Genomic DNA, 116,157 nt, shown 5'->3' with positions numbered 1-116,157 from the left:
TCTTCTTGATCATTCCTTGTTTACTTTTACTTCTGGAAATAGTTTTGTGGCAGTTGTGGTTTATGTGGATGACATTTTGTTGTCTGGAAATGATTTTGGGTTAATTCAAGGATTGAAAGACTTGCTGCATAACAGGTTCAGTATTAAGGATTTGGGGCCAGTTAAATTCTATTTGGGCCTTGAGGTTTTCCGAAATGCTCAAGGTTTGTTTTTGAGTCAACATAAATTTGTTGTTGATCTGTTAAAGTCTGCTAATATGGAGGACAGTAAGCCTTTATCAGTGCCTTTGGATCCCAACATAAAGCTGTATGACAATGATCTCTCAGGACCATTACTTCCTACAGCTACTTTCTATCGAGCATTGGTGGGAAAGCTTTTGTATTTGACTTCTTCTAGGCCAGATATATCTTTTTCTGTCCAGTTACTTAGTCAGTTTCTCCATGCTCCCAGACAGGCTCATTTGGTTGCAGTTGAACGAGTGCTTCGTTATTTGAAGCATACTTCTCATCATGGTTTGTTTTTCCCTGCCAATTCTGATTTGACTTTTCAAGGCTTTAGTGATAGTGATTGGGGAGGTGATCCTGGTGATCGTAAGTCAGTTGGTGGATATTGTTTTTTGCTTGGCCCTACTGCTATTTCCTGGAGGTCAAAGAAGCAGTCCTTAACATCTAAAAGTACATGTGAAGCTGAGTACAGGGCGCTTGCTGATGCGTCTTGTGAAGTGATTTGGCTTAAAAGCCTTCTAGCTGAACTTGGACTTAATATTTCAAAGTCTGTAACTTTGTATTGCGATAACAAATCAGCTTTGGATCTTGCTGCCAATCCCGTGTATCATGCCCGTACCAAGCACATTGAGCTTGATTGTCATTTTCTGCGTGAGAAGATTTCCTCTGGATTGGTTGCAGTCTTTCAGATTTCTACAAAGGACAACGTTGCAGACATTCTTACAAAGGGTCTTGGCAAAGTACCACATTGGTCTTGTTCTTCAAAGATGGGCATTACATTTTTTGTTCCATCTTCTGTTTGTGGGGGGCTTGCTGCAGTAATGGTACAAACTTCAGATAATCTGGATCAGACTCATGTTAAAGGGGAGGCTAATGAGATTGGCAAAGCTAAAGCGTTGACTTCAGTCAAGGCTTCAGTTATTAGTCAAGGCTTCAGTTAATAATAAGCTGAAGTTACCATTTAGCCAAACACAGCCTTATGTCTGTAACTGATTCTGTGAGAATGATGCATTAGTATAAATAGACCTTCAGGGTCATTGTATGCTCTAAGCAAGATACATTCTATTATAGTGTAAATACAGTTCTCTCTAATGGAGTTTCCATAGCTATTGTTCATACTTGCTTCTCGTTATATTAGAAGTTAATAAGTTTTATATCCGAGATATACTTTTCGTGGTAAGAAAATTCTAAGAAACCAATATCTGTCGTATTGGACTATTGGGACAAGAAGCGCGAGCCAGGCCGGAGGAGCAGTGAAAACACCGAGGTGAATAGGTGAGAGTGTAAATATTCATGTATATATACACACACAAATACATATAAACAATCAAGAAAACAAAGGGGGGAGAGCTGTCACAGTTTAATCAAACCCCAATTCTCCAATTCTGTAAAATCTCTCTCTCCGTTAGATCTCTCCCACCGTCAATTACACATCTCTCTCTATTTATACACACACTCACTCAAAGCCCACATGCCCTTTTCTTGTAAAACACTTGGGAGAGAGTAAAGATTGAATCTTTACTTAATCTTGATTGCACACAGCTTGCAATTGGGTTGTGTGTGAGAGAGATCTGGATCTTTTTGTTTGTGATTTTTGATAGGGCTGTTCCTTCACTTTAAGAGGTGGGGTGTGAGTAAACAAGATTGAGAAAGTGAAGAAATTTAAGAGGATGGAGGGGGAGAAGAAATCAGGGGTTTCTGATGTGGGAGCTTGGGGGATGAACATTGTTAGTTCTGTTGGGATTATTATGGCCAACAAGCAACTCATGTCTTCTGGTGGCTATGGTTTCACTTTTGGTTAGTTTTCGACTTTGTTTTGCTTTGTTGTGTTTGTATGGTTTGTTTTTACCTTAATTTCATTGTATATGATTTGAGCCTTTTGGATCAGTATTTGGTTATTACTTGATTGATTCATTGAGTTAAGATGTCAATATCTTCATGATGCAGATGTTATTATCAGTTTTTATTGTGCGGATACCATAGAGTTTAAGCTGGATCTGTTTAATTTGTATTGTAGTGTTGGAGGCTTTAATCTTATCATCGTTATCTTCTTCTTTGCATATATGGCTCTGTAATGCTTAATTGGTTATCAGCTTGTATTTTGTATAACATCACTGTCTTGCTCTCGGCCTAGAATTTTATTTTGTTATTTTTTTTCGCTTAACCGGTCTACATATTATTGTTGGACTGCTGCAGACAACTTATGATCATGCATGATTGCTTTTCGTTATTAGATATGCTAGTCTATGCTTGACCTTCGGCAATATTGAGGTGAATTACAATGAACTAGAAGAGGTCAAATTTTCATACAGAATTCCAAAACAACTTAATTGCATCCTTTTGACATCTGGATAAATGGGAAGTTTTTAATCAGTGTCTATGTTGTCTCTTACATCTAGATGTAAAAGTTTCTGACCAGGGATTGCACTAGCTTTTTGTTCGTTACCACTCCTGTACTCTTTCCTTCCTAGATTTTTTATAATTATTTCTGTTTTGCAGCAACTACCTTAACTGGGTGCCACTTTTTGGTAACTGCACTGGTTGGAGCTGTATCAAATGCTTCAGGTTTCTCTGCCTCGAAGCATGTTCCTTTGTGGGAGCTTCTTTGGTTTTCGATTGTTGCTAACATGTCCATCACAGGCATGAACTTCAGTCTCATGCTCAACTCTGTTGGGTTTTACCAAGTACGAATTCTTCTATATCTCTTTATTTGTGTTTTCTGTCGTGTTGATGCATATTGATTTTATCTTGAGATACCTTGAGACAGAGATAATAATAACTGTTTTTGGTTCAGATCTCAAAACTGAGCATGATTCCTGTGGTCTGCATTATGGAATGGATTATTCATAATAAGCATTACACGAGGGAGGTAAAAATGGCAGTTGTGGTTGTTGTAATAGGTGTGGGAGTTTGCACAGTAACTGATGTGAAAGTTAATGCCAAAGGTTTTATTTGTGCTTGTGTGGCAGTCCTGTCTACATCGTTGCAACAAATTGTGAGTACATTTACACATCTCTCTATCTATAATAGCATCTAATTGTCGAGTTGAAATATACACTTATATATGTTGTTTGCGGGGATCATGTAAATGTTGAATATATAGTACTAATTGACCATATCTTCTTACTTTTTCAGTTTTTCTTGTAAATATTTCTTGATGGCCTTGATTCTTTACAGTATGAATGTTGACAATGGTACAACAAATCATATTTTTTTCATCTGTTTGTTCTCGAATTAGGCCTTTGCCTTTCCCTCCCTGCTATAACCCAATCCCAAGTGAAAGGTTGTATGAAAATATATGTATAAACAGGATGATATTGTTCTTAGATGATCTCTCTAATTATAGACAATTTACATTCTGAATCATATTAATAATGTTTAATCTGTGTATTTTTATGTATAGTTCTCTAATATTCTCATGTATCTATGCAGTAATGTTTTACAGTACCTTACGACTTACGTGGCTTATAGAAACTATAGACCAAAATATTCATTGCACCTGCGTACATTTGGAATAGAAGCCTAAATAGCATATAACTTTTTTGCTGAGCTAATATACTGAATTTACTACGAAATTTAGGATTATCAACAACTGTGTGTCAAAACCCTAGCATCTCACTTGGCTTCCATATATTAGAATTTCAGATCCCACCTACGAAATTTCGAAAGGAAGATTTGTCTGGATGTATTTCTTGTGCAGAGAATTGGCGAAAGGGTGTATATGAAGATACCTTTTTACTTGTCTCTGTAAAAAAAGAAAAAACAATTGATGCGGAAATATTTTAGAGCAATGATTGTGTATGTCAATAAATTATATAAATTTTGTGAAACTCCTACCAACCACCAAAAATAATGTGATCACTGACCACATGTGTTCAGTATGTCCCTTTTTTCTTGAAAACATTACAGTTCAAGTGCAGTCTATAGGGCCACCAGATTACTGACTTGGCAATATTTGTTTGATGCAGTCTATAGGTTCGCTGCAGAAGAAGTACTCAATTGGATCTTTTGAACTGTTAAGCAAGACAGCTCCAATTCAGGCCATCTCTTTGTTAATCTTTGGTCCCTTTGTTGACTACAGCCTTAGTGGGAAATCTCTACTGAACTACAATGTGTCTTATGGGTTTGCTGTAAGTGCTCACTTTTAATTATTCTGGGTACATACTTCTTCTGAATTATGGTAACGTGGATTGAATCTCTTGAACCATTTATGCAGTTATTTCTAATCCTTTCATGCTCCCTGGCCGTCTTCTGCAATATAAGCCAATATCTATGCATCGGGCGATTCTCAGCAGTTTCTTTCCAGGTTTTAGGTCATATGAAAACAGTATGCGTCCTAACTCTGGGTTGGGTGCTATTTGATTCAGCCCTCACATTCAAGAACATCATGGGGATGGTGATTGCCATTGCTGGCATGATCATTTATAGCTGGGCAGTCGAGCTTGAAAAGCAGGCCAATGCAAGAAATTCTTCCCATATAAAAAACAGTTTGACAGAAGAAGAGTTTAGACTACTGAAGGAAGGAGTTGATCACACACCTCTGAAGGACATTGTTGTGGAGGACTCCAAGTAAGTTGAGGTACATACCCGTGGCAGCGGGAGACATGCTGTTTGTGTCATATTTATATATCTATTTGTAGTTATGCCTTCATTGTATCTTACATACCCGGTCTAAAACATAGAAAAAATGATGATTTGTTATTTAATACCAATTAATAGTTTATTTCATTTTTCTCGTGAATTAGAAAGATGAGAGATGGATTTCCACAGGATGTATGTAGCTATAAAGTGCTAAGTTTTGATTTACATATATTAAATTGACGGATTGTATGATTAACTATAGTAGTCACTTTCGACAACCCATTCTTGGCTGGGACTGCATCAGACATAGATCGGTGTATGTCCCATCATCCCCACTGGTAAGATCTGCCATGTATGGCTGTCACAGGCTACATCTGAGGACTCTAAATCTTGATATGTATTATAAGATGATGATTGATGCAGTGTAACGTGGTTTACACCAGGGAAGGGCATAAACTGAAACACCGACCGAAAGAGAACTAATCATTTTAAAGAGAAAACAACTAATGCATATAGTATTAACACTCGGATCAGATAATAATATTGAAGCAAGCTGTACTGGGACATTTCACATGCAAAAGCCACGGTCTGTGTGTTGCTAAGCAACTAAGCAAGGACAAGGCAGACAATGTTTGGTTTGGTTATAGTTTTAAAATTCGGAAACTGAACTATTCAGTTTTGGTTATAAAATCAAACCAGTATCAATAATTTATGCGACTCATATGACATACCTAACAAATCGAATTCCTAATCGTATTACAGGAAAGTTAAAAACCAAAACTATGCGTGGCGATCACTATTATAAAATGTACAAATAAATTTTAATTGGTGTGAGGATGCTCTAAGCAGAATGTTAAACGGATCAGTAAGCAGATTAAAAAATATATATATTTAAATATTTAGTTATCATATTAATATAATTAAAATAAAATTTTAATATTTTAAAAATATTTTTGATTATATCATTAAATAATACTATTTCAAATTAAAGAAAATAGAAGACTAGTACCATTTCCAGAGTTTATTTCACTTAATGACAGTTTATTTTCAAAAATACTTTATCATCCATTTAATACAAAATCGAAGTGTCTTACATATCGATTCACCCAAACGGGCACTAACGTGTTTTTTAGAATATCAATTATGATATTCTTAATAGATATATTATGTATTTTAATAATTTAGATAATTAACGCCTCATATTGTTTTTAACAAAATAGTTAAAAATTCATATACCGGAAGAGTACCCGTTTTGAGGTGCGGTTAATGAATTGTTAGTTGTTACAGCAACAGGAGAATTATACACAAGATTCAACCATCCTCCTCAGGGGAAAAATATCAAATAGGTGATTCGTTTCGTCCAAATATATCAATTGAGTTACTGCTTTCCAAATTGACTCAAATTAGACACTCATTAGAAAAATTTATATCAAAAATATCACTCTATCGTTAGTCGAAATTTTGAAAGTATTATATATTGAGTTTCACACATTTTTTATGAATGGTATTACATCCAAATGAAAGATTCTGAGTCCTACTATTTTCGCTAATATATTTAAATTTTTAAAATTCTATCAACTATTTATTTTTAATTTTTTGATTGTTTTATTTGATTTAAATAAAAATAAATAGAAGATAAATTTTTAAAAATCTAAAAATATTATCTAAAATACTAGAACTCAGAATCTTTCATTTATATGTAATACCATTCATAAAAAATGTGCGAAACTTAATATATATTACTTTTAAAATTTCGAATAACGATAGAGTTATAATTTTGATACAAATTTTTCTAATGAGTGTCTAATTTGAGTCAATTTGGAAATCAGTAACTCAATTGATACATTTGGACGAAACGAGTCACCTATTTGATATTTATCCCTCCTCCTCAGTCCTCCCTCCCTGATGACTTAAAAAACAAAACAAAAGGCTTGAAGATATTGAATCGCTAAAAAACACTTGTATCAAACACACTACACAACATCACTAATCAGCAGCACTAGTTGAATCGAAGACTATGGAGTCGGACGACATGGACTCATTGTTCGAAGGAATGGTGCTATTCGATCCCTCTCAACCCTCACTCCCACCTTCATCAACTCAACAATCTACTCCTATCGATAACAGTTCTTATGATTCCAAACACCACCAGAATCATCAACCGGAGCCGACGGATCCTCCGGCGCCGGAGTTGGCTTCTCAGCCTCTCGATGAGAATTTATTCTCCGATCTCACTCTGGTTACTCCGCAGATTCAGCAAACCCTAGCGGAACCTTCGCCGATTGTGGCCACTGCGCCGATTATTACTAAGTCGATTACTCGACAAGTTTCGAATACGAGGAAGAAGAAGCGAGCTGCTGGATTGCGGATCGGTTACAAGAAGGATGATCTTGACTCGGTGGTTGACTCGGTTGTCACGGCTCGGAGTTCTTCGGTGCCGGAGGAGGAAATTAGGATTAGTGAAGTTGAGAATCGTGATCGGGAAGTAGAGGCGATAGCGAGAACGGTTGTTGATAGTAATATGGTTCAAGATATGGGGGAGAAGCCTGATGTTGATAATGATTTGGTTCGAGACGTAGGCGAGAAGCCTGATGTTGACAATGGTTTGGTTCGAGACGGAGGGGAGAAGCCTGATGTTGATACAATTGGAGAAGAGGAGGATAGGAAGAGTGAGGATTGTTCAATTGAGCGGAGATTCGAGAAAATTAGGAGTGAGATTATGGAGAATTTGAAGCGTGCGAGGGAACGTGTTGATTCTGTATCGCAAATGAGGAAGGAATGTATTAGGAGGCGGCGAAAAGCTGCTGAGGATTTGAGTATGGCCTCTACGAAGTATAGGGAATTGGAGAGGCAGTTGGAAGAAGCTTGTGAGGCTGAGGATTTCGAGATGGCTGATAGGCTTAGTGATAGTCTTGCTTCTGCAGATTCTGAAAAGGAAATGTTGGCGGTTGCATTAAGGGATGCTGATGCAGAGTGTGATGCAGTTGATGTTAAGATGCAGGGAGTTCTTGATCTTCAGATCGCAGCTGAGGAGGAATGTGTTTCTTTGCTGCAAAGGTTCTCTATGGTGAGTACTTGCAGAATTTTGTGTTATTGCTAATTTAGTTAAGATATTCAAGGTTCACTTTAACAAAGATTATGCTGATTTATGCAACTTTTGAACCCTTTAGAAGGAGAACGAAGAGTCTTGAGTCTTGACGCAATATTGGATTACATTGTACAAGGTTTATTAAGTACAAAAAAATTTATTGCTAAAAACTAGTTCTTGGTCTTTTGTATTGTATTTAGCCCAATAACAATTTATGAGCTCAGCGCAGAAAGAATGTGATCAAAAAAAATAAAAAGAGAACACGTAATTTTCTATTTTATCATTTACGTAAAACATGTTACATGTGTGCCTTGTATTTGTGTTATGAAATATACAGATCAAGATTGTTAAAGTCGACAAATTCTCTCCAGAGTAACCTAATTAGAACTAAAATTATTAGCCAAATATTTATCATGATCATAGCTTGTGATACATCTCTATGGTATATTGGTGTGCGATAATGTACTGGTGTCATAGATCTTCTACATTTGATTAACATTATGCATATGGAAAATTAATAGGTGTCACTTGTGGTGAATAATTTAATTAAATCTCCTTTACTGAATATCATGTGCATTTAATTTAATTTTTTTTTTTTTTTGGCCCGGGGTGGGGGGGGTGGGGGGCAGTGGGCGGGTAGATAAATGCAGTTACCAGGTTCCTCAGTTCCTGTGCTAAGTAGAAATTATAATTACTAAATGTATTATGTAATTATGTGCCGAGATAAGTTACGCTATGGACATCATGCTCTTCCATCTATATAATACAACTCAGGTTCGATTTTACAAAACTTAAGTATAAACAGAATTTAGATCCCTGAATCAATGCTCTCTCTGTTAGGATGCTGCAAAAGATGCCGATTTGGTCCTAAGGAATGCAGAGCTTATGTCTTCAAAAGAAATAAACCAATGGGATTCATCAGTTGAACTGGCAGAAGTCAAAAGGATGGAACTGGATGCTGAATCATTTATTGTGAATGAGGCAAGACTGGCATTAAATGAATCTGTTGATCATTTAGTTGAGGATGAGAAGAGAGAGTTAGAAATTCTTCATAGAGAAAAAGAAGTGTTGACAGATGAATTGGAAAGACTACTTGCTTTAGTGAAACAAAAAGAATCAGAAATAAAAGAAAATGAGTCTAGCATTGAAAAAGTTGAAAAAAGGATTACCAATGCAGTCTCTAGCTTTCAGGAGGCTCAGTCAAGCATCAACGCAAAATATAACAATTTGCTGTCGGAGTTGTCACAGATGGAGTTGCAGAATGAATCATTATCTAGAAAAAAGGAAGAGGTTGATGAATGCTTCTCTCAGGAACAAGGCAGGGCAGCGAAGATTCAAAACCTTGCCAAGACCTCTGCTGATGAAGCAAACATGTACCAAGAAGTTGCTGTGTTGCGGAAAAAATTGATACAATTCATTTTGAGAACTAGGGAACATAAACTGATGCTTGCCAAGACAGGGGACAAACTTACTGAAGATGTGCAAATGCTTAAACAAGATATATCAAATGGGAGAGCTTCTCTACAGGTTAGTTCTGCTTATTGCTTTGGAGTTTTGACCTGTTGGATATACTTCTTTTCCATACACAAAATATATGTTATATGTATTTTCACAAAAGTCTTGTCCAATTTGCTGCTTCTATTGTTTTGCCGCTTTTCCAGATTTTTGCCAGTACGTTCCATAAACTAATGCATATGCATATGTTTAGTTAACTGGATTTAGCAAGGTCAAAATTGAATAAATCATTTAAAAGATGTAAGTGAACTGTAAATTGGTTAAAGCTTCGCACTCTGATCTCTATATTTTTTTAAGCTCAAAAAAGTCATGAAATCACATGACTTGAATGTTTCCCTCTAGGGATGGCCTATGTTATTTAAGTGACAAGCAGTCTTTCCCATGATACAGAGAACGAGTAATATGTTCCGTAATTAATATGTCAATGGTGGAATAAAACCTTTCTGCAGCAAGTCCATTATTTATAGACCTCCCAAAATAATAGACTATATAATACTCATCACTCATGTTGACCACATTTATTGGATTGATATAATTGGGACTAAAATCTGAGAACTGCATTATAGAATCTGGGAAAAGAGGTTGGGAATCGAATTATAGTATCTGGGAAAAGAGGGAATGCGAAAGCTTTTTTTACAACGTGAGTATAAATTGGTGTCGGTGCAAGATATTATCTTGCCTCTTTTGATTTTTATCTGAGTAAATCTAAGCCATTTAAAGAAGGAGCTTAAATAGGAATCATCCAAGTCGACGTAAAAAACAGTAGATAAAGAAGATAATAATAAAAATACGACACTGGCAATATTTCTCAACAGAATTGCCCTTCTTTTCCTTGAAATTAAAGCAGATACATAACAAGTAACAGGTGATGCTATATTGCTATCAGTCTGAAAATTTTGTGAAAGTATGTTCATGTTAGTTGCTAATTAGACGAGACTATACCTTCACAACGTTTATCTTTTACTATGTTCAGGAGTTATCTACAACAAAAACAAGCATCCAGCAGGAAATTGAATCCTTTAAGCAGAGGCTTCTGTTCATAGACAAAAGAATTCCAGAACTTGAAGCAGAAAAGAAAGTTGCTGCTAGTGTAAGAAATTTTAAGGAAGCAGCACGGCTAGCTGCTGAGGTTAAGGCACTTTGTGTTGAAAAGGAAGGTATACAAACAAAAATGGAGGGGGCATTGTCAGAGCTTGGGAAGTTCGAGGGAGAGATTTTAGACACTGTTAACAGATTGCAGGATACTGAAGCTCATCTTTTGTCCAAGGAAAAAGAACTGGCAATGACTAGATTTCAGATTCTACTGCTCATAGCAGGTGCTGCCACTTCCGAGAAGTCAGCCGCATTGCAGTTAGGTGATGTTGAAGAGGGTGAAATCCTACTCGGGGAAGCTGAAGTTGCTGAATCTGAAGCAAGAAAACTTCAGTCAACTTACAATTTCAAGGAAGCTGAGTTTGATGATCTTCCAAAACACTTTATATCCATGGAACTCGTTTCCAATCTTGAGGGGAAAAAGCTAGTCGAGTTAGCAGCAACTGCGCACATTCCGGCACCTTGATCAGTATATAAACAGAGATATTGAGCACAGTTGAATCTTTATATTACTTCCTTTTTTTTGTCGATCGTGCAATTGATTTTTTTGATACTAAAGAATCATGTAGGGGTTTTTTTTGTGACAATATTAATTTATTTAAAATTATTTGGAAATAGAGAATCATGTAATCCACACTATATGTTACACATACTCTCTTAGTGGAATCACAAAAGTCAATTTATAAATTCAGCATAGGCAAAAGTTGGTGTTTCTGTTGTATCCTTACTGGCTACTGCTTTTGTGTATCCTTTACATCACGGGTGAGCAAAAATTCTCCAAACCGGCCGATCCAATCCGTCCAAACCGAATTTAACGGTTTAATAACGGTTTGGTTTGGTTATGGTTTCAAATTATAAAAACCGAATTATTTCGGTTTGGTTTCAGTTTTTACCATTAAACCAACCGATAAATCCGAACCGAACCGAATGTGTAGATTTAAACATTAATATACATGTACTAATAATGTATTATTAAAAATAAAACTATAATCTACAGAAAAATGTAAAATCTTAAACATATAAAAGGTATCTTAGTAAAGATTTTCTTTAAAAATATCATTTATTCTATTTTTATTTTTTTTGAAACTATCATTTATTCTATTTTATGATATTAATTTTGATGTATGTATTATGTTTCCATTATTTTTATTTATATTTTATATAAAAGTATACAAATCACATTTTTTTTTATTTTCTTCCGTCTCTTTTTATTTGTCAAGCTAATATATTCTTGTATCCTCTTTAAATATGATTAAATAAAAAATATAATTGAATTTTTCATTCCTTATTTTTCATGTTAAAATTTAATTTTGTTGCTAACTTTGTTTTACATATAAAAAACGGTTTAAACCGAAACCAAACCGAACCGAACCGTTTTAAACGGATTGGTTTGGTTTGGATTTTAAACATAATGGTTTGGTTTTGGATTGAGATTTTAAAAAACCGATTATTTCGGTTTGGTTTGATTTAGACCCTCCAAACCGCCCAAACCGCCTACTTTACCTTATGGAAAAGAGAAATACTGAGAGAGGAGAGACATTGAGTTTGAAATTTGAATTTTCCAATTAAAGAAGAAGATCGTATGGAAGGATACCAAGAATTATTATTATTTATTTTTTACTGTCAGTTACTATAGCTCATGACCAAACTCAACTACATGTTCACTGGAGTTTGTGTTTTGAGCAGTTTTGTCAAATTTAACATTGTACATGTAAGATCCAGATGTTCATATCATACTGCATGCAGTGTAATGCTTCAGATTGATTACAAGGAGACCGAGTGCCTTTTAAGACATACAAACTGTTTAAGAACATACGTGGGTCAATTCTATTTCGCCTGGTAAGCAATAAAGAACAGAAAGCTCAGAAGTACCAAGTCTAATCGACATATACAGATTCACTCCTAAGAATATTACTGTACAAGTCAAACATAGGGGGTCACAATCTGTTTCACAGGTCTGCAAACAAGAACAGGAACTGCTGGCCAAGTGGCTCCATACTACCAGGTTTGATCCACACATTCAGGTTTACTCCTCTTTACAGCCTGAAAGAAAAGTAAAGATCTGATGATGGTACAGAAACGAATGCCAAGATTCAAGCAGTTTTGGTCCAGAGCTTACGTGAACATTTGAGGCCGACTTCGTGAGAGTTGAGGTCGCTTTATTGGTGAAATGATGAGATTTCTTAATGTCATTGACGGATTTGCTGCTCCAGATCCCGCTCCAGCCCCAAATGCTGTACGATTAATACCTCTTCTGTTGCTAAAATCAGGTACCCCGGCTGACTGTTTTACAGGTGAGCCAGCAGAGACATCAAAGGGACCAGAATTAGAACTATTCTGTCTTGCTGCTGAAGGCCATATATCCTCTCGAGGTCCTGGAGTATCGGGAGTGTAAGGCGGCCAATCTGCAAAAAATAAGTCATCTAATGTTTTTTGGGCAAGTATATGACCTGTGCTAGCTATAGAATTCAGGCTTATCAAGTATAGAATAACAGAGCTTACAGTATTTAGCTCATGCTTTCAAAATGTCTGGAGAAGAATTAGTCAGAAAGAATAAAAAACTGAGATACTAAAGTATGCAGTAACAAAGAACAAATCTAGTTACCTTTCCTGAGAGGATCCCTATTATGCATCATGTTAGCTGGACTTGCAAACATATCAGGTTCAGTTCCGGAATAGAAATTGTTAGCAGGTTGAATTGCTGTTCTTTTAACTGACTCGTATTCGCATCTTAGCTGATCATACATTTCATCAAGCTTTCTTTTTTGCCTGGTGGTAGATATTAACGGCACATGCAAAGAGGTGATAAATTGTCAACAAAAATAAAAAGATTGAGATAACATTTCAAGCTTTAACAATCGGAGAAAAATTGAAAAGATACTGACCTGGACTTCTCAGCGAATTTTTCCTGAAGTTCCTGCTTGTCTTTTGATAAACTCTCCATTTCCTGTTCCATCATCTGGCACTTTTTTGCCATCTTCTGATATGCAGTATGCACTTGCTCCAATTTTTCTGTGAATTTTTCTTGCATTGCTTCACATTTTTGTCGGCACTGAGCCACTATTCTGTTCATCTTAAATTGCATCTCCAGTTCCTTCTGCCCAATGTAGAACATCACACTTCTGTATGCACTTTTCATCACTTGTGTCGTATCAAGGAAAGGCAACATAATTCAATATCATTTTTATACTGGCTATGTATTAACAACAATCGTAAAATTTGAAAACATTAGCTGTAAGTATTTCCTTCCTTCTCCAAGTCCAAATCTGTAATATGTCTCAGTCTCCAATGCTAATATTACAGATGATAGACACTTTTACAATTTTATCAACATATATACGATGTGAAATAAAGGATACGTATTTGAGGACTAATCCCAGCCATGGCCATCTACAAGAAAGAGCAAACCATTAACCAGAATGCTGTAGAATAGTTCATGAACTACAAAAATAATATTATGATTCATAAGTGCAGAGGTTTATAATGTGAAGAAAACATCTTGTAAATATAATGAGCTATATGTTACATGCTTGCAGCTTGCTTACATTGATCCACTCATCATTTGGATTTACATCCACAGGCCTCATAAGACTGACAAAGGAAACAATAAGATAGAGCTAATCAGCATAAGGCATACTGATTATCTAATTAAAAACTTCTCCAAACCGTTCTGGCCATCATTTCCTGTGAGTTTAGTCTAAATCTTTCGAAAGAAAAACAAAAGAATTACACAGTATAATTCAAACTTAATTAAGTGAAGTTACTTACCTTTTAGAGAGTACTTGGTCACATATTGGGCAAGCTGCATCACTGCTGAGAATCCTACCGGCATCCTCGGTACCTTTTAAACTTATTAAGGAATATGACAGTAGCATTCTTAGCATGATAATTAGCAAAATCATAAAATCATTCTTAGCATGATCAGCAAATTCAATTCTTAAATAGGACTACTTTATCATCAGGATACACAATAGGTGACCACAAGTGGTGCTAACAGCTTTCCCTTCTAGTTCCCTCCAGCACGAATTGCATCTCATTGTAGCTTCAGCGATAATACCTGATTCCAAAATATATACAAGGGGCTTGCTTCAAGCTTTCTAGAGTACAATGTAGTGGAAGAATTAAGTTTTAGATGGGACAGAAATCAATAAAACTAGTAAGAAACAATATTTTGCTTTTCAAGAAGCTCGTCCAGTCAATTAGTTGAGTCTAAATAATGTATCTGGATTCTGTTCCTCATGCTTATCAGCAAGTGAGGTTCTCAAATGTATGAATGAAGTGATAGAGGTAAGTATTCAGATCAACAGCAACTACACAAACATGTAGGATTGAAGAATTCATGTAAGATCATTTTTAAAAGGATTAGCAACCGTTTATTAGCAATCTCCAGATACCTAACGCAATAGAGTAGTTTTCGGCCAGTAATTCACAAGATATTAATGTTCAATTTTCAAACAGTCAGATGAATGATTAAATCAACTTCAAAGTTATACACATACAACACAATCTTCAAAATCTCTTCAAACAGAATTTGAGAAACTATATAATCGTCACTACAATCCTGCATTAATTTCTAAAGCAAACAAAACGGAAACTCGAAAGTGAAATCGTAGATCAGGCTTCGCATGTCCAAATCTAAATTACATCCAAATTTCAGCAATATGTGAAGCATCCTAGGAGACGTGGATAATATAAGTTTAAAGCTGTACTTGTATAGTTTGAAGTTCGAAAATTGAACAACACTATTGAAATCAAACTACATACTCGTCTCTGTAATCGTGTAATTTTCGGGGCGAGCAAACAGATATCTCGAATAAAAATTGTAAATTAGGTTTTCATGAATCCAGAATTCGAAATTCATCCAATTACAGCTGAAATTGAAGTGCAATTGGGCGGCAAAATCAAAAAATCAAACGGACACACAGAATTGCAAGCACATATACACACAAACATACAACATGATTGATAGATTGAAACCTAAATTATACTCGTAAACTGTTACGATTTGCAACGGACATCGAATTGGATCTATTTAATAGAAATCAGTTGGGGGAGAGAGAGAGAGAGAGAGAGAGAGAGAGAGAGAGAGAGAGAGAGAGAGAGAGAGACAGGACTGACGATCACGAGTTGTTAGCCGTTTTTATCTTATTTTTTGAATCTCTATGTACATGAACATTTCGCGCTTTTTGTCGAGAGATACCGTTGCGAATGTAATTTCACCGTCGAAATTGTTATTCCCGCCTTTGGAAATTATTCCTTTTAGATTCAAGAAATTTATTTAATTCTTTATTTATCACAGGGACAGGGACAATCAGAACTCAAAAGCGTCCGGGGGGCGATATGCCGATATCCATGCCTAAATGTTCAGTAAGCAAGCACAAAGTGACCTAGCCGAGTCGAAATTAAAGTTCGAAATGTTCGACTCAATCACATATTTTAAATTTGATTTTTCGTTGTACTATGCAAAGAATTAGGTTTGGTTCAAAAATTCAAATTTATTATACCCAAAATTAGGAGAATTTCTGGATTCTAGTTGACACGAATCCCGATCATACATATAATTTAGAAATTGATCAAATACTTTCTTCATTTAAAATTATATGTTCATTTTACAAAACTTGTACAAATTTTTCTTGATTTTTATGAAACAATTCATTTCTAGACAAATTTATTGCATTGATCAAAAACAATACTCCCTCCGTCCCTTTTTACATGTCCATTTTGCATTTCGAGGAGTCAAATTGACCAATTTTTGATTAAACATTACAAATTATCTACTCATTATTTTTAAAATCTGAAAGTTGCATATTAAAATAACTCTAAATATACATTCTATTGATATGATTTTGATAATTTTTCTCAATTATTTGATACATGTAAATTTCAGTCAAAATAAAGTCAATTTGACTGGTCAAAAGTCAAAATGGACATGTAAAAGGAGACGGAGGGAGTACATGAAGTTTCAAAAAAAGAAAAAGAAATACATGACATATAGTTGATCTTGATAATACAAATACAAATATGTGATATAAAATTAAATGAACACATCGAAAATCAAAATAGACCACGAATTTAAAACAATATCTTTTTTCAAAACTGGACGTTTAAATTTAAATCGGAATGAGTATTTGAAAGTTTTGAAGTTCTTGCTGCATTTTTTTTTAAAAACGGAGTGAAAATTTTGAAGTTCGTGCAGCGTCGAGGATGAAACTGATCACTGATTATATGATTTATATACAGCAGGAAGAACCATAGAATAAAAACTTAAATATCAGATATTATACTGAATACTTACCAAATACTTGCTGAATCTGTCTAAATGTAAAAAAGCATTTTCTATTGAGATATTTACCAACCTCAAGTTACTAGAATTCAATCACTGTTGCTAGAATGGTTGCAGCAAATAAGATCAGATGGGCAGAAAATTGTTTCAGAAGGCGGTACTCATTTCAGTTCCAAATGGTTCAGTAACAGTTGCATAGCAAAACATCCCTAGTAAATCACTAGACTTTACAAGACATTACATTTTAGCGCATATTCCCAAAACCTTTCCACACTATGAATCCATATCAGCACGTCCATCGGATTGTTTGCTTGCATTTCCTTGTTCTGAATTAATATGCAGTCCATCCATCGATATTGGAACTGGATTTGAGGCCTGATAGAGACCATGAAAGCAGTGATATGTTAGAATCACTATGTGGTTGGCTAGGCAAAGTGGTGTTTAATTATGTTCATTGACCTTCAATGATGCAGTCTCTGTAAATGTTGCATCCATATCTCTTGCCTGTTCCCCTTCTCTGGCATTTGCCTAAATGAAACAAAAAGTTTCATTATTAATCAAGCCAAAAAACAGTACATGAATACTCTAAGAGAGGAAAGGAGCTGACTGGATTGTTCTTATAAAACTGGCTCATGACCGGAACCAGAAAAACTGTCAACTTTTTTATTAAAGCATAATGGTGAAAAGAAAATTATGAAGATTTGAATATGTAACTCGACTTCATGTATTAAGTAATGTAAAACTGTAACCAACAAGTCCACCTCTCTGAATGATAAAAATATATAGAGCATCCTACTACCCTAGACTCCTAATACTACCTCTGCATCTCTTTTTTCCTCCACTAAGATCTACTATATAGCTTTTCAACTAGGTATTAAACAGTAATATCTGTTTCCCTTCAAATTTAGGAACACGGTTTTAGGTTCTAAGCATTCACATTTATAAAAACTTTCGTGGTATATGGATTTAAGAAATGAACGAAACATACCGCGTCTTTTTGCTCAGTTTCAAAAATTTCCCTCTTCACTCTTCCAGAAAAAGGCTTACTGTAAACCAAAATAAATAGAAAGGTATGATAAGCATTAATAGTCAGCCAAACTGATATTATAACACAAAGACAAGAAACTAATTAACATGAGCAAAATTTACCGTTGATCATCAACATCCATTTCAGACTCCCGATCCCACCTCTGATCTATATTTTGATCTTCATCAGCCTAGAAATCAAAAGAAGTTTTGGCAAAAATCACTGCTCTGCTTATAATATGATAAAACAAAGTACAGTAAGAACAAACCAGAAGCAAAAACAAACCTCTGGAAACTCAGTATCAGGTGGGCGCTCCTGAAATGGGACACTTGGTGCGTGCTGCAGTTTTGAGAGATTATCAAGAAGCTTTGCTCTTATGTCATCCAATACCTGACGAGAGTTCTTATTTTCCATGTTACTTGGAGCGACATGAAGAGTATAGTCTGGACCAAAGTACTCATAATACTCATGTTGTGGCATCTTATCCTCAAGTTCTACACCAAGGGCGACTCCAGTCTGTTCATACATCAAAGAGAAAACGCATCAATAAACAAAGACTGTCATGGAGGGGAAAGTTGAACTAAAACTAATTGCCTTGAGAAACCGGCATTATATGTCGTCTCCGCTGTTTTTTGAGCTAAAATGCAAATAACACTCAGGAGGCTAGATTACATGTACAACTTAAAGGCAAAACTTTCATTTTTACTTTTATAGAATTTAAATAACTTAAATATTACTACCCCCCAAGAAAATGCATTGATGACACTCAATAAGAAATAAAAAATTACCTCATAGCACCAACAGCGGGCAACGTTCCGAATCGTGTAGCCACCTCCACCAAGCAAAAGTAGAGGCACATTAAAAGATCTCATATATCTCACGCACTCTGCATGACCTTTAATTGATAAATTAAAGCAACCTAATCTGTCTCCAGATAGAGAGTCTGCACCACACTGTAATATCACAGCACCAGGCCTGAAAACTTCCATCACCTTACCCATAATAGGTTTAAACAGGGACTGGTAGCTTTCATCATCAATTCCATCATCTAATGGTACATTGAGAGAGTAGTATTTTCCAGAAGCATGACCTATATCCCGTACATCCCCTGTACCAGGAAAGTAATCTCCAAACTTGTGGAATGAAACAGTCATGACCCTGTCTGTAGTATAAAAGGCCTCCTCAACACCATCACCGTGATGAATATCAATGTCGACGTAAAGAACACGCTGCAATACAAGTAGCATGTATAAAAGAGTAAGCAAATGAACTTCAGAACTTCAAAAGGTAAATAAATGAACTAAATCAGCAAGTTATAAAGCCACGTAACTAACAAACAAAATTAAGTAACGCATTTAAAAAGTCTGTTAGATACTGATATAAATATTTCCAAGCTGGACCACAAGAACACAACTGAAAGTATAATACATTACACCAACCTCATGCACTTTAAGAAGTTCCAATATCGCAAGCACTATGTCATTCACGTAGCAGAACCCAGAAGCTTCACATTTTTTTGCATGATGAAGTCCACCAGACCAGTTTATAGCAATATCACAATTCCCATGGTTCAGTTTAACAGCACCGCCTACTGAGCCCCCTGCATAAGTTTGACAGAAGGAATAGAGACCGTCAAAGACAGGGCAGTCTTCACCAACATTAAACCTTTTCAACTGTCTCGCTTGATCTTGTTGTGTTTCCGGAGTAATACCCCTCAAGAAAGACACATAATCATCAGCATGAAACCTGCAAAGATCCTTGTCCCTAGCTGGAATGGGCTTGAGAACTTGCATGTTTTGCAGTAAACCATAGTGCGCCAAAAGAGCATGTGTCATACGCATTCTGTGGGGCTTCATTGGATGACCTTGACCATAATAATAATTTCCAACTTCGGGATCATAAAAGTAAAACACTTTTCTTTTCGTACCATCTGAACCAGATGGTAAAGAATTGCCTCCAGTTTCCATCACGCAATCTAAACAGTTCAAAGATTAAGAAGAAAAAAGGTATTAAAAACAAAGAATTTAGTGCAGAATTAAAGAATAAAAAATTTTGTGTTCCGTACAGAAATCGCAAATTTTGAAATTCATTTTACTTTATACTACAACAATTAGTAAAACTTTATAGTACCCCTTATACTATAAATGGTTGATAGACACCGTCATAATATGACATGAGACTGTATGGAATTTACAATCTGATGAGGTATAGCAGTGAATATATCTTACATTAATTATCAGATATATTATGTGCATATAGTAAAGAGAAACTGTATGTGTTTATTTAATTAATATGTGGTGCCTATATAAGAACTCCTCTGATCAAGAGCGGGGCCTATAACAAGATTTTTTTTTTTTATTAGGGCAGTAGTTCTGAGAAGAAAATTGGCTATCTTTTCTTTCACCTTGCAGGGAATCCGATTGCCAGAGCTAATTCAAACCCCTCAAGTTAGATAAGAACATGCCCCACTTCAAAGCAACCTTAGCAAGAGCTTGTTAGAGCAAGTCCAATGCTAAATGCTATATATCTACTGCTATTGCTATAATATAGTATCAAAAAGTTTTTATTAATGCTAAAATAAAAGTTGCGCTTCAATGCTAGTTTCATAACTAGTTTCAAATTTAGCTATCTTTTCTAACTTTTACTTAATTCAAAATCCTTTTAATATCTGGTGATGTACAATACAGTGATGGTGAAGCTTTTAGCCTACATTTATAGTTGTTGATGATGTGGCAATGAAGGATAGATCCATCTTTGGTTTCAAATATAGAACCAAGGATGCATCTTTGCATGGATGCATCCTAATATAGAACCCCTTTGGAGTTGAGTTTTTTAACATTTGATGCTATAATATAGCAATAGCACCAACTCTGACATTGCATTGGACTTGCTCTTATAGTTGCATATCACAAGGGAAATGACTACTTGAAAAAATAGTAGATCAGTGCAATGCTATAGTTCGGGCTTTCTAACTAGATGGCAATTGGCATACACAATTCGCTCAACCAAAAGATGCATATTCAGTACTTATTTAGGCTCTTTAAAATTATCATCAAGTATTTAAGCATCTTAGTCCTTCGAATTTTATCAGGTTTTCCGAATCCTATATAAGCATTGTGATCTTCCCATACTATAAAAGAGGTTAGTAAATTGAAATCAGTTGATAATTTATTTCTTTTTTTAGCGGGTCGGAATCAGTTGCATATAATTCCTATTGCGGCTGGTTAATCTTCCATACTGATATAGTTTAAGAGAAACTGGTTATACACAATATCACAGAAAACTAATCACATCAAATAGTTTGAATAATCAATAACACGAAAGACAAAACTTCGGGAACCAAAAGAAGGCATAAAAAGGCCTGTATTAATCTGTTAGCTACTAAAGACTCGTTTGTTTAAAATACAAATCGGCACAAACCCATCACAAAATAAATCTACAACTTCTAAACAATTGATTTTAGAGAGGAGATGCAAACAAAAGATTATATATTTCTACACTAAAAACACCGATTTTCCACATCATTCTAACCCAAATTGTATGCATAAATTATAATGATAATATTATATACTTCAAATCTGTTCAGCAAAAGTAAACAAACAGGGCACAAGATTCATATGGGGCAAATACACACAAAAAATCAGGACTATATGTGTGTGTGGTGAGAAAAAGGGCAAAGAAAAGAGAGATGAACTCACATAGTAGTGTGTGTAAATAGATGAGAAAATTATGAAAGAAGAGGAATGTTGGGGATTCTCGTACCTGTGCGAATGAGGAAGCGGAACTCTGGAAGTAATGTTTAAGATTCCAGGAGAAACAAAGCAAGGCTACTGGACAATATAAATCGCAGAAGAAAATTTAGGTATGCGGCGTCTTTAAATAGTTCGAATCGAAACGGGATCAGGAAAAAACTAAATAATAACAAAATTATTTTTGACCCGAATACTCGATCCGGTATTTGATTTTTAAAGAGAAAAATTGTTGCGGAGTTCCTGTTATTCTAGATATAAAATTTAATGTAGTTGGAATATTGTGTTGAATTCGCATAACCAATGAGATTTTGGAAAATTATAAGTTAAAAGAGGAATTTGAAGATTTTTGAGATAATCAAAATATGAAAATAGGTTGTTGTTGTTTTTTTTTTTTGACTGGAACTTAGAGAAGGTGTATCAATTTATGAATATGTCGAATTCCTCTTTGAAGATGTTTATATATATACAAAAATCATGTTAATACTTATCAGTTTTTATATATATGACTATTTAGAATACATTTTGGAATTAGTATCTTTTAATTATGTGCATCCTAAGATATCTTTCGAATGTGAAAGATATTAGATTTGAGATTATTTCTCGATAATTAATTTGAGACTAAAATTAATTATTACTCCCTCCGTTTCAATTTACATGTCCATTTTTAAGAAATTTTTTTGTTTCAAATTATTTGTCCACTTCAACTTTCAATGCAAAATCATATTTTCAAAGTCAATTCTACACCACATATATCTTATTTATATTTCCTAGATCAATCTCATTCCACATATTTTGATCATTTAATGCAATTAGTTTGTGTACATCCACTTTTCTTAAACTGTATGATTTTTTTAAAGTGAACATCTAATTTGAAACGGAAGGAGTAATAAATTGATTATGACCGTTACTTAGCTCAAATATTAAAAATAATCAAATCTAAATACATGTTTGAAAGGTTTAAAGAAAAAAGAATCATGAGTTAAATTGATTGTGACCGTTACTTAGCTCAAATATTAAAAATAATCAAATCTAAATACCTGTTTGAAAGGTTTAAAGAAAAAAGAATCATGAGTCCAACGTTAATCATATTCACGAAATCATTATTAACCGTTGTTTTAATACGGAACATATGACAATGTGAAAAATGCTCGACATGTCAGGATGCCTATAATACGTCGAAGAAAGAATTTTAGCTGGTTTTTTTATTTTTTTGACAAATATAGCTTATAACCTTACAAGTGAGTATATTTTCTCAGGACCTGAAATGACAGATGATAAGTTTTTAACCACTGAGATATCCAACCGCTCATTTTAGCTGGTTTGAATGACTTGTTTGTTTCACTTACCCAAATCATTTTTGTTTGTGACTGTGCACTTAAGTAGGTTTGAAAATAAAAGAATGGTGAGTAGTATAAATAGGAAAGAGTAAACTCTGAAGACAAGAGGTAAGAGCAAGAAATGAGTATCAAATGAACCTCGTCATTGTGGTCATTGTTACACAATAAAAATGATCTGCTAAATTGAAAGCGTAAAATTTGTTGAATCTGTACAAAATTGTTCTCCAACATGGTAATAAATGTGACGAGGCATTTCATATCTCAAAAGGTTTGTTAACATTAAAAGATTGTAAATACACAGGAATTTTATACTATTGGAATTGTGAAATTTCTACATATCATCTATAAATATGCCACGTAGATTTTTACCAAAGGATTTTATAACGTTGGAAATACTCTCAGTAAAAAGTGCATAAAAAGCAGTATTGTTTTCTTAAAAGAGGTTAATTGAGACAAAGTACTTGATTGAAGAGATTTAATCAGAACTCTTACCTTTCCACAGTCGAGTCTTTCTATTGTACACTCCACGTGATGCATACAGATTACATAACCTTACATTACCTCTTTCTACCAGCTAAATTGTTAAATTGTATATGTAAGCATAAACTTGTTTTGGAAGGCCGGAGTCATTTCAGTCCTAAATGGTTTAGAAACAGTTATATAATTAACACATGTCTAGTTATAAACCACTAATCTTTTCAGAGCAGATTCCCCAGAATTATTCCATATTAGGGATCCATATCAGCTGGTCCATCGGATTGCTTGCTTGCGTTTCCTTGTTCTGAATTAATATGCATTCCATCCATCGATATTGAAATTGGATTTGAGGCCTGATAGAGACCATAGAAAGTGTGTATGTTAGAACCACTATCCGCGATTGGATAGGCAAAGTTTTTTTTTAATTTTTTCACTGACCTTCAATGATGCAGTCTCTGTGAATGTTGCATCCATACCTCTTGCATGTTCCCCTTCTCTGGCATCCACCTAAATGAAAAAGAAAGTCGCGTAACTGATCAAGTCGATATACAGCAATGCGATACTTTGATCCACATATCAGGTCTATAACTAAATGATTATTAATAACCGGGAAACATTATGCATCACCTTATCTGCTTAACCAGTCACACTATAAGAGACTATAAGAGAGAGGGGCTGAATGCACAACCAGTTTCCACAATTAAATAACTAAAGCGCATAAAATAGATAGTATTACCTATAACAACCATAATCAGTAAAACTGCAACTTTTCAGTAGACTGTTATCAGGTGTAAAAATAATGAAGATCTGAATTCTTGACTTATAACTCAACCTCGATGTATAAGCAATGTAAAATTATAACCAAGATATTCCACCTCTCCGGATAACAAACATATATAAAGCATCCTACTATCCTGACTCCTAGTACTGTCTCCCCCTCTCTATATTCCTCCACTAGAAGATGTAGCTTTTCAAAGTAGTATTAATGGTTTTACTTCAAATTTAGGAAAAATACTTTATATTCTAAGCATTCACATTTTTAAAACTCTCTTTTAAAGGATGTAAGAAATGAACAAAACATACCGCCTCTTTTTGCTCAGGTTCAAATATTTCCATTTTCACTCTTCCAGAGAAAGGCTTACTGTAACAAAAACAAGTATAAAGTTATAATTTGCTAAAAAGAATTGATATTTTATAACACAGGGACAAGAAAATAATTGATACGAGTAAAATGTACCGCTGATCATCAACATCCATTTCAGACTCTCGACCCCACCTTCCATCTTCATCTTGATCTTCGTCAGCCTAGAAGCCAAAAAAAGAAAAAATAGCAAATATAACTTCTCCGGTTATAATTTGATTAAACAAAGTACTAATGAACAACAAGAAGCAGCAACAAACCTCTGGAAACTCGGTATCAGGTGGGCGCTCCTGAAATGGGACACTAGGTGCATGCTGCAGTTTTGAGAGATTATCAAGAAGCTTTGCTTTTATGTCATCCAATATCTGGCGAGAGTTCTTATTTTCCATGTTACTTGGTGCTACATGAAGAGTATAGTCTGGACCAAAGTACTCATAATACTCATGCTGTGGCATTTTATCCTCAAGTTCTATCCCAAGGGCGACTCCAGTCTGTTTATACATTAGAAAATAAATACATCAATAAACAAAAAAAAAAGGCGGAAGGTAAAGTTGAATTAACCTTAAGAAAATGCCACATTATATCTTCTCCACTGGTGTTGAGCCAAATGCATATAACACCTAGGAGGCTAGAATACATGCACAACTTAAAAGGCAAAACTTCCGGTTTTACTTCTATAGAACTTTGATAACAAAATACAACTTATATAGAACTTTGATAACAAAATATTACTACCACCCAAAAAGTGTATTGCATGATGCTTAAGGAAAAAAAAAAAAATACCTCATAGCACCAACAACGGGCAACGTTTCTAATAGTATAGCCACCTCCACCAAGCAGAAGTAGTGGCACATTAAAAGATCTCATATATCTCACACACTCTGCATGACCTTTAATCGAAAGATTAAAGCAACCTAATCTGTCTCCGGATAGAGAGTCTGCACCACACTGTAATATCACAGCACCGGGCCTGAAAACTTCCATCACCTTACCCATAATAGGTTTAAACAGGGACTGGTAGCTCTCATCATCAATTCCATCATCTAATGGTACATTGAGAGAGTAGTATTTTCCAGAAGCATGACCTATATCACGTACATCCCCTGTACCAGGAAAGTAATCTCCAAATTTGTGGAATGAAACAGTCATTACCCTGTCTGTAGTATAAAAGGCCTCCTCAACACCATCGCCATGATGAATATCAATGTCAACATATAGAACACGCTGCAATACAAGTAGCATGTGTAAGATTAAGTAAATGAACCTCAGAAAAAAGGTAAACAAATGGACTCAATTAGTAAGTTATAATTATGAAGCCAAGTAACTATCAAACAGAATTGAGTAATGCTAATGCATTTATAAAATTCAATTATGTACTGGTATGGATATTTCTAAGCTGGATCACATAAACACAATAAAAGAATAATTTTACATAACACCAACCTCGTGCACTTTAAGAAGTTCCAAGATCGCAAGAACTATGTCATTCACATAGCAGAACCCAGAAGCTTCACATTTTTTGGCATGGTGAAGTCCACCAGACCAGTTTATAGCAATATCGCAATTTCCATGGTTTAGTTTAACAGCACCGCCAACTGAGCCCCCAGCATATGTTTGGCAGAAGGAATAGAGACCGTCAAAGACAGGGCAGTCTTCGCCAACATTAAACCTTTTCAGCTGTCTCGCTTGATCTTGCTGTGTTTCGGGAGTGATTCCCCTCAGGAAAGACACATAATCATCAGCATGAAACCTGCAAAGATCTTTGTCTCTAGCTGGAATGGGCTTCAGAACGTGCATGTTCTGCAGTAAACCATAGTGAGCCAAAAGAGCATGCGTCATACGGATTCTGTGGGGCTTCATAGGATGGCCTTGCCCATAATAATAATTGCCGACTTCTGGATCATAGAAATAGGAAACTTTTCTTTTCGTCCCGTCTGAACCAGATGGTAAAGAATTCCCTCCAGTTTCCATCACCAATCTAAGTCGTTTAAAGATTCAGAAAAGAAAAGGTATTAAAAACAAAGCATTTAGTTTAGAAGTGAACATAAGAACTTCTTGGTCCTACGGAAATCTCAAATCCAAGATTTCTTTCACTTTATACAATATTAATTAATGCAACTTCATGAGTACCCACTAATACTATGAGCTTTGGATAAACACCGTCAAGACATGACTTATGAGTGTATAGGATTTACAAACTGATGAGCAATACTAGAAACTATAACTTATATATATTATCAAATAATTTAAGTTCATTTGATCTATATGCGCTTCCTAGATCATGGATTAGTCTGACCCAGTGTGGCCTTTTGTAAAAAAAGGCGCACTATATTAACCAATTAATATATATATATATATATATATATATATAGAGAGAGAGAGAGAGAGAGAGAGAGATTAATATAACTGGACATACTATTTAGTAGTTACTGGCTATCAACTCAAAAGAAAACACTAGACCCCTAGTACCCAAACATACTAAATAAGAAACTAAGAAGTGGAATAGTGGATAAAATTTATATTTCTGCATCAACATATTTTTCGCTTTCAAGATAACTGAAATCATCATCAGAATCAGGATCAAGAAGCCTATTCGGTGCAAATTCAATCTCCTCCGCTGCCTCATACTGAACATCCTCTTCCTCAATCTCATCAATTAGCTGCCTTTTAGATGAGAAGTCTGAAACTGCTGCTTTGTTGAGGATGTGAGAGGAATATTGATGCAGCTAGGGTTTTTTGGGTGTATATGTGACTAAAAGTATAGTCGTATATTGAAAAAAGGTTTTATTAAGCTTTAAAACAAGCCGAATAAAACAAAATATAAACCACCTTTTAAAACTTTGATCAGATCTAAGAAAAACCTATTTACACAAAAGCGTGCTTTTTATAGTTTTTTGAGCTTTGCACGTCAGCAAAAAGCGCTCTGTGAGGCTTTTGTAATTACTCTGCGCTTCAGAAATGCAAAGCCCACCAGGAGCGCTTCGCTGCGCTTAAAGCTCGCTTTTGATAACCATGGTCAATCAAAATCCTCGGTTAAATAAGAACAGCCCCCAACTTCATATCACCCTTTTCACCTTTAGCAAGGACTTAAATTTAGTTGCATATCATAAGGTATACCGGCAACTGCTTCAAATATAGTATTCACGAGTAATTTTTGTGAAACTTTAGATGCACAGCATTATAACTAGATGGCAATCAACACACAAACAACCCCCCACACCCCATCCCCCGAATAGATAATCTCTATCCTTTTAGGCTGTTGCAGTTGTATTATATCCTTATTGTGGCTGGGTAATCTTAGAGGGCAGTAACAAAACAACTGAATATGACATCTTTCATTAGCGCATATCGATCACCAGAAAAACATTAGACAAACCAGCAAACCACAATAATCAATGGAAGCTAGTCACAATCTCGAATAATCTCAAAACAATACGCAAGACAAAGAAACTAAAAGAACAAGACATACCAGGACTGTATAAATCGGCTAGCTACTAAAGACTGTATGTTCACAGACAAATACGCACAAACCCATCATAAATACATCTAAGGCTCTTAAGCAATTCGTTCAGACAGGAGATGCAAACAGGAGAGTACAAATTTCTACACTGAAAACACAAATCTTTCCACATCATTCTAACCCAAATTATATGCACAAAATTATAATAGTAAGACTATATACTTCAAATCTCTTCACCAAAATTAAATACGCACAGGATAAATATGAATATATGGTATATTGAGAAGAGAAAGAAAATTCACATAGTTGTGCGTGTAAATAAACGAGAAAATATTGTGACAGGAGTGGTAATGTTGGGGTTCTCGTACCTGAGTTAACGAGAAAGCACTGGAAGTCTCGAAGTGTGTTTGATGTTCTCAGGGAGAAACAAAGCTGAGGCAACTCAACAAAATAAAAGACACGAGAAATTGCAGGGGGAGCATTGTATTTAAGCTAAGGTTTTTGGATTACGCTTCCGGAAGCGGCCCGAATACCCGGCCCAATCTCAAATTTTCGAATAAAAATTCCGGAGTCGATAAGATTGCAAATTTATAAAAATCTGTATTTATTTCGGGTCCGGTAGAGTTCCGGTAAGATTGTGAATTTCTAAATTTTTTAATATATGCTATATATCGGTTCAATACAAGTTTTTTGATAACTTTCCCAAATATATATATGATCCTGAATGATGATCATGACGTTGCTATTTTTTGATATTTTATTTGCTATACCTACATTTTTGTAGTCAAAAATCATTATGAACAACTAATCAAGACGACGAGTTTGGAATGCTTGCAAAACAAAATCTCACCAAAATTAGCTCAAGTTATTGAAATTAGGGAAACATCGAGCTGGATTAAAGAAATGCACTACAATAACATCGATGTCGAAACTGATTGCTTGCAAGTGGTGATGCCATTCAATCCTCAGTTACTACCTGATTGCTTGCAAGTGGTAAAATCATCAGATCTTCGGTTACTATCTTGTCGTGTCTAGATAGAATGATGGAAAATTGTAGATCTCTCTTAGTAAGTTTAAAGATCCAAAACATGCGTGCTTCGTAGTTGATCATATTTGACGAGTGAAAGTTTTTGTTTCAATAAAAATCTTTTGTTAAAAAAATATATTATAAGCATAATTCTTCTTTCAAAAACATTTCACGTGCATTATTCACATATGATACTTTTCAAGAAAATACATCTTAAGAAAAGAAATTTCTAAGAAATATTTTAATTATAATAAAAATATTTGTTAAAGAAGCTAAGGAGATCCGTATATTTAAATATCAGCATACAGTCTGTTAGAAATCTAATTAAAAATTGATTAGAATATATATGTTTTAATCATAATATGTTTATATATGTTTTAATTATAATAAAAAAATTCATTATAATATGTTATGAATTAAGGAGGAACACAAGTCTCAAGTATCAAGCGCCTAATCAAAATTTGAGTGTTTCGTCTATATTATAAATGTATGAATTAGATCAATTTTTAAAAAAATTACAAGTTATAAAATTATGTGTGTGTATATATATATATATATATATATATATATATATATAAAATATCATATTATATTCTTAATTAGTGCTTGCATAAAAATTAACTAAAGAAACCGTCACCATTTTATTAAATATTTATAAATAAAGTTTTTCATATTATGTACTTTGAACATGTTTATACCAGCAACATATTATACTCTTAAATTTTTATTGTTTATTCTCATTTTTTTTAGATTCGCTTAACTAAATTAAGGTATTGAGATATCAAATCTTGAGAATTCTACATATTTTATTGAACTATATTTTTATAAAAGTAATTATATATTTGATCAAAACAAATATAGTTAAATTATGTGATAAACACTTTTTACAAAAAATATATCAGAATTTATGTTTAATAGGCTAATCATTTTCTAGTTACTTGTAAACTTTTGGATTCAGGTTATGTAAATATATATTTAATAAGAGAATCCAATATTTCACAAAATAATATCATTATCTATCAAATTAATAATTGAAAAATCTGAGCTAAAAAAAATTCAAAATTAAAAGTTGGAAAATGTAAGGAATGCCGTGTATCTGTAATATGATATGAAAGATTATTCTTCTAAAATTCGCAACCGTAACTCATTAGCCATACTGGAAAAGATCGAACTTCTCCTGCAACTTGCGAAATTGACAAAACAATGCTCTAAAGTCTTGGCCTAGGCAAAAAGTAAAAGCAGAAACCCCGACTAATATACAAGTCGAGAGACTCGAGAGTCGAGACCCAAAAGCAATTCACCTGGTCCCGTAATTTGTTTGCAACTAATTAGTGACTACTCAGGGCATTTTAGTTGGAAATTTACATGCAAATCATACAGTTTCAACGCTACATCTCCGGGGTAGGTTCAAGTTGTTTGACCCGCATTATGAACTCGTTGCATATACGATATTAATTAATTCAACCGTGAAAAACGGTTGGCCGGTTACCGTACGCTGTTTAAGTAATTGTTTATTGCATCAGGATTATGCTTTAAATCACGAGATTATACTGCCAAATCATCAGAACAATTGGTCTGATTATTTTAAATTCATGACAAGAAGTAAAAATCATCAATTGTCGGCTGCACCCAGCATTTCAAGTTAAATAGGGGTGACTCATTCAGATAAACATCTTTCTGACTTTAGAAACTCACAAACTAATCAAGCAATTTTATAAATAAACTTCTAAATTAATTTGAGAAAATTTAAAGCCCTGCTCTTATTTGTAAAAGATTTAAAATAATTATTATAATAGCTATTATTACAATTATTAGCAATGAGTCATATGACATCACATTATTATTTAGAATAGATGAATTGTGACATGGTAGCGATGGATCACTGGACCGTATTTGAATATCAACCTAAATTTATGTGCTAATTTATTTAATTTTATCAGATTCAAATTTTTTTAGCCGAATTCATATCCAAATATGTGGTTATATATTTGATGAAATTTAGTTCCAGATACAGTTAAATAATGTAATATATTTTAAAATTTGTTTCAAAATATCTTAAATAACTTAGCATAATCTGAAAATACAAATACGAATATACAAATAAATAATACTCAATGACAATCTCAATAATTTATACCTTCTTTTATGGATTACTAAGAAATTTTGGATTCAAAGAATTCATGCTTAATTATGTACGATTTGAGAATAGTATCCTCTTAATTTATTATCCACGAGAAGTTATACTTATTTGTTTAATTGTTTAATTTTTTTAATTATATATTCTAATTAACATATATAACAACACATTTAGTCTAAATACATAACTAAATTCTATTTATCATTATAAATTATTTTAGTTGAACAATTCTCTAAGGCCATCTTCAGCAGTTGTGATCCAAAAATCCAAATTTGGATCACCAACTGAAGTCCAGCGTGATCCAAATTCTGATCCAAATTACTTTTTGTATATTATATTACATAAATTTTACATTAAACTATATAATCTTAAATTTAATTTTTAATCATTATTAACTACTTATATTATATTTAATTAATTAATTTAATTATTTTTTTAACATCGATCAAAGTATCTCAAAATCAAGGAAATGAAGCTCAAGATTCTCAAAATGATATGAATAGCTACGGACAATGTTTTGATCATCTCGGAGGAAACAGAAATAATCTGTTCAAATGAATCAAAATTTATATTTATTGTACTGTTTTCAAGTCATTTCCCGGTATTGTAATTTTATTTCATGCATTTTATGTACTATTTTTTTTAATTTCAATGAAATTTGCTTTCCTATTATTCTAAGTTTTTACTAAAACATTAATTTTATTAATTATTAATTATAAACTATTATTAATTAAATATTAATAATCACAAATTAATTTTAAGTCCGATAAACAAAAGATATAGAAATAACAAAATCATTATTTTATAATAAAGTAGGTGATCCAAATTTGGATCAGTGAACAGTGGTTATTCACTGATCCAAATTTGGAGAATTTGGGGTAATCTGCCCCAAATTTGGATTTTTGGATCACTTTGCCCTAAGTCATAACTATTTTAAAAGTTTATAAAAACAATAAAATTAAATAAACAATGTAGAATTTTATTCACTTTATTATTATAGAGAATATAATAAAACAAGGAAAGATTTATAGTTCAATTCATCATTTAATTTTTAAATAAAATACTTGAAGCAATATAGTTCTATATATAGCGGAGGAAATTGTTTTTAGAAAAACGGGCCAAAATTTAAATCTTAAATAAAATAAACAAGAGAGCCGAAGGAGCTTAATTCTCAGAATAAAGACAAGAAATAACTGAAAGTCGACCTAAATAAAAAAAAGGAATGAATTAACAAGGAAGTAACATAATGCTAACATCATGGCACAACATAACAAACCGAAGACGCTAGAAAAAGAATCTACAACTGCAAACACATATCCCCATCTCTGTTTCCTAGAAGCTGCTACGTAGAGACAAAGTTGTTTCTGGTACGCGCAATTAACCCCGCACGATTTTCTTCTTACCCTTTCCCAACACACACCCAACACACACCAACCCTATATATACTTAAACTCCCGCCATCTATTCTTAACACATCCAACACAAATCTATTTTGTCTATTTTTCAAAGTTCGATATAATTGTACCGGAAAGATTTATATTCATGTCGTCGAATACAATTTCTTCACCAACGTCTTCATCACCGTCTTCTCCTAAGAGTAAGTTAGCGAAACAGTCGTCTACTTCGGCTTTTAAACGATTATGTCAAAAATTGTCGCCGAGACAATCGCCAAGAAACAGCAGTGCCTCGTCATCATCGATTAAATCATCGGCGAGTCCCGATCGTGTGATTAATAGTTCCACGTCATCGAAATTATATGATGAGGAGCTGGTCCAACGTGTGTTTAATTACTTTGACGAGGACGAGGATGGGAAGATAACGGCGGCGGAGCTGCGGACATGCATGACGGCGGTGGGTGGCCGAGAGATGAGTCAGGCGGAGGCGGAGCTGGCGGTGGAGTCGGCGGATACGGACGGCGATGGGATGCTAGGGTTGGAGGACTTCTCGAAGCTTCTGGAAGGGAGTTGTGGGACGGAGGAGGAGGAGTTGAGGGAGGCGTTTGGGTTGTACGCGGCGGAGGGGACGAGTAGCATTACGGCGAAGAGTTTGAAGAGGATGCTGAGTCGACTCGGGCAGTCTACTTCGGTGGACAACTGCAAGGCTATGATTCGTAAGTTTGACCTTAATGGTGATGGAGTTCTCAACTTTGACGAGTTTAGGGTTATGATGCATTGAACGTCGTGGTCGAGACTTCATCTTGGCCGTCTAATTTGAGCTCTGACTCTCATCCAACGGCCTACATTACAGGCTATCGATTTTTTCATTCATTCGTTGGTTGTAAATACATTACAATATATTTAACTCGATTGTTTTTACCAGAATATTATGCTACATTGTTTCAACAATTAACAGTCTTCTTGCTTCACCATATATACGAGCGCGTAGAATCATGTTTCTTTTCTCGATAAAAGTATGGTACAATATTGACCAGAATATACGATAGCATGTGAAACATATCGTTGTGCTTATTAAAATGTCGTGGTCTATTAATATCCCGCGTATAAGGGTGATTATTTGACAAGACATGGCATAAGTTACATGATCGCGGTATAAGAGTTACTAGTATTGAGTAAGGTGCATGTGCATGTTGGTCACGTTTATGTTTATTGTCTCCGATCTTTACCAGTGACATGAATTACTGGCGTGATTGGTGAACACGGCTAACCATGTCCTTTTCCTGGAAGATTCTACCAGAGGTGGAGGTTTCGGTAACAATGAAACGTAAGGAGAGTACTGATTATTCTATGGATTTATATGGTCTTTGAGGTTATTTATGTTTTATCATCTAGGATGTTGTATGAACTGTACTACCGGTATCTGTGGAAATAATGATGTCAGTTTCAGGGTAAAAGGTAACATGTCGTTTGCGTCGGAATTGTGTTAGATTCCGGATAAAAAGAATTGTGTTTGATTCCGGATAAAATTAAAATTATTTAATATAGAATAAAAGTGATAATTAAAGTTTTTAGAAATAAAACTCTAATTTTTGATCGATTCAAGATTAATCGGACGATTTTCAGATCTTGTCTCAATAAATAGTTATATTTTTGGACGACTTCGCCCTTCACTCTTCCGGATTCCAACTGTTAGATACTTTGATATAAGTACTCACAAGCAGTGTTCTAAAAATCGGTCTAGGCGGCCGCCTAGGCGGTGCCTAGGCGCTAGGCGGCCCCGAAACGCCCCGATTCGGTGCTAGGCGGTGAATTAGGCGTTTTTTTACAAAAATCGGTCCTAGGCGGTCCACATACCGCCTAGGCGGTCCAGGCGGCCAATAACAAAAAAAAAAGATTTTTAATAAATAAAATCGAAAATTATGATTTTATTATAAAAAATTAAGTATTTACTTGTACTTAACTTAATATCCTATAAAACAAGTAAAATGATTAATTTTATTTAATATTTCTTACATTATTTATAAGATAGTGGTTGGTATATATTTGTTTAATCAATGATTTTGTATTACATGTATCAAGTATTTAATTTCAATATATGATATTATATTGTTTACCGGCTAGTAGTGAAAAGTAGATAAAATCATTAAATTATGTTTAATTATAATAATTTAAAAATAATATATGTCCGATTAATGCTCCGATTAATCTTTCCGATTAATCCCCGATTTCCCGATTAATCGCTAGAAGGTACCCCGACCGCCCTGGGACGCCTAGCGATTTCTGGAACATTGCTCACAAGATTGAATTTTCTAGAATATTCAAGATTACACGTTGCGTAGATAGTTTCAGCCCGAACGATGTATAGCAGAAAACAAGCAGCCGTCCCACCAATCTTGATAAGGACCTTTTGAGAGTTGAGACTTGTTAAATCAGGATGAAGATGGACACTTGGGGTTTTTCCTGTAAAGGAAATACGGGTTTAATTTTTTGTGAAAAAGGTTCTGGAAATATATAACTAAATTTTAACAGATAAATTTTAATATGGAAAGACTTCTTATTATATTGAAGAATAAAAGAATTATGTATATATCAAATAAAAAATCATATCAACAGAATAACAACAAGGGAAAATTTGTATTCATAATGCCGTGTTTTAACTTATGTAAAGGTTTCCATAAAAAAAAAAAAAAAACTTATGTAAAGTTGCATAAAGAAATGGTGGAGGCATAAAAGGAATTTACTTTATCGTTTATCTTTAAAATTAGAAATATGCTTCTGCGTATCGATTTTCATTTTTTTCCCGCCCTTATCTCCATGGACGGCTTTATGATTGTCTCAATTCTCAAATAAATCTTTCTTGCCCTCTTTGCAGATTAATAATACGGGGTCATTTGTTAAATTTAGACCGTTTCATCTGAATGAGTTGAATTTCTGAATGATTGATTAATCTGGATGAGAATGAATACTCTTGTTTGTCTTTTTTCCTAATTTATAATATGGATGACTAGTTTATAGCATAAATTACTATTAAATATATTATTTTATTAAATAATTGGTACTATTATGTATTTTATTTTTTTAAAATAATTTTAAAATATAATATAATATGATTGTTGGAATTTTTAATGAATAGCTTAGTTCATCTGGATGATTGAGAGGAAAAAGTTAGCATCTGTCGTCCAGTAGGTTAATTGTTGTCCAGTAAGTTTTTAGGTCGTCCAATTCAAATAGAAAACTATCAAACGTGCTTTAACATGATAAATTTTTAAACAAAACCGTAACCTTCTCATTCACCTATTATGAATGAGGCCTACGTCTTTTGGGGCCGTTTGGGTGGGTTTAAAATAAGTGTTTTTTGCTTAAAATAAAAAAGTGGAGTAGAAGTCAGAAGCAAGTTAAGACTTATAAGTGATTAAACTGTTTGGGAAATAAGTAGAAGTCCTGAAACAAAAGCTAGTAATCCTAACTTCTTTTAAGTGCTTCCTGACTTTTTACACAAACGGTACAAATAAGTGCTTATAATTTATAAACGCAGAAGTCGACTTATTTATGTGCTGCCAAACACCACCTTTATTTGAGCAACTTAATCAGCTTCTGCCTTATGTAATGTTCTACGGGCAGCCCGAGGCGTGTCCTAGATGATTGGAAGAATCTGTAATTCGAGTCGACAATTATAAGATTTTCTAAATTTTTAAACCAAAGAAATGCGTGATTGGAATGTAAATTTTTACATATTTTCGATACTTTTTATTCGTAATAATCAACGTTCGTCAAAGATGCTGTTATCGTGATATTATCTCCTAAATTCCTAATCATCTGACTGCAACATGCTCTTAAAAAAAAGCTGTTTGCCCCATAACAATTGATATTCTGTGGCACACTGTCTGAAGAACAACATATACATACCGCTTTAATATCGAATAAATTCTCATCCATATCTCAAATCTACTCACCTCCGGCATATAAATTCCCAGCTACTTATGCCACTTGCCCAACTCCCTCTTACTTTTATCAATGCCTGGTCTCTTTTCATCTTTACCTAAATTGTCGGGGACGTTTAAACTTTAAAATGTATTTATTTTATAATTTAAAAATAATTTTCAAAACAAACATATTTTTAAAGGAAGAAAAAGCTAAACAGTCTGAATTCTGGAAGATATCTTAAACATTTTTTTGGGTCTCCTAATTTTTGAGCATAGATACCGAAAAGGTCTTGCAGAAAAAATTTGTGATTGATTGTTCAAAACAACAGTTGTTATATTATAACCTGTATATGTTTATTTAAAAAATCATTTGGTTGTCTTTTAAAAAAGAAATGATCTAATAGTGACATTTATTCAATTTTAATTACATGTATAAATTTTTGTTATTATTGAATTGTTTTTCTTTTTCAGAATAGAAATCAAATAAAAATATTTACAAAATATCTTCCTAAATCAAGCTAAATTGGCACACATGCACTCATACCTCCGATATATCAATAATAAATATTAATAATCTCGTAAAATACATATATTTTTTTTAATTTTTAATATTTGAACAATGCTTTATCGTGTTTGATCGCTGATTGCTAATTGCGATGAGCCGATGACCTTTTACCCCCGGTATATTTCAGTTAGTTGGGACTTTGGGGTTTTGAGTGATCAAAAAAATAAACCGCCTTGCCTCCGATGAACACAAAAACGCCGCCGTTTCTGCGGTGGTTAGCGGTGGTCGTAGCGGTCGGAGCTCTGACAATTTCCGCTCGCATAACAGCTTCAAACGAAGATCCTGTCATTTCTCGTATCGCCTTCGGATCATGCGCCGACCAAAGCTCTCCTCAGGTAAGTCACTCCCGTCAATTCAGCTGCTACTTGTGCCCATACACATGTTTGTTAATCTGTTACTAAGACAATGTTTGTTATTACATGTGTAATAAGCCCAGCCAATATGGGATGCAATAAATGAGTATGATCCTCAAGTGTTCATATGGTTGGGTGATAATATATATGGAGATAATAAGAGGCCTTTTAGGGTTTTTGGGAAAGAAAGGACTATTGGACCCTGGAAAAATGTGCCCCGGTTTTATCCCGTCTCGGAGCAGGAAATGCGGGATAAGTACAGTAAGGCGAAGAATGGTCCCGGTTATTCTCGTCTCAGGCAGACTGCTAAGGTGTGCCCCTCTCTTTTGTTTAGTTTGTTTCGGTTTAAATGTTATGTAGTATTGATGGAGTAATTATGTGTAAGTTTGATCTGCTTAACTGCACTCATCGGGTTTCAGGGAAGGATTTTACAACTAATTATGTGTAATAAAATGTGCTCAACCACGCTCATCAGGTTTTGGTTAGGATTTCATAACTAATTTATAAGAATTTCGGATTGCTTCATATGATTTAACTTATCTAAGACTACTAGCTGATAGTTTTGTACTAAATATATGTGGTTCGGGAAAGTCCAAATAGGTGAAAGGTAAATATTGGTTTGTATTATGAGATACTCATATGAGACGACTATGCTTGAATCTGTATGCCAACTGTATACGATACTTTATTTACTTTTCTACTTTTTACTATCACATTTTTTCCATCTCTTTCTGTTTGTAATCTAGTACTTCTATAAATTGAATTGTTCAACTAGCCATCGTCGAGAGGGAATGAGTGTTTATGAAATGAAGGTGCTGATTGTCTATGAATGGAAAAACAAAATATAGTCTGACTTGGTGACATATGATGTTTATAGGTCATTGGCACATGGGATGACCATGATTACGGGTTGAATGATGCAGGGAAAGAATTTAGTGAGAAGATCACAAATCAAAGACTTCTACTCGATTTCTTGGATGAACCTCAAGACAGTCCACGGTGGGTTGCATTCATCATTGTGATTCAATTACTTATGTTGCGAACCATCTCTGTAAATAGTCTGTCTTACTGGTACCTCTTTTTTTAGTAACAAATATTGTTTTCGTAAAAATTCATCGAGTTAATTGACTTTATTAAACAAGATGTATAATTTGGAGGGCGAGTATGTAAAGAGTTCAGGAAACAATTATGTTGTGCTTCTTTGCTTGAAATTTTTAGTCTGTCCATTTCTTTATAGAAGTGCTAGTACTGATAAACTGAAATTTGTTGTAGGCGCAAACAAGCTGGTGTTTACACATCATATACATTTGGCCCCTTGGGCAAAAAAATTAAGGTAGCAATGCAGTGTTTACTGTTTAGAACTTCGCTGTTGGCTATTATTATCTATATGCTCTGTGGGAAATACGCTCCTTGTCTATTAACTATAACGCGCACAGTTCAGGGTTCTAGTATGGCAAATTCTTCTACTTGTTTCTAATCGTGAGATCAACTGCTTCAGGTTATACTTCTAGATACCAGATACCACAGAGATCCGTTGCGTAGTGATGGAAGTATTCTAGGAGCTTCACAATGGTCATGGTTGGAGAAGGAGTTAAGTGGGCCTGCGTCTGCTATAACTATTATTGGCTCTTCTGTTCAGGTATGAAAAGTTTATATTTGTATTTGCAAATAATTTATAATATTATTTGCAAAAACTTCATTATATTTTGTTGCTGCTATCCTGTATAAATACGTGTAATGATATTTGTACTGTGACTGAAATATAAAAATTAAAACAATGGAAAGGTTTGTTCTTGATAAATCTCAGTTATGTTCCCAGTATATGTAGCAGACTAGCATAAACTAAGTACAGTAAAGTAAGCTCGAGAAAGTAACAATGGAGGTTTCATTCATTTCTAGAGAGAGAAAACAGAGCAGAATGTAAAATGTGTATTGTAAATCTTAAGCTACAAGAAACTAGACTCAACTGTCTTTATATACAAAAATATAATCCTAACAACTACAGCTGTAATCTGTAACTAACTCTTACTACTAGCCACTACTAATATGCTGAGGTGGATGAATTGCTGAGGTGGATATGGATGCACAGCTGTGTACTGGAGTTGTTACTTCAATATCCCCCCTCAAGTTGGGATGGGAAACCATTCCTAACTTGTCAAGCAGAGAATTAAATTGAGCAGAAGGTGCAACCTTGGTAAGAATATCAGCAAGTTGTGACTTAGTAGGTAGATAAGTGAGCTGCAAAAGTCCTTCCAGAACCTTGTCTCGAGTAAAATGACAGTCTAGTTCTATGTGTTTTGTACGCTCGTGAAACACTGGATTCTTAGCAATGTGTAATGCAGATTGGTTATCACAATGTAAAGTAACAGGTTGAAGATCATGCACTCCTAACTCTTCAAGTAAACGGACCACCCATGTGACCTCTGCAGCTGCTGAAGCCATCGCTCGATATTCAGCTTCTGCAGAAGATTTTGAAATTGTATGTTGCTTCTTTGACTTCCAGGTGACAGGAGATTGACCTAACAATAGGATATAGCCGGTCACAGAACGTCGGGAATCAAGACAAGATGCCCAATCTGCATCTGAAAAAGCCTGTAACGTCAGTTTGTCTGTTGCTTTTAACAAAATTCCTTGATGAATAGTACCAGCCAGATATCGAATGGTATGGTGAAGTGCAGCTAGATGTGTATTTCTTGGAGCATGCATATACTGGCTTAAAGTTTGCACAGTATATGACAAATCAGGCCTTGAATTAGTTAAGTAATTCAACTTTCCAACCAATGACCTGTAACTTTCAGGATTATTAATCAATGTCCCATCACTATGAGACAATTTCAAATGAACTGGTAATGGGGTACAAGTGGTTCGAGTGCAATCAATACCAGCCTCTGCAATGATCTCCTTTGCAAATTTCTGTTGGTTGAGAATAATGCCATCTGCAGTATGTGTAACTTGAATTCCTAAGAAGTAATGTAGTTCACCCAAATCCTTGATACCAAATCTGCTGTCAAGATGTGATTTTAGACTGGTGACCGCATCAACATCATCTCCAGTAAGAACTACATCATCAACATATACAGCAGCTATACAGACTTTCCCATTGTGTCTTCTAATAAACAAACTGTAATCATTTTTTGACTGTTGAAAGCCTTGACACAATAATTCCTCAACTAACTTTCCATGCCATTCACGAGAGGCCTGTTTTAAGCCATATATTGACTTACGAAGTAAGCATACCAGATTATTTGGGTTAGGCAAACCTTCTGGAACACACATATACACTTCTTGTTTCAATGTTCCATGCAAAAACGCATTATTAACGTCCAGTTGATGAAGTTTCCAGTTCTTTGAAGCTGCAACTGACAGTAAAATTCTCACTGTGCTCATCTTGATAACAGGTGAAAAAGTATCCTCATAATCGACACCTAGCTTTTGATTGTAGCCTTTGGCTACTAATCGAGCCTTACAACGCTCCAGACTCCCATCTGATTTTAGTTTCACCTTAAACACCCATCTTGATCCTATGGCTTTCTTATTAGGTGGTAACTGGACAAGATCCCACGTATGGTTGGCATGTAAAGCATCCAATTCTTTTTGCATTGCTGCAATCCAAATGGGACTAGTAGCAGCCTCTTTATATGTTTTAGGTTCAACAATAGAACACTTGGGAGTGAGTTGATCAGAAGTTGATAAGGTGACAATATTACACCAATGTTGATCATCTGAATTCTTAGCAGCAGTATTACACTTATATGAGGACAAGTAAGATGGAGGCTTAGAAATTCGAGTAGATTTTCGAATAGGTTCTGGAACAGTAGTGTTTAGGCTCAAATCATGAACATTCTCAGAATTATTCTCAGAGACAGATGAATCTCTAGAATTATTCTCAGAATTAGAATCATGTAAACATGAAGAATCATGTTCATCATACTCAAAATTATCTGCTAATGGAACAGTGGTAACTGATGGAAAAGTATGATCAATATGGGGCAGTGTGGTTACAGCAGGAAGATATATATGACTAGGAAAACCATCACATTTTTTAATGGAATGATAAGGAAAATGTTTCTCATGGAAAATAACATCCCGAGAAACAAAAATATAATTGGACTGGAGACTTAATAATTTGTAGCCTTTCTGAGAATTTGAGTAACCAATGAAAGCACAAGCAACTGAACGTGGATCAAATTTACTTCTATCCGTAGCAATAGTAGAAGCAAAACACAAGCAACCAAAGGTCTTAAAAAGTTCATAAGAAGGAATCATACCAGTGAGCCTGTGATAAGGGGTATCATTGTTAATGCTCTGCAATGGAAGCCTGTTTATCAAATAAGTGGCACATAAAACGCACTCATTCCAGAACTTAGCAGGAAGTTTCGACTGAAACTGCAATGATCTAGCAGTCTCAAGTAAATGACGGTGCTTGCGCTCCACAACACCGTTCTGTTGTGGAGTATGACTACAAGACGTTTCTTGACAAATACCTTTTGAGAGGAGAAACACCCTCATTGCTCCTTGACACAGTTCTGGGGCATTATCAGATCGAATTCTTAACACTGTGCCTTTAAACTGAGTATGAACATAAGCTAAAAAATCAGACATAATCTGCACACATTCTGTTCTCGATTTCAACATATGTACCCATGTAAAACGGGTAAAATCATCTACAATGGTTAAAAACTGATTGTAACCATTATGAGAACGAACTTTGTACGGTCCCCACACATCAATATGAAGTAATTGAAACGCAGCAGTGGTTTTGATAGAACTACCAGTAAAACTCAATCTAGTTTGTTTAGCCAATGGACAAACTTGACATATAAGATCAGCAGAATTGTTCTGTAAATGAGACAATGCTGTTATTTTCTTTAGTCTATCAAAAGGAGCATGACCAAGACGCAAATGCCACGTACTCAAATCTTCCTTTGCACCAAGTAATGCTGATGGTGTGCTGTGCAAAGCAGAAGAAGTAGTGTATAATCCTCCATGCATCCTACCAAGATGAACTGGACTCTCTTTCTTCAAATGGTTCTGTAGTAAACAATCAGTACCATTAAAAATCATGGAACAATTTAAATCTGTACAGAGTTTCTGAACAGAAATAAGATTGTACTTGAACATTGGAATGTGCAACACATTGTGCAAGGTTAAGTCGAGCACTTGAACAGTGCCAGTATGAAGAATGAGTACTTTTGTCCCATCTGATATGACAATAAAATCAGAATTGCCAGAAACTGATTTATAAGAAGTGAAGAGGCCAAGATTAGAACAAATATGGTCACTAGCACCACTATCTATCACCCAAGAAGAATTATGAATGTTGTCTGAAGCTAGACATATCTTACCAGCCAACATAGCATGATGAGTTGTTGATGGCTGGTCAGACACATGTTGTTTGTTGAGAAGATCCAAAAGCTGTTGATATTGTTCTGTGCTGAATGTGTTGCTAGCAGGAGTAGAAGCAGATTCTCCAAATTGTGCTACTGCAGCCACTTTTCTGTTGTCCTTGAAGCCCTTAGGATATCCATGAATCTTAAAACATCGTTCTATACTGTGCCCTGCCATTTGGCAATGGGAACAAAAGTAGTTGTTTGACTTCTTGGAATTATTTCCAACAGCAGAAGAAGAAAAATTCTTCTTAGGAAATGAGCTTGTTCTGGCAGCAGTATTAGTGGAATTTCTGTGAGAATCAGCCACAAATGCCAAAGATTCAGATTGAGAATTGGTATTGGACAAATCTTGATGCCTTTCTTCCTGCACAAACATCCGAAAAACACTAGAAATGCTAGGCACTGGCTGTTGCATCAGAATAGCACCACGAACCGTAGCAAACTTATCACTCAGTTTCATCATAAACTGAAGCAAACGATGATCCTTTTCTTTTTGAAGAATTCGCTGATTGACATTACATGTGCATTTGTTGCAAATACAAGCCGCTGGAGGACTAGCATCATTCAAGGCTTCCCATAGACTCTTGATCTCAGTAAAAAAACTAGAAACTGACTTAGTGCCTTGAGTAAGATCAGCCAACTGTTGTTCAACAGAGTATGTTTGTGTCAGAGAAGGACAACCAAACCTCTCCTCAAGATCGATCCAAATCTCTCTAGCAGTCTTAAAATACAAGACACTGGTAGAGATAGTTTCATCAAGATTACACAAAAGCCACGAGCACACAAGATCATTACACCTCTCCCAAACTCTCAACTCATCAGGATTAGTAGGCTTAATTGCAGATCCATCAATAAAAGGAAGCTTGTTTTTACCAGACAAACTAAGAAGCATAGATCGTTTCCAAGTAGCATATCCAGTACCGTTAAATTTGACAGTAACTAATTGAGAGGTATGTGCATCAGAAGGATGAATATAGTATATACTAGAAGGATCAGAGTTATTAGTAACAAGACGACTCCATGGAGCGGAATTATTACCAGAATTAGCCATGAATTCACAGAATTAGGGCACAAAACTGAGAAAAGAAATGCAGACGAGTAGAAAAACTCAAGAGATTAGAGATTTTACACCTGAAACAGCGATCTCACAAGCAATCGATGAGACGAAGAACAGATCGCAAATCTCACAAGCAAAGCGGAAGAAATTAAGATGCAAACAAGCAGAAATCAGCCGTTAATCGTGTAGATGGCTCTGATACCATGATAAATCTCAGTTATGTTCCCAGTATATGTAGCAGACTAGCATAAACTAAGTACAGTAAAGTAAGCTCGAGAAAGTAACAATGGAGGTTTCATTCATTTCTAGAGAGAGAAAACAGAGCAGAATGTAAAATGTGTATTGTAAATCTTAAGCTACAAGAAACTAGACTCAACTGTCTTTATATACAAAAATATAATCCTAACAACTACAGCTGTAATCTGTAACTAACTCTTACTACTAGCCACTACTAATATGCTGAGGTGGATGAATTGCTGAGGTGGATATGGATGCACAGCTGTGTACTGGAGTTGTTACTTCAATAGTTCTAAATGAAGATAGATAATGAAGGATTCTTAATTATAATTTTACATATCCGCTCAAACTGTTTTGTTTTATGTTGCTCACCCTGTCATTAACACTAGCCATACTAAAAACCCTAAATTTCGCACATATTTCTGTTCTCTATTAGCAATTAGATAAGGCGGTGCAGAGTGCTAAGAACTATCAAGTTCATGACCTAAATTTGAATGCAACTCTTTTTTCAACTGGTGGTGCACATGGGTGAATGGCAGGCAAGAGCCAAGAGCGAAAGTAACTGTAAATATGGGCGTATGGCACAGAAATTATGTTTTTCTTAACAATAGATTGATTATGCAAAATAAATTGACTTGTTTGGGACACCGCTATATTGCAAAATATGGTATTCCGTTGTACGGAGTATATTTGGGATAAAAGGTAGAATAACCCAAACTTGCAGATGTGTTTTGCCTAACTGCACAATTGTTTCCCACAATTCAGGTTGTATCAAATATTTCAGCAACAACCGGCCCTCTATTCCATTTGGAGTCATGGGGAAGATTTCCAAAGGAGAGGAAGCGACTCTTTAAGTTAATATCAGACAGTAAGGTAATACTCTCATTCTCGATTGCTTATTTCACTGTCTATTCATAAATGTGCTCTATAGACTGAAACTTCACTATCATTTTTCCGATTATCTATCTTTCTAGACATCTAAATTATCAATTGCTTAAAATATTAAAGTAAAGTCTTACTTGTATAGAGGGATGGAGTCTTCTTTATAAGTGGTGATGTTCATTTTGGAGAGATCACTCGATATGACTGTGGTATCGGATATCCCCTGTATGATGTAACCTCAAGTGGGCTTACCCAAGCTGTAGAGAAGGTGATCCCATCACCTTTTCAGTCATTTGTGAGATTTGTTGCATGGCTGACACCTACTACAATGCGAGTCAAGAACAAAAGTTGCAGATACAAATCATGCACATATGGTACCCTTGTTTTTCTATATAAAATTTTAGTACTCAGGAAATGTTGTTTGGATTTTAAATATGTAAGTTTTGTTTATATGATAGGACAACCAAACTTTGGGGTTGTAGATGTAAATTGGGATGCTGTCCCGGTGAGTATAAAACTCGAAGTGAGGGATGCCAGGGGAATGCCTGTTCATAGCGTCAATGTATCATTATCCGACCTCCAAGCCAGACACAAAGGTTCCGAATATAGCATGAAAGCAGGAGAGCACAGGAGACACTGCTCTCTCGAAGTTACTCTACCACGGATTATCAGATATCGTTTAGCCATCCTATTCTTTTGCACTTTAGCTGGTACGTCGTCTAAGTCTAAAATTTAGGAAATATTTATTGGTTGAAGTTCTGACGTCAAACTTTGTGATCTCTATGACCTTTATAGTCGCCTCAGGTTCGCGACAAGTCCATGCAATTCTGAGTGTCAATTGATGTCCTCATAATTACTATATAGAAAGAGAAGTTGAGCTTTATATGTTTAGAAAACATTTGTATACTAGTTAGTATTAATGCGTCTCTCTTAATCACATATTTAAGGTATGATAGCTATGGCATTTGTATACAAGCTTCCCTTGTAGAGTCAAATTCTGAATATTTGGGTCAACTTATTTACTCTAGAATCACCTGCTTTACCAAAAATATGTGAAATGCTAAAGAAATAATCTATTCAGGCTCCATCACACTTATTGTACTTTTTTCTTCTTTTTTACCTTAAAAAGGGCCTCCTGTTATTGTTTATAACTTCATGGTTAATAAATAAGTTTGAAGTTTAAAGAGTTCCTATACATAGCACATTTGCAGATTGCATGCTAATGTCATTCTCTGTTTGCTTATTGTTTCTTGGACAATTTTGCAGTACTGCTGCTGCTTCTTGCGGGGCTATTTTATGTGGTAATATCAGCCTTCATTCGGTGCATTCGCAAGCACAAACTGGATTAACCTGTGGCATTCTGTCAGACTTATGTTGAGTCCCATTAAATTTTGGAACCAGTAATCAGCATTACCACGCAGTGGATATCCCAAGTTTTGGTATGGCAAACTCTGATACCACATTGGATGAAAGAGTTAATGTGAATCGAACTATTTGTTTGATTTTAAATTGATAGATGTTTTAGAAGTGAAGTGAATACTAGGTCTTTGGTCAAGACGAGAGGTTTGATACAAGGGAAAAGTCAGTAGTGGCATAGACTAACAAATACATCGATAAAGTTGAGTGAAATAGGCAGACCATGACCATATTAGCCTCTGTCCTTTTATTAGTGCATGTACTCGGAAATTACCGGGCATTATTTTGGTTGTACTTGGTTTTTATGAGTTTATTTTCTGCATTTAGCGTCACCAGTATTGTGCCCACTGGGAAATAGTTCTCTACTATTAAGTTTGTTGAATTGTAGTTTGATATGGACATCACTGCTAAAATGCCATTTCGGAAATACTCTCAAAATTGACCATTTAGACGTGAAGATTAAGTTAGTAGGGCATGAAAGTTTTGTTAATATGTAACATAAGTACATGACATATTGCCGTGTTCTAAACGTCTAAATAACAGGTGATAAGGTCGGAGACGCGAGAAAGGAAGCTGGGAATGTCTTGGTTTCATAGTGTGCTTCTTATAATAACAGAAATTTACCCGTGTTTGGCAGATCATATTACTTTTTAGTTAAATGGGCGGCCGATATCACATCTTTCTCGTAGTTGCCCTAGTGGAACATCAAAGTCGAAGTATGTGAAACTTTTAGTTTTTCTCTTCTAAAACTGGTTTTGTTATAATTTAAATTTCTTATAACTTTAAGTGATATGAATTTGACGTGTAATCAGAAACTGCTAGCCCTGGTCTCAGGTGCACGATACAAACTTATTACTTAAAAAATACATTAAAAAGGTGTTTCTCAAAATATTAAAAAAAATAGTATTCTTTCTGTTTCACTCATCTGTTTCCTCATTTCTTCGATGTTTGTTTTCACTGAGTTTAAGGTGTATATAAGATATAATTTTATAATTTATTTTTTGAATAAAAATTTAAATTAGAAATTTTCTAATTTTAAAAAAATTTAAAACTATATTTTAGATTAGAAATATGTATATTGAATTTTCAAACGATCATGGAATAGCAATCGTAAATAAGTTTTGTATAACGAATATGACTTTTGAGTTTTAATAAATGTAAAAAATATATATAAAATAATAGAAAATAAAATAAAAAGTGAAACTGTTATCTAATTTTTTATTATAAAATTTTATTATATTTGATAAATTTGAAAAACAAATGATCCAAAAAAAGCAGAAGAAATTATTAGAACCCGGAGAGTAATATATTTTTGTCAATAAAACTGCGAAAGTAAACAAAACAAAATAAAAAATGTGGACGAAATGCCAGTGCATAGCAGCCAGTCAAACGCGTTAATTAAACAACATTATTTTTAGTTGACTCGGTGGAACGGCTCATGTAATAAAAGTCAAGGTCACCTCATTACTTATAGCGTATGTTCATTCGACTTTCGTTCGAGACGTTAACACCACTGACATTATTTCTCCACACCCAACCAATTTCTCCACCGGAAAAAACCCTCCTCTCCGATGACCGGAAACAACCCAATCTCCGGCCAGTGGCCACTACTCTATCTATCCATACTATGTATCTCTCTAATATTACACAACTCCCAGGCTCAACAATCATATGTCAACAACAAGCAACTCCAGTGTGAACAAAACTACACAACCACCCTGGGCTACAACTGCTCCAGAGCCACCACCCCCAGCTGCCTATCTTACGTCACTTTCCGATCAAACCCTCCTTACACCACCCCTACCTCTATCGCTAATCTCCTCAACAGCAGCCCCTCTGAAGTTTCCAGGCTCAACAATTTCTCTAATGACTCTCCCATTAGTCCAAACACTCTTGTCATAGTCCCTGTCAATTGCTCATGCTCAGGGGCCAGAGCCCCTGGAGGCCCATTTTATCAGCACCAAACCAATTACACATTGAAAGCCCCTGGTGAAACATACTTCAGTGTGGCCAACAATACTTTCCAGGGGCTCACTACTTGTCAAACCCTGATTTCTCAGAACCCGTATAACGTTCGAAACTTGTTAATTGGGATGGAACTGAGTGTGCCTGTTAGATGTGCTTGTTTGAGTAAAAAACAGGTGGATGAGGGGTATAAGTATCTTCTGGCTTATCTGATTGATTGGGGGGATAATGTGAATCGGATTTCTCGCGAGTTTGGTGGGAGTGGAGCTGTGAATACGAGTGTTTTGGAAGCTAATGAGCTCACTGGGGAGAGCATTATTTTTCCCTTCACACCGTTGTTGGTTCCGCTTAAGAGAGAGCCTAATAGGTTGGAATTGTCAGCTTCTCCGCCTCTTCCACCGCCTTCTCCTACGCTGCCTCTTAATCCTGATAATGATGATGATGATTCTTCGAAGAAATGGGTGTTTATTGGAGTTGGGATTGGGGCTGGTTTGCTGGTACTTGGGTGTTTATCTGGTTTTCTTGTCTGGTTTTTCAGGAGGAAGTCAAGAAAAGAAGCGAGTCAAGCGACTGCGGTGGTTCCTAATCGGTATGGTGATTACCATAAGCCGGTGGAGACAGGGGGTATTCCATCGTCGTCATGGTCTATTACGTCAGAAGGGGTGAGGTATGCTATTGGATCCCTTGCACATTACAAGTTTGAGGAGTTGCAGCAAGCCACTGGATTTTTCGGGGAGGCGAATAGGATCAAAGGGTCTGTTTATAGGGGATTTTTTAATGGAGATTGTGCTGCTGTAAAGATTTTGAGAGGAGATGTTTCGACGGAGATTGGTATACTCAAGCAGATCAATCATTCTAACATAATCAGGCTTTCTGGTTACTGTGTGCACCAGGGTAACACTTACCTTGTTTATGAGTATGCAGAGAAAGGCTCTGTTAGTGATATGCTGCACGAGCCGAGTCTGGTTAAGAAGGATGACACGATACCTTCTGATGCTAATGTTTTGGGATGGATTCAGAGGGTTCAAATTGCTTATCATATTGCTGATGCTTTGAATTATCTACATAACTGCATAAATCCTCCCTACATCCATAAGAACTTGACTAGCAGCAATGTACTTCTGGACAGCAATTTAAGGGCCAAGGTCGCGAATTTCAGATTTGCGAGGTCTCTCATGGATGGTGAGGAGGGAGGTGGTATGCAACTGACTAGACATGTGGTGGGAACTTATGGGTGTATGGCGCCGGAGTACATTGAAAACGGGCTAATTACTCCTAAGCTTGATGTGTTTTCTTTTGGAGTGGTGATGTTGGAGCTCTTGTCGGGTAAAGAAGCTGTGCAACATAAGAACACTGAGACAGGAAAAGAGGACGAATTGCTTTCTGCTATGATTGTTGAGGTACTGGGAGGGGAGAATGTGAGAGAGAAGCTTGGAGAGTTTATGGATCCTTGCCTGAAAAAACAGTACCCATTAGACTTGGCATACTCTATGGCGCAGCTGGCTAGGAGCTGTGTTGCTGATGATCTCAACTCTCGTCCCTCTTCTGCAGAGGTTTTTATGACATTGTCTAAGATTCATTCGTCCTCGCTAGACTGGGATCCCTCTGATGAACTCGAGTATTCTAGGTCGATGAGCCATGGCAGATAAAGAACCCGATAGAGAACACCCAAGATTCCTTCTATGTTCTTTCTACTCTTAGCTGCTTAGGATCAAGTATTCATCACGAGTGTATAACATATTAACCTTCCTCGAATGTATTCATATATTTTTAAGTATAGCAGTAATGTATTAAAGAGCTATAGTAGCAAGTGAATTGTTTAAATCAGTTTGAGATGGCTTTTTGTGGCTTAATATGAACCAATGGGCATTCATGTTATGAGAGAGAATCAGATGAATTAGAATTCACAAGTATATTCACAAGTGTGTAAACCCATGACAAAAGCTAAAAGAAATTGTTTAAATCAACTTGATATGGCTTTCTTTGTATCATAATGGATTATTAGGCATTGAAGTAATTACAAATTACTATTGCATGCAGAGTAATTCTATCACAGGCATTTATGCAATTAAAAGAGAGATCCAGGCAGCACGTCCAAAGGTATTTATGACACTATTGCGGCTTGGAAAGATACTAGAAACTTTTCAAGCATTATTTGAAGCATGTTGAAATTGCATATAGAAAGATCATGTAGAGCTTCTAAGCTTTATTTGGTCGCCTGGGAGATTATGTAGCTCACAGAATTGGCCTGTTCTTTAGCAGCCTCAACTAATGAGTCCTACATGATTATTAGCAGCAATTTAAACTTCAGATTTTCCAACATTTGCACCAGGATACAACAGAGAAGTAGAAGGAATACCTGTGCAGCAACTAAACGCGCAACTGTTTTCTTGCTTGATTCTTGAAGCTCACCAGCAATCAAAATTTCATCCAGTATAAAATATGCCTGCCAATATTCTAGTAAGAAATAATTTTTTCCGGAAGAGTAAGAAACAACTTTATCTTTTTTACTTGGGACCATATGCACTGCAATTGAAACCGACATATTATTGAGGTACTATATACGGGAGAAAATCCATGAAAAAAAGATCTTTAAATCGATCTTCGTATTTCCTAATCTCATGCAGACTATACTGGTTGAAGCACTTTACTTGCGAGATTTGAGTGGCAAGGAAAGGTCTTTCTGAATAGTCTGCCAATATAATTAATATTTTTTGTATAAAGAACATACAGAATTATTTACCTAATATAACACAGTCAAGAAATCTGTTTTTTCTTTCTAGCAAGAGTGTGTTCATATGACAAAATAAGGTCCGAGGCAAAAAGAAACAGCTTCTCTAAGTACTTTTGGATTTTCATGGCCATTTTTCAGTTAATAACACATGTTTCAAAGTAGCTGTATTAATAATCTAGACATCTGCTTTTAAATTTCAACATGACAAAAACTTTTTCTAGTCAGGTTATTCGACCAAACCTTCTCCATAATGATTTACTGCCTAGCGCAGGATAGCAGCTGAATGTCCAAGGTGAAACACATATTTTCTTGATGTAGAGAAAACTGTTTCCTCACCAAATAAAGGGGATAGGTACTTATGTGACAGGCAGATGAACTTACCTTGTGAAAATTAAAAATTAAATCCAGCTCGCACACCTAATGTTCACAGCACACATCAGAATGGAACACACAGTAAAATTAAGCAGTTTATATTCAATAACAAATCAACTATTTGCAGGCCTCACACTTCCAAAATAACGATCCAAAATCTCCACATAATGATGGATAATTTCAAGAACTTCTAGTTCATTATCATCTTGATTAATGCACATGCAGAAATAAAGGCTCGCATATCTGCACATATAAAAAGAAAGTTACAGAAGGAAAAATGGTGATGCCAGTAATTATTGTTTATAGGCCAAATTATACACTTAACCAGTGTTACAGAAATCAGGAATCGGACCTAATCGGTTGAGCTACCGATTCAGGGATTAATCGGAAATCGGGGATTAATCGGAAGGATTAATCGGAGTGAAAATCGGATTTATTTTAATATTAAAATATTATTTAATATTTAATTATTATTATATTAACTATTTAGTAACTAATATATTTACTATATTCATAAACTCTATAATTATTCATATTTAAAGTAATATAGTATTTTAGTATTAATAATTTATCATATATACTTGGATTAAGAAATATATATAAGGATTAATTGGATTTCAAAAATCGAATCGGTGGCCGACCTTGCAGGGGATTAATCGGGGATTAATCGGTTAAATCGGGGATTTTTACAACATTGCACTTAACAGAAGACCTATATTCTACAACCATACGAGTAAACATGAACCAAAACTGGCTTTGGATAATAGCTTGCCAATACCTTTTATACACAACTTTGAATCCCCTCCATTCTACAAAATTGCAAAGCTTTGGGGCTCGGGTGAGAATCATACTGCTGAGCTCTCGGATTACCTTTAAAAAACATCCATTGACAGATAGGATTTTAAGCACAAGCTACCATCTACAAATTAAATCAATTACAGGTTTCTGGTTGTAGAATAGTTTCTGGTAGCATTTGAAAGCAAATGTTCATTAATACATTATCAGATGTCATGTAAATGATATTTAAGATCCCGCTTAAGTAAAATGAATGCTGAACCACAGCATCATCACATTTCTTAACATCAGCAATGCATGAGAAAGAAAGGCTTCTTCCTTACTTAACTAGTACATTAGCAAACTGCCATTCCTATTGGGCTTAAATTCATATTATCCCGAAGTATAAAGCTTTGACAATTTAAAACCATTACCCTTAGTTATTTTCAATCCAAATTATGACGATTGAGCAAACTGACAACGGGACAGAATACTGTCAGATAAATTAGCCAAATTTCCATTAACCAACAATTTAACACAAATGGTTGATAAGCAAAGGCATCAGCTAGGATTGGGGCACGTGCTGATGTATGCATCCTGCCATTATCTTCAGAAAGAGACTGTTTTCACCGCTTAAATCATGATCTAGCAGATCACCAGTAAACACTTGGCTATTATTACTCTCATTTTACAATTTTTTAGAAGATACAGAAAATGTGCAGCATCAAAATTATAATGTAAAACATATAAAGCCAGAATAAATACCTTCGTTCTTTCCTTCTGGGAATAAGGTGAATACCATTTAGTCAACCTCACTTTCCCCTGTCTGCTTATAAGAAGCACAAAATGAATCTGAACACAATATTAAAACATTAGTATGTTTACGCTCAACACACAGCAAAAAAAAAAAAATCTGAACGAAGGACCAGCTATTGCCCTGTCTAAGCAGATTGACCATGAACACTTTGTACCAGTATGTGTACTGGTACAAATTTATAATCATCCTCACTAGTTTGTATTCACAATATTTCCTAACCTGCCATACATTGCAGATTAGCAGGTGAGTAAACTCCCCTTCAAGTTTTGGCTAAATTAACACTAAACATCTAGTAATAAAGGCATTTTCCTGCATATGGCCCCAGGGGCCAGTCAAGAAAAGACTTTCTTAGGTTGTGTTCACTTGAATGGAATGTGACAAGAGAGAATGGCATGAAATTTTTTACCTTAGTTTGGGGTGATCCGAGAAAATGTCTATAATTTTAATTTCTTAAATCATTCCATTCCAATTTATTTGAACTCGAAAGCTAACCTAAGTGTCTTGAAAGGGATGCTCCATTCCACTTTCATCATTTCTCTACAATCATCATCATAAAAAGAATTGAGCCTCACTCATATTTAGTAACGGTTGTCTTATTCTCATACATTCTTCTTCTTCTTATTCTGTATAATTTTTCATTTCATTATATCTCATTCCATTCCATCCAAGTGAACTCGACTTTAAAGTAAAAAATACGAACACTCTATATTCCTCAGCAAACTCTCTCTCTAATGCATCATATAAACTCCTAAAATAAAATCTGCACAATAGAGTCCCTATTTAGCCACAGCCCCTCAATTTTTTCACCACAGACTAACCCAACCATGGTGAAACGTGATCATCTAATAAAGCCGGCCTTTCATTAGTATAAAACTTCAGTATTAGATAAAAAAAATGTGCACAGAGCTGAGCATAATCAGCGAATAACAGATAAAAATAATAATCATAAAGTAATTAGACGACAGATTGAATTGAAGACGTACCATTTTTGAATAGAGAAGATGATGATTGTGATAAAATTCCCTGCTCGCTCGATCAATGTGAAAGGTGGCGACGATACTTCTGCGCGAAATAAGGATCGATCGTGTTTCAAAGAAGCAAATTTAAATCTGTAATTTACGATGAATTAAAATTTCTTTTTTTGAAACAAAGGTGTTAATCTAATAATAAAAGGCCATACGGCATCTACACCAATGATCGAGTCGAACAAACAGTAAATTGCAATCGCCTGATCTCACAATGAGACAGTTAAACGATATTTTGAAGAAAATGTATGTACAAATACAAGTACCCGCTTCATGCATTCTCGTTGAATTACTGGTACCCTCTTCATCATGCCCCGATAGAGCTATCGTTTGAGCTATCGACCAGAGCTGCGATTCCATACAAGCTTTCATACCAAATCAAACCCCGCTTACAATTAAGAAGCGAAAAACAAAACTCTCACCAGGGAGAGAAAACAACCTTAGATGAAACCACAAAAACAAGAGAAATCCGACTGGAGGAGAAAGACAGCGAAATCTCCGATGGTTTTAGATCTAAGAATCCCTCGAGAATAGATCTGGAGTAGAACCACAAAAACAAGAAAAATCGAACTGTAACTCACCCGCTTGGAAGAGAGACAACGAAATCTCCGATGGCTCTGGATCTAACTTTCCCGAGAAGAAGTATTATTCAAAAACTACGAATAAAACAAAGTAGTTAACTGATTCGGGGCTTTCCACCGGTGAAAACCGATGGAAGCCCCAGGCGGCTACGACAAGAGTGAAGCTAGAGAGAATTAGGGTTTTTTTGGGAGAGAGAGAATTAAAATTTCTTTTGTCACTTAATTAGGAGTTTGGCCTGTTTGTTTACCTCGCTTCATAGTACATTTATCTTAGCATTTTTGCACGTTTAGGGTTTAATTTTCTTTTATATCAATATGCCATTGGAAGGCTTTTTTTCATAAATATTCCGGTTGTAATTTTAGTTTTTCAAAAATATGATGCAACCTTAATTATGATTTTCACAATATGTAAGTTTTGTAATCATATATGCAATTTTGATCATATTTTTAAATATATATTTTTTTTTTAAAAATTCGTATTTTAATCGAGCCGCATCATAATAACTCCCGAAAGAAAATAAAGATTTACCCTCGTATATGCCCCTGGCTATATAATTATCAATTATTTGAAGTCAGAACAATTTGGAGAACTAGTGAAAAGATCGACACCCAGATGTAAAAAGAACAAACAAATATCGAAGCCACAAACTGAAATAATATTTTTCAAGAATCACTCTTCCTCTATTCACATCTTTCTCCCAAGACTGCTGTACATTGTTTCACATCGCTCCCAAATCAGTCATTCTTTCAACAAGCTTTACTATAATTCTTAATTTCTTATAAATACAAAAACTTAATTTATCAAACCAACATTTATCTCTTTCTTGAAACTTCTCTGTCAATCACATATCGAAATGTTGAACTCTGTGGCAACCAACTGATGAACTTGTCAGGCCTACCGCGAATGCATCTTACCATAGATTTCCGTTGAACTTCTGATAGACACGCATAAACTATCTCCAGAAGAGCCTGCATGGTTAGTGCCATGTCCTTTGCAAAGTAGTCGAGGATTTTTGGCAGACATATCTTTGTTTCCTTACTCATGGACACACTAGCCTGTATGAACTCTTTCTGAGCAACTTTTAGATCCTCTGATATCGTATTTGCAGTGTATACTCTAACCTGTGTACATTACATAATAATTATCAAAAGGGATAGTGAAAAAGACATACATTACTATTTATGATGCTTAGAAATCATTTCTGAAATTTTCTTCCCCTTGTCATATTCTATTTTTTCAATATTGGTTTATTACAGGAAAAATTGTCCACTATGCAACTATGATAATAAAAAAGCTTGAAACTAGGAAGGCGAAAATGTTGCAACTATGCAAAAAATTGTAACTTTTCTGGAATAAGCATAGCATACCGCAGGATCAGAGTATACTCCTGAAGCGAGTGCAAAATGAACAAGTGGCTCAGCATGATCGATGGCAAATTTATGCCTGGTCCTTGCTGGTTTAAACTTCTTTCCCGGAGACAGTAGTGTATCTAGCCACTGCTATAGTATGTGTTAGTCAAACTATTGAACTAGCAACTCTAATTTAGAGAGACGCCACTCTGAGAAATGGAAGCATTATACACTAGTAATTTAATTCAGAATTCCAATTAAATTTGTTTACCGATTATTAATACACGGATATGTCAAATTAGTTTAGGCAACAAATGTTTATTAACAATTATTCTCATATGTTAATATGAGCAAGAAAAGAATATTCCAGACTTCTACACTGCTCAGACTGTCAGGCATAGTTTTCTACACATGCTATGATGCCAGTTAATGTTTCATATAGTAAATGATTTCAAAGGACATACCGGTGCTGAAAAGTGTGATCTTATTCCGAGAATAGAGCTTTGTATAATGTCTGCATTTATGCAGTGTCCACTAACATTATAAGCTGCCTGAAGAAAGAAATGAGAATCATTAACAGTTTCATGTACTATGTAAAAAAGGTTAGGAGTAATTTAGCACCTTCAAAATTGAAGTACTTTTCACATGGTTTGATGCTCCATAGGCTAAATGTGCCTGTAACAGAAGCCTCCCAAATATTATGATAGAAGTTTAATGAAGTTTAAAACAATTGTACTTTAACAGTAGCCTATAGCAAGAGTAAAGTACACACAAGTATATGAAATCAAACAGCATTTTTTATACAAGCTCTAGAGTTTGGAGTTTGACAAAGATTCAAAAGAAAAATGACCAGACTTACATGCATAACCAAAGCGTTGTGAATGTTTATCCAGAATGCAAGCTTCTCTTTATGTGTCATCTTCATTGTATCAACCTTCTCGAGATTGTTGATCAGTAGCCTGCAAAAACCAACAAATTTTGTTGACATTTCAAATATTGTGAACCAATGTTTAACTCCCCCGGGATTGTAAGGTTCCAGACTTCCAGTATGCTAAGTGACCTTATTGGTTATTTATATCATGCACATTTTTATATTCCCTTGCTCAGATGCATATTAAATAATTTTTTAGAACTCGTCATGCTTCAGGTGCACATTCCAATTGTTGGGGCTTGGGAGTCAGAACTAGCTATCAGAAAGTTTTACTTGAATAAGTATGCTTTTTTTATCACAGATAATTGATTTTCAAGTGGAATACCTGAAATTTTGAAGCACTCTAGCAGCGTAGTTAAAACTATCATCGTCCAAACATAACTTAAGAACTTCAAACATTGCAGCATATGGGTCACTCTCCTCATTCAAACCTTGAATTTGGCGACCTCTGGCATCTTCACTGAAATGAGGGCTCCAGGAGTCTGACCTGGGAGAAAATGCGCTTGAGGAGGAGAGTGATGAAACAGAAGAAGCTGAAAGCCCTTTTTGACTTCGAGTAGGGTCTGCGAGCTTGATGTAAATAGAAGATATGCATCTGATAATGTCTTCTGAAAGTCTATCAGGTCTGTCAAGGTTCTTATCAAGGCGAGAAGCCACAAGGTAATCTGCAAGACTTCGATGGCCATGCTCAACAACCACCCTATCCTGAATTTACAAATAGAAAATATATAACTTCAATAAAATTTCAGGAAGTCCAAAACAAGAGATGCTCCTTAGTCTTGTAACAAACATCATGCAGGCAAAGTTGAGCTCTGTAAGCAACTTGGTGTTAACTAACTTAAAAAGGTGCATAAGATTACCGACCCTTTGAGTTGATGGCTTAAGCATGCCAACACGATTCCAATCATCTGAATCAGTAGAAGCACGCACAGAGGAAATGCAATGGTGATGATCAGGTACATCTTTAGGAAAGTTAGACTTTAGAGTCGAGCATGATTGATCAGTAATGTTTCTTGGTTCTACTAGTATCTTGTTCTGTAAATCAGTTTCAGAATCCCCAGAGAAGGAATGAGAACTCTGCTTGAAAGCTTCGCGGTAGAGAGAAAGAAGATATCGTTCCAAATAAGTAATTTCATCCTCAATAGTAATAATTTCATTCAACAATTCTGCAGAAGACTACATAAGACAAACATTAAGCATTAGGAACCAAAAAAAAAAGAGAGCTAGTAATGCAACTGTAATTACACTGAGTAAAGTTTGTTTCATCAAATAACTAGATCAATGTTCACTAGGGAATATACATATTAGCTAGTTGCTTATTGGTAGTACGCGGTTTTTGCAGCTGTAGTTCCTTACTAGAACTCTAGAAGTAAGCTCAGGTATATCAAAAATGTTGCGGTTTTTAACAAATGAAGCGCAAAAAGATCACAGGAGAGATCATTATGAATCTCTGAGTTCATTGAGGTTATCCTCTGTGCAAAAATCCCAAAAGTTATCAAAAAAAACTTTTCATAACTGGCACATTACTTTTTCTTTTTTTTGACAGATAACTGGCACATTACTTAATAACACAAGCCACATCAAAAATTTCATCATCACATTAAGAAAACTCGTCAGAGCTAGCCTATTTCATTCAAATTAAGACCTCGTTCTTCCTAGGAAAAAACAGAAGAAATTTCACTTGAAACATAGGGAAAGCAGTGATTATGATGAATGAAGAAAATTGCTTACATAGTAGAACTGAAAGGAGAGTCTGGGTGATACATTGAGCAGATGATGATCCAAGCTTGACTCAACTTCTTGAGGAGCATTGCTGCAAGTACAAACATAATTAACATAACATAAGCAAGTGTAAAACAGTTTTAAGTTGAGTTTAAAGAACTAAACAAAAAGCAACATTTATACCACTTCAAAGTGGAGTGCTGATCAGAAGAAGAGCGGCCATTAGCACGCAGCATAGCTAATAAGTTTCACAGTAACAAAGATGAAGCACCGACACAAGATTAAATGCTAAAACTGCTGCAACAAGTAATGAACTCAACTGGAGACTGTAGAGTACACTATTTTTGTGGGAATATAAGCAAGAACTTAGAGGAAAAAATGAAATTAGAAAGCTGAGATAATAAAAATATAAAGTAGCAATGAGTGTGGTTAAGAGAAAAGGAATGTGGGGAAATAATAATGGAAGTAAATAATAATAGGAATTAGGTGGAGAAATGGCCCATATGTTTGGTTCCTTTTCTCCTTTACGATTTCTCCCCACCATCTGCATGCATGATTACTTAGACTCCATTTTCAGTGGGAACAAATTGTTCTGAAGTGCTCAGGATTCCGAGAAGTAGACATTTAAATTCTTAAATCATCTCCTTTCAATATCTTCATTAATGTCAGCGAATGTGAAGGAACCTTTCAAAGAGTAAATTTTGGACATAAAACCGGCTTAAATAATTCCACATGTTAGTCCGATAATTTGTCCATCTCAAACTAGTAGTATTTGCTTGTAAAAATAAGGAATCAAAACTAATCATTGGCATGTCTATTAAGAATTTGTCGAAAATTCATATTTGATTTTTCAATAAACCGGAGATTTTTTTGTGTCAAAAGAATAACCACCGACATAATAATATAGAAGAAATAATCTCCCGCTCACAAAATGACATTAAATTCAGATTACTTACTATAAGCAGTGTTACAGAAATCGGGAATCGGACCTAATCGGTCGAGCTACCGATTCAAGGATTAATCGGAAATCGGGGATTAATCGGAAGGATTAATCGGAGTTAAAATCGGGTTTATTTTAATATTAAAATATTATTTAATATTTAGTTATTATTATATTAGTTATTTAGTAACTAATATATTTAATATATTTATAAACTCTATTATTATTCATATTTAAAGTAATATAGTATTTTAATTTTAATAATTTATCACATATACTTCGATTATGATATATATATAAGGATTTCTCGGATTTCAAAAATCGGATCGGTGGCCGACCTTGCAGGGGATTTATCGGGGATTTATCGGTTAAATCGGGGATTTTTAGAACACTGACTATAAGACTATTATAATATTGAATGGATTAAATTTCAGCGACTCCAGTGTTGTCGCAGAGTATGATAACTCTACCCACGCGACGAAATAAAAGATTTATGAGGCTGAGGGGAAGATCTGCGCAGCAGTTAGTCCAAACATCTGTGTATACGTGTTTTGACCATATGCATTGTTCTTGAGATCATCTTTTTTCTATAATTGTTCTTATCGTTTTCTCCAGTATTATTAAGATTGATTAGTGAAGTACAATGTTTATTGTCGGGCTAACTTTTTGAAAATGAATTTATGAATTAGATCTAAAAATAGAATATACTCTCTTTTTTGGATTAAAATAATTAATTTGTTATGAGATTTATATTATAGTCAAATATCCAAATAGTTTTCAAATATTACTTGACTTATACTGATTTTTTAAAATTATTCATACTATAATCACGTTATTTAAAAATAAATTTGTATCACAGTTTAGACAAGATTATGTCATATTGTTGAAGAAATTTGAAACAAGTAAACAAGGTTGTTTTTAATAAGTGAAGTTAACTCACTCAAACAAAACAAGGCATGCCTAGGGCTGATAAAAAACCGCATAAACCGCTCGCACCGCACCATAAAACGCGGTTTTTAATTTTTGTGGTGCGGTTGCGGTTTGAATTTTTCACAAACCGCAAGGTGCGGTACGAGTTGCGGTTTGAATTTTTCACAAACCGCAAGGTGCGGTGCGGGTTGCGGTTTGACATTTTACTAGTGCGGTTCAAACCGCACCGCACCGCATTATAATAGTATATATAAATTACTAGTATTATTTATATTTATGTTATGTATGTATTTGTTAGAGCTCTTCAAATAATAGTTGATTATTCTTTATAAATCTAGTTTGCTATTATACCAAAGTTTATAAAATGATTATATTATTATTATATGTCTCTTACAAAATTATGTCCTAAATGTCGGTGATTAATATTCTATGTTCCATAGCTCGCAAAACTAATTAAATATCCGTTTATTCCATTAATCATCCGATTAATTCCCGATCTATCCAATTAATCCTCATTTATTTCATTAATCATCTATTTAGTACTCGATCTATCCAAATAATCCTTATTCCGTGATTTCACCGATTAAGTTCGATTCCCACTTTTTACAACACTGCTTACAACTTATTATCATTTTATTTACACTTTTGTTTATATTTTTTAGTAGTCGTTGTAGTTCTTGAATGATAAATATCATATAGATTTGTTATGACTTTATTAATATAATGTATTTAAATTCTTTTATAATTAATTCAATTAAAACATTTATTTTAAACGTGCAAACCGCACTGCCCCGCACCGCATTTTTGTGGTGTGGTTTAAGCGGTTTTTATGCTAGCGCGGTACGGTTGCGGTTTGAATTTTCAACCAAACCGCATGCGCGCTTTAGCTTGCGGTTTTAGGAAAAAAAAGCACCGCCCGAACCGCGATCACCCCTAGGCATGCCTCCCAAAAGAAAAAGCGGAGCATGGAATTGTGTGGCCTCAAAATCGGTAAGTGACTATCTTTCCTGAGTTGGGCCAGTTTGGTAAGCCCAAGCAAGAACTATATATGACAGTAATCAAATTTGAAGCGCAAGCCTGCGGCCCGTCCATCACGAGAGCTGGATGGTTCGTCTTTTTTTTTTTTTTTTGACAGATGGATGGTTCGTCTTTTTTTACCTTCAAACCTATAGCTGTTTTATCATGGCTTCATATGACATTAATTTTTAAATTATAATCAGAATCTAATTTTCTAGACCCAACTAATAATCACTTTATTTAAATAATAGATTTTTATTGATTTCTATTATACTTATATATAATAAGCGTAAGGGAGATAATTTGGTCGCATGGTCCTATGGTCCAAAAATTTATCATCCGTTGGATCGTATATTGAACAAATAAGCACCGTTAGATTAGAACAAAATTATATTATGTTCTATAAAGAAACCGACATCTACTTGCATGTTTATAATTCCTTTTCTGAATCCAAAACAAATTTTGTCTTTCATGTGTTTTTGGTTTTTTTTTTAATCCAAAACAAATATTTCCTACAAATTTTAATTGTAGAATCGTATAAATCGCACTGTTACAAAATTATTTTTATCCATCGGATCGTATATTGAACAAATAAGCACCATTAGATTTGAACAAAATTAACTTCCGTTTCATAAGACAACTGATATCTACTTGCATGTTTATAATTTCTTTTCTGAATCCAAAACAAATTATGTGTTTCACGTGTTTATGATTTTTTTAATCGAAAATAAATATTTTCTATCAATTTTATTTGTAGAATCATATAAATCGCGCCGTCACAAAATTATTTTTATCTAATATATTTTAAAATTAATAAGCCCGATTTATGTGAGGAACGAATACAAAGACTTTTTCTTAATCCAAAACAAATTCTACCATCTTATTGCATGTTTATGATTCATCTTCTTAATTCAAAACAAATTGTGTTTATCAATTTTAATCTCGAACCATAAAAAAATTTTAGAAAAATATTTTAATCCCATTATAATAATTCTAATATAAAATACATTTATAAATATAATCTAATAGGAGTTGGCGTAACATATTTTACTTAAAACAATTTAAAATTTGATAGAAAAAATTTAATATTTTGGCATGATACATACAATTTTAATTTATTATCAATAAATTAAATTTTTTTAAACCATTTAAAATATATTTAAAAATTTATAAATAATTAAAAAGTTTCTGTGCCTTGCACGGGTTATAAGCTAGTATTATTAATAATAATTATACTTCTCGGTACACTAAAATCTTTACAGATAAAATTTTTATACAAAATTGGAACCCATTTTCTAGTAAATCCTCCCAGGGCATGAATCCTGTGGAGTAGATTGTCCCCGCATATTTATTTATTTTTGAAAAATAGGAATTAATACAATAATGAAAAGTCATACGGCATCTACAAGAACAATCGAGCCGAACAAATATAAAACAGATCGTATCGTTGATTAATCTTGTTATTGTGAATATACAATCAAGTGATTTGTTAAAATTGATGTATGTATATTTATAGCTTTCACCACAACCGGTTTGAGCTATCGATCGTAATTACAATCTCATATTAGTCTTTATCACTGAATCAAACCCTTGAAACATTGAATTACACCAAAACACACCAGGCTCTCACAAGAGAGAATAAACAACACCCAAATAAATTGAGAATAAATCTCACCCAAAAAAAAGATTTTATCAAATAAAAACACAATCTCGAAAGACAAAAATCCTTACATGTGGAGGAGTATTATTGAAAAACAAGAATAAAACAAAAAAAGATAACTTATTTAAGACTTTTCAGTGAAAATCAAGCCCCCCACTAGGGCCGAAAAAAAGAGGTTGAGAGAGGATTTTTTTTAATTTAAAAAAAAAAGGGTTTTGAGGAGCCAGTATTATTTACATATGTGCCACATCGCGACTTGAACAAAAACTAGTACATCTGTGTGGTGTGTAGATAGTGCATATGATTTGAGCGGAAGGCAGGAAGACGATAAAATCGTAAAACAGGATGGGGCAGAAGAAGAAAGGAGACAAGAGGGGGGTATGCACGTCAGTCACGTGGGGGTGGGGGTGTGGCCAACTGCTTGTACCACCCCTCTTTGTTGCCTCCTCATCTCTCTTCACACAACCGACCCGACCCGACCGTGTGCATGCATGTCTACGTCTCCTTTAACTTTGCTGTTCCTCCCTTTCTCCTTACTTTGATAATCACTCAGATTATTTCTGGCCCTGTTATTTCTCAAAGTGTATCCGATTCTGTAATGCTCAACTCTTTGCCCATATTTCTGAAAAAACAAATAAATTATATTTTCTAGCTCTGATCTAAAAAAATAATAAACCATCAATTTATAGCTCTGGTCTAAAAATGTGAAGAAACTAGGAATTGATTGATAAATATGCAAATTAAAATTAATATGAAGAGCTGGCTAATTATACTTTGAAGTAGATCTGAATATAAAGAGAATAGGGATGGGGAGAAGAGGAGCACAATAAAATCTTGTCTTGTTAGCAACATGTCTCTTGACATATAGGACCCCTGCCCTAACTGGATTTGATTGCACTGCATGGATGCTGGATCCAAGCTTATCTCAATTATACATGCTCGCAAATTCCATCTATATATATTTATTTATTTTCTCAAGTTTCATCTGAAACATGTGGTTGAAATTACATTAACCATAATATTAACTACTGCCTCATATATAACAGTCTTCCATCTGTTATCTGTAAAAGAAATATCAGTACAACAAAACTGGCTTGTTATGACGGAATCGTTTTGCACACCAGCCTTACGACGGAGAGAATAACCGTTATATTTTCTGGTCAACTCCTATACAAATTAACTCATGATGCAATTGACAATTCGCACTTCCGCCGAAATTTGAACATGTGACTCAATTTTCAATTTTAGACGCTTTCGGAAATGATGAAAGATCTCTGTCGTAATTACTTTTCGTTATGATGAAATTGGTGTTAAATTTCTGTCATGAAAAACCGATTTCGTTGTAATGTTTAATCAGTTTTACACTTTGATATTAATATTTCCGATACTTCTTTCAAGTCTTTTCTCCGTTTCGAAGGAACAAAGATTTGACAACACACGACTTAATTAAGTTCCTACTCAAACAGAGAATATCATAAGCCCACCAAACGCAGACAGCCAAATATATACATACGGCACTATCTATTATTTGTAATTCTCTTCAACGAAATACATATTGGCAAGTACAAATTATATTTCTTTAAACTATGACATAAAAACTGTACACTTTTTTCCGAATACGTGTAATTTCAAATTACATCTCTTGAATGAAAATTACTTGCAGTATTAGATCACAATTAGCAAGTACTACACATATCTATGATCTTAGAAGAAAAATGCTCAGCTCCTGACAGGAGGAACTCCCATCCGGGTTCATCATATGAAACGACTCGGAGTTGACTGACCCGCTAACCCTTTTAAATTTAGCCCTCATAAACATCTTCTCATCGTCAAGTAATTCATTTTTAGCATTTTCCGACGCTTTTAACCCTGACGGTATAACTCCGGCGCCAACAGACACCGACTGCATCATCTTCAGAGCACTTGCGTCACTTTCCGTGGCGGCCCTCCTCTTAGCAAACCCAATCTTCTTTCCATTAAAAAACACAGACCAAAGAGGCAAACTGAAAAGCGAGCCTTTCACTTGTTTACCATTACTTTGTCTACGTTCACACTCCACAAGCGCAATTCGGAGCAATCCGTATTGCATTTCTTTAGCTAAGTAGCAAGTGGGGATTCCTAGTTCGAGGAGGAGAAGAGGAGAGCTTTTAGAGTCGTCTTGGAGGCAGAAGCTTACGCGGCCTCTTCGGTATCCGAAGAATGTTCCTGTGACGGTGGATGCATGAGTGCTTGTTGAGCTACTGAAAGTTGATGTGAATTCGGAGGAGTCGATGCTGGTGGTGGATGAAGAGGAGGAGGATGAGTAGTCTGATGACGTGGGTTGGAAGGCACAGCATGCAGGAACCATGCATTCGATGAGTGAACGGAATATGGTTCTGCGAAAACGGACTTCACGACAGTCCACAGAGGTGGCGGTGTCCATTATGTGGAGGACCATTGGGCCTCTTTGGCTCCCCAAGTCTACCATGGTCCTCATGATATAACAAATCGAAAAGAAAGAAAGAAAGGGTATATGTTTTTGGGTGTGTAGGGAAGATGAGAGAATTTATGGAAGTATATATAGGTGAGAGAGGGAAGAAGAGATAAAAATAATTATATACAGAATTACCGAGTGTGGAGACCGGTTGAGAATTTGTCCATCAACATGGTATCAGAGCCAATTAGGCATTAATTGTCCCGATGGCAAGTGTGGGGAATATCGAAATATGGTATAAGATGTATTTGAAACCTCTCTTAAACATTTTAACATTTTAGATGGACCCGTTATAAACAACAGTAAGCGGAAAAAAAGAAGCAAAGGGTGGGGAGATAATGAAGAAGAAATGACAGGGGTGGTGGAGAGATGAGGACAGAATCATGGTTGGATATATGGTCGCAATAATTCTGCCTTAATAGGGGACCTGCGTTTTTGGAGTGACCTGTGTGTCACCCTGTGTCTGCAAAATGTTCCCTTTTTTCATTTTTCGTATTCATTAGGTACGTAGTCTTATATACATCCCCCAGCTCCATCTCTTTTATTAGCCTCCGTCGCTATTATGTATTATGACAACCAATCAACCATCCATGCATGCATGAAGCAGTACTATTTGATTAATTTCTCTGGTATTGTATTTTTTGATTTCGCTGACTAATTATAATAACCATACATAGATACTACTTGGTCCCTGGTTTGTAATGTAGCAACTTTTCTTTGTATGTTGAGTACCTGTTAATGAACTTGATAATTATCCTCTTTACGGTTACAATATTTTTGCAATACAATGAATTTTTATATTAGGCGACAATTAGCTAGATAGCTCTGGCATCAAGTGAGAGTGCAGTCTGTAGTTGGCTTGTCTTTTCTTAATTGGGTAGAGATATCGGGCAAAGATGAGCTCTGATTGGATATCTGAATCATGGTTTGCTTGTTCCTTTTCAATGTCTTGTGTGTTTAAAGTATTACAGCAGCTCAGTCTCATACTGTCATGTATGCTTTGTGTTCCTCGCAGGTTGAACATAGTCGCGTGTCAATTGGCCATATCATGATTCACGAACCAATATATCTCAACCTATTTACTTTTCTCAATTCCGATATTCTAGAGCGCAGACTCGTTGGACAAGACTACTCCATTCTACATCCTCAATGAAGCTGTATATGATTGATTGTGGAAGCAAATATATGCTGCAAACACATTATCGCTTTAATTTTAAAACGAAATTAGTAAGAAACTAAATAGTTTTATAGTTACTAACTTACATTACATAACATTTGTTTGGTTACTTTAAAATACTCTACTTATATTTGATTATCAATATTTATTTTTTCCCAATATTATTATTTGTATGAAATCTGAATATACTTAAATTTATGAAATTTAAGCCACAAATAAAAATCAAAAATATGAAATATGGAAAATACATGTCTGTGGGTCCTTTTAAGTATAATAAGTATAGATTGAGTTAGACTTGCAGTTTTTTTGGAAGCATAAGATTGAGTGTCGCTAGGCTCATAATCTTTTTTAGAGTTGAGCTACTTTTACAATTAGGATTTGGAGATGCATAAAAAGGAAATTATGTCGGGACATGATCAAAGTCCGGCCCGGATTTAAGACCATCTCTATATTTTTTATAAAATTGAGCCCAACCTGGCCCGATAAAGTCGAATTATGCCCGGATAAAGTTAGCCCAACTTAATTTACTTGAAATTGTAAAGAAGTCAACTATTTTGTGAAAACCCTACCCAACCCAATTCGGTCCGGGCTTTGGCTAAAACCCCGGGTCAAAACCCTTGCATCTCTATGATAAGAGCCCTGATTCTGTTTCGTACGAGAACTCTACAGGTGCTTAAACTATTGTATATATTAATCTTCACGTCTCTTTCGCCTTGATTATCATCAGACTAAGATGAAGATCTTTCTGAGAACCCCAAGCGGCACATATTTACCTCCTCTCAATAATGTCGAAACACTGGAAGATATCAAAACCAGCGTCAATCGCATAACTGGAATCGCAACCGATCGCCAGCGTTTCACCTTTGCTGGAAAGTATCTGGACCATGTCACGTCTCTAGCCGAACACAAGATTTTAGATGGATCGGTTCTCCATGTGTACGAACTTAGTTTCCAATTATTTGTTAGGACCCTAAGTGGCAACACAATTACTATCGATAATAACCACAGTTCTGATTCTATCGGGCGTGTCATGGATAAGATTGAGCAAAAAGACGGAATGCCATCTTGGTATAATGTTCTAGTTCACGCTGGGAGGCAGTTGCAACGAGAGAGGAGTCTGGCTGATTACGATATCGACAAGGAGGCGATGTTGTTCATGGCGTCTCGGTTGAGGAGTTACAGTGGCATGGAAGAAAGGTTTGATGGACTATCTATCTATGGGAAGCTGACTGTGGCCGTGAAAACTAGTGATACAATTGAAATTGTGAAAACAAAGATCATGGACAAATTTAGTCTACCGCGACAGCCTGATCGGTTATTGCTCTCTTTCAATGGGAACGTGATGGAAGATGACACTTCGACGTTGAAGGCCAATGATGTTCGTGTTGGCTCTGTACTTGGCCTAACACTGGCTCCTCCGCTTTGGGTACGAAAAAGGAAGAGAGAGTCGGAAGAAGATGAAGATGTGAAAGAGAGGGGGCGTAAACTGGTTCATCTTGTATGTAAAATTGGTGAGCAAGGATTAGGGCGAGGACTGGAAGAAGTGCAGCAAAATTGGTGAGCAAGCGAGGACTGGAAGAAGTGCAGCGTTGTTACCAGAGGCATAGACTTCATACGATGAACAAAAGGCAAAGAGGTCTTGCATAGAAAGATCACAACAGCTGCAGAAGATGCTTCAATATTATGGTCAGCTATAGAAGATGCTTCAATATTATAATTTACCTTAGTTATTAGTGTAGAGAAAAGATTACACTTACAGCTGGTATCTGATATTGGTTTGATATTGCAAACATTTAACCTCTGTTTCAGGTTTATTGCCATATGACTGCTAACTGAGAACATGCGAAACGCGTCTAACGGGGAAAAAAAAAAAGCACTAATAACTGTCTGTTAAACGAATTAACAAAAATAAAAACCCTGATCAAGAATAAAATTTATGCAGAAACAGAAGAATAGGTGGACAGTGGACACTGTAGTATGATTTTTCTTAGAGCCCTTAGGCCAGACTCTAATAATTTCTTTAGAACACTTTGGTCGGATCTCGATCCATTAAGAACGATGCCACGCTTCTCTTATCTGTCTTCCCTCAAGCTCATCTTCAGTGTCCTGTTGTGATCACCTTTCTTGTTTAAGTAATCGCCCAACTCAATTTCACTCCGGGGGCTTTAGCATTAGCATAGACTTGGTTCATCTTGTATGTAAAATTGGTGAGCAAGGATTAGGACGAGGACTGGAAGAAGTGCAGCAAAATTGGTGAGCAAGACGAGGACCGGAAGAAGTGCAGCCTCGTTACCAGAGGCATAGACTTCATATGATCAACAAAAGGCAAAGAGGTCTTGCCTAGAGAAGATACTTAAAATTATGGTTTACCTTGGTTATTAGCCTACAGAAAAGATTAGACTAGCAGCTAGTATCTGGTACTCGTTTTTTAATACATGACGTTTGACTTTTTGACGCACACACTTTTAAGTGTTTTGACCGGGTAGTTAAATGTATTATTTTTGAAATTTTCTTTCTCTGAATAAAAATATATAATCAAAATTTTAATTCACAACAAAAATTAATTAAAAATAATAACTTTTACTAGCCGGTCAATCCACCTAAAGTTACGTGTCCAAGTCAAAAGTGACATATTAAAAAAGACAGAGGGAGTATTGGTTTTACCTTGTTTCCAAGGTTTGATATTGCAAACGTTTAATCTCTGTTTCAGGTTTATTGCCATATTGTTATATGACAGCTGGTCGAGAACATACGAATGATAGTAGCATACGTGGGAAAAAAAACACTAATAACTGTTTGTTGATTCGTTTATATGAATAAACTAAAATAAAAACCTGATCAAGAATAAAACTTACGCAGAAACAGAAGAATAGGTGGACAGTGGACACTATACACCTTAACTAAAGTATGATTTTTCTTAGAGCCTGAACTAGGCTGGATCTTAAAGTTCAGAGTCTCTAATAATTTTTTTAGAACACTTTGGTCGGATCTCGATTCCATGAAGAACGATGCCGCGCTTCTCTTTCCTGTCTTCCCTCAAGCTCATCTTCAGTTTCCTGTTGTGATCACCTTCCTTGTTAAAGTAATCGCCCAACTCAAGTTCATACAGTCCATCATCTCTCCTTTTTGGATACTGGCAAGCCGGTAATACAGGCATCTCCAGTCTCCTTTCTAGATAGGGACCAGCATATTTGTCATACTTGGGCATGAAGGGTATATAGATAATCCTGTTTTCGCAATTGCTACTACCATCAATACCAACACATGTTTCCAGTGGTATTTCCTCCCCAAATCCTCCGTAGTAGACATTAAAATTAAACAAAAAGTAAGCAGTATAGGCTGTGTTAGGGGACAATAGTGAAGTGCTTATCTCTCCATAAATTTCGATTTTTGCCCCGTTAAGCACAGGTGTTCCAGTAAATCTGCATTTAAACACACTACACACATGACATTCTAACATCACTAACCATAGAATCTTTTCCCTAATAGCGTGACACACATGGATACATAGCAATATATGTAAAAATTCTGTTCTTAGAAGTGATCAAAGAAGAATTTCATTTCCTTCCTTGCAACAGAATATTTTCTAAACAAGAAAGATGATTAGCATGTGAGAAAGACACATTCATTAGAATTTTTTACCTTGTTAGTGAATAACTGTACCACTCCCACCCATTCGGTTCACTTAAGCAAAGCTTTTCCGGTCCGATATGAAAACACTTGTTCCCACTGAGCTTGTCTAGCCAAAAGTACTGCTTCAATGAAGACAATACAATCTAAGTTAGTATACAACTAAATTGCACAACAAAGTTGGTGTTTAGATAACCTACAACACAAATTACGTAGTAATTTGCAGTTTACATTCGGAAAATTTCACTGATAACACTTCAATATCAGAACTTCAAAACCAACCAGTTCACACCCCCTGCACATATCTCTGTTGATGGCTCTTTATATAAATTTTAACTTTCGCTTGTAATCTTCTTTTTCCATGATACACCAAAAGCTAATGAATGTATTTAGCTCAATTCAGAAACAATAATCTAGTCAAGAGTAATAATACATAAAAACAGATTGATTACCATAGCACCGTCATCGATGATTAAAGGATTGTCTGCAAGAAAAAGATACAAATCCTTCTTGGTAGGAAAAGCATGTAAAGTATCTGAAGCAATATTTTTCCAAGGATCATCAAACAACCACTGATCTGACACCGCACGACGGGAGATGAGTTCAGAGGGAAGAAATCTATCCCAAACATAATCAGATTTTGCGGCTAAGCAGAAACTTCTGGACACCATCGATAGATTTCTGCATGCATCACGAGGGTTGGTACGTGATACAATCTCTTCTATCAATTCTTCTGGTAAGGAATTCATCCCCGACACATTACCGAATAGATCAGCACATTCATGTACTGTATTGTCTGAAGAGAGCCAGTGAGGTGACAGAGATCTGAGAACCATACTTCTGCACATGTATTTAGACAAGGCAACGGATCTACGGGAGTAGCAAAAGTTAGGAACACTATCTTGGGATTTGTCAAAAAGATTCTATAGGATTCAAGAAAAAAAAAATCATACCTAGCAGAAGGCATCATGTGCATATAAACAATCATGTTTTGGCTATCACAGCTACGATCGATCCTAACACAAACCTCAAACTCCTGACCTTTAAATCGATCGAGAGAAAGAGAAGCTGTCAAATCAAATAGAATGGTAGGGGCCAACATCAAAGTGATTATCTTCTTGTAAGCTTCAAGATTTTCCAGAGCACAAATTAGCTCAGGTGTCTGACTTCTGTGTTTGAACATATTCAACATTCACAATACGTCAATGACCATATATAGTTCTCTAACATGTTATAACAGATACACACGAGTTATTTCTAATCAGAAAGAACCACTCCTTTTGTCACACATCCCCAAACAAGTAATGATATTTTCCTAAAGCTAACCACAGACATGTGATCGTTTTTAAATTTTGGGAGAAAACTTTAAAAGATATTAGAGAGCAAAAGAAAAATTGCATTTAGAACCATAATGTACATCACACGTATGTAATAATCCATGGAATTCAGGCACCTTTAGACTGAGAAAAGAAGTATGTCAGAAATAAATTAAGCAACATCTGTATATAACTATATTCACGAAAAAGGAATACCCATGACAAATTAATATCAATTTTCGAAGCTTGTTTCTGGACTAGAACTAGGTCAGCCAAGAGATGGTTCTTGGTTCAAGGATGTAAGCTAACCCTGGTGCGCTCCACGACATATAAACGAGAAATTTAAGAGATCGATATACCGGCTGAAAAGAGGTCAAACAATTGGTCTCCCTAATCAAAGTATGCAAGGTAAATACGTAGTTTAAGTTCATTCTGCTAACTCTATGAAGAAGAATGTTGCCATTAGCTTCTCTAATAGATTCTAATTATTCGCTTTCAGTTAGCTGGCTGTTCTGCTGGGGGCATGTGGCAGGGGAATAGTTTCTGCATGCTCCAAAGGAAAATCTGTTAGAATGGAGACTTTTTTCTTAGGCAGTTTCTAAAAAAATTAAGTAAATCCAAGGTCTGAACGAAGTTAGATCACATCTTTAAGTGTGTAAAACATTGTTCTTGGGAAGAGTCTTTCTTTGAACAAACATTACAACTTTAAGCTTAAGCACACGATAAATTTGCTGTTGCATTTGGTAGGTGCGAAGAGGGCTTTAGGATGGGCACAAGTTTGGATTTTTTGGTAGTTGCTGCTGTTGGCAATTTAAACTCTAGTGTGCAGGACACACTACTTTGAGCATGGTGATTGCTTCCAAGGTGTCTGTCTAGCTCTCTGCAATCCATGTTGCCTACAGTAGTATTGTTTTGTGGTGCCTAACATGGTCCTGCCGACCCTCGGATGCCTCCTAATCTGATGAAATGGATTCTACTGGAAACGCTATTAAGGAACCACAATTTGACAACCGCTTAAAGAATCCCCTATTCTCAACTTTGTTTTCTATGCTACACTTTGTTAATATTGTTTCTACTACAACCTAGAATACTATGTTCATTGTTTTGTTCTGATTCTCGCTCTTCACCGGATCATGTAAATTATGTCAATTAGCTTATATAGCATTTGTTTCAGTCAATATGTGTGTATATACATTGTTTGTTACATCATTCCTACTTCTATATTTTGTGCAGGCTGGGATTAGAACCTTTACATTATAAATTTATTTTAATTCCCCTAAAAGAAATTTGGTTGACATTAGTACATATCTGCAGCAAATAAAGCGAAGGTACTCCAAGGGTACCAAATGGGAGTTTATACATACATGTAATATATTATTTATTTTTTTAACTCAAAAATAAGTGATAACTAGATTAACTAGATTAATAAAGCTAGCTTTCAAATGGTTTACTATTGACAATTCCGTTTTCCCTTATCCTGAAGTCATTGTTCAGGATTACAACAAAAAATAGGACATAAAATCGTAAGTTAACAGATAAATGCTAGCATGATAAGAACAATAATCTAGAAACAGTATGTGTCCTAAAACTCATAATACAAATTCAAGTATATATAGGAAAAATCAGGACCAATTATAACTTACAAAGGAGAAGGAGAAAGGAGAAGCCGTGACGGGAGACAAGGCTCGCCCATGAAGAGCACCATCTGAGCTCTAAAAAAATACTTATTTCCGCTGAGCTTGTGTATGCGTAAGTAATGCTTCAAGGAAAAAATAAATAATCAGAACGGGGTGAATGTATTTAAATAAATTTTAGAAAAGAACTTCCCTTGCAATCAAGATCCCAGTAATAACTTATAATTTCAATCAACTCAAAAGAAGATAAGTAGAAATTATTATAGCACAATGAATGATGAGAAGGAGGAATTAAAGAGATGGAAAAACCTTGCGTGCAGGAAAAGCAAGTAGTGTATCTGAATGTGACACAAGAAAGCTCTCTTTCAAACTTCTAGACACAAGTGAAAGCTCTCTACCGTTCGGGCATGGGTCAGTTTCTTTCATCGATTTATGCGGTACAGCATTATTCATGCTTAATTGCTCACAAGAACACCCTCAGATTTGAGAAATACAATCAAGAAGACAGTACTAATATGATTGAATTTTGGGCAAATATCTTGAATAAGGATTCTGGATCGGGCTTGTGGTACAATCCCGGATTTCTTTCTTGTAAACCGCAAGTTCTTATTTAGCCGTTAAGGATATATATATATTTTTTTTGATTCTTAATTTCGGGGTATCCTAAAATTTCTACAAGGAAACTGTTCAAAATTTTCGCCGTCTCTTTAACTGAAAAGGAAAATATCTCTCAATTAAGGAAAATCCCTTAAAATAAAAGAAAATGCTAAAAATATCAAACTGAATATAAAATGACAACTGTTATATTCTATATTTGATTAAGTATAAATTAAATAATAATAATGAATTTCATGTATAATCCAAATGGAGTCGTAACGTGGATGGTTAGAGCATCTCCAATGGCGTTGGCTATAATCGTTGGCTAAATAGGACCTGCAAGATATTATGTAAAATTTGCTGAACCTGTAAGACATTTTGCTTCAATGGTATTGATTATATTGGTTGGTTATAATTTAAATATAGTATGTTATTAATATTTTAGATTGTTAAAATAGAATATATCAGTTCAATATAGTAATAAATGATGTGCAATCTTCCTACAGATTTCCTCGACAAATTTAGTCATCCATGGGAGGTTGGCTAAATTTATAGACAACGGCTGAGCATGGTTGAAGTTGAGTTTTTCGAACTGTTGCCTAAATATTTTTATTTTAAGTATGCCAACTCATTTTTAGCCAAGAGATTTCAAGGGTCGGAGATGCTCTCAGAGCATCTTCGTTTGAAACTCTCCACTAAAATTCTAATTGACGTACAGCGACAAAAGTGAAAGTTCTAAGAAAATATACAAAATTTTTATTATTCTAAGAGTATTTCCAATCATAGAAAGCCTCCACTAAAAAGTGAGTTGACATATAAAATACTCCCTCTGTCTCCTTAGTACTTTTTCTGTTTGTCTTTATCACGTTTGTCAACACACATTTTTTATCGTTAATATCTTTAATTTCATATTAATATTAAATATAAAAACTTCACTGTATTAAAGTACTCATTAATACGAATCTAACAAGATCACTCATGACTATATTTAGTCTTATAAATTAGACGTAAATGAGTAATTTGTCTCATGTTATGAACAGTACCGACATATGAAACAGGAAAAGTAAATAGAAACAGAGGGAGTAAAAAATATAGCTAACCTCCAAAAAAATCATACTCATCTCTTACCTACTTCCTCCGTCTCCCTCAATTGTTTACACTGGAGGGGTCTCCCTCAATTGTTTACACTGGAGGGGGACACGGAGACTAAGACAACGTATGAAAAATGTGTAAAGTTAGATGAAAAAGTGGTGGGACCTATCAATATTTAATAATAGATTTGAGATAGTGGAGGAAAGTAGTAGGTGTAATAGTAGTTTTTATTATTAAATATGAGATAGTGGGGGAAGATAGTGGGTGTAATTATGGAAAAAACTTACTATTTATCGTAACGCAAAGAAATGAGAGGGACATCTCAAAATAATAACCATAAAGAAATGAGAGGGACAGATGCAGTATAGTTTTAGTCAGATTATATTTGTTGAACTTCTACAGGTATGTAAGAAATTTATAGAAAAATTACACATAATTTGTTATCATATTAAACTGATATATTCTATTTTAACAATCTAAAACATTAATAACATATTATTTTTAAATTATAACCAATCAATATAGCGCTAATATCATGGAACCACGATGTTTTGGAGCATCTCCAACCATAGAAAACTTTTAGCTAATGTGAGTTGGCATATCAAAATTAAAAAAAAATAGTCAACCTCTCGAAAAACTCACACTCCAACCATATATATATCTGTTGTCTATAATTTTAGCCAACCTCCTATGAATGACTATATTTGTCGAACCTCTGCAAGTCTGTAAAAAATATGTAGGAAGATGACATGTTATTTATTACCATATTGAAGTGATATATTTTATTTTAACAATCTAAAATATTAATAATATACTATTTTTAAATTATAGCCGACCAACATAGCCAATACCATTGAAGCATAATGTGTTACAAGTTCAACAAATTTACATAATGTATTGCAGGTCTGATTTAGCCAACTCCATTGGAGATACTCTTACGAGTTCTACAAATTTTATATAATATTTTACAGATCTAATTTAGCCAACAATTATAATCAATCCTACAAGAAATGCTATAATAAGATAAACTGTTTTTCTAGTGTATGTCCATTGACACACTGAGCACCAAATTCTATATTTGATGGATTTTTATTGGCTCCTACTTCGTTGGACATAATTTCATTAAAGTTATGCAATTAACAAAGGTTAGATGGAGCAACTTCGACTAATATCACTTTTGCATCTACATTTGTCATTTGACATTTACGAACTCAAAGCGCGTCGAGACTCAACATCTAGAATAAATTTAATTTATAACCTTTTTTAATATTTCTTTTTACAAAGAATGAATCCTTTTACCTACTAAAGCAAAAGATAAAATCATGGATTAATTGGGTAAGACTTGTATCCAGCGCATGCACATCAAACTTGCTATTTTAGACTTTGGTGTTTTTTTGGTCTGATGTTTACTTTGGTGTTAGTCTTCCGATTAAAGTTAAGCAACTTTTTTTGAGATTAGATAATTGCATGCGGTGTTTGTTAAGGTTATTTAATCATATCGGAAGGCTGACTTCTCTCTAATGACTTCTACATTTTTCCAAATTAATTCAAGCGGCCTCAATATTATTGTCGGCTAAACGACTTCTTTCTCCTTAATCTACATCTATATTTTCTTTTTGTAACGAACTGGGAAGGCGTTGAATAAAACATATCCGGATAAATGCAGACTTATTTTTTGTGAGCCACACGGATAAAATCAAACAAAATGGCAATTAAAATAGCCAACTTAGAAGTTGGGTCCTGCGAGGTAATTTAACAAAAAAAAATTGTTATTAATAAGTTAAAATTAATTATAATTTTTAAATTATATGTTTAGATGAATATTTTGATATTTATAAATTATCAGATACATTAAATTATTAATATAATAATGAAATTATAAATTATTGTTTAAATGATCAAATACATTTTTGTAAAATCAAAATTTTAAAATTAAATTAAATCATTAAAGAATTTGAGTTTTCAACTTTTCAAATTCTGACCGATAAATCAAAATCAATTTAAATTACAACAAATTGATGAAGACATAAATTCACAAACTAGAGTTTGAAGCCGGCTAAACTCGCAGCTGTCTACTATATATACGTGCATGCACTATTTATAATTTATATTTTCAGTAACGTCTTTTTTCTTCTTGTTTCCTGATTAAGTCAATGTTTGAACTGTTTCCTTGCTGTTGCTCGTCATTGTTTTATCTTTATACAAGTGAAAATTCATATACACCGGTCATCTCATAAGAACTGAAAATAACTACTGCAATCATAAAATTCAAACCAGTCAAGTTTGATTTTTCTTCGGCGTTAGAAGAAAAATATTTTCGATTTCTGATATGATATTTGCTTGAATCAAAAACTTCTCTCAACTTTTCCTTCTTCTCCTATTTGATCTCTTTTGTTAAATATAGTGTCAAATAATTGCAATCTTCATTTGATTCGAATTTATAATGTCTTGAGCGATCCTCTGAAGTTTACTGTTCCCGGAGGAAGGTGTCTTAAATTGGTTAAAGAAATGAGAATATTGACACTCTTTATACATACTGAGATATTTTATTGATCTTTATGGCCTGTTTGAGAATCAAAATTTCATTTGAAATTCTGAATTTGATCAAATAACTTGTTTGGGAGTTTGAATTTGGATTTCATTTGAAATCCATACATTCAAATGTTAGTGTGAATTTGAGAATTTGAAATGAAAACTCAAATTTCGTCATTTGAAATCCATCATTTGAAATGAAATGCATGTTTTCAAACAGCATCTTAATGATTTTAAAAATTTTAAACTTATAATGTAATTTAGTTTATTTTCCTTAAAAATGTAGAAGCCTGTGTAGAGCGTACATGTTTGACTTCATCGGTGAGACACCTTGCTGAATCTTGCGGGCCGGGGAAGATGTCGATAGACAGATCTCTCCAGCTACACTAGTTCTCGACATACTTATCATTTATGAGATACATACAATGCATAGCCGGACCTAATCTCAAGCTAACACTCCCATTTTTCTCATCCGCTTCAATGTATTTCCCGCCTACCAATTAACAGTTCAACACTAGTAGCATGTTCTTTAATTGTAATAAAGAAATGGCTATTTCTCCTTGTAGAAAGTCGCATGTATATATGAGGTTCACGGACACACTGAGCACCCACTTGCAAACCCCTGGGACGACTTTTTCTGTATAAATACTTTCATAAACTCGTAGACATCTCTACATGTGTATCACATATTTAATACTTAGGGTAGTTCCACTTCTCCACCCACTATTCATAATTATTTATACTCATATTTTTAATCACAACTAGCTACTAGTGGTTATGTACATCCAGTGTCCTAAAGATCTTCATATATCGATAAATTTTCAAAAAAAAATTAATTCCTTTTTATAATTATAATACATCAATTTATCAATTAAATTCTGATTTGACTAAAAATTATGACTTATCAAAAATAATTTAATAAATTCAGAATTTATAGATCTTTATATTTTTACTTACAAATGTTATACTTACATTAGTTCACATACATCATATATAAAAACAAGCTCTTGTGTCAGCCATTTAAACTATAAAAACACGATGCTCTCTGCCTCCATGGCTGCTCTCCTTTCTTAGATGTGTTCCAAAATGACCTTCTCAAATCACATCTTTCTTCTTCTCTCTTTTGTCTGTGCAGCTACGTTGTTCTCTGGGGTTGAATCCAAAACTAAAGATAATCTTTCCAAGGGCTTCACAGTTACACCAGACTCATCAGTCACCTCATTTCAACCTCTCCTCACCGATTCCAACGCCAACTTCTCACTGGGTCTGCTCCGAGTCAATCGCACTCAACTCGCTCTTGTTATTCTCCACTTACCATCTTCTCAACAGCTCTGGATCGCCCGCACCAGTAGATTACCACGCTGGTCACCTTCCACTCACGTATTCTTCAATGGCAGTCTCGTAATATCAGATCAACACTCCAGGGTGTTGTGGTCAACTAACACAGACGGAGACCGCGTTTATCTCTCCAACACATCTAATCTTCAAATCAACGGCCCGGATTCGATCCTGTGGCAGAGCTTTCACTTCCCATCCGACACACTCCTCGAGAACCAAAACTTCACGAGTAACATGACACTAAATTCCTCGAACGGGCTTTACTACATGCACTTAGGTTACAATTTCATCGGCCTCTACGCGAAATTCACCCCACATTCGGGCCAAGATCAAATTTACTACAAGCGCAAAGCGATGGAAATAAAGGCCAAAATTGTCAAAGGCCAAGGGCCCATCTACGCATCCGTTAGGTCGGACGGGTTTCTCGGTATGTACCAAAACGAGACAGCTCCGATTGATATACAATCGTTCAGCAGTTATCAGCAGTATAATCCCGGTAATCGGATTTTAAAAATCGAATCAGACGGTAATCTAAAAGGTTACTATTGGACAGGATCAAATTGGATTCTTGATTATGAAGCGGTATCTGAATTTTGTGAACTCCCACGTTCGTGCGGTGCGTACGGTTTATGTCACCCTAGCAAGGGATGTTCGTGTTTAAATAATGAGACGGATTTTTCTTCGGGCAAGTGCGAAGCACCGGAAAATAACTCTGGCGATTTTTGTAGCTTGCGTAATAGTAAGTTTAAAATATTGCGAAAGAGTGGAGTTGAGTTGCCGTACAAAGAGCTAATGGAGTACGAGAAAATGAATACGTTGGAGCAATGCGAGAGGTCATGCAAAGAGAGCTGCAAGTGCTGGGGTGCGGTGTACAGTAACTCCTCTGGGTTCTGCTACAGGATAGAGTACCCCATACAAACATTAGTGAGTGTTGGTGATGATTCGAAAGTGGGGTATTTTAAAGTGCGGGAGAGTGCAGGGAAGAGTAAGATGGCGATTGGGTTGGTGATTGGAGCAGTACTGCTGTGCGGGGTAATTTTGGTATTTGCATGGATAGGGGTGACGTGGAGAAGGAAGAGGAGAGCAAGTAGGGCCTACGTGGAGGGAGATAGTGGGGTAGTGGGTGTGGGACCGTATAAGGATTTGGCATCTGAAAGTTTTGGTTCGATAGAATTAAGTGAAAGAAGGTGATGTAAGGGCTGACGAATTTTAGCACAGTTTATGATTTTGACTTTTTATATTCTTTTTCTCCACTTATTGGGTCCCAATCGACACTACTATAGTGAGTGCTACATGATCGTTTTTGATATATTTTTACAATTTTTTAACAATCCACTATATATTGTCTGATAAAATAATATTGCAATATGATGCATTTTGCTGTCTTATTTGTACATGGAGGCAGGAGCTGTAGTGTATGATAGATTTGACTACTATTTAAAGTAGTCAAAAGGTGGTTGTCGATATGTTTAGGGTTTAGCTGATACGAACCAGAAAAGACAGTTTGGGTATGTTATTTTCAGTGACCAGCTTGCATTTAAATATATATTGAAAAAAGTACATGTTATTGTTTATTTGCATATCAAGATCAATTCGTCTGCTGGTAGTTGCGGACTAAACATGTTGAGATTTCTTTTATTGGAAAAACGATTTGGTTTTTCACTAATTTTGTCTTATTAATCTTGATTAATTAATTACGGGAGATTATGTGGGCGTATGGCCCGTGAGAAGCTACCTTCATCTTTAATAACCTCTTAAATTAGTTTATAAAACTAAGAATAAGAAGTATAAGAAAAAATAAAACTTTAATAAATTCAAGTGGTCTCTGGAAACCCTGGATACTCTGCCCTTTCCTCTCTTTTAAGAATCCCTTTTAAGAATCCTTAATGACTCTTTACTTGTTTTCTATGATATGATATTCACTCTCTCGTCTACTTGAATTTCAGAGTTTAAATAATATAATAAAATAAAATATTAGAAGTGAGTATAAAGGAGTTCACACTTGGGTATAAATTTCCTAGGAATTTAATATTTTATATGGGCAATGCTAGAGACCCCAAATTTTTTCTCCAAAATTTGTTACCAAATGACGTGGCTAACAAGTGGCGAAATTTGATTGGGTGATTGATGAATCTGCAGGAGGGCCTCATTATTATGGGAATGAATGCAACCAATGAGATTTTGCCACATCATTTGGGAAAAAATTTTGGGATAAATATTTGGGGTCTCTAGCATTTTCCATTTTATATTATATTTAGGAGACTATTGGAGATATCTTAATCGGTGAGTCACGGAACGAGGATTAATCAAAAATTAATTCAATAGGTCCGAAATTAATCAGATTGATCGAAAATTTAATCAGTTCGACGAGTATTTTATATAAAATCTATTCAAATATTTTTGATAAAGAAAATGTATTAGACAATTATATAATAATTTTTATAAAATATAAATATGCATTGTACTTGATTAGACTCGTGAATCTTAGGAGCTGAGTTTCTTGAAACTCGAACCCGATTTTATAAATTATTCAACCTGAATTATTGTCAAGCGGTACACCGAATATTCTAGGAGCAGTATTCGAATAGCCCACCACATAAAATGTATGGGTTAAATAGCTAATTCGTCACGAATCAAACTGAAAATTTGCAACTGAATCATGTTGTTGAAAAACTTTTCAAACGCATCATCAAATAATTAAAAACTTTCAAAAGCATGACTCTCCGTCAGTTCTGTTAAATAACTAACGGAAAGTCCAAAAAAGAGATAAAGAAAATACAAAAAAAAAACAAAAACAAAATCAAAATTTTGCAAAAAAATCTGAAAAAATTCAACAAAATCTAATATTTTTTGAAAAATGTGAATAAAATCAAAAATTCAAAAAAATGGGGGAAAATAAGCGGCAAGTTTTTTTTTTGGTTCTTTCCAAATTTTCTAAAACCTAGAGAAAAAAACTTTCCACCTGATTTTTTCCGAATTTTTTCAAATTCTTTTAAGATTTTGAATTTTTTCAGAATTTATTTGAATTTTTGAATTTTTTTCCCTCATTTTTTAGATTGTTTTTTGAATTTCTTAAGAATTTTTTGTTTTTTTCAGATTTTTCTGAATTTTTAAAGATTATTTTGATTATTTTTTTTAAAAAAAATTCAATTTTCCGTTAAGTAATTAACGGAACTGACGGAGAGTGACGCGTTTGAAATTTTTTAATTATTTGATAATGCGTTTGAAAGGTTTTTCAACACCATGACTCAGTTGCAAGTTTTCAGCCAGGTTAGTTAGTGATGAATTAGCTATTTAATCCTAATATGCATAATGCTGCTACACCAACACAAACTAGGGGTCTGTTTGGGATTGCAGTTGAAAATTGCTGGTGCTGTGAGTAAAAGTGCTGTTTAAAAAAGTGTTATTTATAAAAGCTGAGACTGTTTGGTAAATTTGATTTCAAATGTACTGTTTGAGTAAAAGCTGAAAACAAACTGTTTGGTAAATTTTTTATTAAATTGCTGTTTGGAGTTATAGTTATAAATAAAATAATATTTTATTCATTATTTTATATACAAATATTGAACAACAAATTATAGTTGTATAAAATAAGATAATAAAAAATTAATTAAGTTTTAACAAAGAAAAAAAAGGATAAAAATTAAGTTATAGGAGTAATGGAAAAGGAGGATGCATGATGCTTGCTTTATCAGTTATCTTAATGAAAAAGTAATTTATTGTTGTTTACTATACATTATTACAATAAAAATGTTTTATACGTGCAAGTTTTATTAATACTGCTTTTTTTTAAAAAAATTAACTAATTTTTTTTTGTAATGTATCAGGTTTTTAAAAGAATATATATTATCAGTATTAATATATATATATATGTATATATTAATACTAATAAATTATATATATATAATTTATTACAAATTATATATATATATATATATAATTTGTAATAATATATATTTCATAAGTTCATTTATAAGTTATTAAAGTCAATCTCTTCATTACACTAAAAAAATATAAAGTAAGTAATATTAAAATTTATGATTAAAAATTATATTCTATTTGCAAAACTATATAATTGAGGTGAAATATTTTCAACAGTAACTTATCAATTATTTTTTATATTCAAATATAAAATAAAATAATTTTTTAGTATTACGTAATTTTAAATGCTTAACGGACAATAATAATCCAGATTAAAATAAAAAAAGTATTTCATAAGTGTGTATGGCTTGTTCTGTTTTTTTGTTTTAATAAAAAAACAATTGCATGTACTAGGGTTTGATGCCAGGACTTGTAATAGCGGGGCGCAACAGCCGCTTTTGTGCAAAGCAGGGGTATACCTGCTTTCTGTAAAAGCAGCTTTTAGACAAAAAGCGCGGTTAAAAAAAGCTGCTTGAAACGTTACCAAACAACCTTGTACCAGCTTTTTGACAAAAAGCTGCTGTTGTGGTTGACAACCACAACCCCAAACAGGCACTAGGCTGTGTTTGCAAAACCAAGCAAAAGGTTTTTGTGCGCCAGGTCGAGCCGAAGAGGTGAGGATGGATCAGGAGTAGACATGCCCAACCCAATGCTGAAAAGTGAAATCTTTGGAGCAAATGTAGTTGGGCTGGGCTCAGTAGTCATACTTGGGCCTCCCTGGTAAATCTTATATAAGTGCGCCTTCCATAAACCTTTAAATTTTGCTCGCATATGATTGTGTTCTCCTACTAATACTTTTTCTCCTTTTTTCGGAGTGGAGCATAAAAATATTGGGGTCGAAGAGAATCAAACCCAAATCTCTCGGAGCTCTAATATCATGTTAGGTAATTAAATTCTTCAAAAATTTGAAGTGTTAGAGAAAGACTTACGATGATCATATTGTATTCCAACAGCAAATTTTCATCAGAAATTAGAATGATGCTTGATCTTCTTAATTACGCTAATCTTTTTAATACAGCAAGCAACATAATTCAGATTTCTTATACCAATGGTTCTACAATTCTATCTTGTGATGCAATAAAATAGAAAGTAGCTCGAAAGCTTATAATTGAATCAGACATGCCATCACTAGACTAAAGAATATATCTGACTAGTATTTTTGCCCGCTTCGCTAAGGCTTTTATAAATTAAGATTAATTGATTCATATAAATTAATTTTCATGAAGATATTTATTTTAGTTTTTGTAGTTGCTTACACATCAATTTGTCCGTTTGTGTTAATTATTTAATGAAGAAGTAAAAATATAACTGAATTTTTTTATTACAGGGCTATTAAAGTAATGGGCCTATTACACTATTAATGGGTAGTTGGGGGTTATACACCATTTGTATTAACTCGGCGTTCACTTCATCCAATGTTCATAGAGCAGAGCAAATCAGAGTTCACTTCATCTCCCACTTCTGCTAATTCGCTCTGTGACCATACATCTGTAAGTAATATTCCATCCTTTTTGTTGTGTATGATTTGTACTTTATGATCCATCCAATGTTCTTAAACTCTATTATTTTTTTCATTTTAGGGTTTGTTACAATGAGTACTGTTGAGAAGTCATTAGATTTCTTGTGTTTGAACTATGGTGGAGGGTTTGAGAAAGGGAAATTGGTAATGGCTGCTTCCAACCGTTCCTCATTGTTTCCAAAAGCTATAATTTTTTTTTAGAGCTGATTAGTTGTTTTGTTTTCATGCAGAAGCTGCCTCTACCATTTTATGTGACATATATGAACTCTTTACCCAGTAAACTTGTCTTGCATGGTCCATCTAATGATCTCTGGCCTTGTACATTTGACAAAGGTGATCATCGTCTTCATGGTCTGGAAGAGTGGATGGACCATTATAAAGTGAATCCTTATAATGTAGTTCGTCTCCACTATTTGGATGGCCCTGATTTTGGATTTGAGATTTATAATCAGTTTGCTGTTGAAATGAACTATCCTGCTGTAACTTCAGTCCCTGCCAGTAAAAGATCTGTGTATGAGGTAGACAAACTTCGCTCTAAATACCTTTTTAATGGATTTCGTAACTGTGTTGGCAAGTACAATCTTTCAATTGACCACAGTCACTTTGTTGAGGAATCTTACCCTAAGGTAACATTCCAGTATTTTGTTATTTCAATGCATTTTATTGTGTATTTAGCACCGCATTAATTTTGTATAACCCCATTCAATACTGTATGTAGTTTTTGGTAAATGAAGCATCTGAGAAGTTGGGGCTGGCTAAGTTTGTACCTACCATCATCTTGGGTTTTGAAGATTATGAGTGGACTATTTCTTTGAAATGGGCTAATAACTTTGTCCAATTTGGTAGTGAATGGGTTAACTTTATTAAGGATGCTGCGGTTTCGGTAGGTGATGTACTTGTTCTGCAGGAGACCAAGTACAAAAGGTTTTTCAAAGTTGCTGTTTTTGATGCCTCTATTGTTTCAGAACTTGAACAATCAGCTGGTCAGTCTATTGTGTTTTATGCTTATAATATCAATCTGAATTCTTGTGTTTGAAGAGAGCACTATATTTTGTTTGATGTCTTTAAAATTGTATTAGTAATAAATGGTTCATTCTTAATTGCAGTGGTCACTGGTACTAATCCAGCACCAAGATTTTTTAAAGGATTTACTAAGGCTTCTTTGAAATCTGGAGAATTGGTATGATTCTGTTTGTCAATGCAATTAGTTTCACAAATGCAACTGTTATGTTGTCATGTTATAAGCTAATATTTTTGGGTGGGATATATATTCTAATTTTAGTTTTGAACCATATCCTTATATTTGAAGTTTAACACATAGGAATGTATAGTTAGTGCCAATAATTCAACTGTTATGCTGTTATATATATATATTCTAATTTCATTTGTAAAATACCAGGAAATTCCCTATGTGTTTAGAAGGAAATTTGGTCAAACTCTTGGTAATGTTGTGAAACTTTATTTTGGTGGCAATCATACTGTTGAAGTTGGTTATTCTTCATCCACTGGTTGTGTTAACGGTTTGCTCAAGTTAATTAAGCGTTTCGACCTCATGGAGAACTATATTTTACTGTTTACCTATAATGGCAATTCTGCGTTCTCCGTGATGGTGTATGATTTCCAGTGTATGAATCACTTGCGTGATGTAGATGGTTATTGTACAATTGCTGATTATGATTCTATTGAGGTTGAATCTGGTCTAGATGATGGAATGGATGAAGGTACACCAATCTAACTTCCTCAATAGAATCTGACTATTCCTAGTGTAAAGTTGTAATGAATCTGAATTTTTATTGTCTCTTTTCTATCTATCTTCACAGATGCACCTGGCAATGAAATTATTGTAATCTCTGATTCAAGCACTGATAGCTCTGATTCGGATGATAGCTCTGATTCGGATGATAGCTCTGTTTCCGATGTTCATGATTATGATGTTGAAGCCAATTTTGCTTTCGATGTGGTTCTAAAACGATCTCATGTAGATCAGCGTGGGCATGGAGTGGTAACATAACCTTTTTGAATTTTACATGTCCTTTAAGTATTCATGTCATTTTCTTAATTGTAATTTTATCTTCTAAAATGCAGTATATTCCACCTCCTTTTTGGACTGAAACACGACAATGGCAGAGAAGAACAAATGTGGCCTTGGTAGTCGGAAATGTTGCTTGGGAAGTGGAAATTCTGAGGTTTGGTAACCAAGCTAGATTTTCAGGAGGTTGGAATGCTTTTGTGTCTGGGAATCACTTGTCGGCTGGAAGTACACTGGAGTTCACCTATGTTGGAGAGCTCCGGTTTGAAGTGTTGGTTACAAATTAAAGTTTTTTATGAAAGATTTGTAGTTTGCTATATAAATTAAGTTGCTGGGTTAAACTTGCTTTTGGGGTATTTGAAGTAGTAATTCTGGAAATGTGAAACAATGCACTTATGGTATTGCTTTTGATCTATTGGTTGTACTGGCTAGAGCCTGACTGAATTTCTCACTTGTAACCAAAATGCTGATTACTGATGACTTTTATTAGGCTAATATATATTTTGCTTCTGATTATTGTTCATTTTTTTTCTTATACATTTGAGCTCTGCAATTTGAACTGACTTTTATTATGCTAACATTGCACTGGAGTGCTTTGTTTGAGAAATGTTATGAAATTTCTACCAGACTGAGTACACAACTGAAATATGGTCTACCAAACTTTGATTTTTGTTTCACAGTTTTAAGCCTAACTGAATTTAAATTTTTTTTCTCTCCTGTTGCACATAATTATAATTAATTCTAAGTTAAAAATTGATTTATATTTTTTTCAATAGAAAAAGAATGTTTTGGATTTGTTGCTCACTATTTTAAGCCGAACTTGCAATGAAGGAACCATTTTTAATTTGTATATATGGGCTTTAAAAACCAAAATTTGAGAGCCTTGGCCCAAACTACTGGACTTCTTTCCTTGGTACTTTTATTATTACAGTGGATATTGTTTTTGGACAGAGGTAGTGGAGCAATTATTGCTACTCCTGATGTGCTGTGGAGCAACTTTGTAAAGAAAAAAAGCAGTGGAGTAGCATAGTTGATTTCCAGTTATCTCAAAGAAGGCATCTGCTGTGCAAGGTCCTTGTATAGAGCAATGAGGTCAGAGTTCTACATCTATATATCTACCTTTCATCTGGATTTTTTTGACTACAACTGTTATTGTTTCAGATCTATGGAATGTTCTGGGATTCTAGCTGATAAGTTTTTCGTCCGGCTAGACTACAACGACACATTGTCAAATGAACTGGTTATCTGTTTTGAAAACTACATTGCCTGATTTATGTATTTGTTTGTAGTTATCTTATTTGTATTTCTGAACAATTGAAATTTATTGTTTTCAGACCATTCCCAGTAGTTTCTGCTCTAAATACAGTAGTTTGCTGACTGATTCTATGGAGCTTAAAGTGCGTAACGGATATGTACAACCAATCCATGTTGATATGGAAAAATGCCTAATTAAAGGTGTTTTTCCTTTTTTCAAAAACATGGAGCTTAATGGGGGGGAGTTGCTTTTGTTTGAGTACTTCGGACGCTATAACTTTCACATTTATATAATTGGTAGTAATGGTTCTGAAATCCGCTATCCACTTCAGGCTAATTTACCTGGAATAGGTGACCAAACTGTCTTCATATTTTTGATTTGCTACTCTGTTTTGAAGCATCTGAATAGTTAATATATATGTTTCGATTTTAGTTACCATTGGTGATGCGGGATGGCGGTTTGTTATTGCTCGTCCGAATGGTGATGCTGTTTTTGATGAAATTGTAAGTTTGTTGTCACGTTCACTTATAGTTTACAGTACCTTACAATGTAAGGACGTAGTTATATTTTAACTGGATTGTATTTACCATGCAGCATCCTCCTGTTGCCTTTGTTGAGAGATGTGGATTTGCTTTGCCTATGCAAATTCAATATCTTCTTAGCAACGGGAAGAATTTTGTTGGCACATATGATTCAACAAACTCAAGGTTTACTGGTCTGAGTTATATGTTTGAGATGTTAGGATCAGCCTTTATGAATGGGGTACATTCTTTTCTTTTTACCTATGATGGGATGTCAAGAATTTTGATTTCTTCATTTGACTCAGAACTGAATGAATTGGTTTTACCGGGAACACCACTTTCAGAGGGTAAGACATTGTTGGCCTTCTTCTTTAATTTATTACATATGGTGAATAGCAGAATTGAACTGGTTTATAGAAGTTCTGTAATGGTTATTCTGTGCAGATGCAAATAGTTGTGGTCCTTTTGTTGGCAAATGTTTTCATGTCAAGGTTGAATCTAAACATATGTTTGATGACTGCTATGTTGTTGTGAGTATTTAAACCGCTTTGAGTTAAATGTGATTTTAATTTTTAAAGCAAGTGGACATATTATGAACTTATTTTAATGTATTATGTACAGGAGATTTTGGATGATTTTACGGGTTTGTCTCAAGTGTGGCAGAACTTCCAATGCATTAACATCTATTCAGGAAGCTGTCGTTGGAGGCTTTTAACACGTAACAGGGACGGTCGCAACTATTGTGCTATTGTAGACGGATGGCAAAGACTGCGTGATGATTTGGGGTTGGAAATTGGAGATATTTGTCTTTTTCAATGCCCAATTCAATGTTATGATCAATTTAGTGTTCGAGTTTTAAAGTTTGATGGCTGAAATGATCTCTTGTGGAAGCCTTGAAGACTTCTTATCCACTGTCACGTAAGGCTTAACTATTAAATAACTCTATGAATTTCTAACCCAGCAATGATCTATTTTCATCCGTAAAATACTTGATGATGAAGTACTGTAATATCTGTTCTCTTAGGCTTTTGACCTTTGATGATGCTGAAACTTTAATATTTATATGTTTGACTGGTTATTTCTATCGTCTAATGAAGTACTGTAATTTATATTAGCTTATACTTATATGATGCTCACACTTGATCATGATGTTGGACCTAATGCATGTAAATTAGGTAATATTTGTCATAACAATCAGACATACAATTTAGGTAGGAGTCTAAATTTTTTCTTACACAGGACTCACCAATTTAGGTAATAATAAGCACTACAAATTTAGGTAATAAAAAGAACTACAAATTTAGGTAGACGGATCACTAAATAATTAGACAAAGTAGGTGTACCAATTTGATAGATTGGAAGTAGACAGCACTCAGTTGTTTGGTGAAACAGAGTCCAGGTGATAGCTTGAACTGGAAGGCTGTTTGCCAAATAGGATATTGTTAGCATCAATATATAGAGTTACAATGAAAAAACTATGTTCATTCAATTGGTTTTAGATTTTCACCTCAGCAAAAGATTCTTGTACTGGTTTAGGTGTAGTGTCTTCACTCTCCGATGCTTCTGTTTTTACGATGTGTCCAGGAACCATATCCTTAACAGTGTAAACCTTGTTCCTACCAGTAATGTTGTGGATGGTAATCAGGATCTTCACAGTGTAAAGATTTTTCTCGAGTGATTTAATAATTTCTGGAAAGGCTTCATTTCCCTGCAATCATGCATGACGCAGTCAAAATGTTAACATTTCGTATGTATATTAGTTCAGTCGATACCTTATTGTAGACATCGTAAGCTCTTTTTCCAAAACATTTCATAGCTGAGAAGTTGTCCAACATAATTGGTATGCTACCAGTTGCATCGGAAGCCATGCAGCAAATTTCAAACCTATGTGAAAAAATAACCAAATAAACTAAGTGTCTAAAATAAACTAAATCTATATATATGAAAACATGCAACAGAGAGTATAGTACCACTTGTCTGCATAAGGAACAGTTCTAGGACAGGTCAGACACTTCATTTCATAGCCTACAACCTGAAGTTTGCTATAGCATGATGTACATATATCTTTGTACCATGTATCCTGCATGACTTTGTCAATAATCACCTTGCATAGAACCTCAGTCTGCAGTTTTTTATTGTTAGTTATTTACATGATGGTAATTGACATATTTAAGGCAGAACAAACTACAAAAACATATTTTTCACCTCAGAGTCATCCGCTTTGACATTTTTGATTTGGTTTATGCTTAGCATCTGGATGGGTTTCCATTTTGGGACTGATTTGTTGTATTCCTCGAACTCAGGTTGTTTTAGCCTTGCGACATTGGTTAAATACAGTATGTTAGGAGATCCAAATTATGCGAAGTAAATATAGTACTTAGATGTAGGATAGGTTTCATACATTTTCCTCATGTGGGCGACACTGCTGTGATTGCAGTTTATGTAGAAGGTAGTTGCAGTTACATTTGTGATGTTTATTTGTTCTACAAATTTTCAAATCTAATCAATGTTATATTACCATATGAAATGAGTCTAAAAATGAAATTAGAACATGGAACAATGCATACTCTGCCACTCTTGTGCTCTTCCACAACACACAATGAGAATTAGAGGGTACTCAAAAGTATTCTTCTTCACCGCATCAGCAAATAATTGAGCAAAATCGTCCCAGAAAGTGACCTTCACCATTCTCCTTGTAAAATGCAAGAACAAATATCAGTTTTAATTATGTAAACAAAGTGGTCGACATATAATAAAAATACCTTCCATCTGTGATAGTTATTTTTATTTGGCGTTGCTGGACACCAAATCGATTTTTAATGTCTCCTAGTTGTATTTCACGTTCATGCACAACTCCAATGACATCTGAATAATGGATTAGACAATATGAAAGCATAAATCATTTAATTTTTTCGGCAATGATGTATAGCTGCATGTTATGAGAAGTTGTAAGTACCAGTTAAATAGGTTGATTGATTTGCCAAGTCTTTAAGATCTGCCAGATCGTAAAAATCGAATGCAGCTTTGTCAATGGCTACCTCGTTCTCATCTAAACAGGTGATTTTTGTCTCTTGTCCTAGAACAATTTGCCAAGTTTTGTGTACTGGCCTGAATTTTTCATCAGCCTTGTAATCCTTGGCGGTGAAGTTGTTGAAGAGGTATATTTTTCCTATTTGTAATATTGGCTCTAAGCTAGCAGCCACGCTCCCAGGAACAAAAGCATGAACACGACAACGCTGATTTCGAAAGACATGTTGATATTTAGAATAGTTCACAAACATTAAACACATCAAAATGTTACAAATGTTACCTTATTATCAAGAAGTAATAGATTGAAGCTAGTAAACGGTTCTCCTTTCGTAGACACTCCTCTCCATAAATTCATCACCCTAGCTGTGACTTTCCAATCATAGCGCACTTTGTTTACATCTTTGAAAGAATCGCATTTTTTGGAAGACATGTTATTGTGTTTATGGTTTAGCTGAGATATGCTGCTAAGCTTGTACAACGGTTTGTTTTTATAGACTGAATAAGAGTATATGGTCAGAAAAGCTAATATATTCAAGCTTTGGTAGATGGTTCATAATTAAATGGTGTAGCTATTCAAATAGTGCAGCAAATGTTCTGAACATAAGAAATAGTACAGCTGTTTCAAAAGTTAAATCTATTACTGATATATATAGATACTTATATCAACTGAGCACAAAAGAAGCAATTTTCGCAGTTGCTATTCTAAGCATTCTGGAGTAGACAACAAAAGAGGTAGCTATCCTGCCAATCCTGCAAGGAGATTTTGTTCTGATATGATAAGTAAATGAATTTAGAAATTGAACTTAACAACAACAAAAAACGTTTTCCTACTTACCATATTAAGATTTCTTCATCTTAGTGTTAGGTGTTTCAGCCAAGATCCCACATTTAACAGGATTTTTGTTCTTGATGCCTCTGGTCCTGTTGGAGGACTTCTCAGTTGGTGGAGAGGATGTTCTGGGTTCAGCAACAGTTTCGGATACCTGATTTGAGCATATATTAAACCAGATGAAGCTAATAAAATTCATTTTGAAAGCAAATGTTTTGATGAAAGCTAATTGGCTAAATTCATAACTTACCGTTTCCATAGTATGGTCAACTGTTTCGGCAGATTTTAACTCTGCAGGTTCATTTTCACCTAAGTTTTCTTCAGGATTATCAAGCTTCTTTGCTTTGTAAACCTTGGACGTTTTGTTGATATTCAAAGCGGAAATTGTAATTGTGACAATATAATCCCTCTTCTCAAATTCTTTTAGCAAAGGAGGGAAAGTAGAACCGTCGGCACCAACCTAAGCAATGATAATAACAAATCAGCAATGATATTTCAAGTTAATTCTTTAAAGCAAATATATTCTCTAAGTAGAACCTGTGATTCATCATTCTCAATATCAAATACTTCTTTGCCAATTATACGTTGGATTTCGTCATCTGGGAAAATAATAGCTAGAATCCCAGAAGCATCAGAACAAACCGTCGTCAAGCGAAACCTAGTTGAAGGAAACCAAATATAAATCAGCGCTAACAAATTAATTGTCTTTTTATATTACGCTAATTTGAGCATAATCACCTCTTGTCTGGCCACGGTATATTCCTCTTACATTCAGCTGTGCATCTAAACCTACCCTCCACCTTATTAACCTCTTCACCACAACCAGGGCAACAATTTTCATACCAATTATATTGTTCCTCAACCTTCTTCACTTTAACAGAACAACGAACATCCTTCTGTTTAACATTAGAACAAAATTGTTAACATTTGCAAATTATTTTTGTAATTGCTCATATCAAGATCTTACTACAAACCTCAATGTGGGTATCAGTTAAGTTTTTAATCTCAGCAATAGTAAACATCTTAGACAGCAACTGTTCCTCAGCCTTCTTCCTTGTAACACTGCAAATGTATTATTTACATTAGTTACAACTGTTCTTGAATGTTTACCCTATTGTCTATTATTTGAACAACACAACAATTCTTTCTACCTGTTTTCAAATTCTATGAGGCTGTAATGTTTAGGATTAAGATAGAACCTTGTTGCAGGGTAGTTGGTCAAGTAGAGTTCACCTGTTTCCAATAGACTACACAAAATTAGAGTTCTGCTAAATTAATGCAGGGTAGTTGTAGACAATGCCCTATGCAAACTCACCTTCATATTTATTAACTTTAGCACAGGCTATAACAATAATAACTTCTGCTTCTGCCATTGCTTTCAAAGCTTTCTCAAAACTTTCACCAAATAGATTGAAGAATGTCACATTCATCTGAGCACTAATTAATTCATGCGATACATCAGTATATATATGAAGAGAGTTTTAAAATAAATACTATACTCGGCACTTAAAGTGGGTTGAATATAATACCTTGCATCAAAGATTTTGAATTTGACATTGGTTTTTTTGCTGTCCTCCTTTGAAACATAAGTTGACAGAGCAGATTGCTCTAATTTCCCAATGACATCTACAGTAAAGAAACACTATATTAAAAAAATAACAAAAAAAGTAGGTCATATATTAAAAAGAGATCAGTATTACCAACTAAGAAATAGTTGTCATTGAAAATCTTCTCCATTTCTTGCAAAGGAAATAAATCAAATGCATAAGGTGGAATTGTAAACAGCTCCTCAGTCATCTTCTTAAGTTTAGTTTGGTAGTCAAAGAATATGTGTTTCTCATTTCTAACAACTCTGTTCTGTTCCTTGCCTTCATATTTTTTGACTTTAAAATTGGAGATATTGTAGACATCACCTTCCTCTATTAAACTTTCAAACTTGTCACTTACTTTGTCCATAATAAAAGCATGAATTCGACAACCCTGACCACGGAAACATCAAATGAGTACTCATGAATGTAGGTAAAACTCATTAATTGTTAGCAGGTAGCCTATATAGAAAGAAGTATATTACCTGCACATCTGTCAAGACCATATTGTATCCTCTGAATTCGTTGGTGGTACGGTTGATACTTTTCCATAGTGCTTGAACTCTAACAGAAATCGACCACTCGCTACGCTCAGTTCCAATCTCAAGCAAGCTATGAAATTGGTTAAACATCTCTTGCAGCTGGAAAAGAATGGCTTGGTAGTGCTGAGATTTGGTTTGGTACTTGTGGAAACTGATGTAGAAGATATTATGTGTAGATCTGAATGTGTGGATGAAAACAAAAGCCCAAAAATAGGGTAGATGCTGAGGATAAATGGGCCACTATGAGTACTATAAAAAATTCATTGTCCTATTATGATCTGTACAATCTGATATGTTTTTTGTTTTCATTCGAAGCTTAAACTTCATTTCCAATATATCATTGGATCTTGCTTAAACTGCATCTCCAATATATATCATATAATTGCAAAATCTAAGTTGTCATTAAAAAAAATATTAAGCAGACATCTGAGGGTAAAATTAAGAATTTATTTCGCAATAATCAGTTGAATTAAGATGATGCACCATAACAGCATAGTGATATCTTGAAAATAATAGGAGCACTGCCTTATGCAAAAGAGAACATATATATTTGATTAAAGCAATCTCAAACATCAGCAAACAATATTCAGGTTGATACAAAAAACCAAGCTTGCCATTACTGGCCAATATTTTATACTCTAGAAAATTATGCAGAGGGCAAATTATAAAAAATCTCCTTGTAGACAACATTTTTAGTTACATTTGTTGGTGAGCCATTGCTAGAGTTTATGAAGACTTTAAGACCACCAGGAGAAGTAACTCTACTGACAGCAACATAGTATTGGCCATGAGTAAATACGGGGTTTGGCAAATATAATCCAACTTTAGCAAGCGACTGGCCTTGTGACTTGTTGATGGTCATGGAATAGCATATCTGAAGTGGCATCTGTTTCCTGATGAGCTTGAAAGGCAGTTTGGTATCAGTCGGGCATAACTCCATTCTAGGAATGAAATGTCTTGAACCAACGAAAGCTCCACAAATGACCTCGCATTCAACACAATTTCTTAAACACTTTGTCACTATCATTCTGGTACCATTACACAGGCCAAGAGTTTGATTGAGATTGCGCATTAGCATGACAGCAGCACCAACTTTGAGTTTCAAATCGTGAGCAGGAAGTCCAGAGATGTTGAAAGCGTTCAAGTACTCAGGTGGAAAAGCAAACCCCAAATCAGATGCAGTGCCACCGAAATCTTCAGCTCGATCTACACTAAAATAGGTACTTTGTTCACCAGGCAGGTTTTCAACAATTTGAGAATTCAAATGACCAACTACCTGGTTTGTAGGAGTGAGTATAGCTCTTTCACTTATATAGCTAGCTGACATGTAATTTGACAGCAAGTCTGGATAAGTCCACTCTATCATGTTCTCAACAGAGTTCTGTACATCAGGATCACAGAAATTGATAGGCAGAAGAATGTCATCTTCTTCATAGGTTATGTGAGATTGTTGAGGAGGTTTCAGAGTACCATTACCTATCTTCAACACCCATTCAGCAAAAGTTCGCAATTCTTCAACCTCCTCTGCAGTGTTGCCTTGATTGAGCCTCATATTACGATGGAGAATATAAATTTTGGCATTATACCACAACAATGAATTTGTGATGCACGCCGAAACAATGTCACCACGAGAGGCATAATTTATAACTGGGAGGATCTGACGGAAATCTCCGCCTAAGAGGACTGTAATCCCTCCAAATGGCATTTGATATCTGTTTGGATCAACAGATTTCATTATATCTCGTAAAGAACGGTCGAGGCATTCAAATGCGTACCTATGTTGCATAGGTGCTTCATCCCATATGATTAGACTTGTATTTCTGATTAGCTCAGCTATATCAGAATCATGAGCTATCGCACAAGAGGAGTACTCATCAAGCATTATAGGAATTTTGAATCGGGAGTGAGCAGTGCGTCCGCCTGGCATTAGAGTGGCAGCAATTCCAGATGAAGCCACCGGTAAAACGATTTTGCCAAGTGAGCGGAGCTTGTAAATCAATGTTTTCCAAACGTAAGTTTTACCACATCCTCCGCTACCATACACAAAAAACAGACCTCCTTCATTCTTCTCCACTGAGCTGAGAACAGCATTATAAACCTCTTTTTGTTCAGGATTACAGTTGTGATATAGGCTTTCAAATTCATTTGCCATATTTTCAAGATCGTAACTTGTTTCCTCTAGTACCAAATTATTATGACCAGTTTGCAGGTAGGATGAAGGAGGCTGTGGCAATTGACTAAAATGTTTGATAGATTTACCAATGGATCTGAGCAACTTATCAATTTCTGCAAAAAAATAAATATATATTTAGCATCAATCTAATGGAAATACTATACAATATGTAGTAACCACGCGAAAGTAGTTGCAATTATTGTATAATGAAGAAGTGGCCTGCAAACAGTGAATTGTTCATAGTGAGAAGAAGGAATGTACAATACCTGCAAGAACATAGAATTGTAGTTGCTTCTCTGAAATGTTTGTAGGTTCTTCGCCGTATAAATTCCTACGTTGGAGCAAGATGTCATCAGCCATGGACTTCCATTGTCGTTGCCATAGATTTAGCAGGTCGGTAACTTGACAATTAACAATAATATGGACAAAGAGCTGTCTGATTTGAGGAGGCAGCCCAGATTTAGCACACTCTTCAATGACCTCATGCCACTCTTTGTCATCGTCCAATAAACCAAGATTTAAACATGCTTCTTTGAAGGAATTGTAGCATCTCCCATTGACAGTCTTCAAATGATTGTAGGAGGTGGGACCGCACACCTTAGTCAGCAAAAGACGAAGGTACCAAATCTCACCAGCACTATGATGTGTATATAGCAATCTCCCAATTTGACTTCCTTTCTTCCTCATTGTCCATATCATATCTAATTCATTCCATACGTAATGCTCTGGGATTTGATCATATGTATACTTTCTTGCAGATGGATCTGTCTGGTTAAGTAGAAAGAAAGCTTCCAGCTGTGAACGCTTGTACCTGTTCCTCCGTGCAACTTTCTCTAAAGTATCATTTTCTGTAAATGTGCACGTACGTTCCCCAGGCAGGTGGAATGAAAGACGATGCACAGATATGGACCGGTAGTGTATTGGATATCCAAAAATGCGGTAAGCTGCCTCGCACGCACAAATATACCGACCATCGAAATATGCATTAATTTCATCAACTGGTTGATCAGCTCCAACTGTTGCATTACCATTCTCAGAAGAAATTTCAACCGTGGCACGATCATGTCCTTTTAAGCAATATTTGAATAAATATTTTAAGCTCCTAGCATGACAGCAAATCTCTACATTCATGTGGCACTGATACTTGACTAACAGATCTCGGTTGTATGGAACAACCCATCTGTTGTCAAGATAAAACTGACCCTTCTTGACATTTATTCCAGTGTTCCTACGTTTGTAAATGGGAAAACCAGATTGATCAAAGATGGTGCTGGCATTATACCTGCATAACAGTATAGGATATTAGGTTCCAGAATGGATGATTTATAGATAGATAATGGCAAGTAAATATAAGTTAGTCTCTTACTTCTTCGGAAAATGCTTTGTACATTTAAAATTTTTCATGCAAGCACATTTTGGGTTCTGCAGACCACATGGTCCATGGATCATGAATTTGCTGACAGCATTGAAACCTTCAGGATCTTTCAATGGATCTGGAATCTCGGCAGATACATATTTGTCGACATTGGTACTCAGGTTCTTCTTTGAGTCTGAATTTAGCCAGATTAGCATATGTACATGTGGTAGACCACGTTTTTGGAACTCCACTACATACATAACTAACAAATTAAATAAATGTCAGTAATTGGAGAATGGAAATTGAAGATTTTAAATAAAACATTATAAAAATTAAATAGTACCTCCTAGGCAGGTACCAAAATAATTCTTCTTCTTAATGTCATCTACAATTTGTTGCAGCTTCTGGTGAAATACTCTTGCTATTATATCAGGAGAGTTTTGTGGTGAGCAGCCGGGTAGATGCTTCATCATTTCTAAAATTTCATCCCATAAAGCATTGCAAGTCATTGTGAGGAAAATATCCGGATGACCTATGACGCGGCAGACAGCTAGTGCGTCTTGAAAATTCTGCTGCATATATCGCCTGGATCCCAAGAAATTGGCTGGTAAAATGAAGCCTTTACCAACATTAGCAGTGTCAGTATTTCCCTTTTGAAGTTTCTTGGAAATATTGGTATACAAATCACTGCGCAAAATCTTTTGATGAGTACGTAGCCACCACAAACGCGCCTGCTCTACAGTAGAGAAAGCATCTACAACATATTGTTGAAACAAACGCCCACCCAAACGAACTGTAAGACCTGTTGGATTGAAAATTATTTCATTATGTTCTCAAACGATAGAAAAAGGAACAAAAAACATAACCAGAACAGAATAAGCAGCAATACCTTCGTTTTTTCGAACTTGTAGTTTGTAAGAGTAGTACTCTTTCATGGTAATGCGTTTCCTCTTCTTCTTGTTCTGGTTGTCAGGATCAACATATGGAATCTCATCATGGTAACCATCTTCACCCATGGGAAAGAGGAGTGGGTATTGAAGAGCCATAAGTGAGGGGTGTACAGAGCAGATACGTTCATAAACTTTCACATTAGGATCAATATGAGTCTTCTCAATAATAATATCCCTTTCACCAACTGTAGTGTTTATGTCTCCAACCAGAACAGCAGCTACCTCATCTGATGGGCCGATATTATTTTCACGGCCACTCTCCGAACGACAGACTTTCATTTTAATTCTCAGATTCCTTATTGGCTGCTCTTTGAAGCGATCCCTGGCTTGTCTAAACTTCCTGACCAGCTGATTAGTTTCATCTAGCATCCTTATCAAGCCTTCAACAATCTCAGAATTGACAGGCTCACCATCATCAACTCTTACCCATTTCATCCTATTCTGCACCTCATGTTCAGTGTCATATATATAAAGTTGACAAAACTTCGGATCTTTTCCATCATCAGGGATGAGTGTACCAAAGACATGGTGATTTTGACCATTGAGACGATATACATAAGGAGCTCTTCCACGATTAATTGAGTAGTCTACTTTTCCACCAGTTGAAGTAAAGGAAAACATTGCATTGTATAGACGGATATGCTGCTTAAAATGCTTGGACTTGTTTTTATCAGTGTACAAATGCATGAGGTAATCAGGAGTTGGTGGAGTCGGTGGAAGTTTAATGGTACCTTGTCCACAACATGTGCTAAACTTAGGGATGCCCTTCGTAACATTTTTATTCACCCTCTCCTCTTTCCACATAATAGCATGACATTTGTTACAGCACTCGGTAGGAGGTCCCAAAGAGGCATAGCCATTTGGCACTGCAAAAAATATAAAACATCCATTACAAAATATAAAACATCCATTACAAATTATTGTAGAGAAATAGTGGCATGAAAAGAACAAACTACCTTGATGCATAGGAAGAGCGTCTTCAAATGGCTCCGGTTCTGATGAGTCTTCAGAAACATCACTCCTATCTACATAACATAATTTATAATTTTAAAAAAGATAGGGAAATAGAATTAGGCAGGCATCATTAAAAAGTTAGATGCTCTAAAGTATTACCAGAATCAGAGAGCCGTTCTTCGTCTTCAGAAGGTATATCAGTAGGACGGGAATTCTCTAATAGCAATAAACACATTTGAGTCATTAGTGTTCGAATAATTAAGGAATTGAAGGATTACAACCAGATTCTTAAGGAAAGAAATTGTTACCAATTTCTTCGTAATTGGTGTCATCATTTGTTGCCTGAAACAACCGTGAACAGCGTACTTGTGTAGTGTCAACAGAACGGTTTCTAACATTCTGTGTTGTACATGACTGAGGACTATTTGTTGAAGCAAATAGATTCTTGAATATATCAGAACGTGGGACTGTGCACAAAAAAATTAACTCATTAATTCTATGAAATATCATCAAATTGTGGAGAAATATATTCTGTTTTAATTTTAAGGGTGCAACCTGTTTTCTTTTTGGGTGCAGATTCAGGGCTATTGGTGGATGTGGTAGTACTGCGGGTTGGTGCTTTATGCACACGATTTGTTGTACGGGTGCCTAAGTTATAAGCCAGTAAAATGTTATGTATTCTCAAAATAAAAGGTACACAATATCATAAGATGCTCATTTTAATACAAAGGTTTACCAGAAGCATTTGTTATATTGGAAAGTGGTTGTCTAGACGGGTGCATAGGCAGAGGTGTTGAACCAAATCCATTAGACTCAGCATTTAACAAACCTAACATAAAACAATGCACCAACAAATGGTGTCAAGCAGGCAGCAGCATAAACAAAATGCAATCCATGTAGTAATAAAACATATTCCATGAACTCTTAAATATTCCATGACCTAAGTACCTGGCGTCCTGTTTTTTGCAGAACAGGAGGTATTGTTCGTTGAGGTTGTACTTCGGAAGGCTCCAGAACGGACACTGCTACTTGTACGGGGAGTATTTGTTGCACCAATTAAATTATTGAATATATGAGAGCATGGGACTGTCCAAAATCATAAAGAAATCTATCATATATCGAAATGAATAAATGCTTCATAATTTATAAAGCAGCTATATATTTTGTTGTGATTGTAATACCACAACCTGTTGAATCTCTGGGTGCAGTCTGGGGAGTATTTTCGGACGTGGCAACACAACGGGTACCTGCCTTACGCCCACAGTTCCTTGTACGATTACCTTTATTATTATCATAACAAATAGTGAATGAAAACACACAATAGCCAAAAATAAACCATGGTGAATGAGAATACAAAAACATTATTATGATAACAATTGGTCAATGAAAACACACAATCGACATAAATGAAACACAAAGAAAATGCGCATACCTTCTAAATTTGTTCTGTTGGGAGTATGGAATCCATGTGATTCAGAAGTGGGACTGCCTGTCAACTCTCCTAAAATAATAGGTAGAAAATGCAACAATATCTTTACTAACACTGTTTCTTTAACGGTTACCTCCATTATCAGAACAAATCGACATAAATGGAGCACAAAGAAAATGAGCATACCGCCTAAATTTGTTACGTTGGAGAGTGGTTCCCTAGAGTTCAATGTGTGCACATTGGGAGTACGGTACCCATGATAATTACCAACAACAGAGCTGGGACTGGCATTCAATCCACCTTAAAATATAGGTAGGAATTAAAAAATGCTGTACTACCACTGTTTGTTTTACTAACAACAGAAATAGTGAATTAAAACATAGATTCGACATAAATGTAATTAAAGGACAGTGCACATACCACCTAAATTTGTTATGTTGGATAGTGGTTGTCTAGAGTTGAATGTGGGCAGAGGAGGAGTACGGAATCCATGAGAAATGGGACTGCCATTCAATACACCTAGAAAAACAGGTTGTTTGAGACAACAATTGATTTTACAACAGTTATTTGAACTATTAATATATGGTTTTACATTGTGAGCAGTGTTGGTTGAAACTCACTCTGTGTATTGGAGGATTCCTGATGTGTTGTGTTCGACCCATGAATCTTTCTTCTCCTTCGAACTGGGCTGTCTACATCTCAGTTGTAATCAACCAAATAAACACGCCATAAATAGAACAGAATGGAACCACCATCATAAATAAAACGGAATGTAACCACCATCATAAATACAACAGATTGTAACCACAATACATGGAAAATACAACAGAATGTAAGCAAAATCACCTTGCAAGGAGGTGAAATTATCAAGCTTGAGATGATCCCAATTAGCCTGAAAGTAAGCAGAAACCGCTTGTTTATCATCTACAAAGAAAACATCTAACATTAAACCGAAAACAATACATGAAAAATACATACCTCTCTCATTAAAACGCGGCCAATCCGCTAGCTGAGAATGATTTTGAGAGCTGGAGATTTGAAATTTTTGGATTAGGGTTCCTAAGTGGCAGCTGCTGAGGAGTGAACATTGATTTGAATTTGAATTCATGGCTTGACTCAGGATTGGTAAGCAACACAGCGACGTAGTTGAGCTAAAAACAAAATGGACTTGAATATGCAGCAGCTCAATGTCCTGCCATTTGAGGAATTTTAGTTAAATTGAATATAATTATGCACAGACATGAAGCAAAAGAAGTGGGAAAGAAGCATGAGGACAAATAAAGTACTGGGGGAGCATTAATTAAGCTTGGCTGGTAATAAAATGTTAGTGGTCTGAAACGAATGGCATAAGTTGTAATTTGTATTGAAGTTTTAGGGTAGGGGGTGTAAAAAAGCTGGGAATAGGATTCAGGATTTATTATATAGATAGATAGTTGTTGAGAGCTGCATGTGCATCTCATCATACTGGACAAACCGTTGCAAAACCAACTACCAAATCATAATAAAAACCATACTTTTCCACTTTATTAGATGGAATTATTCTAAGCTGAATTCAATATCAACTTGTAACTTAAAGATACTTTCTTTCCGTTTCTGTGTCTTTAGATTGAGGGCCGAAATGAGATCAGTTGTTAAAATTGCCTGTTTGGCGAAACAGATAGATGTGTTCAATTAAAGGGTTTTAATATGTGGGTATTATACAGGGTACAAGTTGGTACAGATTCGACATCGATTATATGGCAAGCATATGTTCTATGGCATATGGGACTCAGACTATGAGCTGGTTAGAGAAAATTTGTCTGCTCATAATTTTCTTTGATTGCTTTTGGGGTTTTTTTCTTTTAATCCTGCAGTTTTGTTTTGGTTGATGTGTTGACTAATAGATGCAATGAGACCAAATCTTGAGAAGTTAAACAAAATGAAATAAGCTTTTGCCTGATGGGTTGAGGAAAACGTTGCCCAAGTTTAATCAACAAATTAAAATGATAACTTATATCAACTGAGATAGTGATAGACTTGTTTAAAACGCTGCATTCTTATATGATCAGAAAATCTCAAACAACATGAACATTGCACGCTTTCGTGTAGTTTACTAATAACAAATAATCAGAATACACATGGCAGTGGTATCATAACGGATGACCTCTCATTTGGCTGTGGCCTGTGGGAGGGTTGATAACGAGCTGATAACTTAACGTGGTATCATGGCAGTAACGAATAAGCATTCGAGTGAGAGGAGGAGCCGGTAACTTAGTGTCTACATTTCAATGCAAAACCAAGGGTCCTAACGGGGTAAATCATTGGAAGTTGTTTTGCAAGTCTATTATATGGTCCAGTCACATTGCTCTTTATCCATGCCTGGCGCCTGCTATCCTAATCATAGTCACTTATTGACCTTCAACAAAATAATAATAATAAACTAGAACATTTCTTTGGAAAAACATAAAATTCCACAAAACTACTTCAATTCTTATTACTTCCACAATAACAGTGTATGGCCATTATCCTGTACCGTGTTCACCTTCATTGTTACAATTGTTTACTAGATAGTTGATACTCGATGTATGATTATTCTGGTAACGTCATACAGAATCCATAGAAAATGGCTAGTTCGAATGCTCTCCCTGGCCATGAACATACATAATGATTTTCTCACTTGTTTCTGCATAAGAGCTTTTGATTAGATCCACTGCAAGTCTGCAACCTTCGATTGCACTCAGCCTTCTCTATAATTGCAGACAAGATCTTTATGGTCGTATTCAACTGATATTTTCAAGTTTCGACAACTTTAAAAGGCCTCCTAAGTTTTCGCCCCCAGATTCATATATTTTTTTAAAAATAAAACACTTTGATTACCAAGGTATTGTTTATATGAAATGTATGTGAATTGAAAATTCAGAAGTACCTGGAGATCTCATGCTGGCATGCTGGTTTTAAAATACAGTTAACTGTCACACAAATATTTTATGTATAAGTTGTGGGAAAAATGATCAGCAAGTACTTTAAGACTGATCCCAAAACTTTGAGCTTTGGATATAGTTATTAAATAACAAGTTGATTATGCAATTGATTTCTCTGCAGATACCAGATGTAAGAATGTGATCGTCAGACAAAAGCGATTGAGCTAATATACTACAGTAGTTATTACTTCTCTGCATGCATCTTTTATTTCAGTAGTAATAGAACTAAGAGCATCTCCAGCAGTGTCCTAATGAGGTTTCCTAAATATATAATAAACAATTCAAATTCTACTAAATAATAGGGACCCTATATTGATTGACAACTCCGACAATGATCCCTATTTGTCTTCATTATTATTATTATAATATTAAATTCAAATTCTTTTAACAAAGAGATAACAAAAAATATGTGGGGAAGAGTGTGCAAAAAGTGAGAGTTGAATGTTTAATCATTAAAAATGAAATGAGGAATGGGTTGGGGATTCCCTACCATTGTGAGGAATGGAAATTGGATCCTAACATTCAGGGAATGAGGATTCTGCTGGAGTGAATTTTTGTGCATATTCCTTAAAATAATAACTTAGGATTTCATATAGTTAATCTGCTGTAGATGCTCTAGAAGTATTGAGAATTCACAGAGGGTAATGAGATATTCAAGTTAGCGTGTTATTTCTGTCCAGTGCAGTGTTTTGAAAATTCCGTTTTATTTAAAATCTTCTACTAATTTTTAAAATCTATTTTGCCGACATATTAATTACACTCCGATTTGATTAAATATTCCTAACTTATCGAAAAATCTCCTATAAACTTTCAATAAATCTCGAATGTCAATCGATTAGTTTTGATTCCCGATCTCGACATATAAACTTTTACCGCAACAGACCAACAGTTAAGATTGTAACTAAGCTCAGAGCAGAGTACTTTGTGAATGTGATCCCAGACCCATCTTTCTGTATATCTAGCATTGATTTTTTATAGCGCTCCATATTACTCCCTCCGTCCTTCCGAGTAGTTTACATACACTGTTTGCACGCATTTTGAGGCTCTTTTAAAATATAGTTTGATAACTTTTTTAACTTTTATTCAGAGAAAAAAAGTTAAAAATATATTATGAAACTATACTTTAAATGAGTGTGAAAAAAAATGCCAAAAAATAACGTAAAAAAATGGGAGAGACAGAGGGAGTACTATTTATTAAAAATAAAAACTAACTGTAATTCTGTAACGATCTAACCGCCTTTACTGAGCATATGCAAAGCCACCTTCAAAAGCACTCTTTATATGACTTTTATATGCTAAAAATAACACATTAATATTGCATTCTCCATGAATAATAATATACCTTGTCACTTGTAGTTGTGAAGAAAAATCAAAACGGCAACAAACATATGATCGACAATACTACAGTAGCCGTTATTATCACCGTGAAATAACTTTACTCTGGGCGTGCCTAGGGGAGGGAGGCTTTTGGTTTTCGCTTTCACGGGTAGAATAAAATAACCTGATATTAGAATCTTAAAATAAACCCTACAAATTTTGATGTAGGCCAACACAATTTGCACATGAGATATGGATTTGGATGTTAATAAACGTGATAGCGAGTTGTCTAAATTAAGACAAATTTCTTATTTTATCTATGGGTGAAATTTGTGTTACATGTGTTTCGAGATTTCGTAATATTTAATGTGCTTATTAAGAAAAAAGAATAATAATTTGCATGTAGACAGCTTCTAGAATATCGCTGCCTTTCATATGCTGAAAGCCTTGCATTAACTTGGACTAAATTCTTTTTTTTTTGACAGATAATTTGGACTAAATTCTAAATAACGGTGATAAAGGTACTCTCGGGAAAACTAAAACGGAGTGTATTTGATTGGGAATTTTGAGAAATTTTTTATTGATAAAATTCATTAAAATATTAGAGTTTTTATTGAAATATTATATTATATTACAAAATCTGATGGCATTTAATCAGGATTTTAAATTGTGCTTAAAAATTCGATGATATTCAATTGGGATTGTTTAAAATCTATTAAGATCTGTTGGGATGGTATTCGAATGCTGATGACTTTTTTTGGATTTTATAAAATGATGGATTTTGTGAGAATTTCTGGTGTATTTTAAATTTTTTGAAATACCATCAAAATCTATGAGATTTTGAAACATTATGCTTATATCATAGAAAATCAACTCTATAACGTTTTATCAGGAAATCGTAAAATATCAAAATCACATATAATCCGTTAATATTCATAGATAAAAAACAATCTATTGAAATTTCAATCGAATGCATTCCATTAAAATTCATAGATTAAAAACAATCAATTCCAAAATGAAACAACTATTTATAAAGAATATTCTTAAATTTGAGATTATGAATTTATAAAGATATAATTTATGGGAAATGCTAGATATCCCAAAAATTAATTCAAATTTTTTTCCCCAAATGACGTGTCAAAGTCTGAATGGCTGTATTTTATGAGACCCACCCGTATATACATCAATCACCCAATCAGAATTTTCCACATATCATTTGATAAAAAGTTTTGGGTTATGTAGCATTAGAGCATCTCTAACGGCGTTGACTATAATCGTTGGCTAAATGGAACCTGCAAGACATTATGTAAAATTTGCTGAACCTGTAAGACATTTTGCTTCAATGGTATTGGCTATATTGGTTGGATATAATTTAAAAATCATATGTTATTGATATTTTAGATTGTTAAAATAGAATATATTAGTTCAATATAGTAATAAATGATGTGCAATCTTTTTACATATTTCTTACAAATCTGTAGAGGTTTGACAAATTTAACCATACATAGGAGGTTGGCTAAATTTATAGACCATATGGTTGGAGTATGAGTTTTTCGAGCTGTTGGCTAATTTTTTTTATTTATAGTATGCCAACTCACCAATGGTTGGAGATGCTCTTACCAATAATTTATACATAAAATTTTAATCGGATATAATTCAATATATGAATTTGAGATTTAATTGGTAAATCAACTGGATCCTAATCGTTTACAAAGTAATAAGTATTACATTCCAAATCAAGCAGATTCTTAGTCATAATAATTATCGGGTGAAGAGGTTTCTGTTGCTGTTTGAAAATTGGGTGAGTTCTAGAATATATGGGCAATTAATCAAGGAATATCATTCCGAATCACTTGAATAGAAGACTTTGCAATTCGACACAAAAGATTAGAGAGAATTTTGGGGACTGAATGCCAGGATGAGTATGCTGCTAGCTGTGTATTGATGTTTGATTTTCACCGTGTTTTGGCTGCCTGGTTCAGGTAATTTCTTCAACTCAAATTTAGCTGTAACGGTCGAACATGAAAAGAATGAAAATCTAGCACCTTCTTCATCTCTGAGTTTTTTTTAATATTTTTCTTTTCCTAGAAATTTCTCTGAAATACCGGGTTCAGTATTAATATTGGTGTTCAATATTAAAAAATTTCCGATTAATTTTTTAAACAAATCTCAACAATTTATCGATTACATTCCATTTCGATTAAAAATTCCTGACTTATCCTCATGAATCTTGAATTGGGGAGTTCCGATTTTTGATTTCTATGACTTTAGTTTATAAAAATAATTGCCTTATACGTTATTTTAGGAAAAAAGAAAAAGAAGCGGATGGGCAGCCTTTGGTTGCAGTTGGTAGATGTCTTGCCTAATGTTTAATACATTTGGGCCCAACTTCACAATCAGATTATCCATCACCCCTCTATGCACATGTTCCAGAAAAGCACCCTTCAGATACTCCTTGTTTGGCTATATCTATCATTCTTGTTTAACTAATCTAACCCTTTCATTACCACACACCTTATTACATTAATCACCAACTCTAAACCAAATCTCACTCTCTCCTCCCCTTTATCACCTAAAAATCATGCTCCCATCTCTCATTTTATACAAGCTCTTCTTACATAAGCTCAATTAAACCACTCCTTTTGATTAACCATTTGTCAGAAAGTCAAACTGTATTATATTTATACAACATCACTATCTTTCTGTGCATACTATTATATATAACCATACGGCATGAACTGTCAGTCTGTCACTCAAAAATGTACTACTCATTTTTTTAATTTATTTATGTATGTTGGTTAGTATTTAAATCTTAAAACCATGGCTCTCCCTTGTTCTTGCTATCTTCCTACTAATAATATTTGTTTAAGAAGCTGCAAATCTTATTAATTGCTTATTAGTTAGCCATTAATCTTTGTTAGGCAGTTACATATGTGCTTTAATAGATGAGAGGACAAACGGGGATTCATAAATTTATATTCCAGGGGCGCAGAAGCGGTCTTTTATAATCTTCAACGCCTCCGATTTCTTCTACACAAGGCAAGGCATAATAATAAACCCTTCTCTAGTTTCTCTCTGTGTCTGAAATTTTATGTTGTACTTTTAGTGTCAGTTTGAGTTTGAGATATTTAGGATCTTTATAAGTGAAAACCGAAAGGTGTGTTTTATTGTTTTCTTGGAAAGATGAGAAACATAGCAACTTGTTATAGTGAACATGCGATCAAGGTTTCAGATTCGTATTGTTCTGGACCATCAAATCAGCCTATCTTTTCGCCAAATTTGATCCCTTCGGTACAAGATGCGGTTACGTGTATGTACAGAGTTAAGCTCTGTTCAGAGGACCAGCTCTTGATCACGGTTACATGGTGCAGCAGCCTCATGGACCAGGGGTTCACGATGACTCTCATCGAGGACCCGTCGTGTCCGTTTAAATTTAGTACGAGACGGTTGTATTTGCATAAGATCAAAGGCACAAAAAGCTTGGAATCAGCCAATTCTAAGGTTGAAGTCTTTTGGGATCTTTCTTCTGCTAAGTATGATAATGGCTTGGAGCCGGTCAGGGGGTTTTATATTGCGGTTCTTGTTAACTTTGAGCTGAGTTTACTTCTTGGAGACATGGAGGAAGAGCCAGAAGTGAGGAAACTCATGTGCAAAGTGCCTGTTTCCAAGTTTTCATTAGTATCACGAAGCGAACATTTCTCAGGCGGTGCAGTGTATTCAACCAAGGCTCAATTCTTCGATACTGGGACGAGTCATGACATTTTGATCAAGTGCCTTGTGCAAGAAAAGGGAGAGAAAAATTCAGTACTCTCTGTTTGCATCGATAATAAAAATGTGGTTCAGGTAAAAAGATTAAGATGGAATTTTCGTGGTAATCAAATCATATTTATCGATGGTTGTTTAGTAGATATGATGTGGGATGTTCATGATTGGTTCTTCAATCCCAAATCTGGGTATGCGATATTCATGTTTAGGCCGAGGAGTGGATTGGATAGCAGGTTGTGGTTGGAAGAGAAAAAGCTGGAGCAGAATGAACATGAAAAACCTGGCTTCTCCTTAGTCATATCTGCCTGTAAGAATCCTGACTAGAGTCTTTCTTTTGTCTTCTGGCTCTTGGTTTATTTTCTTCTGTTCTTCCTTATTTTGTTTGGGATTTTTTTATATAAATTATTAGTGAAAACATAGGATATCAGTATATGGTTTTGTTTTATGACCATGTAATGAGTTTTATATGAAGCAAATTACATTGTACATATATATTCTGCAGTGGAACCTCTATCAGTATGTCTTTTTTTTCATTTGTTTTTTATAATAACAATGTCATTTCTCCGTATGATGGAAAATCTGGTTTTTATTCGGAGAAAGTTATCTTCTCATTGATCAATGGAGGTCTTGTTTGTTGTATCAACATGATGAGTAGTGTAGTTCCTCGTAAAACTTTAGACCAGCGAAGATCTCTTATTCTGGTAATAAGAGACTAGTGTCCGCATGTGTGCGATATTCATGACTGATATATCTGCATAATTCATAGTAACAAATAAATATCGTAGTTGAGAAGCCGAACTGGTAATGGACAGAAAGGGAAGTTACTCATTTTCTCTTCTTGTTTGTTTAAGGGTATATTCGTTACTTGTAGTTCAGTGCCCTCCTAAAGAGGACTTTACATATCGAAAATAAAGAATCGTATGGGGCATGAGCATGTCGATTATCATGATATGTGAAAAGCAGCATGTTTTTTGGGCGCACCAAGATCATTATAAACTAACAAAGTGATTATAAAAGTAAATCATCCTTGTCATAAGCATGTGTATCACTGAAAGACATGTTCTTGAGCTAAGAACAATAGCTATTGATTCTGCAACACTGAAAGGATTGTTAAAATGACCTGCATATCCTTCGTTTTTTCAAGTTAAATATATTTGCTCCGAAAATGAAAGGGTGAGGTTGGTCTTTTCTTTATGAGTGTGGAAGGCCAACCGGAATTGTTGGTTGATACACTGCAAAAAAAGGTCGAACCAGATCCAAATAATAAGAGTCAAATGAATTAAATTATGAAAATGTACACACAAGTGGACTCTTGGTTGTTTTACTTGCAACCAAAATTAATTGCTCGCCATGTCGTTTTCCAAATACTAACAATTTGGAGTAATCAATACATCGGCTTCTTGTGCCTTGAAAAACATAGTAGTCCTTTTCTGCCGTGTCAAATCTGCAAACTTTTGTTATTGTCAACCCCAGTGTCAATACCGTTGTGCAGTAGTAAAACATAAGGAATATGTACGCTCCTGTATAATTTTAGCTGCTGATATTAACCTCTGGGTCTGGGACTCTGGATAGCCTCTTTTTATCTTTTCCTTTTCACTGAATTGGTGACCGGGCAGGCTGGGAAGTTCAAATTGTGGGGATAAGAACATTTTTTTTTTGAAGTTAGTATATTTCCTGTAATTTTTTTGTTCTTGTGGGGGATGAGAATTTTTTAATCAGGTATAATCATGAATTTTTGCCGGTTTTTAATTGGGTCGTGTACCTCTCTGGTCTCTACGTGTCTTGTTACTGTGATGTTTAGAAATATTACGAGCTCGTAGTACCCTTCATAATGGAGGAATCAGGCATTCAAAATCGATGAAGCTGAACAAATAATCATGAAATTGTAGATGTTCGTCTGGAGTTCAAAATCAAATTTCAACTGATTTTCGATATAAAAAAATGACTTGTTTATCTAGTAAATTTCAAATATTAGCCGAAGCTGGGGCTGTGATCTAGGGAAATCTGATCCCGCATCTGACCCTTCGGTTGTTGATGGGGAGGATTGAAATATGTTGTCATTCTACAAGTTCGCTTCGTAAACGAGTGAATTATGCCTCATTGGACATTGTTTTGCAGACTATAATAACTTTGTTGAAAAACATGTGAAGTATGTTTAATAAATTTAAAAATAATTTTTTTTGAACAACATTTTTAACTCAAACGAATGAATTAATCAGAGATTAGTTATGCACGTTAAAAAACAAAAAAACAGGATACTTAAATGAATGACAAGCAATAAGTTTGAAAAGGTGCACGTACAGAAATGAATCGAGGAGACAGATTGTCAAAAACTACAGAACCTGCATTGAAAGCAATGTGTATTTTAGTAAGTGCACAGTTATGCACACCACCCACATATGTGCAGTCAAGGCCACAACAACTTAAGAAGGTGCTTAAACCAGTCGAGAGAATTCCAACCCATACTGCTGCACCAAAAGCTGTTCTTTTCACGCTGCAAAATGGAAGCAATTTTAAATATCAAATTACTAACGTGCTACATGGCGAGCTCTTACTTTTCCCTTTTTTTATATATGTTGAATGTTTGAATGTGGTCAAATTTAATCAAATAAGTTAAACGGGTTAATTATCAAGTTGGTCACTGAAGTGGGCTTAATGTATCAAGTTGGTAACTGAACTCAAAACGGTATCAAGATGGTCACTGAAGTGGTCATAAATATCAAACAAGTATCTTGAAATATGAGTTCAAGCACTAAAAATATTATTTATAAAGTTTTACATATTATTTTTAAATGTTACCAAAATCAAGTAAAATGTTATGACTTCTAATATTTATGACAAAAAATTTAGATTTTATCAAATTTATTTATTATTTATTTTTAATTAAAACAAAGAAATAACTATATAATAAAATATAAATAATAAATAAACTTGATAAAATCTAAATTTTTTGTCATAAATATTAGAAGTCATAACCTTTTACTTGGTTTTGGTAACATTCAAAAATAATGTGTAAAACTTTATAAATAATATTTTTAGTGCTTGAACTCATATTTCAAGATACTTGTTTGATATTTATGACCACTTCAGTGACCATCTTGATACCGTTTTGAGTTCAGTGACCAACTTGATACATTAAGCCCACTTCAGTGACCAACTTGATAATTAACCCTAAGTTAAATTGTACCCCTCCGTCCTACCAGGTTCTTTACTTTGACACGTATTTTAAGTCTCCTATAAAATATACTTACATTATATATATATTTTTAAAAAAAATTCTGAAAAAAATTTAAAATTTAAATTTTAAAATTATGAAATCTCGAAATGCGTTTACGTAAACTTAGAGTTGGTAAGAAGAAGAGTTTCGTGGTCTGACCCTGGATGGTGATGGGCTTGGGTCCAGTGGTTGGCGTTTTGGGGCTGACCGAGGAGGAGGGTGGCTAGAGGCCTCAAATCTGCGCTCCCTGCTGGCTGCTGGATGGAGTATTGTTAAGATTTGTTTTGGGCCGAACAAAGATTACTAAAATCTCACCTATGAGTATAAAAGGTGGTGGGTTTTTTTTCCTATATAATAGAGCTTACTTATTTAAAAAATGGATAAAAGAAACTTATTTTATTAAATAATAGTATAATTATTCTTTTAACATTTATGAGAAAATTTATTTATATATGTTCGGTTTTTCTAGTGTGTGCCCATGGGCACTGTTAAGCACCAAAATTCATAAGTTTGGTTGATTTTGATTGACTACTACTTTTTTATAATGGTGGACCCTCCTGCAAATTCGACCACGCCAATCAAAATCCACCAAACTTATAAAATTTGGTGCTTAACATGTGCCCATGGACACACATTGCACAAACCCATATATGTTTATCTGAGAAGATATGGACTTATATGCCAGACAAAGGTTGTTAAGTTTCATCAGCGGCCCAACGTAAACCATAAACTGTGACCCCCATTCAAAGACCGAAAATGGCCCGAAGGCCCGAACGTCTGGCTCGGAATGTTCTACTGATGGTAAAAACACACAGGCCCAAATTGGTGAGGCTTGTCCGTATTTATCGTTCCATTTAAGAATTTAACATATAATTTTTTAGCTAGAACTTATCATTTTCTTTTATCATTATCTTTTTTAATGTTTTTTTTCAGACCTTTTTTAATGTTTTAAACGTTGGGGAAAAACAAAAATAGTTGCTTGTATATTAATGTGGAATGATCTTCTTTTTAAGCTCAGCACTCCATATCAACGATACTTTGTTTCGGTTGTTATTACCTATCTGTATGCTTCATGAGCTCAAGAGTTTAATTTTTTGCTCACCTAAATTTATTGGTGGAAGTAGATGAGGATTTAATCTGGACACTCTCGTGAGCTCTTCTTATCTACCAATGCGGGAGGTGGTTGAGGTGAGACGGGAAAGAGATGCAAAAATAGAATTACATGGAAGTGACTCGCTAGTATATATCAATCTCTTGAATAAATGTTGTGAAATTTAAATTATGACTATCATAATATTTTTGTTAAAATATTTATTTCCTCCGTCAAATCTTTTTTCATTTAGACTATTTTTTATTTATAAATTTATTTAAAACAATATATATATATATATATATATATATATATATATATATATATATATATATATATATATATTAATAATCTCCGCAATCTTACATTTATTTATCATTATTCATTACTTCTATGGTTCTTTTTCTTTTTTGGAAATATTGCGTCAATAATGTTAAAAGCTCATCCAACATTTTTATCAGGAAGTTATTTTTACTCAAAATATTTAAATATGATTAACAGTTGTCCCCAGTGTTACAGAAATCGGGAATCGGACCAAATCGGTTGAGTTACCGATTCAAGGATTAATCGGAAATCGGGGATTAATCGGAGTTAAAATCGGGTTTAATTTAATATTAAAATATTATTTAATATTTAATTATTATTATATTAGCTATTTAGTAACTAATATATTTACTATATTCATAAACTCTATAATTATTCATATTTAAAGTAATATAGTATTTTAATTTTAATAATTTATCACATATACTTCGATTATTAAAAATATATAAGGATTAATCGGATTTCAAAAATCGGATCGGTGGCCGACGTTGCAGAGGATTAATCGGGAATTGATCGATTAAATCGGAGATTTTTAGAACAATGATGGTCCCACATCGATTATAAGAGGGGCAAATAATTAGAGTGGTGGAATTCGACAGATTTTGAGTCCAAAACATGAAAATAGAAACTATTAGAAGTAATCCTATATCGATGATGAGAGGGTGTCCAGCAAGTGGTATGAAAGTTCCAAAAAATTCTATGAAGGAGCCGGCCCAACATGTATAGTTCTTGAGAGCCGGAGCCTTTTGCAGTTGCCATTAAAATCCAAAATTTAAATTATTTTTGATTTTAAGCTGAAAATGTATATTTGTATAATAAATTATAAATCATTTTAATGTCAGAAATAAGTCAGAAACTAACTTAAAATCAAAAGTTAGTTTGAGTTATTTTTTTCAGTGACAAAACTTTTTTAACCTTTTTTTATATAAAAATTATTCACAAGTCATAAGTTACTACAAAATCAATTTTATTTTTATTATTATATTTTTAATAACTTATAAGTCATTAATATGTCAAAATTATCCAGACATGCATTTTAAACTCTCAATATATCATATCAGATAAGTCACGTTAAGTCGTAAGTCATAGATTCCGCCAAACGAGCTCATAGTTATGTACCCTTAAATCAGATTCTTTTGTTTATTTAAAAAACAAATGTCTCTGTAGAGAATGTCTGCTTTACGAGATTTGGTACTTGTGAGTGAAGAAAGAGTTCAATTAAATGTTATAAAAAAATGTGGAATATCTTAGGAAAAAAAGAAGTAGCATCAAGATTAAGCTACTTTCGTTTCATCTCACCTACTCCACCGAATATGAATAAATTTAATAATTACTCCAGTTGGACACTGTACAGCCAACACATTGTTCAATTTTAAAGTGCTTGCTCTCTATAAAACTAACATTCGCATCTGAGAATGGAATATTACACAGGTGATTTTACAGTACCCACCTCATACAATTGAAAATTCTTTTCTTTTGGTTGCTCGTCGGATATGGTTCGAGATCGAAGCATTTGGATACTCCAAGTCTCCAACTAGACAATCGCCTGATTTGAAGAAAGTTCGAACAAATTTGATAAAAGGTCGGTCCTAATTTGGGCTTTAACGAATTTCATAAGTTTATGTAAAATTGGGTTGGGTAAAAGTTTGGAATAAGTCCCGGCAGAAAAAAAGGTTTAAAAGCTTGGATAGGATTGAATCATTTTATAAGATTAAACTATAAGCTAAGTGATGGAATATTGTTCGTTTTAGTATTTTGATGAATGGAGTTTCAATATTGTAATAATATATAATCAGACTTCTTTTATAAATAAATAATTTTATTAAAATAAAATATTTTATAAAATAATTATCGAAATCCAGCTATTACAAACACCCGAAATATCAATTGCAATTTAATTGTGAAATACAAAACGAGCTAATTAAATAGTCATTTTGTTTTCAGATTGATAAAATATTTTAATTTTTGATTTAAAAAGTGGATATCTTAAATAATCAACTGTAACCGGGTCTTTTGATTGATCTTTACATAAGAATCATTATTGGCCTATATTCAACTATCATTTATAATTAAAAAAATTACTCAGTAATTCACTTGATTTTTGAATTTCAATTAAATTTATATAAATTGTGTGTTCTTTATACATATTTCACAGAATTGGTTCGCGCTCAGAGAGGACCAGCCCTTAAAATAGAATCAGAGAATGACTAAGTTTCTGCTGTAAAATCCTAAATTTTAAATATATTTTTAGGATCTAAATCGAAATACATGTTTTTTTTCATGTTTTTTGTTCTTTTATTGTTGTGTGTTCAAAAATAATTTTAAAATATAATATTTTTTACATGTGCAATTCTCAATTCTCCTGCAGAACCCTAATGAATATTAGAAATAAGCTAAAGTTTCTATGAGTTATTTGTCTAA

General features: G+C 34.6%; 18 protein-coding genes across 27 annotated transcripts; 8 read left to right on the top strand and 10 right to left on the bottom strand.

Annotated features, from left to right (window-relative positions):
- Positions 1-1,272: 1,272 nt before the first annotated feature.
- On the top strand, positions 1,273-4,952 carry LOC108219360 (UDP-rhamnose/UDP-galactose transporter 1). Of its 2 annotated transcripts, none has more exons than XM_017392773.2 (6): positions 1,273-1,499; positions 1,826-2,021; positions 2,724-2,908; positions 3,019-3,219; positions 4,193-4,354; positions 4,441-4,952. In XM_017392773.2, exons 2-6 carry the CDS (start codon positions 1,895-1,897, stop codon positions 4,795-4,797), a joined length of 1,032 nt encoding a protein of 343 aa, XP_017248262.1. In that variant the 5' UTR covers positions 1,273-1,499; positions 1,826-1,894; the 3' UTR covers positions 4,798-4,952. The 2 variants fall into 2 exon arrangements, with proteins under 2 accessions (XP_017248262.1, XP_017248261.1); XM_017392772.2 differs by having other exon boundaries at positions 1,767-2,021.
- Positions 4,953-6,706: 1,754 nt separating this feature from the next.
- LOC108219055 (uncharacterized) lies at positions 6,707-11,107 on the top strand. Its single transcript, XM_064091750.1, has 3 exons — positions 6,707-7,872; positions 8,734-9,420; positions 10,382-11,107. Exons 1-3 carry the CDS (start codon positions 6,823-6,825, stop codon positions 10,964-10,966), a joined length of 2,322 nt encoding a protein of 773 aa, XP_063947820.1. The 5' UTR covers positions 6,707-6,822; the 3' UTR covers positions 10,967-11,107.
- A 1,103-nt stretch (positions 11,108-12,210) lies between these two features.
- Positions 12,211-15,802, bottom strand: LOC108217961 (E3 ubiquitin-protein ligase CCNB1IP1 homolog). 5 transcript variants are annotated; one of them, XM_017390874.2, is made up of 9 exons: positions 15,619-15,802; positions 14,468-14,557; positions 14,269-14,341; positions 14,046-14,091; positions 13,860-13,890; positions 13,386-13,641; positions 13,106-13,269; positions 12,620-12,905; positions 12,216-12,543 (listed from the first exon to the last, which is right to left on the bottom strand). In XM_017390874.2, exons 2-9 carry the CDS (start codon positions 14,535-14,537, stop codon positions 12,537-12,539), a joined length of 933 nt encoding a protein of 310 aa, XP_017246363.1. In that variant the 5' UTR covers positions 14,538-14,557; positions 15,619-15,802; the 3' UTR covers positions 12,216-12,536. The 5 variants fall into 5 exon arrangements, with proteins under 5 accessions (XP_017246366.1, XP_017246363.1, XP_063947336.1 ...); XM_017390877.2 differs by lacking the exon at positions 15,619-15,802 and having other exon boundaries at positions 12,211-12,543; positions 12,620-12,875; positions 14,468-15,569; XM_064091266.1 differs by lacking the exon at positions 15,619-15,802 and having other exon boundaries at positions 12,217-12,543; positions 14,468-15,567.
- A 1,114-nt stretch (positions 15,803-16,916) lies between these two features.
- LOC108215705 (histone deacetylase 19) lies at positions 16,917-21,700 on the bottom strand. Its single transcript, XM_017388253.2, has 8 exons — positions 21,573-21,700; positions 19,250-19,785; positions 18,599-19,039; positions 18,096-18,326; positions 17,933-18,000; positions 17,772-17,829; positions 17,243-17,311; positions 16,917-17,158 (listed from the first exon to the last, which is right to left on the bottom strand). Exons 2-8 carry the CDS (start codon positions 19,775-19,777, stop codon positions 17,057-17,059), a joined length of 1,497 nt encoding a protein of 498 aa, XP_017243742.1. The 5' UTR covers positions 19,778-19,785; positions 21,573-21,700; the 3' UTR covers positions 16,917-17,056.
- A 1,646-nt stretch (positions 21,701-23,346) lies between these two features.
- On the bottom strand, positions 23,347-28,481 carry LOC108215530 (histone deacetylase 19). Its single transcript, XM_017388009.2, has 8 exons — positions 28,346-28,481; positions 25,961-26,495; positions 25,301-25,741; positions 24,778-25,008; positions 24,614-24,681; positions 24,460-24,517; positions 23,815-23,883; positions 23,347-23,729 (listed from the first exon to the last, which is right to left on the bottom strand). The coding sequence occupies exons 2-8, from the start codon at positions 26,486-26,488 to the stop codon at positions 23,628-23,630; spliced, it is 1,497 nt and encodes a 498-aa protein (XP_017243498.1). The 5' UTR covers positions 26,489-26,495; positions 28,346-28,481; the 3' UTR covers positions 23,347-23,627.
- A 4,086-nt stretch (positions 28,482-32,567) lies between these two features.
- LOC108216479 (putative calcium-binding protein CML19) lies at positions 32,568-33,462 on the top strand. The gene has a single exon (XM_017389246.2). The coding sequence runs from the start codon at positions 32,684-32,686 to the stop codon at positions 33,314-33,316; it is 633 nt and encodes a 210-aa protein (XP_017244735.1). The 5' UTR covers positions 32,568-32,683; the 3' UTR covers positions 33,317-33,462.
- Positions 33,463-37,055: 3,593 nt separating this feature from the next.
- LOC108218492 (uncharacterized) lies at positions 37,056-46,693 on the top strand. The gene is made up of 9 exons (XM_017391453.2): positions 37,056-37,361; positions 37,463-37,690; positions 38,257-38,378; positions 38,652-38,712; positions 38,878-39,018; positions 44,829-44,936; positions 45,091-45,319; positions 45,404-45,655; positions 46,212-46,693. The coding sequence occupies exons 1-9, from the start codon at positions 37,209-37,211 to the stop codon at positions 46,292-46,294; spliced, it is 1,377 nt and encodes a 458-aa protein (XP_017246942.1). The 5' UTR covers positions 37,056-37,208; the 3' UTR covers positions 46,295-46,693.
- A 1,143-nt stretch (positions 46,694-47,836) lies between these two features.
- On the top strand, positions 47,837-50,179 carry LOC108218491 (protein LYK5). The gene has a single exon (XM_017391452.2). It carries the CDS (start codon positions 47,933-47,935, stop codon positions 49,973-49,975), a length of 2,043 nt encoding a protein of 680 aa, XP_017246941.1. The 5' UTR covers positions 47,837-47,932; the 3' UTR covers positions 49,976-50,179.
- Positions 50,180-50,266: 87 nt separating this feature from the next.
- On the bottom strand, positions 50,267-54,860 carry LOC108218493 (AP-1 complex subunit sigma-2-like). 3 transcript variants are annotated; one of them, XM_064091934.1, is made up of 9 exons: positions 54,488-54,860; positions 54,315-54,396; positions 54,007-54,085; positions 52,972-53,058; positions 52,211-52,302; positions 51,567-51,675; positions 51,442-51,477; positions 50,686-50,772; positions 50,267-50,604 (listed from the first exon to the last, which is right to left on the bottom strand). In XM_064091934.1, the coding sequence occupies exons 3-9, from the start codon at positions 54,007-54,009 to the stop codon at positions 50,533-50,535; spliced, it is 486 nt and encodes a 161-aa protein (XP_063948004.1). In that variant the 5' UTR covers positions 54,010-54,085; positions 54,315-54,396; positions 54,488-54,860; the 3' UTR covers positions 50,267-50,532. The 3 variants fall into 3 exon arrangements, with proteins under 3 accessions (XP_063948004.1, XP_063948003.1, XP_017246946.1); XM_064091933.1 differs by having other exon boundaries at positions 54,315-54,860; XM_017391457.2 differs by lacking the exons at positions 54,315-54,396; positions 54,488-54,860 and having other exon boundaries at positions 54,007-54,138.
- Positions 54,861-55,245: 385 nt separating this feature from the next.
- On the bottom strand, positions 55,246-59,059 carry LOC108216334 (uncharacterized). Of its 2 annotated transcripts, none has more exons than XM_017389073.2 (9): positions 58,816-59,059; positions 58,642-58,723; positions 57,775-58,086; positions 57,236-57,615; positions 56,839-56,938; positions 56,601-56,654; positions 56,444-56,530; positions 55,998-56,129; positions 55,246-55,751 (listed from the first exon to the last, which is right to left on the bottom strand). In XM_017389073.2, exons 1-9 carry the CDS (start codon positions 58,866-58,868, stop codon positions 55,443-55,445), a joined length of 1,509 nt encoding a protein of 502 aa, XP_017244562.1. In that variant the 5' UTR covers positions 58,869-59,059; the 3' UTR covers positions 55,246-55,442. The 2 variants fall into 2 exon arrangements, with proteins under 2 accessions (XP_017244562.1, XP_017244563.1); XM_017389074.2 differs by having other exon boundaries at positions 55,998-56,126; positions 58,816-59,031.
- A 5,624-nt stretch (positions 59,060-64,683) lies between these two features.
- LOC108217895 (protein MIZU-KUSSEI 1) lies at positions 64,684-65,945 on the bottom strand. Its single transcript, XM_017390798.2, has one exon. It carries the CDS (start codon positions 65,653-65,655, stop codon positions 64,876-64,878), a length of 780 nt encoding a protein of 259 aa, XP_017246287.1. The 5' UTR covers positions 65,656-65,945; the 3' UTR covers positions 64,684-64,875.
- A 1,617-nt stretch (positions 65,946-67,562) lies between these two features.
- Positions 67,563-68,390, top strand: LOC108217464 (uncharacterized). The gene has a single exon (XM_017390295.1). It carries the CDS (start codon positions 67,563-67,565, stop codon positions 68,388-68,390), a length of 828 nt encoding a protein of 275 aa, XP_017245784.1.
- Positions 68,391-69,587: 1,197 nt separating this feature from the next.
- LOC108219407 (F-box protein PP2-B11) lies at positions 69,588-74,036 on the bottom strand. Of its 2 annotated transcripts, none has more exons than XM_017392840.2 (6): positions 73,719-74,036; positions 73,419-73,534; positions 71,413-71,628; positions 70,912-71,329; positions 70,472-70,581; positions 69,588-70,251 (listed from the first exon to the last, which is right to left on the bottom strand). In XM_017392840.2, the coding sequence occupies exons 1-6, from the start codon at positions 73,860-73,862 to the stop codon at positions 69,771-69,773; spliced, it is 1,485 nt and encodes a 494-aa protein (XP_017248329.1). In that variant the 5' UTR covers positions 73,863-74,036; the 3' UTR covers positions 69,588-69,770. The 2 variants fall into 2 exon arrangements, with proteins under 2 accessions (XP_017248329.1, XP_063948399.1); XM_064092329.1 differs by having other exon boundaries at positions 69,588-70,266; positions 73,719-74,005.
- Positions 74,037-78,605: 4,569 nt separating this feature from the next.
- Positions 78,606-80,277, top strand: LOC108216228 (PAN domain-containing protein At5g03700). The gene has a single exon (XM_017388929.2). The coding sequence runs from the start codon at positions 78,705-78,707 to the stop codon at positions 80,157-80,159; it is 1,455 nt and encodes a 484-aa protein (XP_017244418.1). The 5' UTR covers positions 78,606-78,704; the 3' UTR covers positions 80,160-80,277.
- Positions 80,278-89,708: 9,431 nt separating this feature from the next.
- On the bottom strand, positions 89,709-91,673 carry LOC108217463 (uncharacterized). The gene is made up of 9 exons (XM_017390294.1): positions 91,524-91,673; positions 91,170-91,449; positions 90,976-91,078; positions 90,781-90,905; positions 90,615-90,696; positions 90,419-90,527; positions 90,184-90,335; positions 89,986-90,097; positions 89,709-89,921 (listed from the first exon to the last, which is right to left on the bottom strand). Exons 1-9 carry the CDS (start codon positions 91,671-91,673, stop codon positions 89,709-89,711), a joined length of 1,326 nt encoding a protein of 441 aa, XP_017245783.1.
- Positions 91,674-92,082: 409 nt separating this feature from the next.
- LOC108217462 (uncharacterized) lies at positions 92,083-94,290 on the bottom strand. Its single transcript, XM_017390293.2, has 10 exons — positions 94,144-94,290; positions 93,773-94,052; positions 93,602-93,698; positions 93,388-93,509; positions 93,224-93,305; positions 93,047-93,134; positions 92,811-92,968; positions 92,610-92,730; positions 92,323-92,532; positions 92,083-92,226 (listed from the first exon to the last, which is right to left on the bottom strand). The coding sequence occupies exons 1-10, from the start codon at positions 94,288-94,290 to the stop codon at positions 92,083-92,085; spliced, it is 1,449 nt and encodes a 482-aa protein (XP_017245782.2).
- A 556-nt stretch (positions 94,291-94,846) lies between these two features.
- LOC108217461 (uncharacterized) lies at positions 94,847-102,009 on the bottom strand. The gene is made up of 13 exons (XM_064092215.1): positions 101,910-102,009; positions 101,250-101,363; positions 101,067-101,135; positions 100,371-100,463; positions 100,190-100,282; positions 99,943-100,101; positions 99,794-99,850; positions 99,637-99,705; positions 98,620-99,546; positions 98,074-98,532; positions 97,740-97,980; positions 96,640-97,655; positions 94,847-96,486 (listed from the first exon to the last, which is right to left on the bottom strand). The coding sequence occupies exons 1-13, from the start codon at positions 102,007-102,009 to the stop codon at positions 94,847-94,849; spliced, it is 5,037 nt and encodes a 1,678-aa protein (XP_063948285.1).
- A 5,747-nt stretch (positions 102,010-107,756) lies between these two features.
- LOC108216872 (uncharacterized) lies at positions 107,757-109,673 on the top strand. The gene has a single exon (XM_017389727.2). The coding sequence runs from the start codon at positions 108,524-108,526 to the stop codon at positions 109,427-109,429; it is 906 nt and encodes a 301-aa protein (XP_017245216.1). The 5' UTR covers positions 107,757-108,523; the 3' UTR covers positions 109,430-109,673.
- Positions 109,674-116,157: the final 6,484 nt, after the last annotated feature.

The sequence above is a fragment of the Daucus carota genome, chromosome 4, assembly GCF_001625215.2.
Source record: "Daucus carota subsp. sativus chromosome 4, DH1 v3.0, whole genome shotgun sequence".
Taxonomy (NCBI): domain Eukaryota; kingdom Viridiplantae; phylum Streptophyta; class Magnoliopsida; order Apiales; family Apiaceae; genus Daucus; species Daucus carota.
The sequence above is the reverse complement of the archived record's forward strand: the minus strand, read 5'-3'. Positions and strand labels throughout refer to the sequence as shown.

Bases quoted from the DNA above. Each gene is read 5' to 3' on its own strand.
- LOC108219360 (XM_017392773.2), top strand. From the start codon at position 1,895: ATGGAGGGGGAGAAGAAATCAGGGGTTTCTGATGTGGGAGCTTGGGGG. The intron at 2,022-2,723 runs GTTAGTTTTCGA...TCTGTTTTGCAG, and splicing joins TGGCTATGGTTTCACTTTTG to CAACTACCTTAACTGGGTGC. The intron at 2,909-3,018 runs GTACGAATTCTT...TTTTTGGTTCAG, and splicing joins ACTCTGTTGGGTTTTACCAA to ATCTCAAAACTGAGCATGAT.
- LOC108219055 (XM_064091750.1), top strand. From the start codon at position 6,823: ATGGAGTCGGACGACATGGACTCATTGTTCGAAGGAATGGTGCTATTC. The intron at 7,873-8,733 runs GTGAGTACTTGC...TCTCTCTGTTAG, and splicing joins TGCTGCAAAGGTTCTCTATG to GATGCTGCAAAAGATGCCGA. The intron at 9,421-10,381 runs GTTAGTTCTGCT...TACTATGTTCAG, and splicing joins ATGGGAGAGCTTCTCTACAG to GAGTTATCTACAACAAAAAC.
- LOC108217961 (XM_017390874.2), bottom strand. From the start codon at position 14,537: ATGAGATGCAATTCGTGCTGGAGGGAACTAGAAGGGAAAGCTGTTAGC. The intron at 13,891-14,045 runs GTAAGCAAGCTG...TCTTTCTTGTAG, and splicing joins CAAATGATGAGTGGATCAAT to ATGGCCATGGCTGGGATTAG. The intron at 13,642-13,859 runs GTATCCTTTATT...ATACGACACAAG, and splicing joins TGGGATTAGTCCTCAAATAC to TGATGAAAAGTGCATACAGA.
- LOC108215705 (XM_017388253.2), bottom strand. From the start codon at position 19,777: ATGGAAACTGGAGGCAATTCTTTACCATCTGGTTCAGATGGTACGAAA. The intron at 18,001-18,095 runs GTTTGTTTTTGC...TTTGATTTCTAG, and splicing joins CTGATACTGAGTTTCCAGAG to GCTGATGAAGATCAAAATAT. The intron at 17,312-17,771 runs GTATGTTTCGTT...TGTTTCATTTAG, and splicing joins AAACTGAGCAAAAAGACGCG to GCAAATGCCAGAGAAGGGGA.
- LOC108215530 (XM_017388009.2), bottom strand. From the start codon at position 26,488: ATGGAAACTGGAGGGAATTCTTTACCATCTGGTTCAGACGGGACGAAA. The intron at 24,682-24,777 runs GTTTGTTGCTGC...TTTGGCTTCTAG, and splicing joins CTGATACCGAGTTTCCAGAG to GCTGACGAAGATCAAGATGA. The intron at 23,730-23,814 runs GTCAGTGAAAAA...GGTCTCTATCAG, and splicing joins CAGAGACTGCATCATTGAAG to GCCTCAAATCCAATTTCAAT.
- LOC108216479 (XM_017389246.2), top strand. From the start codon at position 32,684: ATGTCGTCGAATACAATTTCTTCACCAACGTCTTCATCACCGTCTTCT.
- LOC108218492 (XM_017391453.2), top strand. From the start codon at position 37,209: ATGAACACAAAAACGCCGCCGTTTCTGCGGTGGTTAGCGGTGGTCGTA. The intron at 37,691-38,256 runs GTGTGCCCCTCT...TGATGTTTATAG, and splicing joins GTCTCAGGCAGACTGCTAAG to GTCATTGGCACATGGGATGA. The intron at 38,713-38,877 runs GTAGCAATGCAG...CAACTGCTTCAG, and splicing joins CCTTGGGCAAAAAAATTAAG to GTTATACTTCTAGATACCAG.
- LOC108218491 (XM_017391452.2), top strand. From the start codon at position 47,933: ATGACCGGAAACAACCCAATCTCCGGCCAGTGGCCACTACTCTATCTA.
- LOC108218493 (XM_064091933.1), bottom strand. The intron at 50,773-51,441 runs GTAAGTTCATCT...GAATATTGGCAG, and splicing joins TAATTTTTAATTTTCACAAG to GCATATTTTATACTGGATGA. The intron at 50,605-50,685 runs GTATTCCTTCTA...ATAATCATGTAG, and splicing joins CGCGTTTAGTTGCTGCACAG to GACTCATTAGTTGAGGCTGC.
- LOC108216334 (XM_017389073.2), bottom strand. From the start codon at position 58,868: ATGCTGCGTGCTAATGGCCGCTCTTCTTCTGATCAGCACTCCACTTTG. The intron at 58,724-58,815 runs GTATAAATGTTG...TTGTACTTGCAG, and splicing joins CAGCACTCCACTTTGAAGTG to CAATGCTCCTCAAGAAGTTG. The intron at 55,752-55,997 runs GTATGCTATGCT...TAATGTACACAG, and splicing joins GAGTATACTCTGATCCTGCG to GTTAGAGTATACACTGCAAA.
- LOC108217895 (XM_017390798.2), bottom strand. From the start codon at position 65,655: ATGAGGACCATGGTAGACTTGGGGAGCCAAAGAGGCCCAATGGTCCTC.
- LOC108217464 (XM_017390295.1), top strand. From the start codon at position 67,563: ATGAAGATCTTTCTGAGAACCCCAAGCGGCACATATTTACCTCCTCTC.
- LOC108219407 (XM_064092329.1), bottom strand. From the start codon at position 73,862: ATGAATAATGCTGTACCGCATAAATCGATGAAAGAAACTGACCCATGC. The intron at 73,535-73,718 runs GTTTTTCCATCT...TTTTCCTTGAAG, and splicing joins TTGCTTTTCCTGCACGCAAG to CATTACTTACGCATACACAA. The intron at 70,267-70,471 runs GTAAAAAATTCT...TCATGTGTGTAG, and splicing joins TACAGTTATTCACTAACAAG to TGTGTTTAAATGCAGATTTA.
- LOC108216228 (XM_017388929.2), top strand. From the start codon at position 78,705: ATGTGTTCCAAAATGACCTTCTCAAATCACATCTTTCTTCTTCTCTCT.
- LOC108217463 (XM_017390294.1), bottom strand. From the start codon at position 91,673: ATGTCTTCCAAAAAATGCGATTCTTTCAAAGATGTAAACAAAGTGCGC. The intron at 90,528-90,614 runs GTATGAAACCTA...CAATGTCGCAAG, and splicing joins GTCGCCCACATGAGGAAAAT to GCTAAAACAACCTGAGTTCG. The intron at 90,098-90,183 runs GTACTATACTCT...TTTTTCACATAG, and splicing joins GTTCCTTATGCAGACAAGTG to GTTTGAAATTTGCTGCATGG.
- LOC108217462 (XM_017390293.2), bottom strand. From the start codon at position 94,290: ATGTTTAACCAATTTCATAGCTTGCTTGAGATTGGAACTGAGCGTAGC. The intron at 94,053-94,143 runs GTAATATACTTC...TTCCGTGGTCAG, and splicing joins TGGTCTTGACAGATGTGCAG to GGTTGTCGAATTCATGCTTT. The intron at 93,135-93,223 runs GTAGAAAGAATT...ATACATTTGCAG, and splicing joins CTCATAGAATTTGAAAACAG to TGTTACAAGGAAGAAGGCTG.
- LOC108217461 (XM_064092215.1), bottom strand. From the start codon at position 102,009: ATGTTAGATGTTTTCTTTGTAGATGATAAACAAGCGGTTTCTGCTTAC. The intron at 97,981-98,073 runs GTACTATTTAAT...TTATGTATGTAG, and splicing joins TTTTGGTACCTGCCTAGGAG to TGGAGTTCCAAAAACGTGGT. The intron at 96,487-96,639 runs GTATTGTACATT...ATTTTTTTGCAG, and splicing joins ACAATTCTATGTTCTTGCAG to AAATTGATAAGTTGCTCAGA.
- LOC108216872 (XM_017389727.2), top strand. From the start codon at position 108,524: ATGAGAAACATAGCAACTTGTTATAGTGAACATGCGATCAAGGTTTCA.